At 40.5% G+C, this 130,407-nt stretch overlaps 1 protein-coding gene across 1 annotated transcript; it reads left to right on the top strand.

Annotated features, from left to right (window-relative positions):
- Window positions 1-10,906: 10,906 nt before the first annotated feature.
- On the top strand, window positions 10,907-76,717 carry CD151 (CD151 molecule (Raph blood group)). The gene is made up of 8 exons (XM_070765316.1): window positions 10,907-11,309; window positions 42,257-42,358; window positions 44,303-44,494; window positions 55,066-55,140; window positions 60,790-60,894; window positions 65,896-66,048; window positions 71,356-71,442; window positions 74,502-76,717. The coding sequence occupies exons 2-8, from the start codon at window positions 42,275-42,277 to the stop codon at window positions 74,559-74,561; spliced, it is 756 nt and encodes a 251-aa protein (XP_070621417.1). The 5' UTR covers window positions 10,907-11,309; window positions 42,257-42,274; the 3' UTR covers window positions 74,562-76,717.
- Window positions 76,718-130,407: the final 53,690 nt, after the last annotated feature.

Raw genomic sequence — 130,407 nt, 5'->3', positions numbered from 1 at the left:
GTGGGAAAAATCGTGGTACAGTGTTCCCTCGATTTCCGCGGGGGATGCGTTCTCAGACCGCCCGCGAAAGTCGAATTTCCGCGAAGTAGAGATGCGGAAGTAAATACACCATTTTTGGCTATGGACAGTATCACAAGCCATCCCTTAACACTTTAAACCCCTAAATTACCCTTTCCCATTCCCTTAACAACCATTTACTCACCATTATTACTGGTACTCACCATTGAATAAGGCACTTAGTGATCCTGATATTTATAAACGTAATTATTTATTAACAATATTTTTTTTTGTTATTTATTTGCAAAAATTATTACTTTGGCGATGACGTATGATGTCATCGGATGGGAAAAACCGTGGTATAGGGAAAAAAACCGCGAAGTATTTTTTAATTAATATTTTTTGAAAAACCGTGGTATAGGCTATTCACGAAGTTCGAACCCGCGAAAATCGAGGGAACACTGTATATGGGAAAAACCGGCAAAGTATTTTTTAATTAATATTTTTGAAAAACTGGTATAGACTTTCCGCGAAGTTCGAACCCGCGAAAATCGAGGGAACACTATACTATGAAATATGGACTAAATGCTACGACTGGACTAAAAAAAGAAAAGACTGTGAGACAATGTGAGATGAAGATGATGATATGAGACTATGTAAACACACGGAATACTGTATGTTAACAATAATGATGCATGAAATTGGGTGTAGATCTGTACTAAAATAACACGATGTTTAAAGATTAAAAAACAATAAAAAAAATAAAAAAATAAACTTACTGAGTAATTCCAGAGTCTCATTCTCTTTCAAAGCTCAGCTGAAAGTTGTATTACAAATTAAATAAGTCTGAACGTAGAATATGGTTGCCAAAAAAATCTAACACCATTTTAAGTCAAATCATGAAAGCGAAGTGTCCAAATGTATTCTTTTTCTATTTCAAACATTGTACCCAGATATAAGGATTCAGACAGTTTAAACAAAGATGGTCTTAGATTGAAAATTCCTCAAGTAGAAAATAGGCATCTTTAGGCTTGAGAAGACGGAGAAAGGCTCTGATAACATTCGTTAAATATCAAATGCCTGAAGGAATGTTACATAAAAGATAGTTCTGTTCTCAGTCATTCCTTGCTACAGGAAACAAAATAGTGGGTACAGGACAGGTTATAAGAAAGCAATGTTAGACCTCAGGCCAGGCATGGCTACCTAATTCTTCCAAGAACATATTTCCATATTCAGGAAGTAGATAACAGCAGATGCTTCAGGGCATCAAGATTTAAATTGCAGTATATTTTTATGGTATTATATGGTATGTAGTGTAGTGTATTGCATTGCATTGCATTATTATATGGAAGAGGCTTTGATGCTGCAGTGGATTGTATATACAATGCCTAGAATGAGACATCACACTACACTACAGGTTGTCCTCAACTTACAAATTTAATTGAGGCCCAAATTGTTGTTAAGTGAGACAGTTAACATTTCTTTCCATGGTTGTTAAGTGAATCGCTGTAGTTGTTAAATTAGTAACTTGGTTATAAAATGAATCTGGTTTCCACCTTGATTTTGCTTGTCAAAAAGTTGCAAAAGGTGATCACATGACCTGGGACACCGCAGTCATCATAAATATTGTCAAGTTGCCAAATGTCTGAATTTTGATGACATGGCCATGGGAATGCTGCACGTGTGAAAAATGGTCATAACTCATTTTTTTCAGCCTTGTTGTAACTTTGAACAGTCACTAAATGAACTGTTGCAAGTTGAAGACTACCACTATGCTATACTACAGTACACTACACTATACTTGTTGTGGTTGGCTCTGGTCCAGCTCCTGCTCCGAGGACTGTGGGTGCTGGTTTGGGAGAATCCTCATGATCTCAGAGACCGGTTTTACTGCCAACAGCTTTGTAAAGTGAAGATTCTGTGTCAAGGGCAGACTCTGGGAGTGAAGCAGAATCGGATGACGAGGTAGTTATAGGCAGCCCATTAGCTAATGACCCCATTAGTGAGTCATCATTTGACTCAGAGGAAGAGGGATTCATAGATGCTCGCAGGTGCAGGTTTATGACGAGAAGGAAACAACTGTGCAAGTATTATAGAAGATAAGGGAGAACACAGGTGTGACTGGGGCAATTAGGCTAATGGGGCTGCTGATAAATTGCTGAGAGCGTGCGTGGGAGATTATCGGTTTGGAGAGGGACGAGTGTTGTTTGAGTTTGGACTGGTCCAGGATTTACAAAGACTTTTTGAATATTTCACAGTTAAGTACAGTTTGTGGACTCTTGAAGGGGGGTGGCTGTGACGTCTTCACAGCTGCCTTTATCTGCTCTGCTTTTGCTTTTGCTTTTCACAGTAATCCAGGCTTGTAGTTTGTGGGAGAGCACTTTGGCTGATTAAAGTGCGTGTGTACAATACTTTTGTTTTGCTAAACCGACTCTCTGTTTACTTTACAACAACGTGTGTGTTTGAATTTACTCTTCTGACTTAATTGGGACTCGTAACGTGAAGCCCGGCATAACAATAATATCCTGCCTTTATTATACTGAAAGCAGCAATCATATAATGACCTTTAAAGCCCTACATGGCATTGGGCCAGAATACATCTGGAACCGCCTTCTACCGCACGAATCCCAGCGGCCAATAAGGTCCCACAGAGTTGGCCTTCTCCGGGTGCTGTCGACCAAACAATGTCGTTTGGTGGGCCCCAGGGGAAGAGCCTTCTCTGTGGCGGCCCCAGCCCTCTGGAATCAACTCCTCCCAGAGATTAGAATGGCCCCCACCCTCCTTGTCTTTCACAAATTACTCAAGACCCACCTTTGTCACCAGGCATGGGGGAGTTAGGATATTCCTTCCCCTAGGCCATTACAAGTTATGTATGGTATGTTTGTGAGTATGTTTGGTTTTTATAATAAGGGTTTTTAGTTGTTTTATTAAATTGGATTGTTACATGTCATTTTTTATCATTGTTGTTAGCCGCCCCGAGTCTGCGGAGAGGGGCGGCATACAAATCCAATAAATAATAATAATAATAATAATAATAATAATAATAATAATAATATCCAATGTATTTATTCTCCCTATTTCCCCTACAACTGATTTCTATGGCTAAGGCAGGACTAAAACTCACAGTGAGTAAACCACTAGAGCAATGATGGTGAAGCTATGGCACGCGTGTCATAGGTGGCATGTGGAACCATATCGGAGGACAACCAAAGTGTTGCTCTATGTCAGCTCCAGTGTGCACACACACGCTGGCCAGCTGATTTTTGGCCTCCCCATAATCTTGGGTAGAGTGAAGAAAAGCCCAACAGGCCTACTGGAAATTTGTAGGCTTTAGTTAGTCCTGTACGCATGCATGGGGGAGGGCAGCGCATGGGGGTTGTGCACATGTGGGGGGCAGGATAGGGGTTGTACGCATGTGAGGGGATGGGCAGTACATTTTGGGTGTGGGCACGCGCATGCACTCTATCACGCCTGCCCAAACCCTTTTGGCACCTGAGATGAAAAAGGTTCCCCATCACTGCACTAGACCAAACTAGTTGTAGGCAGAAGATTCCGAAAATAGAAATCAAGCCGGCTCTCTACCTGTCAGTACTAGGTTTTAAACCTTAACCATTTTCTTCCCACCATTTCAAGTCAGTTGGCTTTTGGGCCATTCTTTTTAAAGACTGGAATTCCTTCATGCTTATATAATGGTTTTGCCTGACCTGATCAACGCTGATTCCACCTCTCCAGCTTTCTTTCCTGTTAGATATACCGTAATGAACTTCGGGTTTGATAGATAGATAGATAGATAAACTCACAGGGTTGCTTTTAATCAGGAATCTTGAACTAATAAGGATGTTAGACGTGATGACTCTAATGCAGTGTTTCCCAACCTTGGCAACTTGAAGATATTTGGACTTCAAGTCCCATAATTCTCCAGCCAGCGAATGCTGGCTGGGGAATTTTGGGAGTTAAAGTCTAGATATCTTCAAGTTGCCAAGGTTGGGAAACACTGCTCTAATGCATACTTCTATAATAATAATAATAATAGTAATAGTAGTAGTAGTAGTAGTAATAATAATAATAATAATAATAATAATAATAATAATAATAATAATTTATTAGATTTGTATGTTGCCCCTATCTGAAGACTTCGTGCAGCTCACAACATAATACACAATGTACAAATTCAATATTAAAAACAGAATAAAACCCAGCATAAAAATTAATCACACAATCCAAGCAAACCATTCATAAATCGTGGCAGATAAGGGGCATTTATAATTCTGCACCTCTCAGGTTTTTTATGAAGCTAAAATGAAAGGCAGGGAGTTGTGTGTGTGTGTGTGTGTGCGCATACATGCATGTTTGTGTGCATTTATGTGTGCCTGCATGCATGCACTTCACACAGTCAAGCTTCTTGGAAAATAAGCCAAACCATAAATTAGCTCTGTTCATATGGTCTTTCCTTCCTTGCTTTGTATTTTTAGCAAGCAAGCCCTTATTTTAATTTCCTCAAATGCAGTGTGACTCATTTCTCTCTCTTAAACTCTAACGTAATCGTTTGAGCTGTTCAATATCTTAATTATTTTTATCTGTTTGTGGTTCCTTGGTTACAGCCTTTGTTTTCCCTTACACAGTATTTGGCTGCTGCCTTTTCTTTGTGACTGTATTTTTGGGGAATTACTCCTTGCATTGATGCACCAGTTTTTATTCTTGTTTTATTATGGTTATTGTTCTGAGAGCCTAAACTAGAGGATAAAACATATACAAATAATTTCCCCAGATAATTCTTGGGCAATCAAAGAGCTACCCAGACATAACATTCATAGTTGATGCCTGCTGGATTATGTTGATCATGTGATATTTTAAAAAGTATTTCCAGATATGAGCACTTCAAACAGCAGTACAGATAAGTTTCCTTCCAAATGATTAGTCTATTATTTTTAGCTGTGCTATGTTTCTTTTTGCTAGGGGCAAAATCAACACTTTTGATTTTACCAGTATCCGCTGACACTGAATCCCCGCACCAGTCTCTTCAAATGCTGTTGTTACTTTGGCAAAGGGAAAGCATTCCTATTTTAGGCATTTGAGAGATGATGGGAGGAAGTTTACTCTTTCGATTTGTCATGTGAAGAGAATTTATCTGTTGGTCAACAATGACTCAGCTTTTTGGTGTTTCCGATTTTGTCTTTCATTTCATCTCTAGTGGTGAGCAAAAGCTTTCCTCGTCAGCTGAATGAGTTTGGGCATATTCTCCTCAAAGTGCTCTGGCAGAAATATAGGAGCAGAGCACTAAGTGGAAATAGAATGAGGAGTTTTAGCCTTCCCAATTTTCTTCTTTATCCCTGGCCATATAAGGAAATGTGAAATGCAGGCTCATTGCCTCACCTACGTCGAATCTTACCTATTTAAAGATCATACGTTAGAATTAACCAACAACACAAAATGGCCATTAACACTGTTTTCCTTTCATTTGTTGTCTTTGTACAAGGCTTATATTTTCCTGCAGGCACCATCACCCTTCTGATGACATTTCACACTACGTCTACATAGAGGACATCTAGCTGTTCTTTATAAGGATCCTTTATTCCAGGGGTCTCCAACCATGGCAACTTTAAGACTTGTGGACTTCAACTCCCAGAATTCCTCAGCCAGTTGGCTGAGGAATTCTGGAAGTTGAAGTCCAAGGAATTCTGGGAGTTGAAGTCCACAAGTCTTAAAGTTGCCAAGGTTGGAGACCCTTGCTTTATTCCGTGTCTCCCATGGCAAGTCTGATATTTTCTCTCTTTCTCTCATTAGCTCTGCCACAAAATTTCATATGTTGTCTTTTAGGTTTTATTTGGTCACTTGATCTTTTTGCACCACTTCTGAGAATCAAGAGATGGGTGTGGATTAGTATCCTAGGCCAATGTACTTGTCACTCAAGTCTGATAGCGAGGAGGTTGGAGAGTGTTATGCCGGGCTATTGGCAATTAGCCCACAGTGAGTTCAGAGTAAGTTTCAAACACACACACACACACAGAGTCAAAAGGAATAAAGCAAGTTTTATATCAGTCCTGAAAAGCAAGCTCCAAGAGGAGTCAAATTACTCTCACCCGAAAATTCCTTTGATGTGGAAGCATGCCAAAACAAAGTAGATAAGACAGCTGTAAATCCACTTAGCCACACATGCCAAAAGTCCTCAAGAGTTCTTTGACCATGAAATATCCCAAAGTTCACTAAAAGTCCTTGAATATGTTGTAGCAATCGTCTTTCAGAACTCTTTCTTTCACAAATGGATAAATGCCCACAGCCCACGCTTCCCAGCGTCCATATTTATCACAAACTCATTAACATAATTACCCCTTGAACAGGTGTGCTCACTTATCTTCTGAGATGCCTGCGCAACTGTTCCCTTCATGCCACAAGCCTGTGCACAGGGGCATCCACAAGTGAGTCCTCCTCCAATTCTGATGACTCACTAATTGGAGCACTGACTGGTGGGTTGGCTGCACCCATCTCCCTATCTGTTTCCTCTCTCCCATTGTCTGTCTATGACTGTGAGCCAACTTCACTGTCCGATTCTGCTGGCAATAAAACAGGTCTCCAATAAACCGAGGATTCCCATAAATCAACATCAAAATTCCTCGCTGCAGGAGCTGGCTGAACAGGAGGAGGTCTCTGCACGAGTAGATCTCTAGAATACCTGGCCACGCTTTGGGGGTATTTAAAGGTTAGTCTTGTGACAAATGAATGCAGAAGTCAACTTTCTAATGTGAACGATGACCGTTTGGATTTGGCTCTTGGATTATTTATGTTAATTACAAACTAAGACGATGAAATGTTGACGTCTGGGCTTCCTGCCAACTATGAGTGAGTCATGTTAATTAGAGATTGGATCAAAGAGAACTATTTGGGAGTTTCAGCTTTATGCTTGAGACTTTAATGAACAGCTGATAAAATGGAATAAAATAAAAAAAATTATTGGCCAAGTGTGATTGCACACACAAGGAATTTGTCTTTGGTGCACATGCTCTCATTGCACATAAAAGAAAAAGATTTATTTCTTGTTTCACTGATACATTTTAAACCTTTCTGATACTAAATTATTAGAATCACATGCTTAAATCTTGTCAAAGATTTGTGTGGGCCTATTTCTTTGATGGCTCATTGCTTGGACAGAACATATGTCTCCCTTTGATTAATTTTCTTTGTTTAGTTCTACCCAAATCCTTTATTTCTCTCCAAAATAACTCTGCTGATTTCACCTTGTATTCTTTACATCTGGAATTATTTCTTGGGCATTTCCATGTATTCACCATCCTAATTTATTTTATTATCATTTTAAAGTTCACGTTTATCAGGAATCATTGCATCTTGCCATATTCTCAATATGGTGCTCGCAGATAAGAGTGCATTCATACATACTTTCCTTGGCGTGTTTGGCTGTACATGATTCCACCCCCCTGTTTGCTTAGGAAGTGTATTCAAAACACTTGTTAGTTTTGATAAAATATCATAGCATCATTCAATTTTGTATTGGTTATAATACAAGTGAAGCTAAAGGGTTTTCCCATTCAATGTGCACCCTTTTAAACACCCAAATGCTATCAGCTTGAGAATCAAGTGCATTAATTGATAGAGGAACGAAGGAGCAGCAAAACTGGAGGAAGAAGAGTTAACTTCCAGCTTTGCTGCAAATGATCAGACAGCTTTCTCCATCAATGGATGCTATATGTATTTTTTTTCTCCAAAAAGGAAGCTTGGTACCATATCTTCAAGCAAGAACATATTTCACATCTATTTGTGCCCTTAGGCTTTGTTTACTTAAGAATGCACAGAAAACCAATTCCCTTTGAAAAGTCTTCATTAGGAAAATAATGAGTCACTTCCCTTTCTAAAAAGAGAGGCTTCTAGCAGGGAAAGAAGTGTTCCCAACCCAAATCTATGAATGAAGAGGAGAATTCTGGGAGTTGAAGTCCAGATATCTTCAAGTTGCCAAGGTTGGGAAACACTGCTCTAGAGTTTAGAGGCTTTCTTGGCACCTAGGAAGAGTAAAAATGGCCTCTTCCAGCCGAAAATGTCCTCTGAGGGTCTCTGTACCAGCCAAAAATCAACTGGCCAGCATGCTAGGGCAATGGGTCGTGTTCCGGCAGATATGGCTATGCGTGGCATAGGTTCTGTCAGGCCACCTGACATAGTAACAGCGATAGGGATATGGGAGGAGTGAGTGTGTGTGAGAGAGAGAGAGACAGAGAGAGAGAGAGAGATTGGTACCATGGCATATTCCTTGTGCAGAGCCCTAGATCGACTGAACAAGGAAAGAAGCCAGCATTTCCTTCCCTGGATTGGTACATGTGATGCACTTTTGGGTGTGGGGTTGTGATAATGAACTTTAACCTAGAGAATTATGGAAGAGAATTCCAGTGTTGGTATTGATGGAAACGAGTCCAGACATAGCTTTGATAATAAATGGAACTTTCTGTGTTTACACAGCAGTGGATTGCAACTTATTTCTCAGATGCTAGTTGGTTCGCTGACAGGTTCACCATCAGGGGTATAAGGTCTCCTGCTTGAGCAGAGGACTGGACTAGAAGACCTCCAAGGTCCCTTTCAGCTCTATTCCTTCCTATTCCTTTATGATAGATTGTGGTTATATTTGTATAACACATTAAGCCACCAATGAGTCAACCATTGTTTAGCCTAGTAGTAAGTTTGCGGTAATACAAATGTACCAAGTCCCAACCTCAATAAACTTTCAGTTGACCAAGAGTAGCCATGTTATAAAAACTGAATTATTCATAACTGCAATAAAGACAAATCAGTTTTGTAACTCCAACTAGGCAGCTGCACCTACCTGACCCTGACTAATCTTGAAAAGTTAAATGAGAAGAGGCTTGGTTTGTTTTGGGATGGAAAACCCAGTAGGTTCAACTGCAACCAAAATAAAATCTTAGAAGAAAACAACAGTACTTTTCATATTGTCTCTGGAGATTCTTAAGTCATCCAGTTGATGGTTGTCAAAGGGCTGTCTTAATGCATGGGTCTGATGGGCACTTGCCTGTGGTCCCCATGAGCATAGGGAGCCCCATGTTAATCTGTGTATGTTAACCCTTCAATGCACTTTGCATCGACCATTTACATTTTTATTCCTGTGAGTAGCTGTCCTAGAGGCTCCAATACACTGCTTTGCCTGGGGCTCTGGGTTGTCTCAAAGATGCTCTTTCCTTAAAAAACCAAGTCCAGTTGCCTTTTGAAAATGTACCTTTGGGACCACTTTCATGTTGGGTTTGAGAAGGTCACCTAGTGAAAAGTAGTCGGCCTTGTTTAAACCTTGTTGCTCCATTTGTAGCCAATGTCAGGAAAGGCTTAGAAGGCCACCAGGTGAAATCACATCACCACAGGCCCCGCAAAACATCCCCCAGATGGGTCTTTGATAATTTCCCACAGCCAATTTGCTGCAAAAGAAAAGCTACACTAATATTAAAAGAAAGGGTGGAACAGAATCATTAAAGAAAGATGCAAAAGGAGGGACAGAATTAAATGTGAATGGGGGGGGGGGATGAAGTAATTTTTATTTATTTTAAATAATTAAAATGGAATGGCTAAATTGTCCCTTGGTGAATTGTTATGCAGTGCATTGGCCGTGCCAAGTCCACTGAAGCAATTGGCTGTGGCAAGTTTATTTTATTTTATTTTATTTTATTATTTATTTTATTTATTTATTTATTTTATTTTATTCGATTTTTATGCCGCCCTTCTCCTTAGACTCAGGGCGGCTTACAACATGTTAGCAATAGCACTTTTTAACAGAGCCAGCCTATTGCCCCCACAATCCGGGTCCTCATTTTACCCACCTTGGAAGGATGGAAGGCTGAGTCAACCTGGAGCCGGTGATGAAATTTGAACCGCTGACCTTCAGATCTACAGTCAGCTTCAGTGGCCTGCAGTACTGCACTCTACCTGCTGCGCCACCCCGGCTCTATTTTATTTTATTTTATTTTATTTTATTTTATTTTATTTTATTTTATTTTATTTTATTTTATTTTATTTTATTTTATTTTATTTTATTTTATTTTATTTTATTTATTTTATTTTATTTTATTTTATTTTATTTTATTTTATTTTATTTTATTTTATTTTATTTTATTTTATTTTATTTATTTTATTTATTTTATTTTATTTTATTTTATTATTTTATTTTATTTTATTTCATTTCATTTTATTATTTCATTTTATTTCATTTTATTCATTCATTCATTCATTCATTCATTCATTCATTCATTCAGTCAATCAGTCAGTCAGTCAAAAACATGTACAAGATAGCAGGTATTGGTATAAACATAAGCAAAGTAGGTACAGGTAAACTCGGACAATAGGAAAGAAGGACAGGGATGGTAGGCACAATGGTGTGTTTATGCAAGCCCCTTACTGACCTCTTAGAAAAGGGGAGAGGTCAACTTCAGACAGTCCAAGATTGAAGTTTTGGGGGGGGGTTGGGAAGAAACCAGAGTCAGGTAGTGCATTGCAGGCATTGCTCACTCTGTGGCTGAAGTCGTATTTTCTGCAGTTGAGTTTCAAGCGGTTTACATTGAGTTTGAATCTATTTTGTGCACATGAGTTGTTGCGGTTGAGGCTGAAGTATTTCATCGACAGATAGGACATTGTTATTTTATTTATTTATTTGTTAGTTTGTTTTGTCAAGTAGGTATTGGTGGTATACAATGATATAGTAATATTTATATACATGATACTTAAAAGAAAAGGCACGCTGGTGCACTTATGTACGCCCCTTACTGACCTCTTAGGAATCCTAAGAGAGGTCAACAGTGGATAGTCTAAGGGTAAAGTTTTGGGGGTTAGGGGATGATACTACAGAGTCTGGTAGTGAGTTCCATGCATCAACTACTCGGTTACAAAAGTCGTATTTCCTGCAGTCGAGTTTAGAGCAGTTTATTTTAAGTTTGTATCTGTTGTGTGTTCTTGTATGAACTTTACGAATCCTCCGTCCCATTCCCTCCCTCCCCAGACAGCTTGCCCTCCGCTTACAGACGCCGACTGTTCCCTTCCCCGGGGATCCGAATTCCACTTCGGCTTTCCTCCCTCCCTCCGTCTCCCTCCCCCCCCCGCCCAAGGCGGCGGTAGTGGTCCTGTCCTTCCGCTAGGCGTCTCGGAAAGATCAGAGCTGATTCAGCCGCTTAAAAAGCACCGAAGCAGCTGCCGGAGCCGTGAGAGAACTGGGAGGAGCCGCCGTTGTCCACTGCCTCGACGTAGCGTTGTGAGAAAAACCACCTCAGCCTCTCCCGCCGTCAAGCAACGCCAGGACCACCCGGCTCGTCAGGAAAAAGGTAAGGGAGGTGGGTGGGGGGAGAATTCCGGGGTGCTTCGGGACGCCCGCCTGGCTGCGTCTCGTGAGGGAAGGGAGGCGGGAGGCTACCTGAGCGAGCGGCCCCAGAGGAAGCAAGGAAGCAAGGAAGGAAGGGCGCACTTGAGGTCTTCAAGGGGGGGAAAGTGCGACTCCTGGTCCTTCCCATCTTTTCCGCGCTCGGGTGTGTGTGTGTGTGTGTTTCGTGTTCTTTGTCTCGCGTGTATGTGGAGGGTGGGGTGGGGTGGGGGCGGGGGTGGGAAAGGAGAGGCGCTTGGTTTGTTGGAGGCCCACAAAGTTCCTGAAAGTGACTCTCTGGGCGAAGCGGGAGTGGAGCCTGTGTGTATGAGGGAGAGAGAAAGGACGCCGCGGGCGTCTTTTTCTCTCGGTACTGTTTGTTTTTTTAATAAGTCGGGCTCGCGCCGGCTGTTGTCCCGAGGCGATGAAGGGGAAGCTCCGGGCTTTGGGACCCCCCCCCCCACCCACTCCTTTGCGTTTGGGTCCCGCTGTGGAAAAGAAGGGATTGCAGGGTGGGGGTGGGGTGGGGAGAGATGAAAGTTAATTTTATTTAAGCCACAAGAGGCAATCGGCGTCTGTCTGTCTGTCTGTCTACCTACTCTCTCTCTCATCTATCTATCTATCTATCTATCTATCTATCTATCTATCTATCTATCTATCTATCTATCTATCTATCTTCTCTTTCTGGCTTGATCTCTCTGTCTCTATCATCTCTCTCTCTCTATCTATTCCCTTTCTTTATCTTTAACCTTCTAACTATCATCTATCTACTCTCTCTCTCTCTCTAACTATCATCCATCTAATATCTATGTATCTACTCTCTTTAACTATTTAACTATCTAATTATCTATATATCTACACACACTCTCTCTCCTCTCTCTCTCCCCCCTCTATCTTTAACTTTCTAACTATCATCTATGTACTCTCTCTCACTAACAATCATCCATCTAACATCTATCTATTCTCTCTCTCTCTCTCTAACCATTTAACTATCCAATTCTCATCTATCTACATATCTACTTTCTTTCTCTCTCCCTCTCCCTCTCTCTTTAACTTTCTAACTATCATCTATCTACTCTCTCTCTCTCTAACTACCATCCATCTAACATCTATCTACTCTCTCTTTTCTCTCTCTCTTTAACTACTATTTAATTATCATCTATCTATATATCTACTCTCTCTCTCTCTCTTTAACTTTCTAACAATCATCTATCTACTCTCTCTCTCTCTCTCTCTCTCTCTCTCAGTAGCTAATTTATATGCTGCCCAACTCCCAAAGGACTCTGGGAGGCTTACAACATCTAAAAAGACAACATAGAAACAATTTAAAATCCAAAATTAATAAAATCGTGCACTCTTATCTTGGGATATGTTGACTGATCAACATATTCATTGGACATTCAACTTTTTCTTTTGGAAGTCCCGCGTGGTGGTAGTTGGGGTGGGGCAGGGGAAGGGATCAAAGTTCTGAGTTTTATTCTGTGAAAAGGGAACTAGGATACAGTATAGCCGCCCTTGCCTAGGAACACTGGATTGCTTTGATTTCCTCCCACCCTCCAAGAAAAGACAACCATAGGTCTGTTATGTGGATTATTTTTTACAGATAATCTTAATCATAATTCATCAAGGGTTTAAGGCCATCTTGTTTCTTTGGGGCGACCTGTGTAGTGGCAGAAAGTAAAAAAAAGTTTCTGTGGTGTTGGTAAGACCAAGGTTTCCTGGTCGTGCTTTTTTTAGAGTTGAAAGTGTGTGAATGCATCTACTGCATTTGTAGTCTGGTATAACCTCATACACACCAGTTGGAATGGCAATTTCCAAAGTTTCTGGTCTGCAGTTCCTGATTTCTGGAACTTACAATTCCAGTCACATCTATAAAATTCCCATTCAGGGGAAGTGTGTCCATAGGATGGATTCCGAGGATTATAGTTTTTTTTAAAAAAAATTGTTGCAAAAAGTTGCAACATTTGTTTTGGACCAGCATATATAAGAAGACAACACAAACATACTGTATATACAAACATTCTATATAGCAGACTTTAAAATATATTAGGCAATGATTAATGTCCCAAATTGGTCATTTTAAAATATGAGCTTTTATGGCTGTTATGTTCATTTTTTTAATGTGTAAATTTGAATTCCAACATGTTATTTTGGTTCTGTTTGCATAGTTTGGTAATCTGGGTTAGCTAAAAACTATCTGGGTTTTTATCCAAGTCAAATATTTGCCAAATATATATTAATTGTAGCGTGCTGGGCAATCTCAGCCTTTGAAATAAAGTATAAAATAGAAAGTGCTGAAATATGAAGTAAATCCCAAATGTCAGGATAACAGAGGGCATTGGGTATTTCCGTATTACATTTTCATAAATTCATTTGCACTGATGTACTTGCAAGGCAGAATCAATGTCAATACTTCAGGGAAGTTTGCTTTCGATTTGTAATTACAACTTTCTGACTGCTTTCATGAGCATGTACAGGAAGACGTCACCAACTGCAACTGAGACTGACAGTTCTGTCACTAAGTGGCACGGTTGTTAAGTGCGATATCATGTGATCACAACTTCCCCCTGGTTTCCCTGTTGATTTTGCTTGTTGGAAACTTGCAATTGATCGCATAATTGTGGGATGCTCTAAACATCATAAAATATGTGTGAGCTGCAAAGTGCCTGAATTTGAAACCACATGACCTTGGGTACCACCACAACTTTATGGATCAATTGTACATCTTTTTTTCCACAACTCTCATAAGTTAACGGGGGTGCTGAATGAGTGATTGATAAGTGAGGGCTATTTCTAATGAAGTTTGAGGGACTTGCACTTCTTCTTCTTTTTTAAAATTAAATTAAATTTATAAATATTTCATACAAAAACAAGAAACAAAAATCATAAACAAAATAAAATATACAATATACCAACCAAAAAAAAAAAGAGGAAATACAGACAATACGGAAAAGGAAAAAAACAACAGCTAAAAATGCTGTCTATATTGAGGGACTTACACTTCCATTGTAACAGGAAAAAGGAGGTTGGGCATCTTTTCTGAAATGAAAAAAATACCCACCCCCCCACTTATGTCATCCTTGGGGTAAATGCCAAGGTTCCCCCCTCCCCCTTTGAGTGTAATATAAAAATAGTAACATGGGATAAAACTTGCATTACTTTTTGTGGGAATGTGTTCTGATTTGCTGCTCTGTAAATGTTTCAGCCTTTACCCCTATCAGCTTGAGTCAGTTTGCACAAGAAAAGAGCTTGTCTGGTGGGAGTTGTTCAGAAATTTAGAGAATGCTAGGCTGCCTATCCCTAGGGATACCTTTCTGCTATGGTTCTACTGTTACATTTTGTTTGTGTAATGATTAGATAGGAAGATTTTGATTTTGTGTTATACTGTGCTCACTAATGAAAATAATACAGCCAACAAAATAGAATTTCTCAATTTTCTAATGAGTTGTAAATACTGCCTTGTAAAAACGTATGTGCCTTTGGCATCATTGTATGATTTGATTCCTTAAGAGAACAAACCAAGTTAATGACGTCCTCAGATGACCTTAACCCCTAAGTGACTTTGTGGATATAAATGTAGATGTCTTGGTAATAGAATGAGGTTGCTCTGCCATTCTCATTTTGGGGGGATGTTTTTTCAACTCCCATTTAACCCAGAGGTCGGCAACTTGTGGCTCCAAAACTGCATGTGGCTCTTTGGACCCCCTTTTGTGGCTCTCTGTCCCATCACTGGCCTGCCTCACCCTCCCTCCCTCCCTCACCCGGCCTGAGAAGGTAAGGAAAACGGCAGGAATGGAGAAGCGGCTGGGCTAATTCTCCAACACTGGTTGAGAAACATAGCCACACTCGGTGGAGGCTTAATAATTAATAATAATAATTTATTAGATTCGTATGCTGCCCCTCTCCGAAGACTTGGGGCGGTTCACAGCAACAATAAACAATGTATAACAAATCTAATAATTAAAACTATAGCTAAAAATACATATCATTAAAAAAAAAACAATACTACTCAGTCATAATAACCATACATAAATCTTACTAGCCAAGGGATAGATCAATTACCCCATGCCTGGTGACATAGATGAGTTTTCAGAGTCTTGCGGAAGGCGAGGAGGGTGGGGGCAGTTCGAATCTCTGGGGGGAGTTGATTCCAGAGGGCCAGGGCCACCACAGAGAAGGGTCTTCCCCTGGGGCCCGCCAGACGGCATTGTTTAGTCGACGGGACCCAGAAAAGGCCGACTCTGTGGGACCTAATCGGCCGCTGGGATTTGTGCGGCAGAATTCGGTCCCGTAAGTATTCTGGTCCAATGCCATGTAGGGTGAGCAGTTGCCCACCCTCCACATGGACTAACGCTTTGAATTGTGACCGGAAACTGATCGGCAGCTAGTGCAGGCCGCGGAGTGTTGACAAGACATGGGCATATCTAGGGAAGCCCATGATTGCTCTCGTGGCCGCATTCTGCACAATCTGAAGTTTCCGAACACTCTTCAGAGGTAGCCCCATGTAGAGAGCATTGCAGTAGTTGAACCTCGAGGTGATGAGGGCATAAGTGACTGTGAGATTCCCTGTCCAAATAGGGATTCTCTTCAGGCGACCCCCCTTCCTCTCTCGCGACTCCCTGGCTGGTTGTGGTAGAGCCAGGAGGGTGCACATGTGCCGAAGTGCAGCAAAGGTGCATGTGGAGGGTGGGCAACTGCTCGCTTAAGGAGCGTCTTTGAATAGGGCTTCTCTCCTGCCCTAAGGATCTGGCCATTGCCTTGCCGTGTCCCCCCCCTCCTGCCGCAACTCTTCAACCAAACAGGGTGCGCATAAGCTCTAGCCCAAAGCAGCAGGAAGTGAACGCTGGCTTTGCTCCAGTGAGCCTCCTCCCCTCCTTCTCCTCTCATGCGGGGTGTGAGGGGCACGGCAAGTTGATGGCCGGATCCTTAGGACAAGAGAGAAGCAACCCTGTAGCTGCCTTCATGCCACATTTTCATGTAGGGCAGCATCTGCATGTAGGGCAGCCTTCATTTCCTGCCATTTCGGGATGGAGCTCATGCCCTCCCCGCTCAGCCAAAGAACTGCGGGGAGGGGGGGACAGGATGGGGTACGACAATGCAATGGCCGGATCCTTAGAGCAGGAGAGAAGCTGTGTCCAAAGACCCTCCTTAAGGGAGAAGACACCCGCCCTCCATGGGCACCTTTACTCTACTCTGGCGCTCACTCGAGGAGGATCTCGCTGTGTGCGCCATAGCCAGCCAGGTAGTTGTGAGTGGGGTAGGAGGGTTGCCCAAACAAGCCTCCGATGGGGGCAGAGAGAAGGAAACATAGAAACATAGAAGACTCACGGCAGAAAAAGACCTCATGGTCCATCTAGTCTGCCCTTATACTATTTCCTGTATTTTATCTTAGGATGTTTATCCCAGGCATGTTTAAATTCAGTTACTGTGGATTTACCAACCTGTATTTTATCTTACAATGTATATATGTTTATCCCAGGCATGTTTAAATTCAGTTACTATGGTTTTACCAACCACGTCTGCTGGAAGTTTGTTCCAAGGATCTACTACTCTTTCAGTGAAATAATATTTTCTCACGTTGCTTTTGATCTTTCCCCCAACTAACTTCAGATTGTGTCCCCTTGTTCTTGTGTTCACTTTCCTATTAAAAACACTTCCCTCCTGAACCTTATTTAACCCTTTAATATATTTAAATGCTTCGATCATGTCCCCCCTTTTCCTTCTGTCCTCCAGACTATACAGATTGAGTTCATTAAGTTTTTCCTGATACGTTTTATGCTTAAGACCTTCCACCATTCTTGTAGCCCGTCTTTGGACCCGTTCAATTTTTCAATATCTTTTTGTAGGTGAGGTCTCCAGAACTGAACACAGTATTCCAAATGGGAGAAAGAGAGAGATGAGGGAGGGAGAGAGAGGGTGAAAGAGATGGGGGGGGGAAAGGGAAAAAGAGATAGAGATGGGAAGAGAGAGGGAAAGAAAGAAAGAGATGGGAGGAAGGGAAGGGAGAGAGATAGGAGAGGGAGAAAGAGAGAGATACCTTTTCCCCCTAGAGAAGAAAACAGAGCCACAAAACATGGGTAGGTGTAGCTGGTGTGTATGGGGGGGGGCACGTGACTCAGTGGGAGTGATGAGTTGGCCACGCCCACCCAGGTTTTGTGACCCTGGGTGTTTTGTTTTCTCTGGGAAACAGGTCTAAATGGCTTTTTGAATGTTTAAGGTTGCCGACCCCTGGTTTAGCCTATAGCTTTGGGGGTCTCCTGGTGGTCTCCCATCCAAGCGCTCTGTAGCTTAATCCTGCTTAGTGTTGTGAAATCAGCTGGATTTGGCTAGGTGTGGAGGAGAGTTGCTATGTGCGGTGGCGTGGTAAAAGAACAAAGAGAGAGTGGGTGGTCCAGCAACAGGAAAATGTGCCAGTAAGGTTTTAAGAAAAAGAGAAAGCAACTGTTGATCTGAAAAGGGCAGCCAGACCTGTAGGCAGTTCTGGGCAACGATATCTTGGATCTTGGGAACAAACAAAGCTCAAAGGCTGAAGTGGAATTTGCTGGCATTGGCTATAAAGAGCTGGAACTAACTCTTAAAGGAACAAGGTTCATTTTTATTTTGCAAAGCAACCTTGTGTAGTCTAGTTCTCTCATTGATATTTTCTGACACGTTTTCATCCAGCAGCAATGAAAGAGATTATTTTGGTGGAAGCTGGCTGCAAATTGTAGAAAAAATAACTGGAAAACAAATTAAAATTATGTGTCCCATTCTGGAATTTGTTTTTAAAAAAATATAGTTTTGACAATACAGTACATTGTAACTGAAAAACATTATTTATTTGGACTTTGGACTTAACATGTTACTCATTTTATTTGGAAATAGAAACCCTCTGTTTTAAAAGAGTAGATGAATTCGGATGTTGCTTTGAATAGCCTGGCTTTTCTCTGCAAATTTGAAGTAATAAACAGCCCCAATTTCTTGTAACATCCTTGATTCAACATTTCATAGGCCTAGTTGTGTTAGTAAAGTGCGCTCTAAGACTACCAGAATTCTGGGTGAATTGTTGGTTTTGCAGTCTTAAAGTCATCTGCATTGTTGCAACCTGATCTGGAATAGGGCTTCAGTCTTGAAAAATTATATCTCTTATTTTTGTATATTTTTCCTTCCAAATAAATATCAATAAGATCTTTGTTATTTTTATCATTGAGATCACTGAAGTCCCATGCTGTTTTTTTTAATGCGCTCCTCTTCATGCATGAGGCTTAGACCCCACATTAAACTATCATATGGTTCAAGTAGAATAAATTGAAATTGGAAGGATTCTTGCATTGTGTCTATATCGAAAGGTATCCCATAGTGTAACTTTAGACCAGGGTTGGCGAACCTTTTCAGCAAGAAGTGCCGAAACGGGGTGTGTATGTGTACACGCATACGCACATGTGCTAGAAACTGGAAGAGCAGCTGTCCGGTGCACATGCACATGCTTTATGGCGCTTGCATGCACATCGACCACCTGGTCTTCCAGTTTCTGGTACGCATGCATGTACAAAGACCAGCTGGTCGGTGTGCAAGCACACACCAGAAATGGAAAGGTCTTCCCGGTGCATGCATCATTATTAGGCTTCAGTATGGTATGCCGTTCTGGTAAGAAAAATTGAGATGTGCTTGCACCTCTGCATCTCTGATGCAAGCATGTGCCCATGTGAGATTTGGCTTCTGCGCATACGCATTAGGTGAAATCTTGCACGAGGATGCTCGCGTGTGTGAGATTTTGCCAATTTTTGCCCTTTTTTTTGCTTCTGCACATGAGCGCCAGGTGGAAGCTCTTCCATTTTTTGGCACTCCTGCATGTGTGAAGCCCGCGTGCCCATAAAGGTGGTTCTCTGTGCCACTTCCGGCACGTGTGCCATACGTTTGCCATCACAGTTTTAGACCATTTAAATCTGAACAATTTGGCATCACCAATTGTACTTCTTGTACAATTGTACTTCTGAAAATAATTTAATTTTAAATGTTTATATTTTAAACATTTAAACAATTGAAACATTTTAAAATAACCACAACACACACTCAAAAAATAAAAGAACAAAGATGGTAACAAAAACAAACCTGGATGGGAAAAAGAAAAGGAAGAAAAGGAGTGTCCATCCTTCTTGGTTGAAGAGTCACATCTTGTGGGCTGTTCAAAATATTTGCAAAATGGGAGCTGTTCAAACCTCTGGGTCTGGAAGAACCTCATTCCACAGAACAAGTGCTGCTACAGAAAAGGCACAATTCCTGTATCCTGATAGATATCATTATTTTAATTGATAGATATCATTATTTTAATTGATAGATATCATTATTTTAATTGAAGGAAACTGGAGCACATCAATTTTGTCAAACCAGACTAGCTGGGAATATAATATTGGAGACAAGTAATCTCTCAAATTACACAACAAAATTGTTACGTATAACCTAAGCCAATTATCCAGCTTCTGCAACCTGCCAAACGTATTTTAATGAGAGGGGTCGTGCTTCTTATTTTCCTACAAAAATGAACTCCGCTCTCTGCTACTAGAGGGCAAGTGCCATAAATGTTCCTAAGCACATTGTTTGTGTAGCATAATAGAGGTTGAATTGATTTTTTTAGTGTAGACCCTCCTTATTTTTAGTGTTAGTATTTATAGTAATTTTAATATTTTTAAAATAACTTAACATTTTAATATTAACATTTAAAAAATGTTAATATTAACCTGCTCCTTATTTTTAGTGTAGGCCATATTTTCCTCTTCCAAAGGCCACCCCAGCCATTTAGATGTCTTTTGTGTTATTTCCTTCCTGCTTAATGAGGTCTTTAAGAAACCTATAATGTTGAATTTTGTTACTTGGCATCAAGATGGTGGAAAGACACTCCCTGTGAAATGCAAGCCTAACTGATGTAGATATATAGCTTCTCCTTCCTCTTCCTTCTCCTCCTCCTCCTCTTCCTCTTCTTCTTCTTCCTCTTCCTCTTCTTCTTTTTCTCCTCTTCCTTCTCCTTGTAACATACTAATTCTTCTAAGTATATAGTTTTCTGGCTAATGGCTATAAAAATTGAAATTAAATTTATCTAAATGTGTGAGTTAGCAAGATTAGGTGTGTCTTTAAAAGAAATACAGCCAAAACCACCCCTTCCATCTGCAGATTTGGAAGAGAGTCAGGTTTTCCTCATGGACTAAGCTGAACCCCTTGGAAGCATTTCTCTCATACCATTTCCTCAGCTGCATTGTTTGAGGTGCCAGAGCGGGAGTGGCCGGACATAAAGGCCTGCCTCTCATTTCATCTGTAATCTGGATAACAATGGTAGCCTTTATTTTTGGATTGTTAGTTTTGAAAGACAAATGCCCCAACCCCCTTAACCCATGATCTTTTTTTTTTTTTAAATGATGTATTGGAGTAAAGAAGATGTGGTTGGGCAGTATTTCCATTTGCGTCTGCCAATGTCTGCTAATATCTGTTCTATATCATTGCCTAGTTAAGGTCAGTTTTGCTCAGTGAAATATGCCTGGGCATAAAAGTTTCCCCCCCCCATTCTTGGCTCCCAGATGTCTCCTGTGGCAAACTAAGATTATTTACTTCTGGGCCTAATGTAAGTATGCTGCTGTTTGAGGATTTACTTCAGTACTTCTCAATTATTTTCTGTTACACTTACACACACACACACACACACACACACACACACAGGAAGAAGTAAACATTTTGCGTGCCCTCAACTTTCTACTGGGATGATCCTTTGCAATATTTGCCATGTTTTCACTGAAAAAAACTCTTTTTCACAAACACAAGTGTAATGTGTTTAAGTGACTCCTTAATTTATTTTGCTTCATGCTGTCCACTGCCAACATTTTTAGACAATAAACAAACTGGTCTTTCCTCATCTCCCACCATAGTCACAGTGAAGCCAAGCACTACATACGCTTCGTCATATTTCCTTGTCTTAGCTTTTGGGAGATTTACATTCATCTCATTAGCTCCATCTCTCTCCTCCTTTCTTTTCATCCCTGTTAAATATACTGCTCAAAAATAAATAAATAAAGAGAACACTCAAAGAACACATCCTAGATCTGAATGAATGAAATATTCTCATTGAATACCTTGTTCTGTGCAAAGTTGAATGTGCACAACAGCATGTGAAATTGATTGTCAATCAGTGGTGCTTCGTAAGTGGACAGTTTGATTTCACAGAAGTTTGATTTACTTTTAGTTATATTGTGTTGTTTAAGTGTTCCCTTTATTTTTTTGAGCAATGTATTTTTCTATGGTGTCTCTTAAGGGTTTGTTATCTGCATTTCATATCTCCTACTCTATGCTTTGTGCTATTGTTCGATGAAAACCTCCCCAACTCCCTGCGACAAAACCCCCCACATTCCCTGGGGTCATGCACTCCCCCTCGCATCGTTTTGTGCCGCCCCCAGGGGGGTCCACCCCACTATTTGAGAAGCACTGATTAAGTAGTGCTTCCACAAAGAAAGTGGGAGTTTCTAACAAAAAGCAAAGGCATCTGAGACTTGTTGCTTGTGTGGGCATTGGGCGCAAAAGAATTTATTCTGCCCACTTGTATCTGAAGTCTCCTAAAAGCAGCCCAGAATAGCAGGTTTTGTTCAAGATTGGATGATGTAAATCAGAGATGGCCAGCTTTGGCAAGGGGCCAGGAGCTAAGGACTTCACAGGGCCTTTGAGTGCCATGTTGCTGTTTCAAAAGAGGAACGTCTCTTCACTACTTGTTTCTGTTTATATTACATCAACCCTCATTGGAGGTCAATTCATTGAATGGCTAGTTTACATATCATGGGAAGCGTTCAGCCGTGGTTTGTGTATGGTAGTGTAGGCATTTGCATAAGTCATAGCCAAGTAACATTTGAGTGCATTTTCTTTTGAAAAAGTCTACACCAGTGATGGCGAACCTTTTTCCCCTCGGGTGCCGAAAGAGCATGCATACATGCTATTGCACAAGCGCAAGTGCCCATATCCATAATTCAATACCTGAAGAGGGTGAAAACAGCTTCCTCTGCACCTTGGAGGTGCTCTGGAGGCCAGAAATGGCCTGCTTCCCAACTTCTGGTGGACCCTGTAGGCACAGAGGCTCTGGGAGGGTGTTTTTGGCTTCCAGAGAGTCTCCGGGGGGGATGGGAGAGGGCATTTTTACCCTCCCCAGGCTCCAAAGGCTTCCCTGGAGCTGGGGGAGGGTAAAAATGCCCTCTCCCATCCCCCCGGAGGCTCTCTGGAAGCCAGAAACGCCCTCCCAGAGCCTCTGTGCAAGCCAAAAATCAGCTGGCCAGCACACAAATGCACGTTGGAGCTGAGCTAAGACAACGGCTCGCATGCCAGCAGATATGGCTCTGCAGGCCACCTCTGGCACCCATGCCATAGGTTCGCCATCACTGGTCTACAGCCTTGCCTGTAGTTACATCTTTGCCTGAATACTAATTGAATTTTGACTACTCTGAATGAGATATGGCTCATTGTACTTGTCCTGGTCTTTCTCCTATTTCCTCCAGCTCTTAAGAGTTTTGAAAGCATTTGTGTTTCTTTCTGTAGTTTGTGTCCCTAGTTTGTACACAGGCTTGTATTCTCTACTGGACACAGTGCCCAGAGACTATAAGATTATTTTATCTCCAAAATGTATATTCCATGGATTTATAATTATAATATCACCATCAAAGCTGATAGCAGACAGAGTATAGAACATCTCAAAGAAATAGTGCAAAGTTGAAAGATGTGAAGACAGACCTGGCCCATGGAATCGCCAAGAGTCAATCACGAGTGAATGGATAACATCATCAGTAATATGGGACTTACATGTTCTATACCGTGATGGCGAACCTATGGCATGGGAGCCATATCTGCTAGCACACAAGCCATTACATTAGCTCAGCTTCAACATGTATGTCTGTGCCGGCCAGATGATTTTTGGCTCACACAGAAGCTGTGGGAGGGCGTTTTTGGCTTCCAGAGTTCCTCCAGGGGGATGGGAGAGGGCATTTTTACCCTCCCCTAGCTCCAGGGAGGCCTTTGGAGCCTGGGGAGGGCAAAACAGAAGCCCACTGGGGCCACCAGAAGTTGGGAAACAGGCTGTTTCTGGCCTCCAGAGGGCCTCTGGGAGGCAGGGGAAGCTGTTTTCACCACCCTCAAGCATTTAATTATGGGTATGGGCATTTGCGCATGTGGAATAGCATGGACACATGCTCTTTTGGCACCCAAGGGAAAAAAAGGTTCGCCATCACTGTTCTACACCATTTTTTTTGGTAGGATGAACTTGGAGTCTTAGAGACACTGCTCATGAAGCATTTTTCCCAACATGTTTTATTGAATTTCTATGAAGAAGTGTGCTCAGACACAAAATTAAAAATTTTCTATTTCCTCACTTCCATCTAAGTGTGCCAGATAGTTTTTCTTTTTTAATGAAACGACTCCAATAAGGTAACTCCCTGATATTTCTCTAACATTGCATTAAGGCATGATTCACAAACTTTTTTACATTTACCATTTTATCTCCTGGAAAATACGTTAATGGCCCGAGGGAAAAAAATTACTTTCCATCTACTTGTTCAACCATAGGGTTGTTTAGAAGGTGCATAAACATTAGAAACTCTGTGATTTTATTAGAATATTTGGAACCAATGAGAGCCAAAATGGGTGGACTTATTTTTAATGGTGCATTGAAGTGCAGCTTTTCTTCAAATTGCAGCAGTGGGTAGCTTGGAAGATATACTGTGAAGCTGCTCAATTTAGTTGATCAGTACCTGATTTCCATTATGAGAAAGGTTTAGCATTTACATTACTTTGGTTTGAGCAATATTCTTGCAGAGTACTGTTGAACACAAAACAGTAAGGGAGAAAACCCCAGACCATTTTGCATTGGTTATTCTGTGCTTAGCCGGTATGATGAAATGTATGTACAGTGATACCTTGTCTTACAAACTTAATTGATTCCGGGATGAGGTTTTTAAGGTGAAAAGTTTGTAAGACGAAACAATGTTTCCCATAGGAATCAATGGAAAAGCGATTAATGTGTGCAAGCCCCAAATTCACCCCTTTTGCCAGCCAAAGTGCCCATTTTTACACTGCTGGGATTTCCCTGAGGCTCCCCTCCATGGGAAACCCCACCTCCGAACTTCTGTGTTTTTGCGATGCTGCAGGGGAATCCCAGCATCGCAAAAACGAGTGCTTCGCTGGCAACGGAAGTCCGGAGGTGGGGTTTCTCAGCAAAGGGAGCATCAGTGAAATCGCAGCATCACAAAAACAAAGAAGTCCAGAGGTGGGGTTTCGCATGGAGGGGAGCCTCAGGGGAATCCCAGCAGTGCAAAAACGGGTGCTTCGCTGGCAACGGAAGTCCGGAGGCAGGGCATCCCAGTGGCAGCGGTGGGTTTGTAAGGTGAAAATAGTTTGTAAGTAGAGGCAAAAAAATCTTAAACCCAGGGTTTGTATCTTGAAAAGTTTGTATGACGAGGCGTTTGTAAGACGAAATATCACTGTATAACATTCAGTTAACTTTTCCTGCCATTGGAATGGCCTCTGCAAAAATGAGGGATTGGGCGTGTGTCAATTTCTCCTGTGCAGTTCTTCTCATATCATATATGGGAATTTGCAGGAATAGAAACAAGTCCCATCATGCAAGCAGTTCCACTTGGCACTTTTTGCAGTTTGCCAGAAGATTTCAGGTAAATGTTTATGTTTTTCTCCTGCGTGGAGAAATTGATCCTATTGTGGAGCAGAATATATTTTCATCAGAGGTCACTCTGACCATTATCTGAACAAATGTGAGGTTGAATCGAGCTTGTGGAACAGAATTTTAAACCCAGTTTTAAAGGACAGTGTCAAATTGTGGCCTTCCAGATATTGTGATGTCACACGGGGAGTAAGTGTCGGTTGTTCCAAGTCATGTCACAATAAACAATTCTGCGTGGATACAGGTGAGGTCCTTGAAATTGTATTTCTATATAGAAACATAGAAGACTGACGGCAGAAAAAGACCTCATGGTCCATCTAGTCTGCCCTTATACTATTTCCTGTATTTTATCTTAGGATGGATATATGTTTATCCCAGGCATGTTTAAATTCAGTTACTGTGGATTTACCCACCACGTCTGCTGGAAGTTTGTTCCAAGGATCTACTACTCTTTCAGTGAAATAATATTTTCTCTGGCACTGAGAAAAGCCTAAATAGAAGAACAGATGTTAGCTACAGCTCAGAAGGCATGTGCACAAATGCATCCTGGTCTCCAGTTGTAACAATTTCTGGATCAGGAGACTTTACTCACATTTAATGATGCTTTGCCTCTTCTTATCTGGATTGTTGCAATGTGCTCTACCTGGGATTTCTCTTGAAGATCACTCAGAAGCTACAGCCTGTCCAGAATGCAGCATTCTGGACAGTTATAGGCATTCCACTGTGCAATGTAATACTGTACAGTACAGTATTTCTTTTTTCAAGAGCTGCATTGGTTAGCAATAAGTTTCTGGGTACATTTTTAAAAAGATTAGTAAGTAAGATTTCCTCAATCTAATTTATGGCCTCTCCTCTCTGCATATCTAGCACTGGTGGTCATTAACCTACCTTCAGATGTTTGGCTCTCTCCTGATAGAAAAGAAACTCTAATCATCTAGTCTCCATTGTAATATGCCATTCTCAACCTCTTTGGTTTCACAATTATTATTCTGGAGTCTTTCTACCCAAACCAATGGGGCAAACTTTGTTTCAATTTGATTAAACAAATAATAAAGTGAACAGAATTCTACTCCCTTCTTGAAACCATTGTGATGTTTCTTTATGTTATTTGCTTTGTAAGCATTATAAGAGCCCCATTTGCACTCCAGCTTTCTGTGATTCCCTCCCCCCATTTATTTATATTTGATAATAAATAGTGGGCTATACAGTGTTCCCTCGATTTCCGCTGGGGATGCGTTCCGAGACCACCCGCGAAAGTCGAATTTCCGCGAAGTAGAGATGCGGAAGTAAATACACCATTTTTGGCTATGGACAGTATCACAAGCCATCCCTTAACACTTTAAACCCTTAAATTACCATTTCCCATTCCCTTAACAACCATTTACTCACCATTATTACTGGTACTCACCATTGAATAAGACACTTAGTGATCCTGATATTTATAAACATAATTATTTATTAACAATAATTATTTTGTTTGGTATTTATTTGCAAAAATTATTAGTTTGGTGATGACATATGATGTCATTGGGTGGGAAAAACCGTGGTATAGGGGAAAAAACCATGAAGTATTTTTTAATTAATATTTTTTTGAAAAACCATGGTATAGGCTATTTGCGAAGTTCGAACCCGCAAAAATCGAGGGAACACTGTATTTCTAATAACTAGCAAGCAGATTGGTGAGCATATTCAGAAATCCTTTTACATGTTCCTACATCTGCCTTGACAGCTCATCTTTCACCAAGAAATATTAGGAGAGTCACACTGTTGCAAGAATTCTTCATTTATAATACTACCTTCATAGTATTGAGTCCTGGAATTGAGCCTTAAGAAAGGATTTTGAGAAAAAAAGCCAATAGATTACTGACAATATGACACAAATAGTTGAAAGGATTTTCATTCAGAAAGTTTAAAAGTTTTTTAAAAAATCTCAGTTATGCACTTACAGAAAACCAATTACCCAGTGAAAACTTTAAATGTTTAAAGTAGGGCAGGTTGCATGCTTTCTGTATATCAGATGGAGAGTATCTTCTGCATGTCAGTCACACACCAACAAAAACGTATCAGGAAAAAAGGTTAACAAGAAATCTTCTAAGGGGCAGGCAGCTCTGTTAGGCTTATATTAGGAAAGCAGCCAACCAGCTGATGGGAGTGACAGTGTACAGAATATAATGGTTTCATTCTAAAGGCTTTTTGTGTGATTGATTCACAGGACCCACTTCAGCAACCACTGAGCTGAATCAGGGAACAATAAGCAATGAAGGGCTCCCATCTTTCAGTGAAGTGACAAGAGCCAGGGCCCTAGAAGAAAGCTCTTTTTAATCTGGTCTAAGTCTGCTAAACTGCCAAGGGAGCTCTACACAACGTTCATCTGCAAAATGAAAGATGTTTGCTTTTATAGGAAGGATTTTTCCACACACGCAGCTGTTTATTTATTTAATTGTATTTATGTGCCACTCACTCTAAAATGGACTCAGAGCGGCTAACAGCAATCATAAAAGCAGGAAAAAGTGATAAAAATATAACAATAAAATCAACAATGCAATAAAAACAATAATATCATAAAAACCATACATACTTCCAATCAATCTTAATTCCAGGCCTGCCAGAAAAGCCAGAGTCTTCGGAGAGGGGCGGCATACAAATCTAATAAATACAAATACAAATACAGATCTTAATGGCTTTCTGGAAGACCAGTAGAGTGGGGATAATGCAGGGCAGTTAATTCCACAGGGTCGGAGCCGCCACAGAGAAGGCTATTCCCTGAGGTCCCACCAACCAACATTGTTTGGCAGATGGGACCTGGAGAAGGCCGACTCTGTGGGCCCTTACTGGCCGCAGCGAGATATGAGAGAGGAGATGGTCCCGTAAATAGTCTGGCCCTGAGCCATTTAGGGCTTTAAAGGTAATAACCAACACCTTGAATTGCGTTCGGAGACCGGCTGGCAACCAATGCAGCTTGCGTAAAGTAGGAGTAATACGGGCATACCTTGGTTGATTGCACACGCTGCTACATTTTCCACCAGCTGAAGTCTCTGAACGCTCTTCAAGGGTAGCCCCATGTGGAGCGCGTTGCAATAGTCAAGAGTTACAGGAAGGAGTTACAGGAAAGGAGTAGAGTTGGAGACCCTCAATGTGACAACCTTGGTCCTCCAGGCATCTCCATGATCACCAAACTCCCTGTCCCAATTGGCCATTTGCAATTGAGTTCTTTAAAAAAAAAAATAAAAAAAAAAAATAATAATAATAATAATTATTATTATTATTTAGATTTGTATGCCACCCTTCTCCGAAGACTTTGGGAGGCATACAAATCCATACCAAAAGTCAAAACATCAGACTTTCCTCCCCAAGAAGAAAATGAAGAATGATGGTCTTCTGGTGTATTTTAAAATTCATTTCAACTACAGTGGTACCTCTACTTAAGAACTTAATTTGTTCCGTGACCAGGTTCTTAAGTAGAAAAGTTTGTAAGTAGAAGCAATTTTTCCCATAGCAATCAATGTAAAAGCAAATAACTTGTGCAAATTCATTAGGAAAGAAATAAAAGCTTGGAATTTGGGTGGGAGGAGGAAGAGGAAGAAGAGGAGGAGGACAGTCACTGCATAGAGCCAAGGGAACGTTTCTTTTCTCTGGGCGCTGGCAGAGGTTTATTCCCTCTCCAAGCGCCCAGAGAAAGGAAAATGCTTCATTCGCTCTGGACTACCAAAGCCTCCTTAAGCGCCACCGAAAGGCTCCTCTGGCAACCCAGAAAAGCCTGAGATGTCCGGGATTAAAGGGGAAATGGAAGGAAACTGGCCGGGCCTTCGTGCCGCTTGCAAATTTCCTGGGAAATTTTTTTGTGGGCTCGGGTTCTTAAGTAGAAAATGGTTCTTAAGAAGAGGCAAAAAAATCTTGAACACCCAGTTCTTATCTAGAAAAGTTCTTAAGTAGAGGCGTTCTTAAGTAGAGGTACCACTGTATATACTGAGTCATGGTAGCACAGTGGTTAGAATGCAGTATTGCAGACTGACTCTGCCTGCTGTCCAGAATTTGATCCTGATCTGCTCAAGGTTGATTCAGCCTTCCATCCTTCTGAGGCCAGTAAAATGAGGATTCAGATTGTTGGGGGCAATATGCTGATTCTGAAAACCAGTTATAGAGGGCTGTAAAGTGGTATATAAGTCAAACTGCTGTTGCTATTTATTTATCAAGGAAGCTTGATTCAAATAACCCTTTCTAGCTTTTCTCCACCCCCACCCTCAACAGCCAAACTGAAAATCCCTCTTGTGAAAGTTGTGGAGTAGCCATGCAAAACATTTATTAGATCAAAAAATAGAGAAGGTGCATCAGATATCATGTGCTCTGTAATGAACATAATATGAATTAGAAACTTTCTAAAACAACATGGATACCCGCATTGGTCAGGGCTTGGATAAATGCACTGTAATATATTAACTTAGTTGGTTGACTGAGGACTAGTTCCACCCATCTGGAATTTCTTCCATGAAATGTTTTGTAGCCATTATCTTATGTCCTGGCTGTGATACAGCGATGCATTTTCAATGCATGTTTACCTTATCCTTGAATAACAAGGATTGAGAGACCTTTTCTGGCGCCTTTCAATGTTCCTTAAAGCAGTGCCCTGTAATTTGATTCCTTTTTCAAGCATCTCCTCTGAAAACAGAAACAACCTTTGAAAACATTATGTCTATTTACATTTCCCCCCCCTAATTGGAAAATTGACATTTCTTTTGCTTAGTAAATGTCTAGTTTGCCAGTCTTGGAAAAGCAGAAGGAGGCTTACAGAATAAAACCACATATCACACTCCCCCAGTTCAATGACACTCAGCTGTGTTCGTGGCCAGAATAATAATTATAATTAATAATAATAATTTACACAATCTGAAGTTAGTTGGGGGAAAGATCAAAGGCAACATGAGAAAATATTATTTTACTGAAAGAGTAGTAGATCCTTGGAACAAACTTCCAACAGACGTGGTTGGTAAATCCACAGTAACTGAATTTAAACATGCCTGGGATAAACATATATCCATTGTAGGATAAAATACAGGAAGTAGTATATGGACTAGATGGACCATGAGGTCTTTTTCTGCCATCAGTCTTCTATGTTTCTATGTTTCTATTAGATTTGTATGCCACCCCTCTCTGGAGACTCGGAGAATAGCCATAGGATAATGAGAACTATAGTCTAGTACATCAAGAAAGCAGATTTGTACACAAATCATATTGGTTGAGAATTTTTAAACTAATAAAGGAGAATATTTGTAGCTCGGGGTTGCCAAGAGGGGTCCTTGGTGCTATGATCTTGCTTATTTTCTAGGATAGGTTTCATTACCCAAATCAGGTAACATCATTGACTAGCACTGACAACATTATGTAGTTTTGGTAAAGAAATATTTGCAAGAAAACAGGCAAGCTCAGAAAACACCAAGGACCCCTCAATTTTCAAACTGATATGCAATAAATTTGAAGGGCATCTGGTTGTGGAAGGTTGATGTAAACCGTTTCCTGCTAAGAAAGTTTAGCAAGAAACTTATATTATCAAGAGCCTCCTCCCACTGCCACAAAAAAGAATACTGTAGTACTGCAATTGCCCGTTTCTAAGGCTCTGGGCAACAATTAAGTTTTTTATTATTCCTAAGACTGGAGGAACAAGGCTGTAATATTTCTGGAGAACAGTGTTTATTGTGCTCTTGTTTTGCTTGAGCTGTAGCTTCTAAATCTAAGTAAGATTCATGTTACCTCTATTTCCTAAACTCCCGCTTTGGGTTTAGATCTAGCCTCAAGATAGACTCTGGAGAAGTAGCTTCAGGAGCTGCTTTCTTTATTACCATACAAGTTGAGACAAGTGTGAAAGGCAAGGAGATGGTTATAATTATAAAAGAGAGTGATGATGTGAGCACAGATGATTTTGTTGAGATTCTTGTTTATAATTAATAATTCTATGCTTAGCATATGCTAGGTAAGAGAAAACCCTAGTTTGACAGGTGTTCTGCCCTATTTTCCATTTATGCCTTGGGACAGTCTCTGGGTTCACACCTCGCAAGAGGGTAGCGTGTTTTTGATTAGCAAGCATGAACCCACCTACTCCCTTTTCCTCCCAGCTTCCTAAAGCACAAGATGGCTTACAGTAATTCTCCAGAACAAAAGCCTATATAATTAAGTGGTATCAGGCAAAAAGAAACAGCTGGAACTTGCCATTGATGAGATATTTTTTTTACCAAATGGGTGCAGGAGCCTCAACAAATCTGCCACTGAATAGCTTTTAAGCTTTTATTTTTGTTTCCTTATCTCTGAGTTATGTTTTCCCTTATTCTCTTCCTTCTTAAAGTGCATCTAAACTCTATTTAGCATTGGTAAATTGATGTGAATAAGCTCAAGTTAATAATAGCCAGCAAGGTTTTTTTTGGTCTGTGCATATGTGTGCATTTTTAATTATTAGCTTTTTATCCTGGTGCAGAAAAGGGGGAAATTCAGAATGCTATTTTCTCAGAATGCTATTACAAAACTTGTATTCTACTGAATTGATTAGTTAAAAAGCTATTAGTAAATGATACTTTCTTGTATTCTACTGAATTGATTGGTTAGTTAAAAAGCTATTAGTAAATGATACTTTCTTAGTAAAGGAAGGCCGGGGAGTGGGATAAATGCACTGTGAAATGAAGGAAGGAAGGGGGGAGGGGAGGAATTGGAAGAATCTGAGGAATCATCTAATTCTAATCCCTTATTTCTTTGCCAGCAACTTCACTCATCTAAATGCAATTGCTGATCTCTTGTGCTAGCCTGGTGTGACTAGTCAAAAACCTACTATAGCTTGAGACAAGTGGTGCTATTAGACTTGGAATCAGTTAAAATAAATAGATTTCAAGTTGGGAAAATGAAGTCCTTTTAAAGAAAGAGACTCAGGTTCCCAATTCATAGATATAAGGCCTCAGCAGACATAATACTGAAAATGGCCTTTTATCTTGATTTCAGTGCAGAAGATGATTATTATAGTATTATGGTGGCATTTGATGTTTGCTTCTTAAAATATTTTAATGCCTATTAAGTTGAACAAACTCTTTTGAAATGTATCAGTCTAATAGGTGTTAGAATCTTAGATAGAAATGCTTTATGAAAAGCCTTTATATATGGGCAGAACTCTTCAAAGAAGAAAAGCAACCAACTATGCAATGAACTATGGATGTATTGTCTTCCTAACTCCTCTTTCTGGCTTCCTTTGGCTGAACAACTCTACCATGCTCCTATGCATAACTGCAAGAAACCAGCTGGTATTTTATTGCCGTCTCTTTGAATATATGGCTAAATAACAAGAAAGTGTTGCCTGTAGCTTGTTTGCAGAGTCTTTCTTGGTGATGCATACCTTGAAATATGCATGAACGGCTCCAGATACTTCTGCATGTTACAGTTTGCAGGAGCTTGTGCCATTGAGCTGATAACTCAAGCTTTGTGGGTTGAATAAGAACATGGTGGCTTAGAATTAAACGCAAGCCAAGAAGATATTGCAGGTCCCCCTAGAGAGCTCTCTTTTGCTCATCTGATGGCTGATGGCTCAGGGCTCAGTTGTCCTTCTCATAAGTTGAGGTTGGAACAATTGTCTGGGACCTCTTTCAATTCTTTGGTCCCCAACATGAAACCTGCAGCAGAAGATTGGATTGACTACAATGTTATGCTGGGGCTTGAACTAAAAATCAACCACAATCTGAGTGAGAAAGCAGGGCCTATTTTGGATATATGGACAAACTACTCCATCTCTGTAGAGGAGTTTCCCTTCAGATTTGTCATTTCCATTTTCAATTTCCTTTCCCATAAGCGTGGAGGGGGTGGTGAGAAAGCAATTTTCTTCCTGGTTGCGAACAATACCTCTCCAGAGAACTGAACTCCTAAATGGATGCAGGAAACTATTCATTAGATTTAATCCCATAATATTTTATGCTGCTGATGGAGAGAATGAGTTCATCAAATAGCCACCTTGAGATGATCTGCAAGTTGATCTCATGTTGGCTGTACAGGTACTTCCTTTTCACTGTGAACTGTATCAGATTAACAAAAGGGGATAGCAGAATATTCACAAGCTCATTTTCGGGATTGGATGATCTAAGCAAACTGGTGTATTCTTTTGAGACTATCTCTTGAAATTATCTCTGCATGTGCTAAGTGAATGTGAGAACTACTGGATCAAGCCTCAGTCCTTCTAATCGCCATCCCATCTTATATATTGGTGCACCAGAGATAGCATGGAGGTCCACCAATAGGAGATTAAAACAAACCTCATTTCATTCATTCATTCATTCATTCATTCATTCATTCATTCATTCAATCATTTATTTATTGTTAGAGTTGGAAGGGACCATGCAGGTCATCAAGTCCAACCCCCTGCCTAAGCAGGAACCCTATAGCATCCTAGCCAAATGGCAGTCCAATTTCCTCTTAAAAATGTCCAGAGTATTGGAGTTCACAACGTCCGCTGGTAGGTTGTTCCACTGGTTGATCGTTCTGACCGTCAGGTAGTTCTTCCTTATTTCCTTGGTCAGCTTCCAGCCGTTATTCCTCGTCCGGCCCTCCAGTGCCCTGGAGAATAAAGTGATCCCCTCCTCTCTGTGGCAACCCCTCATATACCTGTAGACTGCTATCATGTCCGCTCTGGCCCTCCTTTTCTCTAGGCTATCCATGCCCAGTTCCCGCAGTTGCTCCCTAAAGCTCAAAGGGTACCTCCTTTGATATACTGTAAAGAGAAGTAAATTTGGAGGGGTTTTTTGGTTAAGGGCAGCTACCATAAAATGAGCGTTTAAAAAGCAGGAATGAGTTAAGTAAGAATACAAGAAATCGATTGAAGCACGACATTGTTTTAGTAGATAAAAGCCAAGAGAAATTTGGATAGCTAATAGCATTTTGAATTCAAATGAAAGTGAAAAATAATTTCTGAAATCCGGATGATAAAATCTGAAGAGGAGGTAGCACAAGATGAATGATGTGTACCAGAATAAAATGGATAAATAATTAGGACACTTTGATTAAGAATTTGGCAATTGATATTGTATTGTATTTTAATTTGAGTCATGTGAATTTGAATCTCTGTAAGGTGTGGAAAAGCAATAAAAATTTTATACACCCCCCCTCCAATAAAGGGTATCTCCTTGTGACTTGAAAGAATAACTCAAATTTTGCCTTTGTTTGGATTAATTTTGTAAGCATTGTGCAGACAAGCCATAACATAGAGAAACTCAAATAGTCAGGTAAGAGCATAATTTCTAGGAGTCATTGAGCATGACTTTTAGCAGAAGCAGAACAAGAGGCTCTAAAAGAAACAAACTAGGTTGTCTAATTCATTTATGCAATACGTATTGCAAAATCCAGAATTCCTTGGAAAGAAGTGTATGCAAATTCTGATATCAGAAAAATTAACTGAGGTGCATGCAGATCTGTAGAGAATCTTTTCAAATTTTGTAATGTTAAGAAACATAGAAACATAGAAGACTGACGGCAGAAAAAGACCTCATGGTCCATCTCGTCTGCCCTTATACTATTTCCTGTATTTTATCTTAGGACGGATGTATGTTTATCCCAGGCATGTTTAAATTCAGTTACTGTGGATTTACCAACCACGTCTGCTGGAAGTTTGTTCCAAGGATCTACTACTCTTTCAGTGAAATAATATTTTCTCACGTTGCTTTTGATTTCCCCCCCCAACTAACTTCAGATTGTGTCCCCTTGTTCTTGTGTTCACTTTCCTATTAAAAACACTTCCCTCCTGAACCTTATTTAACCCTTTGACATATTTAAATGTTTCGATCATGTCCCCTCTTTTCCTTCTGTCCTCCAGACTATACAGATTGAGTTCATTAAGTCTTTCCTGATATGTTTTATGCTTAAGACCTTCCATCATTCTTGTAGCCCGTCTTTGAACCCGTTTCAATTTTGTCAATATTTTTTTGTAGGTGAGGTCTCCAGAACTGAACACAGTATTCCAAATGTGGTCTCACCAGCGCTCTATATAAGGGGATCACAATCTCCCTCTTCCTGCTTGTTATACCTCTAGCTATGCAGCCAAGCATCCTACTTGCTTTTCCTACTGCCCGACCACACTGCTCACCCATTTTGAGACTGTCAGAAATCACTACCCCTAAATCCTTCTCTTCTGAAGTTTTTGCTAACACAGAGACTGCCAATGCAATGCATCATGTTCTCACAAAACATCTACCATGAAACTTTCTTGTGCACTAAATTCCACTAAATTGGCACCCCAGAAGGTGTGCTCCATATAGGATGCCAATTTATTAGAAAACAGCTGGTGATGGTCTCCCTATCAATTCATCTATGTTTTCTACCATTCCACCTTTCCACTTTTGCTCATGCAACTAGACAAACTTCCAATGAAGGACTATTAACATTTTTACTACCAAACTGTGGGCATGGCTTATGCAGGACACCCTGCATTTTCTTTCAACGTTTTAGTGCAAATTGGGTACTCTGGGGTGGAGCTCCATTTTTACTACCCCACTGCGTCCCCCCCTGTCCGAGCTGTAGCCCACCCCTGCACACTTCCAAAGAAAGAACTGAACTATAGCCACCCACCCACCACTTTTTTTTTAAAAGGCTTCTGGTTCTCTACATGGGGCTACTTCTGAAAAGTGTTCAGAAACTTCAGATCGTGCAAAAGGCAGCTGCGAAAGCAATCATGGGCTCCCCTAGGTATGCCCATGTCACACCAACACTCTGCGGCTTGCACTGGCTGCTGATCAGTTTCCGGTCACAATTCAAAGTGTTGGTTATGACCTATAAAGCCCTACATGGCATCGGACCAGAATATCCCCAGAACCGCCTTGTGCCGCACAAATCCCAGCGGCCAATTAGGTCCCATAGAGTTGGCCTTCTCCGGGTCCCATCGACTAAACAATTTTGGCTGGCGGGACCCAGGGGAAGAGCCTTCTCTGTGGTGGCCCCGGCCCTCTGGAATCAACCCCCTTGAGAGATTTGAACAGCCCCTACCTTCCTCACCTTCCATAAAATGTTGAAGACCCACCTTTGTGACCCACCTTTGTTGTGTTTTCGGCCTTACTGTATGATGGATTAGGTTGAATGTGTATGATTGTATAGTTAGGGATTTTATTACGTTATTAATGTTTTTAAATCGATTTCATTTTTCTACTATTGGATTTGTAATGCATTGTATCACTGTTATGTTGTGAGCCGCCCTGAGTCTTCGGGGAGGGGCGGCATACAAATCTAATTAATAATAATAATAATAATAATAATAATAATAATAATAATAATAATAAATATTTTGCAACAGGCTATAGCACTTTGCTGTAACTTCACATTTTCTACCACATTTTCTTCCTGGAGTTTGCATCTCCAGTGCACCCTGAAAAAGCTAGCTTGTTCCAACTGAGATCAAAGGCAACATGAGAAAATATTATTTTACTGAAAGAGTAGTAGATCCTTGGAACAAACTTCCAGCAGACGTGGTTGGTAAATCCACAGTAACTGAATTTAAACATGCCTGGGATAAACATATATCCATTGTAAGATTAAAACACAGGAAATAGTATAAGGGCAGACTAGATGGACCATGAGGCCTTTTTCTGCCGTCAGACTTCTATGTTTCTATGTTTCTATGTCAAAGAAGAGTATGAACCTGCAAGGATATAATTACCAAAAGAGTAGGATTGGTTCTAGTAGTATTCCCAGTGGCTTGCCAGTTTCATTGCAAGAACAGTCTTGCTACACTCTGAAATGTTGCTTTTTGGCCAGGACAACTGGAGAGAGCAAGTGATAGTTCCATGATTCACTGCCCAACTAACGGGGCATTAATCACACTGCTTTTTGAATCTCTAGCTGCTTTTTGGCTACAGCATTAAAAACAGTAAGTGCCTTTTAAAGCTGTCTGTGAAGTCCCACTGATTGTCATCTGGAAAGAACTGTCTTTAATTCCTGGCAGTTTGGAGATTATGGAGTTGTAGTTCCAATGGAGTTGTAGTTCCAATATTTTTCGTTGATATTTCTTATTGATGGATAAAGAGAAAATAATATCGGCTCACAATACCTCATTTGAGCTAGTCTGGGCTTTTAAACCTTACAGATTCCCTTTATGTCCAATCAATGAAGCAGTGGAAGTGATGTGCCGGTGTCGGGGGGGAATTATTGACCCCCTCGGAGAGGGTCTGCAACTTGGGCGTCCTCCTCGATCCACAGCTCACATTAGAGAAACATATTTCAGCTGTGGCGAGGAGGGCGTTTGCCCAGGTTCACCTGGTGCACCAGTTGCGGCCCTATTTGGACCAGGAGTCACTGCTCACAGTCACTCATGCCCTCATCACCTCGAGGTTTGACTACTGTAATGCTCTCTACATGGGGCTACCTTTGAAAAGTGTTCGGAAACTTCAGATCGTGCAGAATGCAGCTGCGAGAGCAGTCATGGGCTTCCCCAGGTATGCCCATGTTACACCAACACGCCGCAGTCTGCATTGGTTGCCAATCAATTTCCGGTCACAATTCAAAGTGTTGGTTATGACCTATAAAGCCCTTCATGGCACCGGACCAGAATATCTCCGAAACCGCCTTCTGCAGCACAAATCCCAGCGACCGATTAGGTCCCACAGAGTGGGCCTTCTCCGTGTCCCATCAACTAAACAATGTCGATTGGCGGGCCCCAGGGGAAGAGCCTTCTCTGTGGCGGCCCTGATTCTCTGGAACCAGCTCCCCCCAGAGATTAGAACTGCCCCCACCCTCCTTGCCTTTCGTAAACTCCTCAAAACCCACCTTTGTCATCAGGCATGGGGGAACTGAGATATCTCCCCCGGGCCTATACAATTTATGTATGGTATGCTTGTATGTATGTCTGCTTAATAATGGGGTTTTTAAAATATTTTAAATTGTAAATTATTAGATTTGTCATGAACTGTTTTTATTGTGTTCTGAGCCGCCCCGAGTCTACGGAAAGGGGCGGCAAACAAATCTAATAAATAAATAAATAAATAAATAAATAAATAAATAAATAAATAAATAAATAAATAAATAAATAAATAAATAAATAAATAAATAAATAAATAAATAAATAAATAAATAAATAAATAAATAAATAAATAAATAAATAAATAAATAAATAAATAAATAAATAAATAAATAAATAAATAAATAAATAAATAAAATATGTATCAACAGAACTCTGATAATGTCAATGACAGAAGTAGGCATACATTAAGGAAATCTGCCAAAGTATGAATATGTTTTATATAGAACATTATTTGTATAAATTGGATGAATTGGAAAGGAAGGCTAGTTTTCTACAGATTAATAGAATTGGAAAGGGACCTTGTAGGTCATCTAGTCCAATCACCTGCTCAAACAGGAGTCTCTATTCCACTTCAGACAGATGGCAGTCCAATTTCCTCTTCAAAGTCTCACGTGTCACAACCTCTGAAGGCAAGTTGTTCGACTAGTTGATCACTCTCACTGTCAGAAAGTTTCTCTCCTTGGTCTGTTTCCCTCCATTGTTCCTTGTCCGGCCTTCTGGCGCCTTGGAAAACAGCTTGACCCCCTGCTCTCGGTGGCAGCTTCTCAAATATTGGAACACTGCCACAGATTATCATCAGGCCCTTCCTCAGGGTGAATTTCCCTGGACCACGGTGACCTGCATTTCAATGAAGCTGACCTGTGGAGGTCCTTGGGGACCGACCCTAACTCTGAATCAGGGCGGGAGTTCAGCGATCCATGCACCGATCCACTGAATTCTAGGGAAGTGCAGCAGAGAACCAGTGAGGCATCAGAAGAGGCATGGAAGCAGGCATTAGGGCCATGGTGGGTTCCTCACCTTTTACCCTGCTTACCACCGTCCCTTCTCCCCAACCTGCTCATCTGACAGTGGACAGGTGGCCCCACCACCATCAAGAGAAGGAGGACTATACCCCTGATGTGCATCCCAATCCCTTAGACGAACTCGAGGAGGGGCAGAGGGAAGAGAACCACATGGTGGAGAGACAGATTGGCATTACACTGTCTGATGATAAGGACTTGGCTCCAGAGCCCTCAGCCTCCCCCGGCCTTTTTCAACTGGCCCTATTTCATTCCCCTCTTCATGAGGCCAGGGCCACAGGTAAACCCCCTCCCATCGGGAGATGTCCAAATGAGCAGTGCCACCACAGACCTCCTGTTCGAGGCCACTACCTCGCAGTTGGAGGTCCTTCCGGCCCCTTCCCTCTTCATGGACGCCATCCTGGAATAGTGGCAGTCTCCAACAGCCAGCCATTGCCCAACTCCCTTGACAAGAGGTTCTTCAACATAGACAACAACCTGTCCCAGCACCTTCTGCCGCACGAATCCCAGCGACCGATTAGGTCCCACAGAGTTGGCCTTCTCTGGGTCCCGTCGACCAAACAATGTCGGCTGGCAGGAACGAGGGGAAGAGCCTTCTCTGTGGCGGTCCTGGCCCTCTGGAATCAACTCTCCCCAGCGATTCGAACAGCCTCCACCCTCCTCGCCTTCCGTAAAATGTTGAAGACCCACATTTGTCGCCAGGCATGGGGATAATTATCAACTTCTCCCCCCCTTTTTTATTATGTTTTCGGCCTTACTGTATGATGGATTAGGTTGAATGTGTATGATTGTATAGTTAGGGATTTTACTATGTTATTAATGTTTTTTAAATTGATTTAACTTTTCTACTATTGGATTTATAATGTATTGTACCACTGTTATGTTGTGAGCCACCCCGAGTCTTCAGAGCGGGGCGGCATACAAATCTAATAAACTAAACTAAACTAAACCTATCAGTACCACCTGTGGACAGCCCAGTGCACCAACATGCAGATGCCCAGTGATGCTGAAAATTTCCTCCGCCCAGAGGACCACCACGCTGAGACAACACTCCAGCGAGCACACAAGGTGGTGGCATGGGCAATTAAGGCGTCAACCACAGCATCTGTCTTCTGCCAGATGTCTCTAAAGTGGCTTCATGCTCTACAGCAGTGTTTCCCAACCTTGGCAACTTGAAGATATTTGGACTTCAACTCCCAGAATTCCCCAGCCAGCGAGTTCTGGGAGTTGAAGTCCAGATATCTTCAAGTTGCCAAGATTGGTAAGCACTGCTCTACAGGAACCCCTGCCCACGGCGGACACTGGGCCACTTCAGGATCTAAACAAGCTCTGGCGGCCACACAGTTCACATCTGATACAACTCTTCAGGCCACTCTTTTTGCGGCAAGGGCAATGGGGTCCTGTAGTTGTGTGCAGAATGACCTGGCTATGCAACTGTTCCACTGACCTCCACTTCAAATGGTGGTTGGCAGCCCCCCAATCACCAGTCAGTCTCTCTTCAGGGAGGCCCTGAACGCCATAGTGATTGAAATGAGGGACAAACGTAAAATTCTTCCCTCGGGCAACTGAAAATCCACCTACCAGGCTGCCTCTTTCGCCAGACAGTCTTCCCGAGGATTAGAACAGCCATATGGGAAATACAGGGGCAGTTCCAAGGGCAGTACTAGGGGCAGCTTGGTGGGCACCAGAGAGCCACGTATGACAGGTCCTTTAGGGGCAATCAATCTAAACGTCCTTTTTGAGGGACCAGTGGTCGCCCCTTCCACCGGAATAAATGAACTACCGACTGAACCGCCCATAGGGAGTCATCTGGCATTATTTTATGGGAGAAGATAAAATAGCAAACCAAATATGAGAGCTGATGGGGACATTTTAAAGACATGCCACCTTAATTGACTTACTATAAGTCTGGCTGGGAATTTGCAGTTTGAAATATTGCACTGTTTTTATCTCAGATTAACTCTTCCTGAAAACCATGGGGTTCTTTCTTCTTAGATTTGTTAATTATATGGGGCTTGACAACAATTCTATCCTATATGTCCTGGGAACAGTAAATCTCTCACCATTTATAAGCAGTAAATCTCTGGGAAGCCTAACAGAAGTAGGATATTGGAATGTGAAGGGATGCACAAGGGGAGCACAGACATGTTTCATGATGACTGCGTTGTCAGCAAGCCAAGACTGGAGCATTCTCTCCCTGATACTATCTTGGGTGCATACAGTCATCTCTCAGTCTTTCCTTTTGTTTGCGAATAAGGTCTTCTGCCAACTATGCCGTCACCTGTCCTAAGAGAAAGAAAAATCATTTGCTCTCTGCTTGTTCAGTTGGGCAAAAGAAACCGACTGGAGTAGAGATGAAAGCATTCCCAATTTTTTTCTCCAGAAAAAAAAAAGTCCCATGTCCCGGGGAGATGGAAGAGCTTTCTAAATGTACGAGACCAAAACAGGACCAAAAAAAGGTGTATTGCAAACTTCTATTTGTATTCAATCCAGAGTGCCTCTTTAACTTGACACACATATATACAAACCTTAGAGAAGGGGCCCTTGGTGCTCTCTGAACTTTCTTGTTTTCTTGAAGATGTTTCATTATCTGACCTACATCATCAGTGCTAGTGCTGATGATTTTACCTAGTTAGGTGAATGAAACATCTGCATCCTCATTTTAACTCTGAGCTACAAATATTTTTCTTCATTGAAGCCTAAGAGCACATTCTTATACGTTTGCTCTCTTTCTCTCACTCTGTGTGTAGCCTTCTGGTAAGAATTCAAGATGCTGGTCATAATTTACTAAAATGTGTGACAAAACTCTCAGCCCTCATCATGGCCAAAGTGGAGAAAGGAATGAAACTTGGAAAAGGTGTTTTAACTTGGTTTCCTTTAGGGCAGGAGTAGGCAAAGTTGGCTCTTCTATGACATGTGGACTTCAACTCCCAGAATTCTTGAGCTAGCATCATTGGCTCAGGAATTCTGGGAGTTGAAGTCCACAAGTCATAGAAGACCCAACTTTGCCTACTCCTGCTTTAGGGAAAACTGTACCCACAGGAGAAGGTTGCCACCTGAACGATCCTGAGTTTGCCTCTCTCTTGTTAATGTGTTCAAGTGTCTGAAATTTCTAGCATTCATATAACTCAAACATATGCAGAAGCAACAGAAGAGGGAAACATAAATGTACACACAACACTTATATATGTTATTTTGTTATAGAATAAAATGCAGACCCTCCCTATGGTCACTGTTGGTAAAAAGGTCCCACAAGCACGCCCTGCACGCTTTCCTTATCATATTTCTCATATGGTGTATTGCAGCCATGCCAGATGAGTTGTCATTGTATAGAGAAATGCAGAATGATAATGCTTGTGCAAAATAAAGCAAAGAAAGGCTTCTTCATGGGTTTGATATTTTGATTTCTTCTTCCTTTTCAGTTCTGTTGATTTGCCACCATGCGTGAATACAGTGACAGCAAGGAGACATGTATGACCATATGTCTCAAATACCTGCTGTTCATCTTCAACTTCTTCTTCTGGGTAAGGAACCTCTATTTGAGGTAGTTTCCTGCATCATTCTGTAAATCTAAGGGGGGGGGTGTTGGGGGGTGTTGGGGGGGGGAGGGAAGAGTAATTAAAGTTTATTTAATGTACTGTGTCTAGAGTGTAAGATTTGGATTGCAAAGACCCAGGTCCAAGTTCACTCTCAGCCAACTCCACTTGCACCATAAAGTTGCTCCTATTGAAAAAATACTGGAAGGAGGGAATTATTTATGTAGTCTTGAGCCTTTAGAGCAGGGGTGTCAAACTCAATTTCATTCAGGGCTGCATCAGGGTTGTGCTTGACTCCGGGTGTGGGGCAGGATGGGCGTGGCTAGGGTGGGAGGTGGCCTGCTTGATGTCACTCCTGTTAGGGGTGCCTGTGGAGGCCTGAGCGCTCTGCCAATGAAAACAGAGCTTAGGAGTGCTGTACGCTGGTTTCAGGAGGCTACGGCAGCCAAAAATTGAGCTCAGGAGTCCGTTTTCGCTGGTAGAAGCATCGCAGGGTGGTGCCCTGTTTCCAGAGTGGCCCCGGAGGCCAGTTCTAAGTACCTCACTGGATCCGTCCCCCAGGCCTTGCGTTTGACACTCCTGCTTTAGAGAAAAGGCAAGGCATAAATCTGATAAATACATGATATCTATCTGCCTTTACTTCATTTTTAAGAATGACTCACGGAATCATTTGCCCAAGCATGTACAGTGGTACCTCTACTTAATAACTTAATTTATTCCGGTTCTTAGTAGAAAAGTTTGTAAGTAGAAGCAATTTTTCCCATAGGAATCAATGTAAAAGCAAATAATGCGTGCAAACCCATTAGGAGAAATAAAAGCTCAGAATTTGTGGGGGAGAAGGAGGAGGAAGAAGAGGAGGAGGATAGCTGCTGCTGAAGGAAGAAGGTGAGGTGAGGGGAATCAAAAAAATGCAAAACTTTAAGGCTTAAAAAAAACAGAGGGACTCTGAGGCAGCGAGGAGGAGCACACACTCCAATACACCTGGTGCGAGGCTGCCTCCAATACACTGCGCCAGAGAGAGAAACCCAGGAGGAATGGCAGGAAACTGGCCGGGCCTTCATGCTGCTCTCAAATTTCCTGGGAAATTCTTCCGGGCTTGGGTTCTTAAGTAGAAAATGGTTCTTAAGAAGAGGCAAAAAAAATCTTGAACACCCGGTTCTTATCTAGAAAAGTTCTTAAGTAAAGGTGTTCTTAAGTAGAGGTACCACTGTATGTATCTTTTCTGCTCAGAGGCTCGCAATTTTCTGAAAATGACAAGTACTTGGTTATTGAGGTATAGTAATGTACTTGTCTAAAAACGACAAGTGATTGGCATCTGAAGCTTTCATTTGTCCCCTGAATTTAAATCACCTGCACTGGATTAGGAGTTACCTTCTTTTTTCCATGTTTGAACTCCATGATGCATAGCCTGGGAGCCCACCAAAATAGTTTCGAAAGCTGAATAATGGAATCCGAGGTATTTAGGAGATAACTTATTGGAAGGTCCTTGAAAAACAAATATATGGAGTGTTTGTGTTTAGGCTATATAATGAATTGTTTCTGTGCTTGTATGGTTTAGATACTTTTTCCTAAATTGAGGTTAAATGTCCTTTTGTATTCACCAAAAATAAACCCCATTATTGCCTTTGCCAGGCATTCTAAGCTCTTTACAGAATGCTCAATTTTGATTTCTTGATTGGATAAATTCCTAATCATATAACCATATAAGTAAAAGTGGAAAAAAATGCTTAGACACATTCTGGGAATTGTAATCCATAATTCTTAAAGTTGCAAAGGTTGAAAAAAGCTCTGCTATAATACCCATGATTCCTAAACACAGTCCAGTGCCTGTGGGAGACACTGGTTTGAAGAACATTGGACAAGGTGGTTCTGGGACATTTGGATGCAGATACCTCTCACTCATCCTGTATGGGTTTCTCTCTCCCGCTTTAGTTGGCAGGTGCAGCTGTGATGGCAGTGGGCATCTGGACTCTGGCTGAGAAGAGTGACTACATTAGTCTCCTGCAGTCCAATATATATATGGCAACAGCCTACATTCTGGTGGTGGCAGGTGCTGTTGTCATGATCACTGGCATATTAGGTTGCTGTGCAACCTTCAGGGAACAACGGAGCCTGCTGAAAGTGGTGAGTTTCTCTTATTTAAATGGACTACATCTGGAACCCAAAAATGGGAAAAGGAACGTGTTTAGTCAGATGAAGGCAAGCTAAATTAGGAAAGAAACCCAGATTTGGGGCAGCTCGAAAAAAGAACTACTGTTTCTGTCTCAGTTTATTTTAGTTCATGTATTGCAGAAAATTCTTAATATGGAATGGCAAAATACAGATTAGTTTTGCTCCAGCAAAATTATTTGGCTGGAAAAAACTAGCATCTTTTTTTGATATAGAAAACCACAACAACAAATGTACCAAACTGGTTGTGTTGTTACTGTTTTCCTTTACATATGATATGACAAAGAGCAGGGCCAAAGAGAGGTTCCCTCGATTTCCGTGGGGGATGCATTCCGAGACCGCCCGCGAAAGTCGAATTTCCGCGAAGTAGAGATGCGGAAGTAAATACAGTACACTATTTTTAGCTATGGACCGTATCACAAGCCTTCCCTTAATACTTTAAACCCCTGAATTACCATTTCCCATTCCCTTAACAACCATTTACTCACCAGTATTACTGGTACTCACCATTGAATAAGACACTTAGTGATCCTGATGTTTATAAACATAATTATTTATTAACAATAATTATTATTTTTTGTTATTTATTTGCAAAAATTATTAGTTTGGCGATGACATATGACGTCATCGGGTGGGAAAAACCATGGTATAGGAAAAAAATCGCGAAGTATTTTTTAATTAATATTTTTTGAAAAACCATGGTATAGGCTATTCGCGAAGTTCGAACCCGCGAAAATCGAGGGTATTCTGTATTCTGAAAGCTGTGGCCCTAAAGTATTTGGAAGGTGGCACATTGGGGAAAAGGTTGTTATAGTTTAAGGACTAAAACTGAGGATATTTTTGCAGTTCTTCTAGCAGTTTCAGAAAACGTTGGTGTTGGACGTGGTTTGCAAGCTAGGCCATTCCACTCTGGCTGCACACAAGAGTTCACTTGTGTTGGAAAATTATCCCTGTTTGTTTCTCTTCCCCAAAGCCAAAAATTACAGATTAAAAGTTGGTACAGTCCTTTAGGTTATTTTGCCATAGAATACTAATACTTCTCTTTTGGGGAAGAAAAGAGCTGTTTGTGTCTGCATTTTCCCCTCTAAGTGGCTGGCTGTGACAGGTCGATTGTCTCTTGATTTGGGGCCAGCAGCTTATTTGGCCTGGCTGGCTTTGGCTTCAGCTGTTTCTGCCAAGTCTGAGCTCAGCCCATATTTCAAGCATCTCTGTAATTAGAGTAAAGAGCTGTGCACTTGTATATTCCCATTTCTTTCTTATTGAATATTAAGATGAATGGATATGATGGTCCATGGTGGACCATTAAAGGACAAGTAGGTCTCTTGTGGGCTTAATGATTCAAATCCAGTATCAAATGCCTTAGAAAGAAGAAACAGGCATCAAAATATGTTTTCTTTCTTTACCTCTGATGATGAATTCTCCTGCCCCCCCCCAGTTGCTGTGTAAGTTACTTGCTGCCATTCCAAGAGCAGACTGTTGAGGTGAAAATCTTTATGCTCCCTATAAAATGTGCTGGCAACTCTTAACAGCCACAATGATAAAGTTTTGACTTGGATCTTAGTGATATTAGGCATCTTCCTCATATCCATAAGTTCAAAATAAGCTCAAAATTCTCCTGCTGCAAAACTTAAACTTAGTGATAGATATTCTTCCTCCCTTCTACCTTATTTTAATAATGACCTGGTAGAATTTTTCTCCATATTTTCCCTCTGTCAGTTGTAACTTTGATAAATTGTCATCCACATTTAAGCATTTATAATAGGGTGTGATGTTGGTCTATTTTGGGAAGGAGTTGACAAAGGTTGGGCTACAGTCAGGTTTTTATGTGCATTTATGTGTTGGTGTGAGTGCGCGCACATGTGCACTTGTGTGTGTCTTGCGGTCCGTAATGACTCCAGGAACTTGCTTGGACTAATCCCTGCAATTTTCTTGGCAAAGTTTTTTAGAGGTAGTTTGCTATTACTTCCTTTCTAGGGCTGAGATAGAATGACTGGCTCAAGATCACCAACTGATCTATAGCAGGCCGAGAACTCAGTCTTCTGCTTTGTAGTGTGGTGCCTTAACTACTGTGCCATACTAACTCTAGAACAGTGGTTCTCAACCTTTCTAATGCCGTGACCCCTTAATACAGTTCCTCATGTTGTGGTGACCCCCAACCATAAGTCTAGCACCAATTCTCCCAACAGAGCTTTAAGCTGATTGGCAGGAAGGTCAGAGGGACACCCCCACTGTAAAAGCCTGATTGGTCGGATTGTAAAAATATGTTCCAAAGCAATAGAATAAAAGCTTTTGTTCCTAAAACCATGGGGAAATTGTCTGTTCTCGTGGTCTTAGGTGACCCCTGTGAAAGGGTCGTTTGACCCCGAAAGGGGTCCCGACCCCCAGGTTGAAAACCACTGCTCAAGAATCAGTTACTATGTTTGTTTGTTTTTAAAAAAATATTTGGGATCTTTGCAGAAGCGAAGTCTGTTTTTGCAAAAAAGAAAGAAAGAGAGAGAGAGAGAGAGAGAGAGAGATTATGGTACTTTACAACTTGCTGGTTTCCTTTTAAAATTCTATTTAAATATTATTTTAAAAAATATCAAAAGTAAAATCTAGCTACAGCAAGAAGAGTAGAAGCAGTAGAGAGGTACCTGCAAGTGCCTGATGCAAATCTCAATTCCTACTTTGCCAATTGCTAGATCACAACTGACAAGGATTTGCTGTGGTTCTATAGACCAGTCTTTCTCCTGATGGCAGAGGATGATCCCAGTTTTAGGTCAACATGTTTAGAAGGCAACAAATTTGAAAACAGCATTTCCTGACCTTTGATGTTCTACAGAAGAAACAGCTGTGTCCTGTTTAATTTGGGAACCAGTGGCTCTGATCGTCTGTGAATGGAAAGAAAAATATAATCTAATTGGGCCATATTTGTACAACAGAACAGGCGAAGCTGAGGAATACAAGCATAAGAATCAGTTTTCCAACTCATTGTAGAGTTGTTTTATTTTTTAAAGATCTCAGCTGCTAGAAGGATGACGTCAGTAACATTACTTATTCTGTTTCCAACAAAAGTGACCTGTGGGTTGAGGCGTGTTTCTGTTCTATATGCAACTCCTTTTAGTATGAAGTCCAGTCTAGAATTAGCTAACACTCTCTTTGTTTACTCGTACTTGGGGTATGAAAGGACATCTTGTCCAGCACACAGATGGTCAGAGGCTTCAACAAACTTTGTGGGATGTCAAGGGCCAAGAGAAAAGAAAAAGTTTATTATTTAGCTGAATAAATGTGTTCAGGTTTTAGTCTTCAATTGTGTTTACTACTAGCACGGACCAATGTATAAATTAAAGGGGTGAACCCCCCCAAATAAAATTAGCCAGAATAAAATTTAAAAAATTAAAATTAAGAGGAAATTTAGAAACATTGGAATGACTATAATCACTAACACAACAGGTTTTTTTAATGAAGTCCATTGCCTTAAAAAAACATAGCATATAACTTTTAAGAGCCAGTATAATGTGATGGCTAAGATATTGGACTAGGTGCGTGGGAGACTGAGATTCTAGTCTTCTCTTAGCCACAATAGCTCATTGGATGACTTTGGGGTGATTGTGTTCATAACTCAGCTAACCTTATAGAGTGTAATGGAGAGAAATAAATCTGCTGTGCTTAGGCATACAACACATATGAAATAAAAATATTAAACTTAAATTAATATTGCCATTTAGTACTGGATGAAAAAGTGCTTAAATAATATTAGGGGACTCGAGGCTAAATCATACAATGAATGATTACAACTATAGCCATGTCCAGTTTCTGCAACTATTCATTGTATGATTTAACCTAGAGTCCCCTAATATTATTTAAGCACTAAATGGCAATATTAATTTAAGTTTAATATTTTTTATTAGACTTAGCGAAGGATACTTACTTCTTTTTAAGGCAAGGGGATCTGGATGTAATTTAGGAGCCAAGGCAGGTTAAAATAGCAGAGGGCAGTTGGGAGCTATGAGAAGGTTGAAGGGTAAGTATTAGCAATTTGAATTTTCTCCAGGGTCAAACTAGAAACCATTGGAGCTTTGTCTCTATTGCCAAAAGACAGACATTCTAGTGTCTCAGTTCTATCTCACAACTAACTTTTATTCTTAAGTATTTAGCAAGAATGATTTCATGAATAATCTATTGCAGTCGTTTAACTTGAAGATGTCAACACATATGCAGTTCTTCCAAGGGTATTTTTAATCCTAGAGATCCTACACATAGCTGTCACTTTGGTTGATATAAGTGGTCCAGCACCAAATCAGACTTACTGGGTATGCTGTGGGTTCCCATTGATGAAGTAGGAGACTCCAGGATGTGTGAGACATGCAGCAATGGTGCCATCAAGGTATCATAACTAGGACAGGGAGTCAGCAACCCGCTGTTCTGGAGCCACATGTGGCTCTTTCATTCCTCTGCTGCAGCTCCCTGTTGCTCAAAATATTCATCATAACTGCCAATGTGTGACACCCCCCGACGTGCAATTTACTAAGCTTTTTGACCCCCAGTAAGCCAACTATGGATAAATCCAAGAAAAGAAAAGTTTAAGCAGAAAACAAAATCTTTAATTCAACTATATATGCTAGTTTTGTGGCCGCTCAGGATATAGTCAGGCACAGGAAGAGTGATTCCTGGTGTTTTCTTTTCTGTGGGAAGCAGGTCAAAATGGCTTTCTGAGTGTTTAGGGTTGCTGACTCCTGAACTAGGAACTATAGTGTGTTGAAAGACAAAGATGTATTCCATAAAGCCCATTCTTTATTTCTAAATTACTCTGCTTGCCTGATAGTGCAGTAAAGGGGCTCATCCCTCTCTAGTTTTGAACTTAGCCAGTTGTCTTGACAGCTCTGCATGTAAAGAAATGAGTGTAGCTTGTAGTTACCGTGTCCTTTGCTTTAGGCAGGAAATTGCTTGGACCAACAATGTTAGAAATTGAGCTATAAAAAGAGTACCATCATTGCATAATAATAAGTAATCTGCTCTAATGCATCTTTCAATTGCTACCCTCTGGGAGATTGTTCACGTTTGGTGCCATTAAATCTGTTTTCTTAAAGAACTGAGTTTTATCTTCCCTAAACTCTCTGCAAAAGACGATTCAGTATCCTGAATCCAAAGCACTGCTTATACATGGAAGGATGAATAAAGCTGGTAGCACTCTCTTGAACATTTGAATCCAAGTTTTATTTAAATTGATCAGAGTTAACTATGTGCTTAATTAAAAGCAAGTTATGATAGATTCAGTGGTGCAATGTGTTATGGAACATGAAGCACTCCCATTGTCAAAGCATCATAGCAGGCACATTAAATCTTACTCCCTGCCATGCATTTCCAGCAAATGCAAGAAAGTTGCATAAATAGAAAAAAAGTCATAAATAAAAAGAAGTTCTTGGCCTAACAGTGCCCTCAAGTCCTACCTTCTTTATATTTTAGTCCTGGAATTTAAGTCCTGGGCTTCTCCTCTTGAATCTGTGGAGAGGGGCGGCATACAAATCTAAATAATAAATAAATAAACAAACAAACAAACAAACAAACAAATAAATAAATAAAATTTCTGAGTCAAGGGCCATGTTTGCTCAATTCCTGACTTTGAATTTTTGACTATTTACCCCTCTTTAGCTAAAGGGCTTGCTTTGGCAAATGTGCAGTCTGATGACCAGAAGCAAAGGCACCTCAGTTCAAAACAGTATAAATGGGGGAAAGTGGAGGAGGTTTAATAATTCAATCTACACACTATTATTAAATAGTGAGCTTGATTGCTTGATTGGCAAATAGCTGAACTTCCTTGTTATTACTTGTTTCTGCAATAACATCAGTGTATACGTTTCCTTGTCCTGCTAATTCTTGAATGTGGATCTGAGTTTCTTGAGGGGGATTTATGGTTGAGCCTTGGATGAAGTGCTGACTTTGTAAGAATCAAAGATTTTCATCTCATCAGCTTCATTTTTATACTACCTCTGTTTCTACCTTTACTTTCACCTGACCCCATGAATGCTTTCTTCTGATTTGGGATAACTGGAGGATGTTCTTTCTTCCACCTCCATTTCCCCCCTGCAATTGGAATTAACAAAGTCTCCTCCCTTCTACCTTCTCCTTTGTTTCTTTTAAGTTGGGTGTTTCAGGCCAGGTTAGTTAGTTAGTTAGTTAGTTAGTTAGTTAGCTAGCTAGCTAGCTACTTACTTACTTACTTACTTACTTACTTACTTACTTACTTACTTACTTACTTACTTACTTAGTATGCCGCCCCTCTCCGTAGACTCGAGGCGGCTCACAACAGTAATAGAAAAAACAATGTACAATACAAATCTAATAATTAAAACTAAAACTCCATAATTTAAAAAACATGCATACAACATACCATACATAAACAATATAGGCCTGGGGAAGTTATCTCAGTTCCCCCATGCCTGACGATATAGGTGGGTTTTAAGGAGTTTACGAAAGGCCAGGAGGGTGGGGGCAGTCCTAATCTCAGGGGGAGCTGGTTCCAGAGGGTCGGGGCCGCCACAGAGAAGGCTCTTCCCCTGGGACCCGCCAAACGACATTGTTTAGTCGACGGGACCCGGAGAAGGCCGACTCTGTGGGATCTGGTTGCTGGGATTCGTGTATTTGCATTTCTTTTACAATTAAACTTATATATTTTTAAAAAAACTTGAGTCATTCACTTCTTTCAGTTAACCTCTCCCTCCATTTAATTAGAGATCTCAGGGATAAAGGGAATGACCATTTTTTGAATGAAACTGATCTATTATTCTGTCAGAAATTCCTCCCCCTCCTTCTCAAAGTCTCCCATTTTTCTCTCACTTTCTTCAATTCCCAAACTTTCCCACACCCACTTATATGAGGTTCTTACTCTAATATTAATCTCCCCTCCCCCACAGGGGTGAGTTCTTACTTACCTCACTGCCGGTTCACATCGCAACATTTTGCATGCACCCACACACTCCATTAGCACACATGTGTTCCCTTCTCCAATTTGTCTTCTGCACATGCTCAGTAGCTGGAATTGCCCAAAACTCAGAAGCTGTGCTTTGTGTGAAGGAATAAAAGTTGGTATTAATCTGGGAGCAGGTGGGAGGGCTCTTTTTTCAAGCTGCAGAAGAGGAGAAGCTATCAAAAAAACAGAAAAAAATCATGAAAAATTCACGGAAAAAGATGGCGCCCACGGACCAGCACTCACCGAACTGGATCTGTGATGCCATTGTCATGTCACCAGCAGGTTGCTAATGATTCGGGTGTTCATCCTTTGATAGTTCGCAGGAACAGTGCAAACTATTTCAGTGAATAGATATAATAGATGGCCCTTCCTAAATTGGAAGCCTGTTCAGTTGGAAATTCTTCCTCCCTGTCATTGAGATGGAGGTGATAGAAGGAGACAGGCATAGGGAGTGAGGGAGCAGGCATTCCAAAACATAGGATGGGAAGCAAGATATATATTTTGAATGTGGGGAAGCTATAGACCAACGGCAAAAGAATATGCAGGAATAGGAAATGGTCCATCAACCTGGATTCTAATTTTTAGATATTTGCGTGGAGGGAAGAAATATTCTTAGCAGTGTGGAGAGTCTCTGATGGTGATAGTTGGAGGGCTTGTAGTAGGCCTTGGATGGCCTGGGGAATCCTTGAAGAGGCCCTGAGCAATTTACACATCCTGAAGTAAATATGTAAGAGCTCTGGTAGAAGACAGCCAAAAAGCAACAGGGAGCAGTCATGAGTGATACGTATAAGTGGTCTGAAATGACAAATCTGTAGAGACATGAATTAAGTATACCTTATGTATGTTTGACAGGATTGTTGAGCATAGCTCCCAGGGATGTCATAAACTGGAGGTGTCTAAGCCTGGTGTGGGGATGAGATAGCTGGTTTTGTTGCTCTCTTAGCCATCATGTCAATTATAAATCAGGAAAAGGTTGATGGGAAAATCATCCAAGCCATGGGTAATTACTACAGGAAGGTAATGAACAGCTCAGTTGTTCTTCCTTTCAGGCAGAGAAGCAAAAGTTTGACTTCAGAGGGCCACTTCAGCAGCAACAGCTTATGAGGATTTGAGCAGGAGGCATAAGTCGAGCTACTATTGTAGCAAATTCCTTGACAACTGTTGAGCTAGAACCGGTTCATTGTCTTGATTAACTGGGCCATTGGATTTCACCTTGATACTGATACGAGAGCAGGTGATTAATGATCTGATCTCCAGAAGATCTCTAGCCATAGCTTTATCCCTTGAGTGACGGGGGGACTTTATATGAGGTATGGTGGTTAAACTCCTTCCTAACTCCTCATTCCCAAGCAGAGGGAAGTTGGGTAAACAGATTAATTTCAGAAGATTAGGAAGTCATGCATATGAAGAATAGAAGAGAATTCTTTATTGGCCAAGTGTGATTGGATACACAAGGAATTTGTCTTTGGTGCATAAGCTGTCAGTGTACATAAAAGAAAAGATACATTTGTCAAGAATCATGAGGTACAACACTTAATGATTGTCATAGAGGTCAAATAAGCAATGAAGAAACAATATTAATAAAAATCATAAGGATACAAGCAACAAGTTACAGTCATACAGTCATAAGTGGGAGGAAATGGGTGATAGGAATGATGAGAAAAAAACTAGCAGTAATAGTAGTTAGTAAATAGTTTGACAGTGTTGAGGGAATTATTTGTTTAGCAGAGTGATGGCATTCGGGGGAAAATGTTCTTGTGTTATTTGCATAGCAGCACTTTCAAATCCGCTGCTCTCTTTCTTCCTCTTTTAGTGTCTAACTTTATATCCTGGGCCTGTTCCTCTTGCCCTTGTGAGTCAAGGTCATGTAGTTACTTGTTCTCTAACTTCTCCATTTGTCCCTTTCTGGGGTACCTATTGGAGATGTCTACATGACCAATTTTAAACCTCACATCAGAGTTTGTGTTAATCTGATATGAATGTTTTTAGAGATTGCTAAGTAGTTGGATCTTTTTAAAAAAAGTTTATCTCTTTTACAGTATTATTGTTTTTGTGAAGTTCACACCTGATAATTCAGCCCCAAAAGTGCTTGTCTACATTTTGTTGACTTTCTCGGTAGCGTTAGGAGCCACAAGAAGCCCAGCTATTTCAAAATGCTTTCTGCCCTGAGCAATTAAGCATTCCACCATCTTCTAACAAGCTTGTGCTGAGTTTTTACTGATGTCAGCTGGAGGGGTTGCATTTCAAAACAAGTAGTATTGGCAAGAGGCGTAGGAGTCACAGCTGTGAAAGCAATGGGTAAGGAAATATAATTTAGTGGTTCAGCGCATGCTTTACACACAGAAGGTCTGCAGATCGGTCCCCAGACTCATTGAAAGGATCTTGGCCAGCAGAGCCGCAAATGATCTCTAGCCTATTATTTTGGAACCCCATGGCCACACAATAGACAAAGGTTTAATGTCAAAAGCAATACTTTAGTTAATTATGATTTATGGAATAAAGCACACGGACTGTAGTTTTGCAATGTCCTAAACAAGCAAATCTCATTTTGGTGAGCTTATATGGCAGTGAAGACCTGTTTTTGTCTTCTCCCTTAATGTATCAAGAACGTTATCAAATAACATATCCAGAAAGCTGAAAATAATAATGTGCACAGAAATGGATAAACTGACATTGGAATTAAAAAACAAGAAAGATTCATAATATTATGACTGTTGGGGCAAGTTCTATTGTTGGTTGGAAAAAAGGAAAATGTAATAAATGTATAGTCAGTAATAGAATAGAATAGAATATATATGTGTGTGTGTCACATGTTTTTGCTGATTTTTTTAAATTAAGGGAGATTAGGATAATACTATTTTGGCCTTGTTCTGGTCTCATCAGCTAGCCATACCCTTACTGGGATTTGATCCTGCAGTTTCTGCCTTGAATTAACCTCTAGACTACAGGATCTGATCCTTTCAGCTTTGTACCAGGGAAGGATTATGGTTTTTTCTCTGTCAGATCACCCTGATATATTGAAGGTATAGAAAAAATAGATACGGAAGTAAGACCGATGTATAAAAACTGTTAATAACAATACGTGTAATAGGCTGTGAGCACAATAAGAAATGGAAAACGGATTTGCTACACAAGTGTCCAATGTTTTTAAATGTCATTTGTCTTTTTTGTTTTGTATATGTGTGTATAAATAAAATTTTCTAATAATATTTTTTTTAAAAGAATGCTAACAAATAACATATCCAGAAAGCTACCTTCTAGACAAGGTAGATGCTTGTTCCGCTTCTGAGTAAGGCAGCTTGTTCTGAGCATTTCATAAAATAACAAGCTCTGAAAGTTGAAAGCCATTCTTCCAGTTGGCTGATAACCTCCCAAATGAGGGGCAATCTCCCAAATCCAGTTTCTCTTGGCCATGAATGCATTATGCCTGCTACTGTTTCTCTGCTTTGATGTGCCATTGTCTTCAAAGTTGGGTTGAAGTCTGCTTGTTTTGTCAATACTGTATTTTTATAGGCAAAGTAAACCCCATAGTGTAAGATGCTCTGTTTTAACTTCTCTGTTCATTTTGTTTGTTTAGTATTTCATACTACTGCTCTGCATCTTCCTGCTTGAGATAATTGCTGGAATCCTGGCCTGTGTCTACTACCAGCAGGTAGGTAACATGAGAAAAGGGGGTGATCCGTAAACAGGCTACATTTCGTTCCCCACAGGGTCTTCTCAACCCAATGAATATTTGTCTACAGAGATCTATTAATTCTTATCTATTGTGAGCCAGCACTACTGTGACAATGGTAGTCATGGGGCTTTTTGGCTTCTTTCCACAAAACCCTGTAAGCACATCTGTTCTGCATAGAACCTCCCAGGCTACAGATTTGTGCAAACCTACAATGAACAAGGGGTTGGCATCTGGGCACTCTGTGTGTCTCAAGGGCCATGCTATGATTTGAAGCTGCAGCGCAAACACTTCTTTTATTAACTTTGTTCCAGTGCTACAATAAAAATGCATGTGATTATAAAACTCAAGTAGGCATTGATGTACAGCCATTGGCCCGAGTGTGGCAACTTTTACAATGCAGTAAATTTTAGTAAACCGGGAGTATAAAATGTTGCTCTAAAGGATTTAGAGCAGTCCAGTAGTTCACCCAGGCACACACCTGTGAAGATATTTACTACCAGACCCATATATTATTTAAACCATTTGCATAGCTGCCCATCTTATATGGAATTCTCGTAGGCCTCCAATCGAGAATTAAAACAGTATCAATAATAAAACAACGTTAAGGCTGTATAGTCTGGAGCAGTGTTTTTCAACCAGTGTGCCGCGAGACATGGTCAGGTGTGCCGCGAAGCTCAGAGAGATAAAGAAAGGACGAGAGAGAGAAAGAAAAAGAGAAAGAAAGCAAGAGAGAGAGAGAGAAAGAAAGCAAGAGAGAGAAAGAGCGAGCGAGCAAGAAAGAGAACAAGAGAGAGAGAAAGAAAGCAAGAGAGAGAGAGAAAGAGAACAAGAAAAAGAAAGAGAGAGAGCGAGAGAGAAAGCAAGCAAAAGAGAGAGAAAGAGACGGAGGGAAGGAGAGAGAGAGAAAGATATAGAGGGAGGTAGGGAGGGCGAGAGAAAGAGAAAAAAAGAGAGGAAGGAAGGAAGAGAAAGAAAGAGGGATGGAGAGAGAAAGAAAGAGGAAGGGAGAGAAAGAGGGAGGGAGAGAGAAATGGAGCAAAAGGGAGGAAGAGAGGGAGAGAGAATTTTTTTGTCCAAACTTTTTTTTACCCCCCCTCCCCGCTAAATGTGCCCCAGGGTTTCGTAAATGTAAAAAATGTGCTGCGGCTCAAAAAAGGTTGAAAATCACTGGTCTGGAGGACTCAATCTGTATAGTCTGGAGGACAGAAGGAAAAGGGGGGACATGATCGAAACATTTAAATATGTTAAAGGGTTAAATAAGGTCCAGGAGGGAAGTGTTTTTAATAGGAAAATGAACACAAGAACAAGGGGACACAATCTGAAGTTAGTTGGGGGAAAGATCAAAAGCAACACGAGAAAATATTATTTTACTGAAAGAGTAGTAGATCCTTGGAACACACTTCCAGCAGACGTGGTAGATAAATCCACAGTAACTGAATTTAAACATGCCTGGGATAAACATATATCCATTGTAAGATAAAATACAGAAAATAGTATAAGGGCAGACTAGATGGACCATGAGGTCGTTTTCTGCCGTCAGACTTCTATGTTTCTATGTTTCTATTAAAACCATAAACATTAAAAACAAAATACCCAGCACCAAGTTAAACCTCTGACATGCAGTCACCTCATCTTATCCCACAATAGCAAAAGCACCTATATACCACTTCATAGTGCTTTACAACACACTCTAAGCAGTTTGCAGAGTCAGCATATTGCCCCCAACAATCTTGGTCCTTAGAAGGATGGAAATTTCAGTCAATGTTGAGCTGGTCAGGATCAAACTCCTGGCAGTGGGCAGAGTCAGTCTGCCAATACTTCATTCTAAACAACGCACCATTAGCCAATTTAATATAACACGAAATTGATCAGCAATGAGTGGGTCTGAAGCCATTTTCATGAATTGTGAAAATAACCATCTAGAAGAATATTCTGCTTACTGCGTCTGTGCTTAGAATTCAAATATTGGAATGTGCATTGCCTTGTTCTCTTCCCTTTTGATGCTGCATGTATAAAATGGAATGAGTAACTATCCATTTGATTCTATAGTTCTTAACACTTTATCTTATTACTAACAAAAGATGATTGTCACTGCAATATTTCTTGAATGTTCATGTAGTCTGTACTAAGCCCAGAGAGCTAAGAAACGGGGAGGAATGAAGATGCAAATCGGTGACACCTAGATCTGTTTTAAAGTCTTAGCTATCTAAATTGCAATATTCACATTCAACTACAAGTACGTAGAATCCCAGAGATGGATTCTTGTCTATGAAACTCATATCATTGGAAATGTTAACTAAAACATTTTTTTAAAATGTTTATTTTAGTCTGCTTATTCCTGACATATTAATTAGCCCTAAATTTATTATTGCTGCTCTCTTTTAAGGGACTGTAATGCTTTTATGATGAAATAATACAATCGTGGAAGGACAGCTGTCCTTAAAGGACCATCTACAAATTATAAAAGAAAAAAATGCTTGATAGTTGTCTTTTTAAAAAAATATTGTCCTGATTGGTGCATGTTTTCATAATAAATGTAGAGACTGCTGATCTCAATAGTGGGTTTGCAACAGCTTTATTACTCAATAAATAAACCAGCCTTAACCTGAATGTGACCTGAACAGAATACATGACACAATTATTTTGGTTCACACAACAAGATAAATCCTGTTTGCTTGGTATCTTTGTTTGTATAGCAAGCTGTGCCCAAACAAACTAATTTGGGCAAGCAAACACAAATGTTCAGGTGCACTAGCACTTAGACATATATACCGCTTTATGGTGCTTTACAGCCCTTAAGTGGTTTACACAGAATCATCAGATTGCCCACAACAATCTGGATCCTCATTTCATCCACCTCAGAAGGATGGAAGGCTGAGTCAACCTTGAGCCTGGTGAAATTCAAACTGCCGAATTGCAGGCAGCTGGCAGTTAGCAGAAGTAGCCTGCAGTACTGCACTCTAACTACTGCAAGGGAGTAGATGTAGATTAGATATCAGAAAAAACTTTCTAACAGTAAGGGTGATAAACCAGTGGAACAGGTTGTCACAGGAGGTGGTGGGCTCGCCTTCACTGGAGGTCTTCAAACTGAGACTGGACAGTCATCTTTCTGGGATGGTTTAATGTATCCTGCATTGAGCAGGGGGTTGGACTCGATGACCCTCGAGGTCCCTTCCAACTCTCTGATTCTACTGCGCCACCGCGGCTCAAACTATACAATTCCACATTGGCTTTTTCCAGCAAATGCAGTGCAATGGATCAGATTAGGTGGAAAAATATGGAGGTTTGCCATCTGTAGGTGCTTAATAATTTGGTCATGGCTTGATTTGGGACTCTGAACTGTCACTTTAATCCATAATGCAAATATGGATTATTTTAAAAATCCTATGATTTGTACAGGAATTAGCAGCATTAAAACGTCAGGTGTTGAAATGATAAGTATGGTTAATGCTGGTAAAATAAAATATCGTAGTGCTGGAATGACTAGGAAATCCTGGTCCCATCCCTTGTGCAGATTGCAGAATCTGTGGTATCACCTATATGTGAAAATGGACTGGAAGCTAAAGGAATGCATGGCAAGCATTGATGATGGGGGTGGATAAAAGGAGGAAGGCATGGAATGTTGACATCTTTACTCTTTGTGGATTTTTAGTGATTGTGGGAATCATCTTGGTCTTATAAGCTTCATTTACTCCCTCTGCTAATTTTTCTTTGGCAAACTTTATGTCCTCTCTTCAAAGACTCAAGGAATTGGGTTTTTTTCTGTTGCCTTTTGTATTTCTTCCCTCACTGGCTCTATAAACTGTGTGTATGTGTGTTTATTTTTGCTGCCTCTTTGTGATGCTGCAGTTTTCCCTTATCAACCCACAGGTAATCTGCTTTTGTTTTTCTGCATGGCATGGGTTAACGGGAGGCTTTTAAAAATGTTTTCTTCTAGTATTGTTAAGCTATTCTGTTTTGCATTTCCCCCTGATTTTTCTGCTCTAAAACCTTTGGTATCCAAATAAAAAGGTGTTTTGGACATAACCAAGATGATATGCTGTCTGATGGGGTTTAAGGCTTATCGCTGAATTGAAAATGCACAATATTGACCTTGGCTTTTTTCCAGATACACTTCTCAAGTACTTGCATAACAATGTACTAGTTTAGACAGCAAATTTGTAGTTTGGGCATTTGACATTCTATAGTTAAATTATCTTAGCTGACAGGGTTAATAAAAATAATGGGTCTTGTTCAACTTCCCAAATTAGCAATGGCTGTTAACAACTTGACATTGACATTGATTAATCTTATTTAAAAATTAAATTTAATATACATATTTAAAGGGTAATTAATTATATAATGAAGTAATTTTGGGAAAAAATAATTATTTTATAGATTGAAACAAATTGGATTTGTGGAAATAGTTAAAATATTATATCTAAAGCATTAGAGGGAAAGACATAATATAATGAACAACGAATGTCTAAGTTTTGAAATTGGAAAAGTATCTAAAATATTTAATATGAATTGACAATTTCTTAGAATAAGTAATTGTCGAATTTTCGGGGGCATTTAGTTATGAGGAATCAGGTTTAGAAAAAGAAAAATGAAGGGGGGGGGGTTTAAGGAATTAAAGAAATGAATGAAGAGCAATGGCTTTGACGTATTAAGCAAGAGAGACTAACTAGCAGAGGAAGTAAATAATAGCATTAAAAATTAACCGGAGAACGAAACAATCTGTGTAAACCGAGTGACGAAATTAGACAAGGGAGGCAGCATGAGATTAATGACACATACTGAGAGTAACAGATGTAAAATGAAGTAGTATTAATGTATAAAAATAAATTTTTATTGAATATAAACATTAAAAAAAGAACATTTAAAACATTAAAATACTGTACAAACTTTAAACAAAACCATACAAACAAAACGAACAGCAAAAAGAAAAAAGGAGAAATAAATACAGACAGACAAAACAATACATTGAACTTGTAACTCTTTTTACAGTAAATTGTGTTGATGTCCTATTTCCATTTATATATTTGTAAGTTGAAATTAAGTAATATTAATAATATTTAGTAGATGACATATGTTTATTAAGTTGACCTATATGGTGTATGTTCTTTTTTAGTGGGGAGAAAATAATAAGAAAAATTCTTTGTAATTAAAACTATCCACTCAGGGAAGGATTTAGAGCAGGGGTAGGGAACGTTGGCTCTTCTATGACTTGTGGACTTCAACTCCCAGAATTCTCTGAACTAGAATGATTGGCTCAGGAATCCTGGGAGTTGAAGTCCACAATTCTCTGAACTAGAATGATTGGCTCAGGAATCCTGGGAGTTGAAGTCCACAAGTCATAGAAGAGCCAACGTTCCCTACCCCTGATTTAGAGGGTGCAAGACGCTTGTTCAAAAAGCCTGTTCTGGAGCATTCAGTTTGCGCACCATTTCAAGCTATCCACCTTGCTCAGTTTGCTAACTTTATATTTGCCAAATTGGGCTCCCAAGTTCCGGGAGCCATTTTGTATCAGATGAAAATTCTCTCAGAACAATTTGTAACAGTTGTTACACAGGGAACTGGGTTGAAGAACCATATTGCTATGTCTTATTTCTGATCCCATTGTTGATTTCCTGTTCTGTATAGCTGAACAACGAGCTGAAGGAAAATCTGAGAGACACGATAATCAAGAAGTATAGGAAGTCAGGAGAAGAGAGAGTGACTAATGCGGTGGACAAACTTCAGCAGGAGGTATGTTTAAGAAATTAAGAGATTAATACAGAGTAACACCTGGGGCATTGGTTTTCAACCTGGGGGATGGAGACCCCTTTGGGGGTCGAACAAGTGCTTCACAGAAGTTGCCTAAGACTATGGGAAAAGACAAATTTCCCATGGTGTTAGGAACTAAAGCTTCTATTCTGGCGTTTTAGAACCTATTTTTACAATCCGACCAATCAGGCTTTCACAGGGGGTGGGTGGTGTCCCTGTGATCTTCCTGCTAATCAGCTTAAAGCTCTGTTGAGAGAATTGGCGCTAGACTTATGGTTGGGAGCCACCACAACATGAAGGAAGTGTATTAAGGGGTTGAGAACCACAGATTCTAGGGGAAGAAATGGGAAAAACGGAATTTATTTTTATTTATGTATTTATTTATCTATCATGGCAGAAAATAAAATAGTGCTTTTCCCCTGTCTTCAGACTCTGGTATCTTTGAGGCATGTTTTCTGGGTCTACTTTTATTCATGCAGATACCGTTGGTTTTGACCTGCTGTGGTTTTTGGCCAGAATATTGTTTCTACTCATCCTGGATCCCTGGGTTTTTCCTTGAACAGAAGTCATAATGTGGGCTTTCCTTTCAACAGCATTTGATTATTTAGCACTCAAAAATAATTTTATTTATTTATTATTTATTTATTTATTGGATTTGTATGCCGCCCCTCTCCGCAGACTTGGGGCGGCTAACAACAGCAATAAAACAGTATATAACAAAATCCAATACTAAAAACAGTTAAAAACCCATTATATAAAAACCAATCATACATACAGACATACCATGCATAAAATTGTAAAGGCCTAGGGGGAAGTGTATCTCAGTTCCCCCATGCCTGGTGGCAGAGGTCGGTTTTAAGCAGCTTTCGAAAGGCAAGGAGAGTGTACTTGAGTACTCAAAAAAGAGCTGATGGACTTGACTACTGCCAATTGATGGGGCTTTTGTTTACCCAGAATGTAGGTGACATTGGTAGCTTTAGTCCCACTTATTTTCAAGTAACATCTGAAGGGGGTCTGCATTTCTACCAAAGAACTCTGTTTAAATTATCTTTTCTAAGGGCAGGGCACTTGTGAATGTGCCACACATAGATAACTTTCCCATGCCTTCTGTGTTGACTTTCCCTGGTCCAATAAAGGATTGAATATTTTTAGCACTCTTGCCTCATCCGTGAAACAGCCGATCCCAAAGGAGAGGCACAAAAGTAGCTGGGTAAAATAATCTGGTGGCTCTGTTTAATGATCAGATCACTGGAATACCTCTCCAGTTCTTATTTCCACCCTCGACCATTTAATAGTCCCGTAGCATGACAAAACTAGAAAAACAGATGCGTCTTTGTTGAGTAAAAGTGGTAAATCACTTCCTGATTGTCAAGTATTTTTCTTGCAGCTATTAATCTCCAGTTACAGAGACCTATGGCATAAAATGTAATTAACAGAGGAGCACAGTTCTCTCAGAGAGTGAAGGGGGTGGGGATGTGCCTCATCTTCTTTTGACCACTGCAGCAGGGCTTCAGATCAATATATCTGGTTATTTTAGAATTTAGATGATCATATTGGACATGGTTAGACATTTTTAAGGTACGGGGGCTATGATTTGGGAACATACTGAGTAATTCATTTGAAAGAATAAGATTGAGGGCATTTTCCCAACTGGTGGGAAGTCCTATTCATCTTTTTTTTATTTTTAGAAACTGCTGATAGGAAAATAGCTGTTTCTGCTCTTCAGTTTATAAAATCACTCTGTTTAATTTCAACGCTTGCAAAAGTGTGTTGCTATAAGCCACCGGTACACCAAGTCTAAACAGGAATATCATCCTAACGTCTATCCTTAGACAATTTGCAGTGAATGAAAGGTTCTGCTGTTAGGGCAGTAGGGCAGAGTGTGTGTGATAGTGGAGGGATCACTCAGCACATGTCCCAAACTGTTCAGAAATAAATCCAGCTCCATTTGTGTAACTTCCCAGCATGAATGAGATTGCTGCCTAGCAGTATAACAGCACAGGGAATAAGCTGCTCTGAATGTGCTCAGAGATAATACATATATGTATTCTGGATTCATGCCACAAACTGGAAGCTTGGGATACTTCTGTGTAATCATGATATCAGATGGAAAAAGACTGTACAAGGAAGGGAGGAGACTCCTTTTGACCATAATTGACCAGAAATGCTTGAGCATGCCTTGTCTCTACAGGGAATTGCATTTTTCAGCAAGGATTCTTCCACACCCAGCCGATATATCGTCCGCTTGCAGGGAGTGTAGCTTGATATAGTGAGAACAACTGAAGTGATTTATTCATTGATTGAACAAACCGATGGAGGCCAGCATATGCCCATGGATGCGAAGCAAAAGTGACCCAACCAAACCTATATTTAACAGTAGGAGCTAATATCTTCCAGCACTACTGAAAGAGATTCTTAATATTGGGTATTTGTATCTAGGTCAAGGCTTCATTAGTTCCAGGTATTCCTCTGCAGCAGGGGTGTCAAACTTGTGTCGTCGCATTGCCATCACGTGGTATATCGAGAATTTCCCCCCTTCGCTAAAATGGAGGTGGGCGTAGCAAGCAAGTGATGCGTCCAGCCCATAGGCCGCAAATTTGACACCCCTGTTGTACAGAGATGAAGTATTCAGTGTGAGAGGGAGGTTCACTGTTTTCCTTACGTCTCTCTCAGAGGGTGCTTGTTCGTTTTTTCAATTTCTGTGGCCACCCTTCTCAGTCACTGGGCAGTTAAAGTTCAGAAAATATATTACAATTAAACATTTTAAAGCCATAAAAACAGTTAAATCCACTTAAAAAACATTGACAACCTCCAATTTAAGCTACACAAGAGCACGCTATTTGGCCTATTAGCAATATAGCCCAGAAAACACAGCCCCTTGACATATTCAGCCCAGGGTGAAATCCAGCAAGTTCTGACGGGTTCTGGAGAACTGGTAGCGGAAAGTTTGAGTAGTTTGGAGAATTCAGTAGTGGAAAGTAAGGGTAGTTTGGAAAGTAAGGGTAGTCTGGAGGACAGAAGGAAAAGGGGGGACATGATCGAAACATTTAAATATGTTAAAGGGTTAAATAAGGTTCAGGAGGGAAGTGTTTTTAATAGGAAAGTGAACACAAGGACAAGGGGACACAATCTGAAGTTAGTTGGGGGAAGGATCAAAAGCAACATGAGAAAATATTATTTCACTGAAAGAGTAGTAGATCCTTGGAACAAACTTCCAGCAGACGTGGTTGATAAATCCACAGTAACTGAATTTAAACATGCCTGGGATAATCATATATCCATTGTAAGATAAAATACAGGAAATAGTATAAGGGCAGACTAGATGGACCATGAGGTCTTTTTCTACTGTCAGTCTTCTATGTTTCTATGCTTCTAGTTCGGAGAACCGGCAAATACCATCTCTGGCTGGTCCCAGAGTGGGGTGGGAATGGAGATCTTGCAATATCCTTCCCTCAGGAATGGGGATTTTGCAGAATCCTTCTCCTGCCATGCCCTCCAAGCCACGCCACGTTCACCAAGCCACGCCTACAGAACCGGTAGTAAACATTTTTGGATTTCATCCCTGATTCAGCCCCACCCCTCCGGCTTTGGAATATAGGCAGGTTTTTAAGCCCTTACGAAAGACCAGGACTGGGGCCATTCTGATCTCTGAAGGACAATGCTCCGTAGAGCAGGGGTCACTGAAGGAAAGGTCCATCTTCTAGTCCCCACCGGCCAACATTCTTTGTCTGACTGCAGCAGGCACAATGTGCTTGACTTAGTTGGTAGAGATTCTTGGAAAAGTTGATCCCTCATGGATCCCAAGGCATGTAGGGCTTTCTAATAATAACAATTCTATTTTTAATAGAAAAACATTTACAAAATGTTCTGTCGGGCTCTCTGGTAGACTCCTCCCAAAAATTCACAGGTACAAATTTCAGACACGCACACGTTTGAAAATTCAAAACAATGTTCTTTATAATGAAAATCCACTTAAACCAAGCCCTCTTTTGGTATAGCAAAGAGCACTCGTCTCCAAACAAACTGGTAATTTGTACAAGTCCCTTATCAGTTCTGTGATACTTAGCTTGCAGCTGTGAGGCAATTCACAGTCCTTCTTCTTTCACAAAGTGAAACACACTTTGCTCTGGTTTAGTTTCAAAGCGGGGAAAAATCAGCACACACAAAGTCAAAGTCAGTAAAGCAGTCACGAAACACAAGGATCAGATAATCCTCCACAATGGCCAAACCCACAGGCTGCTCTTTATAGCAGCCTCACTAATTACCACAGCCCCACCCAACCACAGGTGGCCTCATTTTCTTTGATAATAATCTCTCAGTTGTTGTTGCCTATGCATCGCTCTCCGCATGCGTGGCTGTATCATTAACTCTTGTTCTGAATCCAAGGAGGAGCTAGATAATTGATCTCCTTCTGAGCTGCCTGCCACACTCTCCTCCTCCCTTTCACTCATGTCTTCTTGGTCAGAGGAGCCTTCATCAGCAGATTCCACCGGGGGGTGGGGGCAAAACAGGCCTGCAGCATGTGGATGTCTCCCCTATATCCACAGTCCTTGGGGCAGGAACTGGGCCAGAGCTAACCACAACAAAAAAGGAGAAGAGGGCAGAAGACTTTCCAGGGCAGGTTTTTGGTTTTTTTTAGAAAGTTCTTTTTTTAAAAAAAAAGGCTTTCTAAACTGTACTAATACACATTTTTCTCGTTCCCAAACTGAAAAGAGACATTGTAATCCTCCAGAAACAAAGTGAACTTGTGGGAAGAGATGCATAGCCTTGTAACTACATAATGGCAACAAGAAGCTTAAAAAACAAAACATTTTTGTTTAGTTGTCTGGCTGGTGGGTTGTTGCGTACTGACCTTTTTATGAAATGTGGCTACAAGTTGTGCGTACTTGAAGGAGGTGTTGTCAAAGGCATGAAATGTAATTTTGGGCAATACGTCATGCAATCTTAGTTTTCTCACAATGCCTTATTGCTTGTGTTTTTCAGTTTAAGTGCTGTGGCAGTCATAATTATACAGACTGGAGTGACAGCTATTGGTTAAAAATTGAAAAGGAAGGAAGGAAGGTCCCGGACAGCTGCTGCAAGACGATGACTGATACCTGTGGTAGAAGAGATCATCCTTCAAATATCTACAAAGAGGTAAAAAAAAAAAAGGCAAATTAAAAAGAAACCAGACAAAACCAGGCCTTCTCCAGTTATCATTGTGTTAAGAAAACACTGATGAAACCATTGACTGATTATGCTCTTTGATCAATCATACCTTAGTCATTATCCATTTGAACATCATAACAACCTCCACCTAGAATTATACCACAGTACAGGTAGTCCCTGACTTACAACAGTTCATTTAGTGACCGTTCAAATTTACAACGGCACTGAAAAAGTGACTGACGGCCGTGTTTCTGAGTTATGACCTTTGCAGTTTCCCCATGAAATGCTTGGCAACTGGTTCATACTTATGACCGTTGCTGTGTCCCGAAATCATGTGATCACCTTTTGTGATCTTCTGACAAGCAAAGTCAATGGGGGAGTCAGATTCACTTAACAACTGGGTTACTAACTGATCAACTGCAATGACTCACGTAACAACTGTGGCAAAATCATAAAATGGGGCAAAACTCACTTAAATGTCTCACTTAACAACATAAATGTTGGGCTCCATTGTGGTCGTAATTTGAGGACCATCTATATTTATCTTGATTAATACAGAGAAGTAAATGTAAGCAAATAGATACTTAGATATTCCTTAGCAGGGTCCTGCAAGGCCAAGAAGTTTACCCTAGCTGGACAGTGGCACCTCTCTGATCTTCACTAAGCCAGTATGGTTCGGATTTGAAGGAGACACCAACAGGGAAAGCCAGGACTATATGCTAGAAATGGGAGAAGCATTCTGAAAGAAAACAGTGGTGTTTTAAGAAAACAAATGGGAATATCCGAAAGCGAACTCACCCTAAAGAGTATTTTTCTTCTGTTTTATTGTGCATATAAACTTTTCGGTGTGAAGAGTAGCGATGTGTGTGTGTGTGTGTATGTACAGTATTTATATGCATATATATCATGTATATATTGATTGATTGATTTTGTTCAATACACAATGAGGATTTTAGTGGGTATACACATAGTAAAATACACAATGAAGGTTATATAGAGGATATACTCATAGTAAAATATATCTAAGAAAGAATAGAAGAGAAGATATAGGAATAGAACATATCAACGAAAGAATAGAAGAAGAGATATAGGAATAGAAGAAAGGTATAAGAGATATAGGAGAGCAATAGGACAGGGGACGGAAGGCACTCTAGTGCACTTGTACTCACCCTTTACTGACCTCTTAGGAATCTGGATAGGTCAACCGTGGATAATCTAAGGGTAAAGTATTGGGGGTTTGGGGATGACACTATGGAGTCCAGTAATGAGTTCCATGCTTCAACAACTCGGTTACTGAAGTCATATTTTTTACAGTCAAATTTGGAGCCGTTAATATTAAGTTTAAATCTGTTGTGTGCTCTTGTGTTGTTGTGGTTGAAGCTGAAGTAGTCGCCGAGAGGCAGGACATTGCAGCATATGATCTTGTGGGCAATACTTAGATCTTGTTCAGGCGCCGTAGTTCTAGGCTTTCTAGGCCCAGGATTGTTAGTCTATTTTCGTAGGATATTCTGTTTCGAGTGGAGGAGTGAAGGGCTCTTCTGGTGAAATATCTTTGGACATTTTCAAGGGTATTGATGTCTGAGATGTGGGTTCCAGACAGATGAGCAGTAGTCTAGGATGGGTCTGGCAAAAGTTTTGTAGGCTCTTGTAAGTAGTGTGAGATTGCCTGAGCAGAAGCTGCGTAGGATTAGGTTTACAACTCTTGAAGCCTTCTTGGCTATGTTGTTGCAGTGGGCTTTGGCACTTAAATCTTGTGTTATTAGTATACTGAGGTCTTTAACCGAGTGGGGGTTATCTGTGATAATTTGATTATTCAGTTCGTATTTGGAGTTCATAACCTTTTTTGGCGATATTGTTGCAGTGGGCTTTAGCACTTAGGTCATTCGATATTAGTATTCCAAGGTCTTTTACTGAGTGTGGGTTGGCAGTGAGAGATTGTTTATTCAGTTTGTTTGTGCGGTTTGGATTCTTTTTGCAGATGTAGAGGGTAGAGTATTTGTTGGTTGATATTTGAAGTTGCCAGGTGTTAGACCAGTCTGAGACAAAGTCCAGGTCTGTTTGGAGAGTGAGTGTGTTGTCAGTGGTGTTGAAAAGTTTCACATCGTCGGCAAAAAGAACACAGTTGCTTTCGATATGGTCACAGAGGTCATTGATGTAGAGAATGAAGAGAGTAAGACCTAGTACGCTTCCCTGGGGAACGCCACTTATGACAGGGACAGGGGTGGAGATGGCGCTACCAATTTTGACAATTTGTTGCCTGTTAGACAGGAATGCAGTAATCCAGTTGTGGAGGAGTCCTGAGATGCCACAGGATTTGAGTTTTAGGAGTAGTTTGTCGTGGACCACTGAGTCGAAGGCTTTGCAAAAGTCTATATAAATTGCATCAATGGATTTTCCTTGGTTGAGGAGGTAGTCCAAATGTTTTTGCAGTGAAGTAGTTGTAGGTTACAGGATAATTTCTTTCTGAATCCAAATTGTTTGTTTGAGAGTAGGTTATTAGATTCTAAGTAGAGGGTGATTTTGATCGATTTATAATTGATTCCATGATTTTACAAGGGACGAAACAGAGAGATATTGATCTGTAGTTGTCCACTAGTGAAGGGTCTCCTTTTTTTAAAATGGGGATGACTACTGCTTTTGACCACAGCTTGGGGAGCGTGCTGGTCCTGAAGGATTTTTGGAAGATAATGCTTAGGGGTTCAGCGAGAGCAGAAGAAAGTTTCCTTAGGAAGTATGCACAGAGACTGTCTGGTCCAGCAGATAGGGAAGGTTTGAGGTCACAGATTGTTTTTTCTATGCGGTCTTCAGTGAAGACGATTTGGGTTAGGTTTGTGTATGTATTTCAACATGCACATTTCTACTCCAAGCCTTTAGAATTGATTTAAGTGCAAAATTCCATTTCCCCACCAAGCTGGTTGATGCTTTCAGCCTGTACCATACTTTGCTGGATGATGATGATCAAGCAGTCCCTTTCAGTGGGGGCTCAGGAGAGGATTAAGGGACATGAAGGCACATGAATAACTTCTGCAACTAAGCTTGTTTTGGTCATGCAGAGGCAGACCAAACTTTGCCTCAGGGCACAACTGCTAACTGCTGAACCCAGGGGACATTTTTTTTAGCCCATTATCTAAAATGTTGGGGGAAAGAGGTTCTTCTGAAGGAAAATTCCATCACCTTTATCTGGATTTTCCCTATATTTTTCCTGCATCTATTTCCTCTCTCTGTCTTTGTTTCTAAATTGTGAACCTTCCTTCCATCATTGCTGCTGTATAATTAAAAAAAAAATAACTAAGAGAGCTGGGCTACTTTAAAAGACTACCCAGTTTATTATTGTATAAACCAGTGTTTTTCAACCAGTGTGCCGCGAGACATGGTCAGGTGTGCCGCGAAGCTCAGAGAGAGAAAGAAAGCAAGAGAGAGAGAAAGAGAAAGAAAGAAAGCAAGAGAGAGAGAGAGAAAGAAAGCAAGAGAGAGAGAAAGAACAAGAGAAAGAAAGCAGAGAGAGCAAAAGAGAGAGAGCAAAAGAGAGAAAGAAAGCAGGAGAGAAAGACATAGAGGGAGGTAAGGAGGGAGAGAAAGAGAGCAAAAAAGAGAGGAAGGAAGGAAGAGAAAGAAAGAGGGATGGAGAGAGAGAAAGAAAGAGGAAGGAAGGGAGAGAGAGAGAATTCTTTTGTCCAAACTTTTTTTAGCCACCCCACCCCGCTCAATGTGCCCCAGGGTTTCGTAAATGTAATAAACTTGCCGCGGCTCAAAAAAGGTTGAAAATCACTGGTATAAACTTTCATGGATTGCAGGTCACTTCTTCCAATTCACAAAAGTTTGGTAATAATAAAATGGGCTATTTTTAAATTGTCAAAAGACACTGGCTTATTTTTGCTCCAAATGCTCAACAGGGCAACTTTATACAACCTTTAAAATAAGTAATGTTCCCAAAGACTTAGTAACAATAATGAACAATTTCCTGTTGATGAGATTTCCTTCCGGCCAGTATTTGAATCTGACCTGCCATAAATAGGTTGAGAACCTAAAGAGAAAGACTACTTGGGGGGGGGGGGGGGGGTTATGCTACTTAATTTATTCCTCTGCAGTTGTATAGCCCTGGGAGGCAATTGATAAGGAAGATAAGATGGAAAGGGACAATTCATGACTCCATAATCACTTGTTTTTACCTTTGCAAGAATTAGATTGCAAGAAACATGAGGCTAAATAGCCAGTGGGTTTGAGGGCATCTAGCAGCTTCAAGGCCGAAGAAGGATCTGACCTTAGATCATCTCAGCATTCCTACAGGCTCAGTTTTAAAATCATGGGACATATCTTATATCTCTACTGGGGTGCATGGTTATGAAATGAATAATGAACAGTCGGACATTCCCCAGTTGTCTGTAAAAAAAAATAGAATATATGCTCGGATTGTAACATGCAATCACATATCCTGGTATTGTTTCTATGTCTGCAAGATCTTGGAAGGTCTGAGGGAGGAGCAGGTAAGACAGAGTTCTTGAAACTTGGTCACTTTAAGACTTGTGGACTTCAACTTCTAGAATTCTAGTTGCTAGTTGAGATTTGGAGTTGCCATGTGTTAGACCATTCCATTGGTTGATCGCCCTCACCGTCAGAAAGTTCTTCCTTATTTCCAGGTTGAATCTCTCCTTGGTCAGTTTCCATCCATTGCATAGGAGAATTCTGGGAATTGTAAAGTTGCCAAGTTTGGGAACCTCTGAAGTAAGACATCAAATGTAATATTTTCCAGAAATGCTAGGCTTTGCTGATCCCAGATTATGTATCAAGCTTTGTTAGAGTTAGGGTTATACTCCTGGTTCTTCATATCCATCATTGGATGTTGACAATCCTATTTTGATCCACAGCTGCACGAAAAAGTGTTGTTGAGTTTTGTCCAAGCCTAGTCTCTTAGATTTTGAATCCATGATGTTCTTTTACTGCCTGGACCTTGGCGGATTAAGTAAAGCATGCTGTATTTTTCTGGGTGCCTCATCACGTCCAAAATACTTTTTGCTTTTTTAGGGTTTTGATGATTCCCCTAGGTTTTCCCAATACTTTCCCAATACTTGGACCTTCTTAAACCCACTCAATACACAGTTGTATAGAGATCTTATCAGGAGATGGGGATGATTCTCAAGTTGATGACAGTTTTGCCACAAGTATCAACCTGTGTTTTTCCTCATCCATTCATATGTTTGTGTCTTGAAGGATATGACATTGTACAGTATGAGAAGATAAAAACAGCTTAAGAAGATAGGCATGAAAAGTAACATCATCTCAATGTTTTATCCTCAGGGTGGATGTATCACTAAGCTGGGAAACTTTATCCAGGAACACTTGATAATTATTGGAGCAGTGGGGCTCAGCATTGCATTTGTACAGGTATGTAACCAGCAAAAGACTGAATTATGCCTGCTCAGAGTTTGACAGGATGCCTGGAAAGCCCATTTCGTCAACTGCAACCAAAATTGGTACTATAAGAGGTCCAGTGATCCAGAGTATCAGATGCACCTTAGCTTTTTGGGAGGAAAATAAGAAAAAAGCTGATTGTGGGTGGATTGGCCTCCTGGAAAACCCCCAATCTGCTGTTCTGAGAGGTGAATTTTAGCAACAGGTTCATTGGTTGTGAGCTTTTTTTCTGCTTCTGAAACCTCGATTTCAGAGCCTTTTTTTCCGAAGCTCCGTTTCAGGGGCCTTTTTCAGCCTCTGAAATCTCCATTTGAGAGGCTGGGTGGAGTTACATTTGGAGTATAAGATGCAACCAGATTTACACCCTCTTTTTTTGGGGGGGGGGGGAAGGGTGCATCTTATATTCTGAAAAATATACCAATTGAAGTAAGAGGAAGTTGTTGTTATTGTTGTTTCACTAAACTAGAACCTACTAAACTAGAATTGCATGGTAATGAAAGGAAATCTTACTTATTTCCCTGCCTTAGAAATAAACATGAGTAGAAACTTTACTTACAAACTTAATTCGTTCCATGACCAGGTTCTTAAGTAGAAATGTTTGTAAGAAGAAGCAATTTTTCCCATAGGAATCAATGTGAAAGCAAATAATGTGTGCGATTGGGGAAAACACAGGGAGGGTGGAGGCCCTGTTTCCTCCCAGGAGATTCCTAGAGAGGCCCCATGGAGGCTTCTCCTCACCTTTTCCGCCTCTGTTTCCTCCCAGGAGATTCCTAGAGAGACCCCATGGGGTCTTCTCCCTGCCTTTTCCCATTACAGTTTCGGAGGCTCGGGTTTGTAAGTGGAAAATAATTCTTGAGAAGAGACAAAAAAATCTTGAACACCTGGTTCTTATCTAGAAAAGTTCGTAAAGTAGAGGTGTTTGTAGGTAGAGGTACCACTGTACTTCTCAAGAGTGCCATTCTCTTTAATGAATTCAATACAATTTCAAGGAGAAGTGAGAGGCTTTATAAATATTCTAAATGAATAAATATATTTAAAATATTTTAAATAAATGAACTGCAGGACTCATTGTGGCTTTTATTGTAAGGATGGGCTACTGCCTGGATGCAGTGGGGTAGCGAAAATGGAGCTCCACCCCAAAGTACCCTATTTGCACTGAAAGATGTTGAAAGAAAATGCAGTGAATCCTGCAGAAACCACGCCCACAGTGTGGTAGCAAAAATTTTGGTAGCCCTTCACTGCTTTTATGTATACCTCAACTAAAACAGTATATGTTGTTAATAGGTTGTTTGCAATCCATTATGGCTATCATCTTTGTTTTTAGGGTCTGCGGAGCCATAATGTATTGAAGCATAGAATGAGAAGACTAATAGTTGTAGTAATGCAGCCTTAGTGAATAGTTTGGGTATTTATTTATAACCATTTATATAGCCCTCCATCTTATATCAAACACTGGGTGGTTCCTATCAAAAGTGAAAACAACACAAAAGTCATAATAAAACTGTAAAATTAACCGCACTTAAAAAAATAATAATTAACATTTGTTACATTTTTTTAAACATTTGTTTAAAAAAACCTAACACCAAGATAAATGATAGATCATGATTTGGTACGTAAATACAAACAAATTATTGTCAAAAATAACTTTAAAATATTGAAATGATTATTTTCTAAATCTTCACCCAGGCCCACCTAACTCCACACACCGACCAGTCATACATAAAGGTCTTGACCTGAACTTAACTTTATATTTTTACAACAGCAAATAGTTTAAGCTGAAACCCATCTCACTTTGCACTATATTTGCACTGGAATGTTCTCACCCTTGTGTCTTTTTTTGAAATCGAGTATTTCTGGATCCTGAAGATTTGTGGTTGTCACTTACACTTGGAGGCTATGTGTTCCCCCAGGGCAAAGAATATGAACAAACTCTGCAAAGATCTTATCCCCCCTTATTTATTTTTTTTAAAGGCAGCCAGTATTTAAAGGAGGATAATTGTCTCTGAAGACCTACACTCTTTTAGTTTTAATTATTAGATTTGTATTGTACATTGTTTTTTCTATTACTGTTGTAAGCTGCCCGGAGTCTACAGAGAGGGGTGGCATATAAATTTAATAAATAAAATAAACAAATAAATAAACTCTCTCTTACCACCTAGAAACTTCCCTGCCTAAAGAGGATTTTTACTGTGTATGAATAGCCGTGTGATTTCATGTTGCTTGGATGGTGGGTTAAAAATGATACAAGCAGCCCTATTTATGGATTGGAATCTTGCTTTTCAGTCTAGACCTCAGTGAAAAACAGAGACACTTCTTTTTTTTCTATTATTTTAAATTGCATTTTAAAAAATGTGTAAATGGAAGTTCCAGTATTCTATCCCTCCCCCTTTTCAGGTGTGTGTTGGGGTGAGTGGGAGGAAAACTATAAAGTGTCTTTTTTCAAAAAAGGTGAAAATTTATAGAGCAGTCAAACATCGCCCTCTGGTGGTGATGTAGCACAAGAAAAAAAATCAATTTGCAAACTGCTGTGGAAAGGAGAGATTTTGAACAGCTGCTTACAAATCCCCCTCATCAGAGGGGTACCCACTGTGATAATTACATCCAGTGTCTGGGAAATTAGTAGTTTTCCATGATTGGGTATCTCCTTCCACCCAGCACATTTCTAATAACTTGAGAGAGTTTTTTGTTTGTAATAAAAAAGGAAGCTTGCTGTGAAAATGCTGGAGAGAGCCCAATTCTTCTAAGAACAGTACAGTTCACTTGAGAATTTTTATTAATTTGGATCTGCACACTGTGAGGTAATCCAGGTTTTGCTGGGGTGACTTAGGACCAATCACTCTCTCTCAGCCCAACACACCTTACAGGGTTGCCATTGTGAGGAAAATAGGAATTGTGTTGGCTATGTTATCTGCAAAAATAATAAAGGCAGAATATAAACAAAATAAATAAACTGCATGTGTCCACAGATCTATGGTTTCTGGCTTAATATTATAGCCCTCCTCTTACTAATCTCTATTCTCTTTGTCTCCTAGATATTTGGGATGTGCTTTACTTGCTGTCTGTACAATAGCTTGAAATTAGAGCCTTACTAAGAGCTCATGGATTGCCCACCTATTCAATTCCTCCACTTTCCAGCCCATCACCCTGACCTTCTCTACGGCAGCACAGAACTATCAACCTTTCCAGGACTTTGCTGCTTCAAGGAATTTATTCTGGGATCATCCAGTGCCTCTGTCAGAAATAATAGTCCTCCTTGACTCAGCAAGGAGGGAATTCATTGCTTAGCTAAGTCATTTCCCCCCCCCCTCTCTCACTCCAGCGTAATGGAGCTATAGAATGCAGTCTGGTTGAATTCTTTACAAGCACACAATCTGAAAGCGATTCTCTGAGCTCCCAAGGACATGGTGCCTTTGTCTTTTCCCAAACCATCAGTCAAGGTCTTTGAGCTCCGAGATATGACAATGAAGCATTGTGTGCGTGCAAGTAGATGCTTTCTTCCCTTTCCTAAGTACAGTGTCTATATGGAATTTTTCATGACATCTTACCCAAGAGGACAGCTCTATCTGTCAATAGATATTCCTACTGGAATTTTTTTTCCTCCTAATCGCCTTAGAGGATGCTACCCAGGGATGGATGAATAAGGTACCCTGCACACTTTTCCCCCTTGGAGGAATATTTTTGTCCTGGAGAAGAATATTATTTGACGTTTCTCAAACCAAGTGTTGGAAGACATTATTTTGTTCACGTAATTAGAAATTTTGGACTTTAAAAAAAAAAAATCAAAAACAAATTTCCTGCTTGAGGGAGGCTGTTCAGATAATCCCACTTTGTGGTATGCAGTAGTAATTCTTCATAGAATTAGATCCATTTCCATCTCTTTTCCTTGGGGAAAATATATTATCATGATATGGAAGTTTCATTTACCAGCCAGGTATGATCTGATAGGAAGAGATCCAAAATTTTGATCACCTTAGATTATGAGTGAGTTTCATCAGGAAATATTTTTTTTGGAGAATGTTGGTATCTTTTCTAAAAAGTGATCATTAAAAATTGATCAGCAAAGCAGAAAATTGATCGCTACTTCTTTGCAGTCGTAATAATACTCCATCTGGTGCTGTTGAAGAGGCTGACCAAGTACTGGCTCCCATCACTCGATTTATTAGATTTCCCAATCCCCATGGAGAATTCCCAGAGAAGATGCCAATCCTTTAGAGTTCTTCAGGGTCCACTTGATATATCCATTGCTAGAACATTTCTTGCCCCTTCCTACATCCCATTTTGGGTTTCAGGTATAAAGGTCTTTTAGTTAAAGCTCGTTTATCCCTCATGCACAGCATTGGGCACTGGGGTGTGCTTTTTAAAGTGTTCACTATGGATTGTTGTTGTGTCTACAATCCCTGGCCATTAGCCATGGCATTTGGGTTTTATGATGCAGTCCATAGTCATAGTGGGCCACCAGATTGCCTATCCCTAGTTAACAGACTATTGCCTTGTAAGGTCTGTGATGGTTTGGAGCCTAGCAGGAAACGGATGTGTAATTTACGTGGAGGCTGTAAGTACCATTCTCCATTTTCCCCATCTCTTCCCTTATTGGTTCTTTTGACAGAATTGGTAGGAAGGGACTTCTTTTTCAGCCAGGACCAGTCCACCCCACTGCAAAATCACTATTCATTCTCTAAGAGAGGAAAGGTGAGAGAAAGTATTTTAAAAATATATCTATCTCTTCTTTCTCTCCCCTTTTGTAGACCCTTACTACAAACTAACATTAACTCACTCTGATCTGAAACACTCATGTTGTTTTGAGTCCAAGAGACGAAAGTCCAGAAGGCAAATGGGACGATGAGGAGACAGAACTTCTCTGTGTAAATGTTCACACTGGAGTAGGGAGGGGAAAGCTACTCTCACTGTAAAGGCTTGACAGGTCTTAAATTATTGACATAAATTCATTTCTAGAATTAGGGGTGAATTATTTCTTGAATATGACATGGTGTGTTCCTTGAGAAATGGATTATTAACTAAACTACTGCTATGATAGCTTGAAATGATGTTTGACTACTGAAATGTACATGCACATTGGCTAGCTTTCTCCCTCTCCCCCCCTTCTTTCTGGGAGTCATATAGTGCCATGGCATAAGCAGACCAGATATGCTGTGTCTGCTCTTTCCCCCACCTTTTAAAAATATATGTATATATTAACCATGCTTAAATGCAGTTATGTTGCTGGCCAATAAAGTTAAATGTGTCTTTATTTGTCTTGTGTAATGCTGAATTGACCTCACATATAGTGGAAGAGTAACAGCAACACACCTTCCTAGCATGGGCAGAAGAGAGGTTCTTAATTTTCCTGCTGCCTAGGGCCCTCCTTAGCTCAAATATGATTGTCTTCTGGGTTAATAAAACAGATTCTTCTACTGCTACCCCCTGATCATGCATTTCAGAAATCCAGCTGACTTCTTCGTCTGAAATAATATCTGTATTAAAATATTTTCCTTAAACATTAGAGCAGAGGTCCCCAACCGCCGGTCCGCGGACCGGGACCGGGCCGTTGGGGCTTTTCAGCCGGTCCGCGGCGCCAGGGCCCCCTCGGCCTTTCCGCACCACCAGCGGCGCTCCCCCCGCCAGCCAGCCAAGCCCCGCGCCCGCCGGAACCGGCTCCTCGCTCTCCCCCCGCCGCCCGCCGCGTTTGCAGGAGGTGGGGAGGGTTGGGCGGTCCGCCAAGGCCAGGAGGGACGCCGCTGCCCCCCCTTCCCTCTCTCCGCCCGCCGCTGCGCCTCCTTGACGCCGGGAGGAAATGCCGGCAAAGGCTTTCCTCAGCGGAGGTCGGCGAAGGTGATATTGAATGTCGGGGGAGAACGGGCGTTTGCACGCGCTCCCTATCTCCCTGCTAGCCCACTCGGAATATTCAAAATAAGAAAAACCTTTGCCGGCGAAGGCTTTTCTTATTTTGAATATTCCGAGTGGGCTAGCAGGGGGATAGGGAGCGCGTGCAAACGCCCGTTCTCCCCCGACATTCAATATCACCTTCGCCGGCCCCGCCTCTCCTGCAAACCCCCTTGCTGAGAGCCCGGGGCGAAAGTGCTCTCGCAAAGGTGAGGCGGGCAGGGCGTGCGCGCGTCATCGCTGAGAAGAACGGAGAGAGAACGAGTGAGTGAGAGCAACAGACAGCAAGATAGAGAGAAAGTGAGAAAGAGAGAGTGAGAAAGGGGGGAGAGAAAGAGATAGCAAGAGAGAGAACAAGAGAGAGAAAGAGCGTGAGAAAGAAAACAAGAAAGAGTGAGAGAGAGAAAGCAAAAGAGACAGAAAGAAAACAAGAGAGAGAAAGTGAGAAGAAGAGAGAGAAAGAGGGGGAGAGAGAGAGAAAGAGAGAGGGGGGAGAGAGAGAAAGAGAGGGAGAGGAAGAAAGAGAGAGGGAGAGGGGGGAGAGATAGCAAGAGAGGGAGAGAGGGAAAGGGGGAGAGAGGGGGGAGAGAAAGAGAGAGGGAGAGAGAGGAGATAAAGGAAGAGGAGAGAGAGAAAGGAAGAGAAAGAAAGAAAGAGGGATAGAGAGAGAGAGAGAGATGCTCAGTGAGCCTTTCTTTGAAGTTGCCTTTCTTTCTTTCTCTTTCTTGCTTTCTTTCTTGCTCTTTTTCTTTCTCTCTTTTACCTTCCCTTCCTCTATTTCTTCTTTTCTTTCTCCTTCCTACCTTCTTCCCTTACTCTCCCCTTTCATAAGTTTCCTTGCTTCCTTCCTCTGTTCCTGTCCCTTCCCCCTTTCTTTCTTTCTTTCCTTCCTTCCTTTCCTCCCTCCATTTCTTGCTTTCCTTTTCCTTCCTCCCTTCTTTCCTCCCTCATTCCCTTCTTTCACTCCTTCCTCTCTTACTCTCCCCTTTCACACCTTTCCTTGCTTCCTTTGCACCCTTCTTTTGTTCCTGTCCCTTCCCTCTTTCCTTCCTTCCTTCCCACCCTCCGTCCATTCATTCACCCATTCCTCTCTTGATCGCCCCTTTTACGGCGCCGCTGACAGCTAGCTCCCCCCCCCCCACCGGGCCATGGAAAACTGGTCTAGCTTAAAGCCGGTCCCTGGTGCAAAAAAGGTTGGGGACCTCTGCATTAGAGTAAGTCAGATCCCGTTTTGATGTGATGAAGCAGAGTCCAACCATCTGCTACTTCAGTTAATTTGTAATGTTGCCAGTGGGTATGTCTAAATACCCAATGACCTTGGATAATCTCATAAAGGTTGGCCTTGGATGGGAGGTCACCAGAAAATCAAAAAAAGAAACAAAAAGTAGCCGGAACTGGGAAGTAATCCATGCTAGGAGAAGGTAATGGCAAATTACTTCCCTGTTCCCAAGAAAGCCACATGAATTTGTCCTTGAATCAACAGGAGTTGACTTTATCTGGGGTATGTAATGTTCTTTGCAGCCTGACAATTGTGCCTGTGCTTTGAACAGGATGCTTAGTGGCTGTGATTAAAAAGAAGTGGGATCAAAATTTTAAAATATATATTTTAATAAATGTTTAATTTTTTTTTATTTTATATCCACAAACATACAAACAACATTAAACATTAAAGTGGTTTCTCTTCAGATCGTATAAATCTTTCGCCTTTTAATAAATATTAAATTATTAATGTAATTATGCATTCATATTGTTGGCCGGAGCTAGATGTTAATACTCAATGGCCCAAGGCCTGCTGGCAAAGGTGAGTTTTTAAGGCCTTGTGGAAGGCCAAGAGGGTGGGGGCGGAACAAATTTCTGGAGGGAGTTGATTCCAAAGGGCCGGAGCCACCACAGAGAAGGATCTTACCCTTACCTGACAGCATTGCCTGACTGACGGGACTTGGAGAAAGCTGACTCTGTGGGACTGATTGACCACTGGGAGACATGAGGCAGGAGACGGTCCCGTAAGTAATCTGGTCCTAAGCCATGTAGGCATCTATAGGTCATAACCAACACATTGAAATGCAATTGGTAGCCAATGCAGTGATGTTGAGATGTGGGCATATCTTGGAAGGCCCATGACAACTCGTGTGGTTGCATTTTGAACTACCTGCAGTCCGAACGTTCTTCAAAGGTAGCCCCATGCAGAGAGCATTGCAGTAATTGAACCTCGAGGTGATGATGTACAGTATATGAACTGACTAATGGCAAACATGATAGATGCTGTGAAGGTCCTAAATGCCCATGTTGGTCACAAAATTATTTTTTTTCATCACCTTAACTTAAACAAAAAAGGTTGAATGAGGCAGTTAGTAAACAAGGTCTTCCTGTAATTTCTCCAGTCAGAAGCTGGCCTTTTGCATTTTTTTTCTTTATTGTCCATGACTACCATCTATTATTAGCATGTATTACTCCAAGCTGTGGGGTTTATTTTTGGGGAGCAATTTGAGATTTTGAATAAAATAAATTTGGTAATTCAAACAGAAACACAGAAGGCTCTTGTTTAGACCAGTGGTTCTCAACTTCTTCGAGTCAACAACACAATCTCGAGTGTAGCAGTAGCTCTGTGACACACCGGAAAAATGATTAATTCTATATATGTATTTTTAAACACGTAAGACATGAAGGAAAGTTATTCAATGTTTCGAAACATCTGCACTGAGTTGAATATATGGTTTATACAGAATATACATAGTGAAAAAATATTGAAAAAATAAGGTGAAAATCCTGGAGACCATGGCACATCTGATTGAGAACCACTGCTTTAGAATCAAATAGAAAGATGGGACTTGCTTCTTACTAAACATAGTTTAATGGTTGCAGTGCTTTTGTTTACGAAAAAGCCTTAATGGAAGTAGGAAAGAACAAGCTCAGGTCAAAACATGAAAAAAGGTAATCTGAGGACCCTTGCATTCTTTCTGGATTTAGAAACTTTTTATTGCAGCGATTCTCAATCTTTCTAATGCTGCGACCCCTTAATACAGTTCCTCATGTTGTGGTGACCCCCAACCATAAGTCTAGCACAAATTCTCCCAACAGAGCTTTAAGCTGATTGGCAGGAAGGTCAGAGGGACACCCCCACTGTAAATGCCTGATTGGTTGGATTGTAAAAATATGTTCCAAGGTGCCAGAATAGAAACTTTAGTTCCTAACACCATGGGAAATTTGTCTTTTCCCATGGTCTTAGGCGACCCCTGTGAAATGGTTGTTCAACCCCCAAAGGAGTCCCTACCCTCAGGTTGAGAACCACTGTCTTATTGCATGAGTGTCTATAGAGTTTCTCAGTCATCCAGGTCATTGTTGTCCCAAAGGTACTTCCCGCCACTCCATCATCGAAGCAGAGCTGAAGAAGTTTGGGTGAGAAGTGCAACGTCTTCAAAGAAAAACCGGAAAGTCCTATTGCGTGAATGCAAAGTGATCCATGGAATATGGGGCGAGACTAACTCAGGATGTGCCCTTATTAAAGGCCCCCAAAGGTATTCAATAGGATGCCTGAGGTTTCCCGCTCTGCAATTATGATATCAATCTCTGCTTTATACAGCGTGAAGCGATTTTCTAGGGACGAAATAGTGTAGTTGGATAATGGAGGAAAATGATTGAATGTATTCAGCATTTCAAGTTGGTCGTTTCTATCATATTAGGCCTTCTGTTCTCTCTGAAATTTAAAAGCCCAGGCAATGGGAAACAGAAATAACGATTGGAAACCTCATGAAAACCTAAGATCAATAACATTTCAAAATGTTTTTGTTCTGCTTTTCAGCAACTCTCTGTTAGCAAAGGGGTCCTCCGTGGGATACATCAATAAGAATGCCTTTCTTTTTTCATGTGGATGTAACTCCATAACCTCCTGAGCCAGGATTTCATTAAGCCATTGATGTTAAAGATCACATCATTCACATGTAGTATATAAAGATCTGGAAGCATAAAGAAGAACTAAAAGCTTCCAAGGGAGATTCATGTCCAAACTCCTGATGTTGTACATTGCACTGTAGTGACAACCAGAGCACTTGTTCAATACCATATAAAAGACATTTGTCATCAGGCTTCAATTAAAAGAGTAAAATGTTCTTTTGTCTCAAACAACTCCAAAGAATTTACCATGTAAACTATTTGTTGCTCCTAAAGGGAGAAAGAAAACCCCTCTGACCTTCTTTTGTTATAAGAGGGTTGCCCAGAAAGTAATGCACCACATTTTTTTTCTCAGCCTACAGTAATGGTATGAATGTGAAACTTTAAATATACATTATTTGAATTGTCAGGAATGTGTGTAAATGTTGCATTTCTTCAGACAGATAGCGTAGCTGCAGCGGTGTTTTGAAATGGCATCTGTAAATGATGTACGTTACAAGCAGCGTGTCGTCATTGAATTTCTCACTGCGGAGAAAGAAACTGTTGGGAACATTCACAAATGTTTGTGTACAGTTTATGGAGAATCTGCAGTCGACAGAAGTACGGTTAGTCGCTAAGCACAGAGGGTGAGGCCATTAGAGGTGATTCACACAGTGCAGAAATGGCTTCATGACCAGAAGAAGGAGTGGTACCGACAAGGCATACACACCCTTGTGTCTCACTGGATGAAGGCCATAAAACAGGATGGAGATTATGTGGAAAAATAGTGAGTGTAGAAGAAACATCATTCTTTCTTGTGTGTAAATTTCATTGTGTTCAATAAACAATTGTTGAAGAAAAAAAATGTGGTGCATTACTTTCTGGACGACCCTTGTATTTATTTACTGATTTTCCTTGAGCAGTTTAAATTTATTTATTTGTTTGTTTGTTTATTTATTTGATTTCTAAGCTGCCCAATCCCAAAGGACTCAGGGTGGCTTACAACAGTGTAAATTACAAGTAACAATAACAATAGTGTAATAAATAGTGTGCATAGTTCCTTCACTCGATTTTATTCTCACAACAATCTGTTGAGGTAGTTTGTTGGAGAGCGAGTGACTGACTCAGAGGTAGAAAATGAGTGACAGATGTGCAGTGGGTCCAAATTAAAGCGTTTCATTCTACTCCAACAAAGAGTTCCCAATCTCTGAGGGCCAGTTTGGAGCCTTGGAGGTGCTTCATGGACTGAAAAGTTGCCAAGGTGAGCCACATACCAGAAAGCAAATGAAGTGCTGAACTCAGTTACTCATGTGTGTTTCTCAGAAGAGTTCAGGATGCAGCTTAGTGATACAAACACAGATTGTGTCAGATGCTTTGTTTTGTACCCTGATCATTTTTTAAAAAATTAAAAATCTTAACAAAATTGGGCAGGCAGGTTGGTGAATATCCAATCAGGTGTTAGCAGGCAAATTGTTATTTGCAATAATATTGAATGTTAGTACTACTGAATGTTAGGAAGCCAAACTACTACAATTATCCCCAATCTGAGCACCGTCCAAATACATGGACATCAACTCCCAGAATCCCATTGTCCCCATTGCCGAGAACTCTGCACATTACACACCATGTAAAGCGCAGTGGGAAAGCGAAAATGGAACTCCACCCCAGAGCACCCAATTTTCACTGGAAGATATTGAAAGAAAATACAGGGTGTCCTGTATAAGCCATGCCCACAGTGTGGTAATAAAAATTTTGGTAGCCTTTCACTGATACCAACCATCAAAAAGAGCGGTGTGGTCCTATGGCTCCTCTATGATTTGCGGACTTCAATTCCCAGAATTTCTGAGTCAGTCATGCTGAACTGAGGAATTCTGGGAGTTGAAGTCCACAAATCATAGATAACAGTGTTGGCATGTCTTGGTATAGCTAGGCTATGAGACCTTTGACATACACTGAGCAGAGAATTTTAACAGAGTGTGGATGTGTGGTAAAGCCAAAGAAAAAAGACACAGACTTAGTTATGCTTAATAAGTACTATTTACATATATACAAAACAGAAACAATCCATAACAAGCACTAAGCCATACAATATAATAAGCACTAAGCAAACACAGTCCCCCCTCAAGGCAAAGCAAAAACGAATGAGCGTTAAAGCATCATTGAGGGAAGGAGTACTGGCGCCCTCTTATGGCGAACCAGCCCAAAATATTTAAAGTGATAGTACAAGAGACTACAATAGGTAGTTTACAATGGCAAACCCTAACAACCATGTACCTTGTACTAACAAACAGTAACAGAGTTGGAAGGGACCTTGGAGCAGAAGTGAGTTTCACCAGGTTCTGACCAATTCTGGAAAACTGGTAGCAGAAATTTTGAGTAGTTTGGAGAACCAGTAAATACCATATCTGACTGGCTTTGTCCCCATCTATTTTCTGCCTCCCAAGTCCCAGCTGATTTGGAAGAAATTGGGAGTTTGTAGTAACCTTGTCTTGGAGTGGGGTGGGAATGGAGATTTTACAGTACCTCTGCTATATCCACCAAGCCACGCCCACCAAGCCAAGACACACCCACCAAGCCATTTGAATCCCACCACTGCCTTGGAGGTCATCTAGTCCAAACCACTGCTCACGGAGGAGACTATACTAGGGATTTGAACCACTAAACTGCCAACCTTTCTGATCGAAAGCTCATTTCTCCACTTCTGACACATGGGTGTTTTTTTTATGGTTTAGCACATTGTGTAACCCTCTCAGCTGGATCTGTAAACCTTGGTTTGCTACAGAGGGTGAAGGCAAGAGCTACCCTGGGATACTTAGTGACCAAGTGATAGGTAGGGGCTGGAAATTTACTTTTGTTTCTTTTTTTCTGGAAATTGGGAAACCTTTCCATGTTTTGTTTTAAAGCAAATGTTTCAGCACATTTCCTCCCTCAAAATTCCCTCACACTTATTTTTGTCAGAGGAAATTCTGCAATGTGTAGAGAAAGTGTCAAATGACCATCATTTGGGTGTAGGCGATTTTGCTACCAATACCGATCAGATAGTCAGTAGTCTCATCGTCGTCTTTGCATAATCTAATTTGCCATAGTTTCCATTTTTTTCTAATTTTTTAAATGGGGTTTGTTGCTAGCAAATATTCTCTTTCCTTCTTGACTGAGTCAGTCAGAAACCATTGCCAAGTTTTGTTATTATTCACATTGCCTTCAATTTCATTTAGATATTGAACATGTCAAGATTTATCTCTCTAATTTTTCATTTACTCTTGCACCTGTTCAATGTTTTATGTCACCTTTGATTCTGTCACTTCCAAAATATTTTCCTTGCAGACTTAATATCCTCTTTTTGCTCGCTTTTATGTAAACACTGAGACCTCAGAGTTCATCCTCCACTGTCTGCTTTACTTGCAGCAAATAAGCACCGATTTTCCTTAGTAAATACAAAAGAAAAAATCAATGCGTGCTTGCTGAAGTGGTTGGAATGTTAAGGACCACAGTGCGTGATGTTGAGTTCACCAACATAATGTTGGGTTTGCGGTTTAGTGCATGATGTATTGTCCTGTCGGGCTCTCTGGTAGACTCCTCCCAAAAATTCACAGGTACAAATTTCAGACACACACACGTTTGAAAATTCAAAACAATGTTCTTTATAATGAAAATTCACTTAAACCAAGCCCTCTTTTGGTATAGCAAAGAGCACTTGTCTCCAAACAAACTGGTAATTTGTACAAGTCCCTTATCAGTTCTGTGATACTTAGCTTGCAGCTGTGAGGCAATTCACAGTCCTTCTTCTTTCACAAAGTGAAACACACTTTGCTCTGGTTTAGTTTCAAAGCGGGGGGAAATCAGCACACAAAAGGTCAAAGTCAGTAAAGCAGTCACGAAACACAGGATCAGATAATCCTCCACAATGGCCAAACCCACAGACTGCTATTTATAGCAGCCTCACTAATTACCACAGCCCCACCCAACCACAGGTGGCCTCATTTTCTTTGATAGTAATCTCTCAGTTGTTGCTGTCTATGCATCGCTCTCCGCATGCGTGGCTGTATCATTAACTCTTGTTCTGAATCCAAGGAGGAGCTAGATAATTGATCTCCTTCTGACTTATCTGCCACACTCTCCTCCTCCCTCTCACTCATGTCTTCTTGGTCAGAGGAGCCTTCATCAGCAGATTCCACCGGGGGCAAAACGGGCCTGCAGCATGTGGATGTCTCCCCTACATCCACAGTCCTTGGGGCAGGAGCTGGGCCAGAGCTAATCACAACAATGTATTATCATATATTTTGGGTCTTGTGGTCTAAAGCATTTAATTCCATCTGAATCCAGCCAACAATATCTGTTGTATAGCATATTACGGATATGTATAGCATAAGGATAACGTTGTATTATCTGACTTTGTATTACCATCATTCAGTTTTGATTGAAAACTTTAAAAAGTCATCTTCTATATTCAGGGCTAATTTTCTTTTTCATTCAGGTATACAAATATTAAAACACCAAATGTGTACAACTTTCCTCCATTTTCAGCATTTTCATTTTGTGGGCATTCTATAGTTCAATCTAAGTATTCAAATTTTCCTTTTTTTATTGCCACTATTGCCCATTTTTTTTCAATCCAAATACCATTTTCATGTCATCACTAAAGATTTTAACTGTATCTGAAAGTAAATGTATTTTTTCAGACGATTTTGCATATACTGTAGTTTCAAATCATCCAGGAAGAATAAATGTAATACATTTGTTCCTTGCTTATATGATGCATACTCTGAGAACATTTTATTCGGTAGAGACAAAGAATCTTCAAACAAATTCTCTTCTGATTTTGACTTCTCTAAGTTCTTTTGTGTTATCATCAAAGTTTTATTTATTTATTTTATTTTTATTTATTTATTTTGTCTAATACACAATGAGGGTTTTATATACACATAATAAAATACATGATGAAGGTTATAGAGGAGATACTCATGGTAAAATATATCTAAGAAATAATAGAAGAGAAGATATAGGAATAGAACATATCAATGAAAGAATAGAAGAAGAGATATAGGAATAGAAGAAAGGTACAGGAGATATAGGAGAGCAATAGGACAGGGGACGGAAGGCACTCTCGTGCACTTGTACTCGCCCCTTACTGACCTCTTAGGAATTTGGATAGGTCAACTGTGGATAATCTAAGGGTAAAGTGTTGGGGGTTTGGGGATGACACTATGAGGTCCGGTAATGAGTTCCACGCTTTGACAACTCGGTTACTGAAGTCATATTTTTTACAGTCAAGTTTGGAGCGGTTAATATTAATTTTAAATCTGTTGTGTGCTCTTGTGTTGTTGTGGTTGAAGCTGAAGTAGTCACTGACAGGCAGGACGTTGCAGCATATGATCTTGTGGGCAATACTTAGATCTTGTTTAAGGCGTCTTAGTTGTAAGCTTTCTAGGCCCAGGATTGAAAGTCTAGTCTCATAGGGTATTCTATTTTGAGTGGAGGAGTGAAGGGCTCTTCTGGTGAAGTATCTTTGGACATTTTCAAGGGTGTTACTGTCTGAGATGCGATATGGGTTCCAAACAGATGAGTTGTATTCGAAGATGGGTCTGGCAAAAGTTTTGTAAGCTCTGGTAAGTAGTGTGAGATTGCCAGAGCAGAAGCTATGTAGGATTAGGTTTACAACTCTTGAAGCCTTCTTGGTTATATTGTTGCAGTGGGCTTTGGCACTTAAATCTTTTGTTATTTTCCATTGCATTATTTAAAACTTATATTTTCCCCATTGATTTCAAAACATTCCAAATAGCTTTACTCCAACTATTGTGTAGTGAATCTAATGCCTTTTGTAATTAATGTAAGCCAATGGTGAGTTGCTCCTGGTTCAGACCGGTTCTTAGAACTGGCAGCACCAGCGAGTGCATGTGCGAACCGGTAGCAAAATCACATACAACCCGCCATTGATCAAAGCCATATAAATGTTTGCTTCATGCCTTTCAGCATTTCAAAATATTGCTTTATCAATGAAAACTTGTTCTTTGTCACTAGAAATTTTGAAGTTCTTTTTTGTTCTAGAGGAGGTGTCAAATTCATGGCCTGTGGCCCAGATGCATCACACACTGGTTGCGCCCACCCCTATTTTAGCAAAGGGGGAAAAAGTTGTGATATGTCACATGACGACGATGTGTAATCGCACGTTTGACACTCCTCTTCTAGAGTATAAAGTTGAGATTAGGTAGATGCTACCCTGTTTCCCCGAAAATAAGACGTACCCTGAAAGTAAGGCATGTCAGAGGTTTTGCAGAATTTGCTAATATAAGGCACCCCCCGAAAATAAGGCGTAGTCACGTTTACATACGGTACGGTGGAAAAACATATGGTACCATTCAAAGATGTTCATAGCGGTACCGTAATAATGTGGTGTCCCCTGCTGGCCCCTTCCATCGCTTTGTACCGTCCAGTATAGCAGACACAGTCTGCTGCTGTCTCACCGCCATTACAGTCTCCACTACAGTGCGTAGACTGTAGTTCCTCTGGTGGCCGAAAGCTGCAATAGTGGGAGTATACTGTTGTACCATATAAGTGCCATCGTTTGTGTGTGGGGGTGCCATACTGACAGGTACCGTACCGTAATCAGTGTACTGTACGGTACACTTTCTTTGGGGGTGTCAGCTTTTCTGCCTGTGAATTTGTCTTATTTGAGAAATATAAGACACCCCCCGAAAATAAGTCGTAGCACAACTTTTGGAGCAAAAATTAATATAAGACAGTATCTTCTTTTCTTTTCTTTTTTTCAATATATTTTTATTAATTTTCTTAAAATAGACAAAACTGACAAACATACATTTAACATAAAAACGAGATTGTATCTTCCCCGCTTATTCTAGAAGTAAAATTTCAATACAGAAAAAAGAATACATTCAGAAAATACTTCAGTTCAACTTATTGCTTTAAATGAAAAGAAGAAATTTGTTTTACCTTATGTAATAAATCTTCATACATAAACTAATTCTAACATAACTCTTAAATCATATCAATGCTAATTCTAACTTAACTCTTAAATCATATCACTGCTAATACAGTTCTCTTATTTATTTATTTATTTATTTATTTATTTATTATTTTAATATTTCTTCTTGTTTATCCATATATACACTTTGTTCCATATCTCATAATATTCTGTTTCTTCTTGATCTTTTAACCGTCTTGTCATCATATCCATTTCAGCGCAATCTAATATTTTCTTAATAACTTCCTCTTCTTTGGGGATATTTTCCCCTTTCCAATTTTGCGCATATAGATAGTATCTTATTTTCAGGGAAACATGGTATTGGCCATTTTACATTTAGCTGCTGATCATGATCAAAGAAAGTCTGTAACTTCCTTTCTGTGATGTTGAATATAAACATTTTTAATCTTATAACTATACAAATTTTATATTTTATCTCTTTTTTTAAATTAAATTTGATTTTGATGATCTCTTGTGAGATTGATCTTGCTCCTAAGGAAAGGCTGAAATCCTACAGCTGCACACTTCCAAATTACCCTGAAAGTAATGCACCACATTTTTTTTCTTCAACAATTATTTATTGAACACAATGAAACCTTACACACAACAAAGAATGATGTTTCTTCTACACTCCCTATTTTTCCATGTAATCTCCATCCAGTTCTATGGCCTTCCTCTAGCGAGACCAAGGGCGTGTATGCCCTGTCAGTATCACTCCTTGTTCTGGTCACAAAGCCATTTCTGCACTGTGTGAATCACCTCTTCTTCATCCACAAAATGTCTTCCGTGACTATCCGTATTTTTTTCGACTGCAGATTCTCCATAAACTGTACACAAACATTTGTGAATGTTCCCAACAGTTTCTTTCTCCGCAGTGAGAAATTCAAAGACGACACGCTGCTTGTAACATACATCACTTACAGACGCCATTTTGAAACACTGCTGCAGCTATGCTATCTGTCTGAAGAAATACAAAATTTACACATGCACTCCTGACAATTCAAATAATGTATATCTAAAGTTTTGCATTCATAGCATTATTTTGAGGCTGAGAAAAAAAGGGATGCATTATTTTCTGAGTTACCTTTGTACATGACCTATTGTGAACTAATGATTCAAGATGTGTGTGTTTTTATTACTTCTAGAAATGACCTTATATCCAAAACAAAAACAAAAACAGAATAAGCTTCCCCCCCCCCATGTTTATCTTTAATCACTAGGAAGAAAGCCAAGTGTGTGAGAGTTTCTTCACTGACACTTGCCAACATGTGGCCCAATAATAGTCTTGAAAGAGATGATTCCAGCAGCATAGAAACCTATGACTCCATTTGGGCTGAGGTAAATCCAGCAAGTCCTCAAGGCTCCTTGCCTATACCTCAGACTCTGGAGTCCATGCATCTAGTCCCAAGTGGAAGCAGGCTTTAAACATCAGAAAACTGAGGTCCATAGGTCACAGAGACTGGTAAATAAAACAGGCTAGGAGGAAAAAAGACTGTAATGAGTAAGGTGTCTCAGCTGTGTATTTAGGTGTTGGTTCAGCTTACTTTATTTATTTACTTAGCTTATTTACTCCATGACAGAAAATTCTGAGAACAAAGTTTCAAGCCTTAGGTTTGTGGTGTTTGCCTTCCTGTAAACTCTGGATTCCACCTCACGGTGCCTCTTGTCTTAACTTTGAGTTTGTTGCTTGTTTACTGGATTCCTGATATCAGGACTATGACTATAACTTTAACTATAGGTCAGTGATAATGAACCTTTTTGGTCCATGTGCCAAAAGGGGTGTGGGTGTGCTAGCATGTGTGCATGTGCCCCTTCCCCCCCTGTGTATGCACACCCTCCCTGTGCTGTCCCCCGCACATGCGCATAGGCCTTTCTGAAGCCTGGTAGGTGAAAAAAATGCCCAAACAGGAAAACAGGAGGTTCAGGAAATCACACTTGATTTGCTGTTGTGCTGGGTTTTTTGCACTCTGGAGGGTTCAGAGAAGCTTCCTGAAGTTCCGGAGTGCAAAATCCAGCACAACAGGCAAACCAGAAGTTAGGAAAATGCACTTCTGGTTTGCCCATTGTGTTGTTTTTTGCACTCCAGGACTTCAGGAAGCTTCTCTGAACCCTCCAGAGTGCAAAAAACAGTACAACGGCAAAACAGAAGTGTGTTTTTCTGAACTTCTGGTTTGTCAGTTGGGGTTCCCCCCCCCCCTGGGGCTTCAGGGAAGCTTCCCTGAAGCATCTGGAGGACGAAACAGCCTTCCCAAGGCCGAAAAACAGCTGGCCAGTGCATGCATGAGCGATGGAGCTGATACAGGGCAAAGTCTGGCGTGCCCTCTGATATGGTTCTGCGTGCCACCTGTGGCATGCGTGCCGTAGGTTCGCCATCACGGCTACAGGTGAAAAGAATTATTTCCTTCTCAAAAGTCCATCCAATTTTGCCTATTGCTAGACTGTAGCAGACATCCAAGTCGCTCCGATTCTTCGGAGAGGGGCGGCATACAAATCTAATAAATTACTATTATTATTATTGTTGTTGTTGTTGTTGTTATTGTTATTGTTGTTGTTATTGTTATTGTTATTAATCTTGTTAGCTGCCAGTCAAAAGTGCAAGAAGCGAATGTCAAATAAAATGCTGCTTGGGTAACAGCGACAGGAACTATTTGCCAGCTACAACCTAACTATTTGCCAGCTACCCCTCTTCAGGGGTGAAGAGCTTATGACAGAGGAGGTTTGATGTTTCCATCCTTCAACTCTATGGACTCAGACATTCCCCTAAAGGTACAATCCCCCCCAAACTGGGATCATTGAGAAAAATACAGATATGTCAAGCATGCTGTGTGAATATATCCTTAGAAAGAAGGGGCAATGAACTGGTTCAGAGTTTATTGCCTCAAGAAGCAATTGGCATTGAAGTCCCATAAATAGATAGATAGATAGATAGATAGATAGATAGATAGATAGAGATAGATAGATAGATAGATAGATAGATGCTCCATGATTCCTTTAAAAGAAGCAAACAGACAGACAGACTGACAAACAAAGCCATTAACAAAACTTGGAATTGCTGCTCTCCTCTTCTTCAAACCATACTGTGCATTTGCAGGGGGCTATTAACAGCTGCAACATAAACAGTGGCAACTCCCCTGCTCAGAGCAGGGAAAGGTTGAAGGAAGATTGAATCGACACCCTGAAGTGAAAGGAAGGATCTAAAGAGAGACGAGAACTACTGATAGATTTCTGAGTGAATCCATACATTTTAGAGTCAAAAAGCATATGTAATTTCCCTGCCCTATCAAGAAAATAGACTAGTACATAATCCAAGTGCTCCATTCTTTTTTAAACATCCTTTTCTGTCCTGCTCATTGACGACTGATGCACAAGTACCAGGACCCGTCCTTTGCAGATATCAGCGTGCTCTTACTTTCCCAGCCAATCCTGCTTCTGCGCTAAAGCTAAAGTGAAGGGAATTTTCTTCCATTATGCATCCCCTTGCTGGGTGCTATTATAGAGTGCTTTACATTTATGGCTTCTAAATTAAATCCCATCCCATTTAAACTCCTCCATTTGGCTGAAGCCCCTCCATCCCTAAGTGATTCCATTTACATGCTGTTTTTGCAAGCCCTCCTTTTTTTGATTAGCAAAGGTGATCGATACTGCAATGTATTTTTGTCTTCGAAAACCACTAATGAAGATTTTAGAGGGTAGACGGCATCAGACTTACCTGGTGCTTCCTATGCCTCATATATCACAGCGAGTTGTGGAGGCGTTCAGTGCAATTGATTTGTTGATGGGCTGTCAGCAGCTCTCTGGTTGCATGGCAATATTCTCAAACTGAACATTTCAATGATTTGACACAATTCCAAGATTCCATAAGGAATCTTAATTAAAAAATAGTGGCAGAAGTTTCTCTTATTCCTTGAGTACTTTGCTTTTATGGGTGAGGGTATAGGGCAGTGGTTCTCAACCTTTCTAATGCTGAGACCCCTTAATACAGTTCCTCGTGTTGTGGTGACCCACAACCATAAGTCTAGCGCCAATTCTCCCATCAGAGCTTTAAGCTGATTGGCAGGAAGGTCAGAGGGACACCCCCACTGTAAATGCCTGATTGGCTGAATTATAAAAATATGTTCCAAGGAGCCAGAATAGAAGCTTTACTTCCTAAAACAATGGGAAATTTGTCTTTTCCCATGTCTTGGGTGACCCCTGTGAAACAGTCATCTGACCTCCAAAGGAGTCCCGACCCTCACGTTGAGAACCACTGGTACAGAGTATAGTCCATATATGAGGATATAGGGATGATGGCATTGGATTTAGGCCAAGAAAATACCATTTTGCCCCAACTGAGGATTTAAATGAGAATTTTAGGTAACTGGAGCCAGTGATTGTGTTTCATTCAACCTACCTTTCAAGGTTGGTATTGTTGAGGTAAAAGTAAAAAACATTTATATGTGTTATCTTGAGGTCTTAGAGAAAGGATGGAATATATATACAGCAAATGAAATGAACTAAAATGGTGGAAGAGTCAAGGGTAACAAATGGACATGGTTTAGTGGGGGGTCAGAGGTTGACCTCTGGGTTGCTCCCTTGTGGGGTGCCTCAGGGGTCGGTGCCTGAAAGCTGTTGGGGTCTGGATGGGTGTCAACAGACTCAAACTCAACCCTGATAAGACGGAGTGGCTGTGGGTTTTGCCTCCCAAGGACAATTCCATCAGTCCATCCATCACCCTGGTGGGAGAATTATTGACTCCCTCAGAGAGAGTTCGCAACTTGGGCATCTTCTTCGATCCACAGTTCACATTAGAAAACCATCTTTCAGCTGTGGCGAGGGGGGCGTTTGCCCAGGTTCGCCTGGTGCACCAGTTGCGGCCCTATTTGGACCGGGAATCACTGCTCACAGTCACTCATGCCCTCATCACCTCGAGGTTCGACTACTGTAATGCTCTCTACATGGGGCTACCTTTGAAGAGTGTTCGGAAACTTCAGATTGTGCAAAACGCAGCTGTGAGAGCAATCATGGGCTTCCCTAGGTATGCACATGTCATACCAACACTCCGCAGTCTGCATTGGGTGCCAATCAGTTTCCGGTCACAATTCAAAGTGTTGGTTATGACCTATAAAGCCCTTCATGGCATCGGGCCAGAATATCTCCGAGACCGCCTTCTGCCGCATGAATCCCAGCAACCGGTTAGGTCCCACAGAGTTGGCCTTCTCCGGGTCCCGTCGACTAAACAATGTCGTCTGGCGGGACCCAGAGGAAGAGCCTTCTCTGTAGCAGCCCTGACCCTCTGGGACCAGTTCCCCCCAGAGATTAGAATTGCCCCCACCCTCCTTGTCTTTTGCAAACTCCTTAAAACCCACCTCTGCCACCAGGCATGGGGGAATTGAGACATCTCCCCCAGGCCTATATAGTCCTAGGCATGGAATGCTTGTGTTGTATGTTCTTTTTAATAATGGGGTTTTAGATTTTTAAATATTAGATTTGTTGCCTGTATATTGTTTTGTTGTTGTTGTGAGCTGCCCCGAGTCTGTGGAGAGGGGTGGCATACAAATCTAATAAATAATAATAATAATAATAATAATAATAATAATAATAATAATAATGGTTTAGTAACTGAATATTCATAAGCTGGGTTCATAGTTCAAAGCGGGGTAGGGAAAACTGGCTTTTCTATGACTTGTGTCGTTCAACTCCCAGAATTCCTAGCTAGCATGATTGGATCAGGAATTCTGGGAGTTGAAGTCCACAAGTCATAGAAAAGCTAACGTTTCATACCCCTGGTCCAAACTAAGGGCACACTGGATTATAGCTAAACTTAACTTTTGGGTTGATCTCTAGCTATTTCGGTTTGATGCATTTACTCATACCAACTCATAGTTAAATATATGGCTAAATCACAGTTTATTGAATTAAACCAATGGTTTCCTAAACTGACATGCTGAGTTCCTACAACATGCTGAGTTAAAGCCAATAACCATTTATTTATTGCAGAGATTATCAAACGTTGTAGTACTGAGACCTCCTAAAATGGTAAATGAATATGTGTGACAACCCTCTCCCATCAATGAAATAAATGGTTAATTGAATTTATGGCTGCTTACATGCCACTTAACAAAAATTATGTAAATTTCCTCAAACTTGTTTGACCTGAACTTACTTTTAAAACTGTAGCTTGGTCTGCTTTACCTTTTCTCAATCCAGCAAAGCCATTTTCATTTTGAAAGGTTAGAAACTGAGAAGAATGGATTCACAATTCTGCTATTGAATCATATGTACCAACATGGCAAAGACAATGGATTTATGGTTTTAGATCATGCTGGGACTTGCCAGTTGGCACAAAACTATCAATCAATCACAAACCTGATGTGATTGGATTTCACCACCTATACATCTCTGCTTGTGGACAACTCTGGACCCGTTCAGTTTTGACAGTCCCCTGCTTTGCCTGCACGAGTCTGTTCAGCTTGGGGGGGGGGGAAAGAGTTCCCACCAGTTACTTGTGAACTGCCCAAAGGTCATATCATCAATCTGAACATCTTTGGTCTACATTACTATTCAATGCCAACCTTTGAAAACAGGATTTAAGTACATAACTGTACAGCTGCAGAACCACAACTCTCAACATCTCTCACCATGCCGACTGTTTGGAGTTTGGTGATCAGCATTGTCAATGTATGAGCAGAGTAATCCTTGTTTATTAAGGTTGTGCACACACAGAAATGTTCAGATTAAGATTAGTTGTGAATAACTACTCAGCCACACAGAGATATACTAACTTGAATTAAAGTTTACCTTGAGAAATAATATATTCAGATAAACAGACTAAAGACATACAGTCTTTGGAACAAGGCGGCATAAAAATCTAATACAGAATAATAATAGTCAGAATAACAATCCAGTTGTCTTTGTTATAATCAGTAAACAAAAATATCAAGCCTAAACACATTTTAGTTATAATATATGACTACAATACAGAGACATTGCAGAAAAATTGCAGAGTAAACCTAACAGCGAGTAGCCAGTAGACAAAGAGAAACAGAGAAGATGACTCAGAGAAATAAGCTATGAACTCTAGCTCCCTCTTGTGGCACTCTTCAACCTCCTGCCGCCAATATATTGCCAACTCAACAGTTTTCCTGTTCTGGATATTGAGATTCATATAAATGCTACAAATAAATATAAATATAAATAATATAAATATAAATATAAATATAAATATAAATATAAATATAAATATAAATATAAATATAAATATAAATATAAATATAAATATAAATATAAATATAAATATAAATATAAATATAAATATAAATATAAATATAAATATAAATATAAATATAAATATAAATATAAATATAAATATAAATATAAATATAAATTATAAATATAAATATAAATATAAATATAAATATAAATATAAATATAAATATAAATATAAATATAAATATAAATATAAATATAAATATAAATATAAATATAAATATAAATATAAATATAAATATAAATATAAATATAAATATAAATAAATATTTGTATTTATCTCCACAATAGGAAAAGGAAAACTCCACTGCATATTGATTGGAAAAGTTGTTTTGCGAGAAACTCTGCCTAAAGCCTTTCTGTATCTAGCTCGATTGAATTCTTTTTGTCAGCCAAATCAGTAATTTTGTCAAAGGAGGCTGTTGGGTCTGTGTGGTGAAATCTGTTCTTTATGAACTCGAGCTGCTTATCACTCATTGTATTGTTCTTTCACAAAGGTGGGGATATTGATTCCTCCGCCTCACTTGCCTGGCGTAGAAATGCTGATTTCCATAAGTGAGTGAAAGCAACAGGCCCAGGGTACATCGCAGAGTATTTCAAGTGGAAACGGGCAAGAAGACTTGGGTTGCTTCCTCTGTCTACAAGGAAGATGATGCTTCTTGGCAAGTAGTGATGCACAGCATGTTGTTAGAATGTTTTGTGGTATGTGTGAGAAGCTAAGAAGAATGAACATTCCTGCCGCAACACACAATAAACAAAACGAGGAAGAAGAGATGTAGAGGAGGCTTAACCCTTAAGCTTTATTCAAGGTACAATTTGCTACCTTCAGTCAACCTCCCAGCCTTACACATCAGCTTTGGGTGGGTTAGGGACCAGTGGTGGGTTGCTGCCAGTTCACCCCAGTTTGGGTGAACTGGTAGCGGTGGCAGCAGGAGGCTCCGCCCACCTGCCTGGACATCATTACGATCTGCACAGGCACAGAAACACTGTGTGCGAGTGAACCGAGCGTGTGAAAGCACATGTTAAACAATTCTGAACCAGTAGCGAAGGTAAGTGAAACCTATACCGTTAGGGACATACAGCATATTAAGCCAAAATGTGGTTTGTTTTCTATAGCTTAATAGGAAGGTGCTTTGAAAGACTCTTTGAAAGCTTCATCGTGATCTGATGAGACAAATCAGTGGGATTCTTTCTGAGACTTCAATATTGTATTTGCTTCAGTTGAGCTGTTCTGGTCCAAGCTTAGAAATGCTTACATTTATTGTCTGGTATCTCTATATCATAGTCTTACTAAGAGATGAAATTCCTCAGATCCTGTGTTCATAATCTGTCCTATTACACATAGGTGAAAAGAGATTCATCTCTCCTATCTGCAGGCTGCTGCATGGCTATTTGTAAGACTTTAAAATGGTTGTTGGAGATCATGGTTTACCCAGCAGCCTAGGTATAGCTTATGGCCAATACAAACACACAGATGGGGTCACATGTCATGGACTACATTACCCAGAATGCAATGTACCCTGCATTATCCTGTGCTCTACATGGGGCTACCCTTGAAGAGTGCTTGGGGACTGCAGATAGTCTAGAATGTAGCCGTGCGAGCCATCATATAACACCAATGCTTTGTGTGCTGCACTGGTTACCGATTAGTCCATGATCACAATTCAGGGTGTTGGTTATTACCTATAAAGCCCTACATGGCTTAGGGCCAGACTATTTACGGGACCATCTCCTGCTGCATACTTCCCAGAGACCAATAAGATCTCACAGGGTTGAGCATCTCCAGATCCTATCGACTAAGCAATGGAGGTCGGCGGGACCACGGGAGTGGGCCTTTTCTGTGATTGCCCTGGCTCCCACCTGATGTCCATACTGCTCCCACCCTACTGGCCTTTTGAAAGTCTGTGAAGACTGGGCTTTGCCCGCAGGCCTGGGGGCTGTGAATATTACATCTGTCATGACCAAATTGTGTATGAGTGGTATGCATGTGTGCTGATTGGACCACTTGCTCTGTGGGTTTTATAATTGGGGTTTTTATTGTTTTAAGATTTCAGATTTGACTTCTTTTTATTATAGTACTGTATGTAAATATAAATAATATAAATATAAATATAAATATAAAAAATATAAATAGAAATATCCAGCTACATTCCCCTAATGCAGGGGTAGGCAAAGTTGGCTCTTCTATGACTTATGGACTTCAACTCCCAGAATTCCTGAGCCAATCATGCTAGTTCAGGAACTCTGGGAGTTGAAGTCCGCCTGTCGTAGAAGGGCCAACTTTGCCTACCCCTGCCCTAATGCAATCTCTTGAAGTAACAGCTCCTAATAAGAGCTAAATATCCCTTTAGTCTTTCACGTGAAGTCTCCCTGATACAGGTAGTCCTCAACTTACAACACTTTTCATTTAGTGACTGTTTGAAGTTACAGTGACACTGAAAAAAATTGATTTTTTTTTCACAGTTGTGACAGTTGCAGCATCCCTATGGTTATATACGATCAAATACTGGTCACACTTGGCAACTGGCATGTATTTATGACTGTTGCAGTATCCCAGGGTCATCTGATCACCTTTTGTGGCCTTCTGACAAGCAATGGGAAAGCCAGATTCATTGAAGTGCTACTAATTTGACAACTGCAGTTATTCACTTAACAACTGTGATAACAAAACTCATAAAACTGGGCAAAATTCACTTAACAACGGTCTCACTTAGCAACAGAAATGTTGGGCTCAAATGTGGTTGCAAGTTGAAAACCCCTTGTATTTCAGCATAGCTCTCATTATGCAACTCTGGACTTATTTAGACAAGAGAACACCCACTGGACTCAGTTGGATTTTTCAAGTGAATGTATATAGAGAGGTAGCCCAAATAAGTTAAAAGGTTCAGAACTAAGATATATCCACATCTTATATCCACATTTTAAGAATTAATCCTGGCACCTGGGATGGGTGAATGTTTTTAGGTTCCAAAATAGTAATTTCACTGTTCAGATAAATGTTTCATGGAAGCTATCATAAGGTTTGGCTAGAGTTCATCTTGCTTCATTTTTTTCCTGAGCTTTCAGGGGTGAAATTCTTTTACCTTCTGCACTTGCACAGAACATTTTGCACATGCAAAGAGAGGGTAATAACCCAAATGGCGGCATCTGGGCAGGTAGGCGGAGCCTCATGCTCCCTTCGGCCTATCTGGTTAGCTGATGGTTCAGTTTTCGCTACTTCACGGTTCATATTTCGTGGATTCGCTATTTCACGTGTTTTCAAAGGGGACTTAAATCAATTAAATAATTTAAATCCTTTAAAAATTCACAAAATTCTTCTACAATACTACTGTACTGTAAAAAGAAACTGGTAGGATATCACATGTACATTCCAGCTGAGAAACATTATAGAATGACCGTTTAATGCAAAGGGTGAGTTTTAAAAGTCCAAATACTCGTTAAATACATTAAAAAAAAAAACTTAAATACATTAAAAAAAAATCTTTTCATGGAACGCATCCCCCGCGAAAAACAAGGGATCACTGTACATCCAGAAAATAGATTAATTCAGTAACTTGGTTTAATGGGTTGTGTGAACACAGCCAGTTAGCTACAGAGCAGGTATGTACAGAATTGAGTAGTCTGCAATATGGCAAACTTTTTTAGTTTTCCACATTGGGCCAGAACAGCTTCCAAAGTTGTATTCCTTTGCTCTTTTGGCCTGAAGGCCACCCACAAAGGAAAGAGCTGTTTTTTGCAGTAACCCGGTGACATGATTGCCAGTGGGGGCACATCAGACGCCATCACATCAAGCTTTTACAAAGCGCTTCAAGACTTATTTCTTTCCCAGTGAATGTTCTTAGATAAGTTTATATTCAGTCTCTGGATTTATACAATGGATTTAGTCAGAGTGATTTATTGGTGGGGTTAGCATTTTTCTTTTTATTGAGCTGTCTTTTGGTGTTATCGCTCTTTCTTATTTATTTTTAAATTTAGCACTATATAAGTTTATTGTTATTTATATTGTCAGTTGATTGTTTAAAGCTGCCCGGGGAGAGCTCTCATTCAAAAAGGAAGAAAGTTATATTTTAAATAAATAAATAAATACATATTTGTTACACTGCCACTCTTTTATTGATGTTTTATAGCTGCTGCTTTGGAATTTTTTTCTTCACCCACTGCAATATATCTTAAAGTATTGCCAGTGTGTGCGATGGAGGAAACTTTGCTGATTCCTCATTAAATGAAAAGAGGAAGGTCAAGTCCCTCAGCCATGTCCCTTGGCCAAGATCAAGCCTATTGGCTCCAGCATGGCTTGCCCATACACACCGTTGGAGAACACTAGACCCATTCAGGCAGAGAGACTGATAAAATAGCTGATTTCCAAAGAAAAGCAGGTATTTTTCTGGGAGCCACAGTGGCACAGTGCTTAGAATGCAATATTGCAGGCTTACTCTGTCCACTGTCAACAGTTCAATCTTGACTGGTTTAATTTTGAATCAGCCTTCCATCCTTCCAAGGTCAGTAAAATGAGGACCCAGATCATTGGGGGAAATATGCTGACATTTATAAACTAAAGAGGGCTGGAAAGCACTGTGAAATGGTATATACGTCCAAGTGCTATTGTTATGGCTAAACACAAGATGCAGTTAGCTTCTGAACAATAGGCGATGGGGGCAGGACATTATTGAAGACCATAAGACTTACTTTCATGTGTGAGTGTCTTTTCCAGGACCTATCAGTTGACACCCAGGAGACTTGGCTTTTTAAAACTTTTTGACTGGATAGTGTCATCTGTTAGAATATAGATTATTTGATCTGGACTTCAGCAAAGCCTTTGATACGGTTCCACATAAAGAGCTGATAGATAAATTAGGGAAGATTGGACTTAATCCCTGGATAGTTCAGTGGATTTCAAGCTGGCTGAAGCGTAGACATCAGAGAGTTATTGTTAATGGTGAGTATTCTGAGCAGAGACTGGTTACAAGCGGTGTGCCACAAGGGTCTGTTCTGGGTCCTATTCTTTTTAATATGTTTGTGAGTGACATAGGGGAAGGTTTGGTAGGGAAGGTTTGCCTATTTGCCGGTGACTCTAAAGTGTGCAATAGGGTTGATATTCCTGGAGGCGTCTGTAATATGGTAAATGATTGAGCTTTACTAGATAAATGGTCAAAGCAATGGAAACTGCAGTTTAATGTTTCCAAATGTAAAATAATGCACTTGGGGAAAAGGAATCCTCAATCTGAGTATTGCATTGGCAGTTCTGGGTTAGCAAAAACTTCAGAAGAGAAGGATTTAGGGGTAGTGATTTCTGACAGTCTCAAAATGGGTGAGCAGTGTGGTCGGGCGGTAGGAAAAGCAAGTAGGATGCTTGGCTGCATAGCTAGAGGTATAACAAGCAGGAAGAGGGAGATTGTGATCCCCTTATATAGAGCGCTGGTGAGACCACATTTGGAGTACTGTGTTCAGTTCTGGAGACCTCACCTACAAAAAGATATTGACAAAATTCAACGGGTCCAAAGATGGGCTACAAGAATGGTGGAAGGTCTTAAGCATAAAACGTATCAGGAAAGACTTAATGAACTCAATCTGTATAGTCTGGAGGACAGAAGGAAAAGGGGGGACATGATCGAAACATTTAAATATGTTAAAGGGTTAAATAAGGTCCAGGAGGGAAGTATTTTTAATAGGAAGGTGAACACAAGAACAAGGGGACACAATCTGAAGTTGGTTGGGGGAAAGATCAAAAACAACGTGAGAAAATATTATTTTACTGAAAGAGTAGTAGATCCTTGGAACAAACTTCCAGCAGATGTGGTTGGTAAATCCACAGTAACTGAATTTAACATGCCTGGGATAAACATACATCCATTGTAAGATAAAATACAGGAAATAGTATAAGGGCAGACTAGATGGACCATGAGGTCTTTTTCTGCCGTCAGTCTTCTATGTTTCTATGTTTATTAGGCTTACCAGACCTGGAATAATATCTGATAATGGTCTAGTTCAGGGTTGGTGTCTACTTACCTTCCCTACCAGTTTGCATCACATTGGAAGTGCGCATTTTGCACACTGTCACAATGCAGAAATGACCCTCTTTGCATGCACAGCAGGTTCTTTGTCTGCCACTTTCAAGGAGCGACGACCGGAGGACTGGTTCAGGGGTATGGCCAGCCAGCCATCACTACCAGTTCAGCAAGCTAGGAAAATTTCCACCCATCCGAACTGGCTTCAACCCACCACTGGTCTGGATGTTTGCATATCATATCTATTAATTATATTCCAGGAAAGGCAGTATTAGCAGAAATTAGTAAACCTCCACTAACCATGGCCTCGCTGATATATCTAACAGCAACTAAGAGTTAGGAGAACCCCAAGACATGCATCTACTTATTCGGGTAAAGTGCCTGCCCATTCATACTTAAGACTGGAACAGGCTGAATACCTTTTATAGTCCGTTGATAAATAATGCCTCCATCTGCAGCAATAAATTTTAGCTTATTTCTTGTCAACCACATCCTTACGCCGTCCAGGTTCCAGGCCTTGACTCTTCTTCAATCACATATTATGATCTAAAACTAGGTATCTGATGATACCACATTGCAAAGTAATGGAAGACCTTTCCTATTAGTTACAGTATCTATAAATCTTAACTAGTCAGGGAAGAAGTAAGTATTCTGCAGTATCCCACAAAGGAGCAACTGAAAAGTAACTTTGTATCTCATGATTGATTGACACTACCCAATTAGGTAAGAGTAGAACCACTGTCCCACAGCACATCAATTTTTTGTTGCTGCACACCTAGACAACTAGACACAAGAACAGTTTTTCCCCGAACGCCATCACTCTGCTAGACAAATAATTCCCTCACTGCTGTCAAACTATTCATTAAGGCTGCATTACTATTACTATTAGTCTTCTCATCGTTCCTATCACCTATCTCCTCCCACTTATGACCGTATGACTGTAACTTGTTGCTTGTATCCTTGATTTATATTAAGATTATTTCCTGATTGCTTATTTATACCCGATGACAATCATTAAGTGTTGTACCCCATGATTCTTGACAAATGTATCTTTTCTTTCATGTACACTGAGAGCATATGCATCAAAGACAAATTCCTTGTGTGTCCAATCACACTTGGCCAATAAAGAATGGGCTAATAAAGAATTCTTTATTGGCCAATATGCACCTACAAGGTCCTTTCCAACTCTGTTTATCTGTAACATACATGTGGATGGATTTCAGAAATGGTAAGTGTTTTGAAGAGTGGCCATCAGCATAATAGTGTACTGGGACAGACTGCCCAAGGCATGTTGAATTCAAATTCTGTATTGGCAAGCTGTTCTCAGTTAAATATTGGCTGCTCAAAGAAAACCTTTTCCCACCTGAAATGCACACAGCTTGGTGACCTGAATTGTGCTGGAGGGCCACTTCTCCAAATGCCACTGGTCTGCTCAGAGCTCTTGCAGGATAGTTGATGTAGCTCTAGAATAACGGGAGGTTTTAGGCTTCAGCAAAATCTGATATTTCTTGGCATGATCTTCCTTGGCACATGTTGGCTGGGCTCGCACATTTTACCACTGGTATATAAAGATTTTTTATTTTGCAACAAGCTGCTTGGAAGACTGATGCTTTCTGAAAATATAGCAAAATATATTAAAATTTGCTAGATTGCCTGAGGAGGTTGTCTCTGGCATTGTGGCAAATTTTCTCAGTAGTCCTGTTTTCAATCCTTATCATGGGTTGGAATAAAATGTATGCTTATTTATATCCGATGTAAATAAATTGTGGTCTTGGGAAGATGTGCCAGTATTGGAGGAATACAACCACTTGTTAGGAATGGTGATCCCAAACCTGAAGCCCCCTCAAATACCAGGATACCTGGAAGCTTTGCCCAGGATAATTGCAGGCACGTTGAAAGCTAATGGGTGTCTCTAGAGGCAGGTATGAAGGCTCTGCTAATTGAGCTTCTTGATTGGCGACAGCTGCCGTGCCTAATGTGCCGTCACAATTGATGCAGAAAAATGCAGCTTCTTCTGACTCTGATGCTTCCTGAGTGGGCTGAAAGGAGATCGGAATAGGTTTTGGAGAAATAAACAGGCAAACCCAACATGGTAATGTGCCTGAGTTGGTGTATAATATAAGAAGCAGCTGTTTCAATTTAAATGGGTCCTTCCTAGCAATAGGATCATTTAACTGGAATGGACAGAGGTTCACTGATTTTCCTCTTCCTGGAAACTTGCAGATTTATTCAGATGGGTTGAAAAAAATGTTCTGTTTACAAGAAACCTGCTGTCTTGCGGTTTAAGGAGTGACTAATTCCAATACTGCAAACATAGATATGATTGCTCCAGCCAATATTATCAGAGCTTGCATTTGCGGAAACCAGCCTGTTTGTGCCCGGTCAGCCCACCAGCCCACCAATCCAACCAGCCAGCCAGCCACAGACCAGTAGAAATGGAGTTGAAGTCTTCAATGAAACACAGCAGCAGTAGGAACTTTATACTACTACTACTACTGTCTATACTATACATACCATACACTAGTACCTTGCTACAACTATCTTAGTTCAATAACTCACAGGAACCAACTTTTACAGTGTTACAGCTTCTTCAAAGCATACTTCCACGAACAGCAACAGCACACAGCTAACAACAGAGAGAGAGAGAGAGAGCAAAGAGCTCTTGCCTAATTAAATACTTTTCACATAATTATTAGGTTGCCGCATGCTCAACTGCCTCAGAATGACTCAGCATTCTCAACAGAGGCCTACCTTCTGCACTAAGACATTACCTCCCCCCAAAGATTAGAATTGCCCCCACCCTCCTTGCCTTTCGTAAGCTGCTTAAAACCCACCTCTGCCGTCAGGCATGGGGGAATTGAGACCCTCTTCCCCCTAGGCCTTTACAATTCTATGCATGGTATGTATGTATGTATGTTTGGGGTTTTTTTTATATTAATGGGCTTTTAATTATTTCTAACATCAGACTACTATTGTACACTGCTTTATTGTTGCTGTTAGCCGCCCCGAGTCTCCGGAGAGGGGCGGCATACAAATCCAATAAATAAATAAATAAGTAAGTAAGTAAGTAAACAAACAAACAAACAAACAAATAAATAACGTGGTAACCTAGAATCTTAGTTTCAAGAATGTCCAGTCCATCCTAAAGTTTGCCACTGAAATTATTGCCCTGACAATAGGGTAATCATTGCCCAGCAACTCTATTCATACTTATTACCCATGACGAAATCAAGAAATTATTAACTTATTATTTTGAAGATTCTCACGATGACCCAGCATTGTATTCACATGATGCACTAACAATAGCCAAACATGTTTATCGTTAATGTGTGGCCAGTGAATAGTTCAATATGTCTGAACCACAGGAACATGGCTCACACCACTATCTTCTAGGCCAGGTTTGTCAAATTGGTGGCCCATGGGTTGGATGCGTCATATGCAGGCCACACTCACCCTGGCTCCGCAAAAACCATTGCAATGCATCACGATACATTGCATGACCCATGTTCTAGACTAAAATATACCCTGTTTCCCCGAAAATAAGACGTACCCTGAAAGTAAGGCATGTCAGAGGTTTTGCAGAATTTGCTAATATAAGGCACCCCCGAAAATAAGGCGTAGTCAAGTTTACATACGGTACGGTGGAAAAACATACAGTACCATTCAAAGCTGTTCATAGCGGTACCGTAATAATGTGGCGTCCCCTGCTGGCCCCTTCCATCGGTTTGTACCGACCAGTACAGCAAACACAGTCTGCTGCTGTCTCACCGCCATTACAGTCTCCACTACAGTGCGTAGACTGTAGTTCCTCTGGTGGCCGGAAGCTGCAATAGCAGGAGTATACTGTTGTACCAAATAAGTGCCGTCGTTTGTGTGTGTGGGTGCCATACTGACAGGTACCGTACCGTAATCAGTGTACCGTACGGTACACTTTCTTTGGGGGTGTCAGCTTTTCTGCCTGTGAATTTGTCTTATTTGAGAAATATAAGGCACCCCCCGAAAATAAGACGTAGCACAACTTTTGGAGCAAAAATTAATATAAGACAGTGTCTTATTTTCGGGGAAACACAGTAGTTGACTAGTTTGGAGTTCAGCACATCATACAAACATAACCATTATTAACAAAACTGGAGCAAATGACAAATGGCGGATCTACTGCATGCATCGGAAGAACCCACAATGCATTCTGTTGGTTTCTGACTTAGTGCATTGTGTGAATCCAGAAATTGCACATTACAGATAGCTCTTGACCTACAGCCTCAACTGAGAACAAAATTTCTGTTCCTAAGCAAGACAGTTGCTAAACGACACACCCAATTTTATGATATATTTTTTTGGCCATGGTTGTTAAATGAATCACTGCAGTTATTAATTGAATCACATGATCCTTAAGAGAATCTGGCTGCCTCCACTGACTTTGCTTGTCAGAAGCTGGCTGGGAAGGTTACAAACGTGATCACATATCCCTGGGAATACTGCAGTCTTCACAAATACAGGGCAGTTGGCAAGAGTCCATATTTCAACCCCATGATGCTGTGAGTATAATAAGTGCAAGGCCCAGTTGGAAGTCACTTTTTTTCAGATTGTTGTAATTTTAATCGGTAAATGAATGGTTGCTAGAAGTGTTGTGCGAACCCGTTGGAGTTCGGGTTTGGCGGGTTCAGACGAACTTGACGGCGGAGTTTGCGTAAGTTCTCCGAACCCAAACCCAAACCCCAACAACTCTGGCCCGGCGGGAGGTGAAGTGCTGGAGGGAGGGTGTCAGGCTCGATCAAACGGGCAATGGCCTGGAGCCACCGAAAATCCCCGCCCCTAGTTCTCTCTTATTTCGGAGGCTCCCGGCCATCGCCCGATTGATGGAGCCTGACACCTCCCCCCCAGTGCTCCACCTCCTGCCAGTCAAAAGGGCTCAGGAGGCAGTTTCTGCCGGCCAGCTATTCAGGATCCCGGCCGGCAGCTTCAAGCGGGCAGTGGGCAGGAGGGGGAAGCGGGGAGGGCTCTGACTCAGATTGAGCTTTTGTCCAGATCAAGCTGGACAAAAGTGTAAGTGTCTGAAATCTGCGGGGAGTCCTGGATTTGGGATTAGCCCTCAAAGCCTCCACCGCCAGACCCAGATAACCTCAGCGATGGTGGCTACAGTAAAAGAAGACAAAAGCGAACCAATCACAGGGAATGAATGGGGCGCCCCCAGCTCGATCTTCACCTTCTTCTGCGAGCTGGATTATATTTTCATTTTATTGTGTTCAGAAATGTTCAAATTAGTAGGCAAAGGGCAAAGGTTTTCAAAAAATTGAAAATTGGAAGCCTTATATATATATAAAGTGAAATAATTGTGCACACAGATGGGGGGAAGGCCCTTTTCTGAGCAAAATAAACAAATAAGCATCAATTTTTTCATTTCAATTTTCATTTCATTGTGTTCAGAAATGTTCAAATGAATATGCCAATGCCAAAGATGGTCAAAAAAGTCTGATTTTGCAGCCTAATCTAGATAAAAATGAACACAATTGTACAAAAACGGGGGGGGGGCAGCGTGCTTTTATGAACAAAATAAAAAAATAAGTATTACTTTTTTCACTTCAATTTTCCTTTTATTGTGTTCAGAAATGTTCAAATTAGTGAAAAAAGTATTCAAAAAGACCATTCCAGTAGCTAGAACCAACCTTTTTATACTTTGGGTCTAAAGGACCCGGAGGGTAACAAGTGTATAGTAAATGCGAGAAGAACAGTATCTCCTCTTGGTTTTCATGGAAATGTTCTTCCAAAAAAGCAGGACAAACAGACCCAACAAAAATGAGACATCCACACTGGAGCCCTGATGCCAAAGACTGCATCAAAAGGCTGAGAAAAGGATAAGCAAAAGAGACAAAGCCTGAGGATTAGCAGTCGGCATCCTCCTATAAAGCACAAAAGCAGCAAAGCATGATAGCGAATGATGTATAATGGGAACAGATAGACAGACTGCTTATAAGGGGTTACATTATTTGTCAAACTACAATTCAATTACAAGCTACAGTTCAGGGTCGTCTTCTATGGGAGAGAGCAAATTCTGAGCCAGGAGGTTCAGAAGGTTTCGAGAGCTGAAAACCTGGTGCTTTGGATCTTTTTCCTAAAGCGCTTTAATCCCAAAACATAGATTTAGCTCGGCATTAGATAAGACCAGGATTTAAAGGAAAAACTCATACAGTCAAGTTTGGATTGAACGACATGCTGAGCCAAAGCTGAACTGCTGAAAGCACAAATCTATCTGAAGTTGGTTCCAGCAATCTTGTCTTTATATATTTCAGAGGAGCTGCAAAAACACCCTGTGGGGATGCAGCCAAACTGTGCAGTGATCTGTATGAGATTCTGTTCAGATGCTGAACGTTTCATAAAGAATCAACAAGCAGATTGCTTTGTACTCAGGTGTCTTGAAAAAGAGGCAGGAAACCCTTCCATAACTTCCCACTGTCTTTTGGAAACGGAAGGGAAACCACCCCCCTGGTCTGAACACTTTCCCGCATCCTGATTTCTCCATTTGTGCTGGATTTTGACTCTCTTAACCCCAAAACAGGATTATGAAAAGTGAAGTCTAACCCAATGGAATGCGCCAGTTGGGAATGCACATTCCAGTTGTTTAAAGAACATTATCCAGAAAGCAAAGCCATCAAATTTAAATTCACAGAGGAAAAAAAATCCTTGGCTTCAAGCAATATAATTTTTACAAAAGCATATTTTGATGCTTTGATACCAAATTTTCTGTCCCACTACCTCCAATGCAATGGGAGACATGTTATCACCTCAAGAGTAAGATATACTGTTATAATAATAACAATAACAATAACAACAACAACAACAACAGAGTTGGAAGGGACCTTGGAGGTCTTCTAGTCCAACCCTCTGCTTAGGAAGGGTTGTTGGAGTATTCACACTTCTGGAGACAAGCTGTTCCACTGATTAATTGTTCTAACTACCTAACTAATATGATTCCAGACCTTTCTCCAATCTGTTGACTGTCATCGAGATCACCAACACCTTGTTCCAATATCACCACCAAATTGTGAGTCAGGTGGTCCCATCATCCATCCATCCCTTAGTGATGAATGAGGTAACCAAGAAGATGGGATAGGATTTTTCAGCATCAGTATCTCCTGTATATATACTGCTCAAAAGAATAAAGGGAACACATCCTAGATTTGAATGAATGAAATATTCTCATTGAATACTTTGTTCTGTACAAACTTGAATGTGCACAATAGCATGTGAAATTAATTGTCAATCAATGTTTCTTCCTAAGTAGACAGTTTGTTCTGTGGTTAGCTCTGGCCCAGCTCCTGCCCCAAGGAATGTGGAGGTGGATGTGGGGGAGACATCCACACGCCGCAGGCCTGTTTTGCTCCCGATGGAATCTGCCGACGAAGCCTCCTCTGACCAAGGAAGCGTGAGTGACAGGGAAGAGGGGAGTTTGGCAGACAGCCCAGGAGGAGATCAGTAATCTGTATCATCCCTGGATTCTGAACAGGAATTAATGACACATCCACGCATGCGTAGAGTGATGCATAGGAGACAACAACTGAAGGATTATTACAAGAGAAAATGAGGCTGTGGTTGGGTGGGGCTGCTGTAATTAGTGCTACAGATAAAAGTGCAGCCTGGTGTTTTAGCCTCATGGCAGTTTATTTGATTCCTTGTTTCATCAAGATCGTGGTTTTTGCTGTTCAGGATTGTGTGTGTGGACTCTCTGGACTTTAGAATTGGACTCAATTTCCCAGTTATTGGGTGAGCAATTGGACTGCATTTAACCTGTGCCTTGTGTATGCCAGAAAATCCCTTTGACATTTAAAAAGGAAGCTGTTTCTGTTTTTCTGTTTATAAAAACTTTTGGGTTTTCCTTTTATCGTGTGGTGTGTGTCTTCCTGGACTAATTACCCTATAATTACGGGCGGTAGAGACACGCTGGCAGAACAGTTTGATTTCACAGAAGTTTGATTTACTTGGAGTTATATTGTGTTGATTAAGTGTTCCCTTTATTTTTTTGAGCAGTGTATATATTTCTTTTTAAAGAAACCAATTTTATTGAATTTTAAACACAATATAACAACCACAACAAAAGACTGGGAAGGTGTGAGGAGGTTGGTGGGGGGGAGAGAAGTTTAAAGTGACAAATCTTGCAACAGCTTATAGTTAATTCTTGGTTTCATACCTTGCCATACAAATCTGGAAATATATTTCTGCCACTGTTTAATTGCCAACATTGGTATAGTTTGAGATAAAAATAACATCCAATGTCAACAGCATCTCCTGTATCCTGCCAATGTTGCAGCTATAGTAGCTTCAGCAAGCCTCCCATATCAGTATTTGCCTTGATGCTTGACAATATAATGGTTTTGTTGGTGTATTTGCTACCTTCTGGCTCACAGAAGATTGATAATCTCCCTACGAGCTGAACATTTTCTCACTGGCCAATCTTGAGTAGACTTTCTAATCAGTTTAATGTCTGAGAGAGCTGTGGAATGGACTCCTGCCTTTCTGATATAGAACAGCCTGGATTTGCATCAAATACATGTCCGATCTGCCGCACGAATCCCAGCGACAAGTTAGATCCCACAGAGTTGGCCTTCTCCGGGTCCCGTCGACTAAACAATGTCATTTGGCGGGACCCAGGAGAAGAGCCTTCTCTGTGGCGGCCCCGACCCTCTGGAACCAGCTCCCCCCAGATATCAGAGTTGCCCCCACCCTCCTTGCCTTTCGCAAGCTCCTTAAAACCCACCTCTGTTGTCAGGCATGGGGGAATTGAAATTTCCCTTCCCCCTAGGCTTATAGAATTTATACATGGTATGCTTGTTTGTATGATTGGTCTCTTAAATTGGGGTTTTTAGATTATTTTTTAATATTAGACAATACATGTCTTTTTTATTGTTGTTACCCGCCCCGAGTCTTCGGAGAGGGGTGGCATTCAAATCAAATCAATCCAATCCAATCCAATCCAATCCAATCCAATCCAATCAAAAAATGGCACATTTTGTAAGCAGATACTGTGAAGAGTCCAGGAATGGATTTTCAGGAAAAAAACTGGGCCCACCTAGGTCTTAAAAGCTAAGAGGCTGGAGCCAGACAATTGCACAACTTGCTTTCACTTAGTTATTCCTCTTACATTTCAGACCCAGACAGATCCAGAAATAAAATAGCAGGCTGTAGTAGAGTCCGATGCCCCTGGCAACTTCACCGAATCCTCCGTTGCACACAAATATGCTCTCCCCAGGCAGTCTATCAATCTGTTAGTTTGGGCTGAAACTATTGACGGCTGGCTCTTACGCTCAGGAGCCCATAGATCGATCTTCTTCCCATCAACAGTCCTCAGGAGTTCCTGTATGACAGCCCCTCCTTTCCTTTCCCTGAATCCCCCCTGGCCTCTCCTGTTTATAGACCTGACTTTTCTTTCACTCCCTTCACCCTTACTTTGCCCACGGGCAGCCTGATCCCCCTGTGGCCCCTCCATGCATTGAAAGAGCAAATCTGTGGGAGAAAGACACTCCCCCCCTGTGTTTTTTCTCCCACAGGGGTTGCTTTATTGCTGTGCATTCTTGCCTAGAATAAGGAAAGGCTGGGGAACATGGACAAAAGGAGGTAGGAGGGAAAGTTAGAAAAACAGAAGGGAAAAAGCAAGCAAAGCATTTGGCATTGAACAGCCAGTTAGCACAAACTAGATGGAATTGGCTGGACTACACTCCTTTGTATTCACTCCAAGATATTTGATTTGCCTGCTGTTTTAGCGATAAAACTGAGTAGAATTATAAAATACTGGTCATTTCAAAATATGCTTCCTTTGATTCCATACTGCTTTTGATGCCTCTTTTATTTTAGCTCATTTTTAGACAGGGGAAAGAATGGAATATAGTGCACGCATATTTCATTCCAAGTCTCAATCCAATGCATTTGGAGGAAAAACTTTCCTTCGGGGGGCTGTGAATAATAGAAACGATATCTTTACAATGCATATATCAAATAATAACTGCAAATAGAAGCACACGTCAAGCAATATGAAATAATGTTCATAAATGAACTAACCAGGAAAAGAATGTAATAAAAAAAGAAAATGTAAAATCAAATTAGAGCAAAACTAAAAACATTAAAAAAAACTATGAGCACAGCCCAAATTAAATGCAGTGTGACAAAATAAAAACAAATGAAGCATATTATGTAGCAACGTAGCAAATAATATAAAATTGTTGCCAATTATACAGAATACATGAACACATAGCTCTATGGTCAGGATAGGAAACATATAACTTCTCGTTTTGCTTCTTTTCCACTGTCTGCTCATTTTTTTCTCCTGACTTTTGTTTTCAAAATATATTAGCATTTTCAGCCCCATTTGAAAATTGTCCACAAAGAGGGGAATATTGCAGATATCTGCACACCACCTTCCCACTGGCTGGTGCTACTGAGTTGTCCCGTGTAAAAACTTGCTAGAAGAGTCCATTTTAGAAATGTGCAAAATATGAATTAGTTTGGCCTATTAGTCTGCTCAGGACAGGTCATAATTGACACAAAATCTGAGACGATAGGAACCTAAAGCCACAAATGACCACCAATACTGAGAATGTGGATGCCGTCAGACCAAAACAAAATGAAGTATAGTTATGTTCACTTATCTTCCTGAGCCATGGTTTATTTAATCACAATCTGTTAAATGATGTTACATCACATCACATTATTTTTAGATTTTAAATATTAGATTTGTTACCATGTATTGTTTTTTATCACTGTTGTGAGCCGCCCCGAGTCTATGGAGAGGGGCGGCATACAAATCTAATTAATAATAATAATAATAATAATAATAATAATAATAATAATAATAAATATGGATCATCGACATCACAATCTCAGGAGACAGCAGAATTGAGGAGAAGCAGCTAGAGAAATTAGTGAAATACGGAGATCTAAAAATCGAGCTGCAACGACTCTGGCATAAGCCAGTGAAAGTGGTCCCAGTGGTACTTGGCACACTGGGCACAGTGCCAAAGGATCTCAGCGGACATTTGAAAACCATCGGAATTGACAAAATCTCCAACTGTCAATTGCAAAAGGCCGCTTTACTAGGATCGGCAACCATAATTCGCCGCTACATCACGCAGTCCTAGGTGCTTGGGAAGTGCCCAACTGGTGATGAAATACGAAATCCAGCATAGTGATCTCATTTGCTGTGTTGTACTGACATAATAATAATAATAATAATAATAATAATAATAATAATAATAACCATTCAAACTCTCTGGATTAGGTCTATAGAGTTGCCTTTTTGGATCTTCTCCCTGAAACATGAATAGAACCACCAAACCTTGCCTCTCCCATTCTCGATGCAGTGAGCATAGCACCCAGAGCATACAATGATGGATGGTGTTGAAAGTCGCTGGGAGTTGTAGGAGAATTAGTTTTCCCTTAGCCCTTTTCCCAGCCATCCATCATGGTGACTAAGGTGGTTTTTGTGCTCCAGCCAAGCTAGTAACCAAGCTAGTAATTAAATTAAAATGCATCAACATCATTAAAGAAAGCATGAAGTTCTTTGGCCATCATACCATTCCAGCATTTCATCTGAAAGAGAATGAGAGAAAGAGAAATAATATTAATTTTGACCAGCTGATATTGTTCTGATCCTCTGTAATCAGGAAGGCTATTTTCCAATCTGTCAAAAGGTGACCTTAGTTATTTGGTCTGTTATTATCTTGAAATGTTTAAGTTGTTACTTCAGGTAGGATCTCACATAGTTGTTGGAATAAGTCTCAGATCAAGTGGTCAAACAGTCTTATCCATGTGTACTTGAGGATGTGTTTGGATATGGAGGAGGAAGAATCTGTTACCTATTCTTAACTGAATTATGAAACCAATCACTGAAGACCCCAGCCAGTTCAGTGGAGATGGATAGCCATGAAGCTATTACCGGTAATTGTTATCTTCTATTGAGGGTAGAGCCAAGTGGCTACCATAGAACCTGCCATTGGATGAGGTAGTGATTGATCCTGCAACCAAAGTCAAAATGAGAATTGACAGCCAGTTCTTATCAGCTTCTGTTCATGGACTAAAGTTGTATTTGGTGCTTATGATGATCATCAATTCATTCTAAAAGAAAACCAGGATCATGGATTTTGATCAATGGAATGATACTCAAGAATGAGTATAGGACATTGCACGTTATTTAAAGAACATAATTCTGATATTCACTATTGAAGTTTGATCTTCACAATATAGATGTCTTAGAAATATGTCATGGCTCAAATAGGGATTTCTGATGACATCCAAAAGTAATTGTTGATGCCTACCAGACTGGAAAAATTTACAAGATGATTTCTCAAAGAATTTGAATTCCGCCAGTCCAGTATCAGACAGACGGTATACAAATGGAGGCAATTCATTAGGTCAATCAACCAAGATTGCACCAAGGGTAAGGAGTGTAATATTCTGAGAGATGTCAAAGAAGGCAGAGTAACATCTAAGGAATTAAAGTTGCCTCTTGCATTGGCAATTGTTAGTGTTCATGAGACTATCATCAAGGAAATACTGAACAACAATGGCATGTGTGGTAGGCTTGCAAGGAAATAAGCACTGTTCCCAAAAAGGGACATTGTGCACAGTTTGTGAATGTGCACGTGGTTATTTATTTATTTATTTGTTTGTTTGTTTGTTTGTTTGTCATCCTTCTCAACTGACTCAGGGCAGCTTACAACAGTATAAATACAAATACAAAATGCTTGAGAAATTTAATACTAAAAATAATACAAATTCTAAAACCCCATTATTCCAAAAAACCCACAATCATCCACATTCATTCAACTAGATTTAGTCATTCATAACACCGGCTGGAATTGGTTCTTAACACTCACAGCTGCCATATCTGCAAGCAAAGATGGGTCTTTAGGGACTTGCGAAATGCCAGGAAGGTGGGGGGCGGTACGAATCTCTGGAGAGAGTTGGTTCCCAAGGGCTGGAGCCACCACAGAGAAGCCTCTTCCCCTAGGTCCCACCAGATGACATTGCCTGGCAGACGGGATCTGGAGAAGGCAGATCCTGTGGGACCTGACCCACAGGCTACATGAGGCAGAAGATGGTCCCATAGGTAATCTGGTCCTAAGCCATGTAGGGCTTTATAACCAACACTTTGAATTGTGTCCAGAGACCAATCAGCAACCAATGCAGCTCATGGAGTGATGGTAAGATGTGGGCAGATCTTGGAAGACCCATGATAGCTTCCACGGCTGCATTTTGCACTATTGGCAGTCTTCGAACACTCTTCAAAGGTAGCCCCTGAATATGCCTGAAGATCATTGAAAGAATGCTCTGTGAACTGATAAGACCAAAATAAAACTTTTTGGCTTGAGTGAAAAGTATTAAATTTGGTACTTGTATTGATCTATGACTACAATAAACTGAACTGAACTGTATTCCTGCATAAGAACTTTATCTCCTCTATGAAACATGGTGATGACAATATTACAGTTTGGGCCTGTTTTGTTGCCTTGATACTAGGATGGCCGTCAATGACAATGTTATAAATTCTAAATTGCCCCAGCCAATTCTACAGGAAAACATCAGGGTATCTGTTCATGAACTGAAGCTCAGATCAGTCATGCAGCAAGACAACTGAAAAAACACAAGTTATATGACCAAAGAGTGGTTAAAATAGAAATTAATCAATGTTTGGGATGATTAGGTCAAAGTGCCGGATGAGGCCTGCTCATGCCCAAATGGAGTTTCGGAAGGCTGCGCGCAGCTGAAAGGTTGGAGAGGAGATAGCTTGGTAGATATTTGCACAGTAAGTGCGGCAGGTTGTGGGTGGGGGGAAAGCAATTGTGGAGAGCATGAGGTATTTCAGTGGGTTGGGGAGGCCTTGGGTGGTCTTAAGCAGGTGGCCTGTTCCATCACTTGCCCCCCCGGCCTTCCCCACCCTGAAATACTTCATGTGTACAGATTGCACATGGAGCTGCAGGTGCGCCTGTGTTTCAGCATGCGTGGAAGCAAAAAAAAAACCCTCACCAAAACACGGGCGCACCTGTGGGTCAGTGGTGATTTTTTACCTCCACAGGTGCAGAAGCAAAATTGTGCTGGGCCCGCAAGCATTTACAAGCCGCAGCGGTGATCACAATTTAGCATTCCGGCTAGTAGCCCACCGATGCACAAGGACTACCAGTATTTTAGCTGAACAGTTTGCACTTAGGTTGATAAGTTTGATGGGGCTATCTTATCTGCTACTCTTAATGGATGCCAATTGCATCCAGCCCTTTTAGCTCTCAATTAGTCCTTCTCTCTGAATTTGTATATGATCCTAAGCTAGGGGAACATTTTCTTATCCTTTTTTATTGTTTTATCCAGCTATGATTGCATTGTTGTTGTTGATGTTTTCTTTTTCTTTTTTGGTGTCTTTTTCCAAATTTACTGAATTGCTGTTTCCAATGGTTATTGTGGCTTGAAAGCAAAATAAAGCAAAACAATGAAATGTCTCTTTGCCAGTCCTGTCTTCCCCATTCCATTATTTTCGAATGCTTGAACTCCGTTTTTTTCCGGCAGTAAACAAAACCCCATAATTATTTTGTTATTGGTTTGGTTTTGCTCAAAAAACAACAATTCAGCACTAGATTGCGCCCGCCGCTAGACTAGCCAATCAGCAGCGACTATGCAAATCTGTGCCACGTACAACTGTACGTAACAAGATGTTAATTATGATAGTCCTAGAAATTATGTACCATGGAGATGCAGATCCATTTGTTAAGGTTGCAGTTACCAAAGAATGAAACGAAAGGATATTTTTCTGATTCAGCTGACAATAAGGGGGGGGGAAAGTTAGTGCCAGCCTAAGCCGTGGGCCTTCCTTGCTAATAATGTGAAGCACCCAAGCCATTATTAGCTTAATGGTTTAATTTAATAGACCTTTCCTGGAGGTAGAATTTATTGTGCAAACAGTGGAGTTAGAAAAAGTAAAGTTAATAATACCCTGGACTGCAGAACTTGTTAGAGGGACTGGTCTTCAGCGTTAATTACACTTTGAATTTTAAGGAACACTTCCTCTAATGTGAATGTTTGGCATTTTATTTACATAAGCCACACTTTCTGAAAACACATCAGAAAGAGCTGGAGCGCCAAGCAGCCCAGGTTAGAATTCACCTGTCCCCAATTATATTTGTGCAGCATAATGTGATCATAAGGATCAGTGAAGAAACAAAACCCCTGCAAAGCTATAAAATCTTGCTTAGAACCTACTCATGCTGTGAATGGAAAATACAATGGCTATGTTTACACTATGATTATCTATGGATGTCTATGGTTAAGATGGGTTTTTTTGGGGTTGCCAGCACATTGAATTACAGGTAGTCTTCACTTAATGACTGTAGTTAAGATTGCAGCTACGGCTATGTGACATAATCACATGTATGACAAAAATTTCTCATTTTGCTGCCAGCTTTCCTATTGACCTTGCTTGTCAGGAGCTCATGAATGGTGACCAGGTAACCATGAATTATGAAGCTCATAAATGGTGATCAGGCAACCGCAGGACTCCGCATTTGCCATAAATGAGCACTGGTTGAAAAGCAATGCTGTCACAACTTCAAACAGTTGCTAAACAGGATAGTCATTATCTTGGGACTACAGTCCTAGGAATATTTGAGACAATAGGCAAATTGATTGGGGTGTATAAATGAGAGATATTTCAGGTGATGCCATTGGCACAGTGAAATTTTTAGTTACTAATTTACTCCCCCAAAAGCATGAATCTGCCCATTACCAGTGCTACATTAATTTGCACAACAGAGCATAGCTCAAGAGAAAAAATGATTAGATTGACAGATCATATGGCTTCCAAGGGTTTCTTCCGTTACATTTCCCTGTCTTCAACAATGTCTTTATGAATACATGAATTTATTCACAACAATAATGCATAATTCCATCATCTTCATTGAATCAGGAATATTTTTAATCATAGGTTGTTGAATAAAGTTGAATATTAAGTCATATTGCATGAGATCATATTGCATAGTATGGGGTTTTGTAAAAAACAGTGTGGATTGAGATGCTTCATTGCTTATTTTTGAATCCGGGCCCCTTAATGGAGAAGTTCCAGGTTCTGCAGATTCCAGCTGCCATCCCCCATTGCCTCCTCTGAGAAAACGATTAACTATCTGGGAGAATAGATTGCAGGCAAGAAAACAGCATCTAAAACCTGCTGTGAGGAAGTTGTTGGTTGCGGTGTCAAGGTGACTGATAGTGCAATAAAAAGCCCCAGAAGAATGGCTGGAATAGTAACATTTGAAGCTCTTGGGGGCTGGGAGAACATTGCAGCCACCACTTATCTAGTGTAACAGGGCTGCGAAAACAAGCAGGACTCGGGCAGGGATGGAAATGCTGTTACTTGTAAGAGGACTCTCTTAGGTTCTTCTAATGTCAGGTTAGGAAATGATCATCCAAGGGCCCTCCTCTGCTATGTCCCTCAAGTCTAGGAGTGAGGGAGTGGGCTGGGGACTAGGATTGTTACAATGATGGAGTGTAGAGGGGGGGGGGGTTTATGCTGTGGGGTTATTAAAGCTGGAGAGTTATTAAAAATGCTCATGAACTCCCTTCTAGAGGAAAACAACAAAGAAGAAAGTAAACGAGTCTTCGGAGAGGGGCGACATACAAATCTAATATATTATTATTATTATTATTATTATTATTATTATTATTATTATTATTATTATTATTATTATTATGTCAGTACAACACAGCAAATGAGATCACTATGCTGGATTTCGTATTTCATCGCCAGTCGGGTGCTTCCCAAGCACCTAGGACTGCGTGATGTAGCGTCGAATTATGTTTGCCGATCCCAGTAAAGTGGCCTTTTGTAATTGACAGATGGAGATTTTGTCAATTCCGATGGTTTTCAAATGTCTGCTGAGATCCTTTGGTACTGCGCCCAGCGTGTCAAGTACCACTGGGACCACTTTCACTGGCTTATGCCAGAGTCGTTGCAGCTCGATTTTTAGATCTTCGTATTTCACTAATTTCTCTAGCTGCTTCTCCTCAATTCTGCTGTCTCCTGGGATTGCAATGTCGATGATCCATACGTTCTTTTTCTCCACGATCACAATGTCTGGTGTGTTATGCTTCAGAATTCGGTCAGTCGGAAGTCGGAAGTCCCACAGTAGTTTTGCTTGCTCATTTTCGACCACTTTTTCGGGCTTATTATCCCACCAGTTCTTTGCCACTGGTAAATGGTAGTTTCGGCACAAGTTCCAGTGGATCATCTGTGCCCACAGCATCATGTCTATGCTTGTAGTCAGTCTGTGCAATCTTTTTGCAGCAGCTGAGTATGTGATTGATTGTTTCATCTGTTTCTTTACAGAGTCTGCACTTTGGATCATCTGTTGATTTTTCAATTCTGGCTTTGACAGCATTTGTTCTAATGGCCTGTTCTTGTGTTGTTGTTGTTGTTGTTGTTGTTGTTGTTGTTGTTATTATTATTATTATTATTATTATTTGCACAAACAGCCCCTTCAGTTTTGACTGACCCATAGCTTCAAATACAACACTAAGCCCTAATGTTGGTTGATAGATTTTTGGATTGTTGCTGTGTTTCTCATCCTCGGCAGCATTAGGATGTTTGGACTTCAACTCCCAGAATTCCAGAGCCAACAAGAAGAAGCCATTCATCTTAAAGCTTGTGAGATTGAGAAACACTGGTGTAGTATATTGTATATGCTCAGCTAGTTTATTCAAGGAAGTGTTTATACTGAAGTAGCCCAACCCTACAAATTAGACCTGCTTTATAGTTCTGGCTGGACTAAACTTACTTATTTTTCTTTTCTTTAAAACAACACCAATGTTTAGGCAAAGGCAGTAAAGTGATAGACAAAGCAACTGTTTCTTCCATATTGCACAAACCATATGTTTGTGCAATATGGTTTTCACACATTGCACAAATTCAGCCCTTACAGTTTATAAAGCTGAAGAGTTAAAGCGTTGCATACAATTTGTTAATTGTGATTTATTCTATAAATATTTAACCAGCCCACAGCTTATTGTAAAATAATACGGTGCACAATATCAAAACTTTCTAATCTTTGAATTCCTGGAAGCTACTATTTCTAAATTGTATTATTCATTCTTATCCACAAAGTGGAGTACGCTACTTTATTAAGGCCCATGTCGCCTATTCTAATCTGGAGTGCAGATAAATACAACATTTCCTGCTATTATGTCTCTACTTCATGCTTTTGAATGCATTATGATTACATTCGCCATAGAGAAACAGGAGTAGCACAAGGAAAATGTGTCAGACAACTGAAATCTCTGCATTTCAGAGTCAGGGGGAAAAACTCATTGTGTCAACAGTGTTAACCATGGCTTAATGAATACGATTAAATTGGCTGTGCATATGCAATATTAAGGTACTAACAAACCACAATACTAGGTTTATATAAGTTCACAAGGAAACCCAAGCAAATTCATGTAAACCCAAGATTTTATTGATTTATTTATTTATTGATTGATTGATTGTTAGAGTTGAAAGGGACCATGCAGGTCATCAAGTCCAACCCCCTGCCTGAGCAGGCATCTTAAAGCACCCAGCCAAGTGGCAGTCCAATCTCCCCTTGAAAGTGTCCAGAGTTGGAGAGTTCACAACCTCCGCAGGCAGGTTGCTCCACTGGTTGATTGCTCTGACCGTCAGGAAGTTCTTCCTTACTTCAAGGTTGAATCTCTCCTTGGTCAGCTTCCAGCCATTGTTCCTTGTCCGGCCCTCTGGTGCTCTGGAGAAAAGAGTGCCCCCTCCTCTCTGTGCCAACCCCTCATATACCTGTATACAGCTATTATGTCCCCTCTGGCCCTCCTTTTCTCTATCCTATCCATGCCCAGTTCCCGCAATCTCTCTTTGTAAGTCTTGGTTTCAAGTCCCCTAATCATTTTGGTTGCTCTTTTCTGCACCTTCTCCAGAGTTTCAATGTCTCTTTTGAAGTGTGGTGACCAGAACTGGATGCAGTACTCCAGATGTGGTCTGACCAGTGCGTAGTAGAGTGGTATTAGTACTTCCCTGGTCTTGGTATCATGATTGAATGAGATTTCTAACTCAAGTCATCTGAAGAGCTTGAACTTTTCCTTGTCTCAACATTACATTAGTAACTTGGAAGCTTGTATCAGAACAGCTTGTCAGGTTGGGTAGAAGTCACTATTGTAATCCCTGGGTCATCATATGCTGAATCTGGCTCCTATTTAAAGTTCATTCCTGCTGCTACCACCTATCTTCTCAACTGGCATACTCCCCAATCCCTTTTGTACAGGTCTGTGACAAAAGGCTTTATTTTTTGCAGAAAGCTAGAAACTTTCTGCAAAATACTGGAGAGCTTTTCTTTCTTAAAATACCCAATATATTTCTTTTGGGAGGGGGTGTCCAATAGATCTTGTATGAAGCTTGAGCTTTGATTGAAAACCAATAGACCCGATTTTTCTCACTTGTACAGAGAAATAAAACCAATTAGACTTAACACCACACACATACACGCACACAGAGAAATCTAATATGTGGTTTGATGCATTATCAGTTTCTTCAGAGTTATTATCCAAAACCTCTATTGATCTTTTCTTTTTCTAGATTTTCCATTTTAATTTTAATATTAAGGTTGCTAGGGAGAGCAACTTGAATCCTAGTTCATAGTCTTTGGCATTCTGCTTCTGAGCTTCCAATATCTACATTTTTTCTCTATGTCCCCGAAGGGAAGGTGCTTTTGTATACATGACAGAGAATCATTTCTTCCTCAGGGCAACGTGTATTCAGTCTGAGCCAGTTTGCCATGGAAGCCACATTCACAACAAGGGCTAAAGTCTGGCTCCCACTTATACCATGGCTCTCCTCAGATTCAAATAAAAATGATGGTGCAGTTCTATCAGTAGTGGTCTATAAAATCCTTTACTACCGGTTCGTGCTCGAACCTGTGTGCACATTGCTTCTGCGCATGCCAGCACTACAAGTTCTAAGAACCAATAAGAACTGGGAGCAACCTACCAAAAGTATTTTAAAATACTTTTGGTTGGAGATGCTTGTGCTGAGCATCATGCTCAGCTGTCCCTCGTACATTACAAATAAGAATAAAATATGTTAAAAACAACAACGGTGTTAAGGAGTGTGCAGAATGACCCTTGAGTTATCAAGGACATGCACAGAGGAAACATGGATTGCAGCAGATATCTAGGAGATATGAGTAATTCTTCAGTCATCCAAAAGAGATACATCACAATTCTATTAGTGTTTACGTTAGAAATATCATAGTCAAGTTAAACAGTCCGGTCATATATATTCAAGTCAGTTAATATATCTCAATACAATAATAATATTACAAGCCTGTCTTTGTTATATATCAGACATACACCACAGCTTACAAATACATCAAACTAACACAGAGCTTACTACATCAGTCACAGTAAATCAGCAAATCTCCCTCTTATGGCAATTTGCAACATTACCTCTTAAAGGTTTAGTACTTCAATATAAACTAATATTCATTTTTTACTTGTTCATATCTTACAAATCTGACTGTACTAAAAATGGGATAGGCTACAAGGTGTTTTTTTTAAACATGGTATTAGAGGCTACCTTTCCTAAAATAAATTTACCTATTTGATTTATATCTCACTTTTGTACAGGAGCAGAAGGCATTTCTCATAATTTTTCCACAACAATTCTTTGGGTGCTTAATACGCTTAGATTAGAGGTGAGGAACCCTTTATGGCTTGTGGACTTCAACTCTCACAATTCCTGAGCCAGCCATACTAGGAATTCTGGGAGTTGAAGTCCACAAATCATAAAAGGGCCATAGTTCCTATTGCCTGGCTTAGATGGAATGACTAATCCAGAGCTGCCACAATCATCTTTTGGAGCTGAGCTCGGATCTGGGTCCCCTCACTATAGTCTAGTCCAGTGTTTCCCAACCAGTGTGCCGCGGCACACTAGTGTGCCGCGGCACATGGTCAGGTGTGCCGCGAGCCCGGTCTGGCTGGAGCTTCCCTGGTGGTGATGGGAAGTGAACTTTTGGGGCTTGGTGGGAGGGCGCCGGCCACTGTTGTTTCTAAGCTGTGTGGGCGTGCGCCCGCACAGTCATTAGGAAAATCCCCCCCCGCAGAAATTTTTGAAGTGGCGCAAAGCCAAGCAGTCCTGAATCGCTCCCTTCTCTGGCCAGCAAAGTCGGCTGCCTGGGAAAGCGTGCGTTTAAAAAGTGCGCCGTTTTCCCAAGCAGCCGGCTTGCTGGCCGGAGAAGTGAGCGATCCGGGACTGCGTGGCTTTGCGCCGTGATGACAACGGTGCCGTGGTGGCCTCCAAGTGCCGCCCTTCGTGGTGCCCCACCACCCGTTCCTGCAGGTAGAAGTCGGGCGGGGTACCGGGAGGCAGAGGTGGTGCGTGGCCGGGCGCTGAGCGCCATAGACACCTGGGAGGGCAAAGGGTTGGATGTGGCTGCTGCCTCTTAGGCGGAGACGAAGGCAATGGCGGAGTTTGTGCTGGGGCCATGCGGGGCCGCTGATCCAGGGGGCCGCGGACCGGCAAGCCGCTCTCCACTCTCTCTCCGCTCTCTCTTTCTCTCTATGTTGCCGGCATGGTGCACGAGAGAGAAAGAGAGAGAGAGAAAAAGGAGGGTTAGAGAGAAAGCAAGAGAGAAAGAGGAAGAGAGAAGGAAAGCGAGAGAGAAAGAGAGTGAGAAAGCAAGGGAGAGAGAAAGAAAGAATAAGAGATAGCAAGAGAGACAGAAAGAGAGAGAGAAAGAATGCAAGAGAGAGAAAGCGAGAAAGAAGGAGGGAAGGAGGGCGAGAGAAAGCAAAAAAGAGAGGAAGGAAGAAAGAGGGATGGAGAGAGAGGGAAAGAAAGAGATAGGGGAGAAATAGGGCGAAAGGGAGGAAGAGAGGGTTTTTTTGTCCAAACATTTTTAGCCCCTCCCCCCGCTCGCCCCCCCCTTCAGTGTTCCCCAGGATTTTGTAAGTGTGAATAATGTGCCGTGGCTCAAAAAAGGTTGGGAAACACTGGTCTAGTCTAACACCTTAACTGCTATACCACAGAGACTTTCCCCAAATGGCTTCCAGAATTATTTCAAAGTGTGTTTTTGCACTGTATAGAGCAGTGATGGCCATCCTTTTCAGTTTGTGGGCCAAAAGGGTGTATGTGCGTGCACCTGCCCATGCCTATTCGTTTTTCCAACCTTCTGGTTTGCCCATTTAGCCATTGGGCTGTTTTTTGCAATCCGGGGCTTCAGGGAAGCTTCCCTGAAAGCTCCAGAGGGTGAAATGACATTCCCCAAGGGCAAAACCCAGCTGGCTAGTGCACGTATGCGCAGTGGAGCTGACATAGGGCAATGCCACATGTGCCCTCCGATATGGCTCTGCATGTCACCTGTGGCACACGTGTCATAGGTTCGCCATCAAGGGTATAGAGTAAAACCTCTGGGTACTGTTTGCTATAGTACATACATACACACATGTGATTTTAAAACTGATTTTATTTGTAAATATTTTATTTGTAAAAACATCATAGTCAAACTCTGGCTAAGAGCAATTGCATCAGCACACATACACACATACACACCACCCTTTGCATTTTACAGAGGAGCCAAATTGATGGCTGGGAGCAGCTCCAGCTCCAACTCCAAGTAGATGCCTAATCTCTGGACCCAGATTGTGATTTCTTTTCGCCAAAGCTTTAGATTATATTATTTCCTCTTCCTTCAAAGGGAAGGGCTTGCGTTAGTAGATGCTTCATTGTGTCTTGTTTTAGAGACATGCCAAATTGCTTCAGGGGAACTGCAGCTGTGAGATGTGTTCAGCTGAAGACGGACCAGCTGCAAGAAGCCATCAGACTTAAAAAGGAGAATCCCCAAATCTTTGCAAAGATACCAGTCCGCTGGTTCTTGGTCTTCAGCCTAATGCTTGATTGTAAAAATAAACAAACAAAAAGCCTTCTGATTAGTATTGGGCTCTACAGCTCCCAGCCTGAGAAACCACAGGAGCTTGCAATGCTCATCTTTCAGTTACAGCTGCTTTTTCTTACCTATCTTATTAGCATCTTTAAACATCTTTCCTATATAATCTAAGCATCTTCTGACCTTCTGGTGACACTTATTGGTGATTTGGATGTAGGGGATGTTCAGTCTGATCATTATTGCACTGCTCTCTCCTGGTGCAGATCAGTGGGGTTGGTGGGGGTTTGTGTAAAACATGGTTTGAAAGATTTTGCTAATGCACTCAGGAAACCATGTGGCTTGAGATGTTTTATGGTGGGCTGCCAACAAGATACTAGACAGCACTTTTAGCATGGAAGGCTTGTAAATCATAACCATTTTAAGGAATGATTTCATCTCCCAAATATTCCCAAGGCATTTGTTTTCTACAGTATTCTGGTGTGGGATCGCACTGTTATTAATTAGCATTAAAACTTGTAAAACAACTTCCTGTGTCCGTCCATCTTTATTTTTCCAGCAACGGTTACATGGATTAAGGTGTTTATTCCTTTTAAAAACAAAACAACAAACCAAGATGTAAGTCCATCTCATGTATTTTCGAAGCTCATTTCTTCAGACTGCAAAAGGAGGCCCCTTAAAGTCTAAGTTAGCTTTCTGTGGTCCATGGCTTGATATTTTTCTGGGTGCAGAGAATTTTTTAGCATGATGGAGTCAGGGGTGGGTTCTGACTTACTTTGCTGCCCGTTCGCTTCCTCCTGCAGTGTGTGGGTATGTATGCACATTGTGCACCGTGCGGCCATGAAAATTCAGCTTCTGCATATGCGCAGAAGCGAAAAACAGTTTCTACGTATGTGCAGAAGCGAAAAACAAGATGATGCCACCTACAGCACCACCAAGAGAGCTGGTTTGGGGTTGTATCCAGCTGCCCATTGCTGTCAGTTCGGTGAGTGTGAAAAAAATTCCAGCTACTGGGCCTGAATCGGCAGGAACCCACCTCTGGATGGAGTGTTCAGTCACAAATCTCTAAACTCTCCATCACTACTACCACCACCTGTGATGTGGTATAATTATGAAAGAGGCTTTTTTCATTCATGTGTTTTATATCACAATAGAGTCCCAGGAATATGGAATCATGGGTTATTGGCAACAGATGCATGTTTTAGTCCCATCTCTCTGATTTACCTTTTGTCTTGAGCTTGTTACACTGATAACTTTTCTATCTTTCTTTCTTTTCTTTTTAAAAAAATATACTTTATTAGTTTATACAAAAAGAAAGAAAACAGGGGAAAAGGGGGATGGGAATACAAAAAAGAGAAGGGGGGAGGGGGTAAACAGTATTATTATACAACAGCTTATATATATTATTGTATACACAGTCCAAGTATTTGTCCATATGTAAATATTTTGTATTCAGTATTCTTATTTGGATAATCTTATAGCTGTAATATTTAATAGTCCAAAAATAATGTGGAAAGAAAAGGGGTAGAAAAGGAAAGAGGGAAGAAAGAAAAGAAGAAGGAAGAGAGAAGAGAGAGAGAGAGGAGGAGTACCTGCAAGCTAGCAGGCATTTGGATTGTGATGGCTTAGTTTGATTATGTTTGTTTTTGTTAGTGAGACGTAATTGTAGGTTGTAATATTAGTAGGTTTCTAGTAATTATCAAGTGGATTGAACTCAGACAGGGGTTGTGTTGATTTTGGTCCAAATTTCTATTATGCATATCTTTATTTTGATTCATATTAAGAGATGTTAATTATTTTTCATTTTATCATCTTTAGAGTTGGATAACCATCTGAACCATTTCTCCCAGGCCTTGTAGAACTCTGAATAATTTTTGTTTTGAATTTCCATTGCTATTTTTCTTTTCCATCTTTCTAATAGCAGCAAAAGATGTGGATCTGAAACATTTCACGTCCAGTTATGAAGTAGCTAAGATATCCTAGCTTCCTTTTCACTATCTAGCAATTCTGGATTTGTAGTCCATATCTGGAGACACGAAGCTGAGGAGAAGTTAAAGCAATTGAAAGGCTATCATTTTGGTTTCAGGTTTGAACTTCTTGTCACATCTAATTTGCCATCTGTACCTGCTTGGTAAGCAGTCATCCTCACTTGCTCCTGATTATTCTTAGGTTTCTTCATTTATCTTTGTTTAAATGTAGCATCTGAAAGGACCCCCAAACTGCCTCTGCCCTTAATAACTAATAACATTTAACAGATGGAAGCAAATGTAACCATACCCTCCCAATTCAATATAGGCTTGTAGCCAGATGAAATGAGTCTTGCATTTTCCAAGTTTTCCCTTGGAAACTGGTGGAATTAAATTAGTCATTATTAACTTGTTGGGACTATTAGGACAATCCTACAAAAGGGGGAAGGATAAAGTAGCAGCTTGTTTGCAGCTTCCCCGTCTGCCAAATCACACTGGCTTGGGGACAATTTTACTTTTCTTTCTATCTAGCAGTTTTGTTTTCATTTCAATGGTAGAGAAAATGTTTGTGCCAGCTGCAAACTGGAAAGAGCTTTGGAACTAAGACTGCCTGTATTTATCACAAGAGTATCCAATTTTAATGCCAGGGACTTTCTTGGCAGACAAATAGCAGGGCTGCTGAGACAGTTTCTCTCCCAACACGAGTGCTTCTTTGCTATACATATAGTTCTTACTTACCGACCACTTGTTCAATGACTTTTCAGTTACAATGGTTCTGAAAAATAATTTTCTGGCCATTTACAATCTCCACAACATCCTTCAATTAGAATAAGAAGTGGTATATAAGTCTAAGTGCTATTGCTATTACAGTCAATAGGCATTGTCTTATGCCTGGTTTTTGCTTCCTCCCCACTTAGAAGAGCAGAGAGATTGAAGAAAATGGGATTGTAAGAGAATAAGCAGTTTCTCTTCCTTGTATTAAAAGCAAAGTTATCATGCTGGCAACAGGAAAGGGTCAGACAAAAGAGAGATTGCCTACAGAAATTGCTTGCTTTTTTTCTTCCTTCCCTATCTGGGTGGAGAGATTGGAGAGAAATAAAATTAAAGAGTATTCTAAGATGGATAGAAAAATGCAAACTAATACAAACAACAACAAAATAGGACTTTCTCTTCAATTACAACAAATATAAACAATTTTAATAACTTATCTCTTAAAGTATAACAAATGATTTTTTCTTTTCATATCTCATTTCTTATCTAAGAATAAATCCTAAAACCTTATCATTTCAGTTCTGATGTTAGCAAAATTAAAAATACCATTAAAAGATTAAAAATATATCTTTTAACCTTGATCAAGTTAACCACGCTTGTATTCCTTCATTTTACTAATGTGCTAGAATTGGATATTTTTGTTCCATTTCACAAACTTTTTCAAAGCTTTAACAAATCTATTGTAACAAAATGATCTGGCTAACTCTTTTGGTTTGTTATTTATGTCATTCCTTTTAATTAAGGTATCAGGTGCCCTTTTAAAATCCACTTTTAGATCTGTCTCAATCTTGTCTGATAAAACTTGTTCCTTTTCCGTAACACTTTTTAAACAATTATTGATAGAGGTCGACATTCTTAGAATTAACCTCTGAATCCGTTGATCAAAAATATCCTTCAATACATCTGAAATAAAAATCTATCCAGTGTTAAACTATTTTGCTTCATTCTATACGGTATTTGTATTTGAAAGTAGAGTTTCAGTGATCTTCTCCTTCAGTTATAACCTTTAGTTCCTTCTAGTTCCCTCTAGTGTCCAATTTTTAAAGTCTTCAAAAGCATTACACCATGGGAAGGATTCTGTATAATTAATTCCAAAATCTTATTTCAAGTTTTCCAGACCCTTTATTGATGTTTAATTTTCTAAAATTAATGTTTAATCGCCTTTTTTGCTATTTATTTAAAAAAAAACCATTAAAAAAAAAAGTCCTTAATTTTGTATTTGAAACCTCTTTTTGCTAAGAATTGAAGAAAACGCATAGATGCTATAAATCCAAAGGTTCCTAATAGGTGAAAAGAAGTTAACAATTTCCAAAAACAATTAGTACACAGGAAATACCTGTGAAGCAAGGACTCATAAAGGTGCTGATCACAGTTTGAGCAAGGTGGCTGTTCTCTCATTTCAGAGAGCTCTAAACAGATATCACTGTCTTGTAGTCTCCTTATTAGAGCCGCTGTCTGGAGTACAGTACTTGTGGGAAACGTCAAGTCCTCTCCTTGTCTAGAGAGGAACTATTGAAGAGCTGGTCTACTCGCTGACTCTTCATTCTGCAGAGATGAAGCAGTTCCACCTTTCACAGAGCTGTCTTCAGTTTGCCATTTCTTTCCTGGAAAATAGGCACTTGAGCATTTCAAAGGACAGGGTAGTTGTTAGGAAGGGAAGAAAAGCTGAAGGTGTGAAACTTATTAATCTTGTCTCTTTCCAGCTAGAAAGCATAGTTGCAGTCAGGTAATTTCTCACTTAGTGACTGCTTAGCTTAGCTGTGGATTTGCTGATCCAATTCAGGCCATTAAGTGGGGACCTTCTGTAATCTTTTCCAAGTAGCAGATTTAGGGGTTAAGGCTGCTCTAGAAATAATAACTAGTGTAGTCGAGAAACAATGGATGTCTAGCTCTAGTTGTATACACTCCTGAGTAAATCAATCCCAGTCTTAGGCATTTTGAACTATCAAAATGGCAAATCCAAGGGCAGATCTGGCTTTGAGAAATTATTTCCATTTCAGAAAAAAAGAAAAAAAATCAATATATGCGGCACACCGTGAGTTTAGACTCAGCAAATTATTTGCTCTTGCTGCAAGAGGAATAGAGGAAAATGCTCAGCAAATTCTAATTCACTTCTGCAGAAGGCAATGCTACTGTTTTCCAGGAATAAAAGCAGACACCATAAAATACTTGCCATGGGTTATTTCTTCTCTCTCTCCCTCCTCAATCTTGCAGCAGCAGATACTATTTAAGTATGGTATTTAGAGTGATTGGCATATAATGACAGAAAATAAAATAATAATGGTAGTCTAATTAAATCTAGATGCTTACGATCAAGGTATTCAATGCATCTCTTCAGGATAGATAGCAACCCGAACCCAAAAATCACCATCCATTGGCAAGGATGGTTTGGCTTTCTTCTTGCTACCCTCCTTTCCTCTTTTCCCCCTTCTGCTGACTACAAATACTGTAGGAGCCAGTTCTCACACATTGTTTTATTTATGAAATTCCTAGATCCCCTTTATGAAAACACCCTTTGTGGATGCTGCTGAGTCCCTAATGAAAGCAATGTCTTCAAAAGGGGCTAAGTGCAACCCAGCCGTGTGGGGTCACCCACGAACGCTAATCCTAGAAGAACCTGGACACATTCTCTCTCTGGTTAAAGTGACATGGTGTAGAGCCATGTACTCCTTTTTATTTGGGTACCTAAAGAAATGGGGTATAATTACATATACATGTCAAATGATACAACTTCAAACGTATCTTTTGAGTTCTTCCTTTCCCATAGATATCAAGAAACAATTTCCTTGGAACTTCCTAAGAGCAGATGTTTATTCACACCTAATTTCTCTGAAGTCCTCTTCCTTATCTAGCTAATGCTCCTTAATCATCCTGCTGTTGTGTGCTCCAGGCAATGAAAATTCCCCCCTTTGATCCTATAACGTGGTGAAAACTTTGTTTATTGTGAGATGTTTATTTGAGCCCTGTAGTAATTGCCAGGAATGCAGATTAGTGTCCTCCTGTCCTGGTTTTATAGAATCAGGGTTTTTTTATGCTAGAGGTCCAGATTTTTAATAGAATCCTATTCTAACATAATTTGCTATGCTGCAACAACCCTTTATGAAAAAAACTTGCTGAATTTCATCCCTGATTGAGAAGCTTTGAACGTGAGAGAGACTTCTTTTTTTAGGGTGGGCTTATCATGTGGAGAATGGGTGGGGAGGGAAAGAACAAAAAAACCAAAGTAAGTAAAATACAGTAAATCAGATTAAAAAAGTAAAATAGATTGGAAGCAGATAGGAAAGTATAAACCTGGTTGTTGTTTTTTTAAAGTATTAAACAACAGA

Source organism: Erythrolamprus reginae, chromosome 1 (assembly GCF_031021105.1).
Source record: "Erythrolamprus reginae isolate rEryReg1 chromosome 1, rEryReg1.hap1, whole genome shotgun sequence".
NCBI lineage: Eukaryota > Metazoa > Chordata > Lepidosauria > Squamata > Dipsadidae > Erythrolamprus > Erythrolamprus reginae.
The sequence above is the reverse complement of the archived record's forward strand: the minus strand, read 5'-3'. Positions and strand labels throughout refer to the sequence as shown.

Coding starts and splice junctions, on each gene's coding strand:
- CD151 (XM_070765316.1), top strand. CDS start 42,275: ATGCGTGAATACAGTGACAGCAAGGAGACATGTATGACCATATGTCTC. Junction 44,495..55,065: donor AACGGAGCCTGCTGAAAGTG/GTGAGTTTCTCT, acceptor TTGTTTGTTTAG/TATTTCATACTACTGCTCTG. Junction 55,141..60,789: donor CCTGTGTCTACTACCAGCAG/GTAGGTAACATG, acceptor TGTTCTGTATAG/CTGAACAACGAGCTGAAGGA.